Consider the following 144,179-nt stretch of genomic DNA (forward strand, 5'->3'; position numbering starts at 1 on the left):
GACAAATTTGTGACCGCCGTCATGCTTTCCACACATGCCTTCAAAGTATACTGATTGGCCTCCACATCCGACTGCACTGCCATTCTTTGTTCCACCGACCGCATCGGAAAGTTCAACGGAGCGAACACAGAGGTGTTTGGTTGAGGTTCACTGGTCTCCGCACTAGTTCTCTCTCTTGTTGACTCGTTCAGTTCGGGAAAGAGAGTAAGCAGACCACGGGAAGAAGAGGAAGAGGAGGCCATTGTCTGGGCAACAGAGTTTTTCAGACTCTCTCTCTCAGCACAACAAAGTTTTTTTCAGAGGTTTTTTCGCAGCTTTTCTCTGCCTCAGCCTCACCTCCGTCTTGGTTAAATAGACGAGGCAGCCACGCGCATCGCGCGCCTCTTGACGCCCGACAAACCAGGCACGCCAGCCAAGGCACTCACGTGCCTCGCCATCATATCTGGCACGCCTTTTGATGCATCGGGCACGCCTTTTGATGGCACGCCTTTTGACAGATTGGGCACACCTTTTGAGGGCACGACTTTTGAGGGCTCGATATCTACATCCATGTATATCTTTTGGGCAGCCTATATACACACTCATACAGTGTCTTCTACACCGGTCAGCTTTATCAATCCCTTTGTTTCAACCTCAAATAGGTTTCTATCTTCATACCTATTTGAGTTTGAGGGGGGGTTATACATAGTATCATGTTCAAGTCACCTCATGGCGCACTCCCTAAGTCGCCCCCTTGGTGCACCACCACAACTTTCTCCAACGGTCCGACATGACCCCGTAAACTGTCTGCTACAACGGTCCGACATGACCCCGTAAACTGTCTTCTACATCGGTCTGACACGACCACACAGTGTCTGCTACAACGGTCCGACATGACCCCGTAAACTGTCTTCTACACCGGTCCGGCATGACCTCGTAAACTGTCCTGCTACAACGGTCCAACATGACCCCGTAAACTGTCTTCTACAACGGTCCGACATGACCCCGTAAACTGTCTTCTACATCGGTCTGACACGACCACACAGTGTCTGCTACAACGGTCCGACATGACCCCGTAAACTGTCTGCTACAACGGTCCGACATGACCCCATAAACTATCTGCTACATCGGTCTGACACGACCATACCGTGTCTCCTATCCTGTTTTATTTTTCCGTTTATTTTTCTGTTTTGTAACTCTCTCCAAACTCAAGTTGGTTTGTGTCTAACCTCCTTGAGTTTGAGGGGGGCTGTTAAACCCACTAAACCTAACCCACTACTACCTACCACACACACTCACCTCCTCACCTAACCTACCACTACCACCTCCACTTCATCCCCTACCACTTCACCTACTACCTTCTTCTCTTCTATATATTTGATCATTGTAAACACAACATCTATAACATCAATCAATAATACATCTATTTTTACAATCACCATAATTCTCTCCGGGAGCTAAGCCTTCGATATCACTGGCCAAAACCGCACCCTGTAATACATGTCCAGAACGGACTGAGACATCTTCACCAACGTTGATATGATCACCATCATCTTTTGGACCCTGTACATCGCCGGTCTCTGCACTAAGGAAGCCTTCAACAGAGGTAGAATCATCCATACCTTCATCCACCTTAACAGCCGCTTTGGGGTAGTAAGATGAGCCTAACATGTATATCTTTTGAAATTCCATCTCTGAAACTTTGACATCATAGAGAAATTGACCGACTTTTAATATGCAGAATCCGTCTATTGAGTTTTTAAAATTTGTTTCCACAAGAACTTTCCCTCTTTCTAGTTCCATGTGTGAACTAGTTTTTCCATCAACAGAAAAAACTAGGCCCCAGTTGCTGGTGATTTTGGTGAAAGTTGCGGAGTTCCAAGCATTCAGAGGAACCCCTTCAATGGCCAGCCAAACTCTCATTGAAAGCGTAAACTCTCTACAATGCCACTCATATACTTCATCAAACCAAGTATCTAACCACCACTTACTCCCTTGAAGCATCTCTTTCATATCTTCCACAGTATTAAATTGAAACAGAACCTTAACACCACCTAGTGGTTTGATTGTTACAAAATTGACCCCTTCAGTTCTCATTGCCTCCTCGATCATAGGAATAATTTTGTAATCTCTAACTATACCAACCGCATAAGTCTTTACCCAAGAGTCATCAATCTCTTCTGCATTAACAGTGAAAGAAGAACCATCTGGGTTAACTTTGACTCCTTCTAAAGAATACAGTGACTGGTCTTCTGGGGAGAGAGGATGAGGCAAATGAGACTTCTTCTTTCTCCAAATCAGTCTTTTCCCAGAGAGAATGGTTGCCCTTTTCAGCACTAGTAAATGACCCCACCACCATACCCCATTGAATGAGCGAACGGCTTCGTCGGCCTCTTCTTCCTTAAGGTATCTTACAAACCCAAACTTACTATTACTAAATCTGCGTCTCTTGAAAGGGATAAAAGCATCCACAATCGTCCCACATCTATGAAACACTCTTCTAAGCCACCAACTGTACGTTTGCTCAGGAAGATTATCAATGAAGATTGAGAAACACTTGTGATTTGGCACACTTTCCATTTGAGATTTATCTTACAAACCCAAACACCTGTGATCTAGAGTGCCCATGAAGTTTGTCTAGTGAAATGATCTTACGGTGTACATTTCCAAATTAATAAGACTCTGATTGTCCACAAAAAAATTCATAGGACTTTCCAGAACATACTTTTTTGGGATGGAATTTCAGAGTAAATTTCCCTTAATAAAACTAACTTTTAAAACAAAAACTCTAAATCTAAAACAAAAAAACTCCTCTACCAACCCATGCTACTTGCTACCAGCTCACTTGTTAGTGTGTACTGCCACCACCCCTCCCAACCCATCAACCATTGACACCACCCTCTCCCCCACCTATTGCTGTCATTTGTAACTATACCATTCCTCTTCCATCACACCCACTACTAGCTCATTGACTCCCTCAAACCTTGTCTCCACCACCCTTTCCCCAGTCAACTCCCGTCCCGCCATCTTGACATCCTAGCCCTTTTCCAACATCCTATCTTCTATGAAACCCTACAACCACCAAACACTACCACTCTTAACCCATAAACCTTTAGATTTGAATACCCTAAACCTCCCCCTCTTAAAAGTCTCTCTGTCTGTCTCTCTCATATATGATTTGCAAAGGTAAGTCAATTGGGGTTTCGCGATTATGAGAGGAGGGGATGGAGGCCAGCAAGAAAGCTAGTAGGTATCATGGTGGTGGAGAAGTGGGTGGCATATATATAGGAGAGGGACTAGGGTGGTGGTTGGAAGTGGTGCTGGTTGTGGGATAAGTTGTGGGTTAGGGTTTGGAAGGTTAGAGACGTCAAGATAACATGCAAGGTTAGATATGAGAGTATTTTGGAAATACAGGGTGAAAAGAGGAAAAAAAATCCAAGTTTTAAATGTGTATGAAAAGAAGGTAGGTGTAAGAAGAAGAATTTGTGGTGTAAACATAGGCTCCCTTTTGGAACATGGCACTAAAAAATGTTGACATGGAACAATTTTTTTCCTTAACTTAGATGGTTTATAATTGACTGTAAACTTCAAACCTCATTTTTTTTCTTTTTTCTTTTTCAATTTTTTGAAAGGGAAATGCATTAGGTAATGTTCATATATTGAAATATGTGAAAATATTTAAAAACATATAGTAAAAAAATGTATGAAATTATGTCAAATGTGTATTGAAATTTTATATTTTTTGACATTATTTGGTTTGTAACGAATTGCCAATGAATAGTTATTGACAAGACTCCTTTTCAAATCACAAGATAGATTTTTTTTTTGTATGTTCATCAAACCTTGAGGGTTTGTCTTTGGTATTTTGCTCTTAAAAATATGATAGAGGAATATTGGACCACAAAACTGAAAACATAAACATAATGAAAGAAAATAAAGAAAAAAGAAAAGAAAAGAAAAATGTACAAATGAAAAAAAAAATGTTGGTTGTAGGAATCCCAAATATCATGTGTTTCCATTGTTTAATCAAAATATCTTAAAACATCTGATATCTCAATGGAATGTTATAATCCTTTCAATCGATTGATCCTTATTTGGTTTCTATTTATTTATTTTTTTCTTTTCAAAATTTGGAATTATTGGATGGAAGGTTGAGTGGAGGTGTGAAGGAAGAAGGAATCAAATACTACAACAACCTCATAGATAAGCTTCTTGCCAATGGTTATTGATTCAACCTCAACTCTTTCATAATCTATTTAACAAGTCAAAATGCATATATATATATATATATATTCTGATGTGAAGACATATGTTTGTCCTAAATTATATATGCAGGTATAAAGCCCTTTGTGACTCTTCTTCATTTTGATGTTCCCCAAGCTTTGGTAGATGAGTATGGAGGCTTCTTAAGCTCTCGAATTGTGTTAATTAGATTAGTTGTATTAGTTAATTTTAAATCTTTTCCTTTTCTGTATTGCCTTGCATAGCTATATATACCTCCATATTGAAGAAGAATAAAACAATCTGCTATATTCCAGCATGGTATCAGAGCATTGATCCTAAGACTTTTCCTCTCTTTTTTCTCTAGCAATTTTTACCCTAACATATTATCCAACCAATTCCGACCAGGTCTGAAAAGTTTGCCGCTGCCACTATTGCTGGAAACTGCTTTACAACCGCTACTGTGCAATCTTTTTGTCGATTACTGCTATTCTTCCCATTTACTCTCAACATGGATGATGAAAACTATGTTGCTACCCTTTCTCCGACTATTGTGACTGTGCAGTAGGACAACATGTCTCTACAAATCACCCCAGACAAATTGGATGGCTCAAATTACTCCATGTGGTCTCAAAACGTAGAGATGTATATCACAGAAAGAGGAAAAGTGCAGTATTTAACTGGAAAAAAAAAAAACCTAAACCTAATGAAACAAATGTTGCTTACTCTACTTGGTTGGAGAATAATGCCATGGTTAAATCTTGGCTTCTTAATTCAATGACCTCTAATGTTAGGGTTGTGTTTCTTCATCTCCCTACTGCTCATAATGTTTGGGATGCGGTTTCCCAAACCTATTTTGTGGGCAAGGATGCTTCACAGATGTATGAACTCCGATGTCGGCCTCATGAGACACGCCAGAATGGTAAGTCTGTGGCTGATTACTATGGTGCTCTTCAACTTATTTGGCAGGAATTGGACTACCTTCGTCCGAGTGCAATGAAGTGTGCCACAGATGCTACCACCCAAAAAGAGAAGATTGAGAAAGATCGTTTATATGATTTTTTGGCTGGTCTTGATCCTAGTTTGGACCAGGTTCGAAGTCAAGTCTTGGCTCAAGATCCTTTTTCCAGTGTCCGTAATGCTTTTGCTTTTGTTCGCCGTGAAGAGCTTCGTCAGGCTACTAAAAAATCTGACTCTCTCTAAAAAAATCTCGTGTTAAGAGCATTTGTTGTTCACCAGATCGACACAATTACGTGAAGGAAAAGAGAAAAAATAAGGATAAGTAATAAATAAATTTAGAGATTTAAATTATGAATTTTTAGTTTGTTTTTCAAAAAAAAAAAAAAGAAGTTTTGTGAGTTTCTAACAATAATTGTTTGAATTAGTCAAAAACATTGCATTTTTTTAACAAAAATGTAATTTATTTTTTAAATTTGACACAAATTTTACAAAACTTCACTAAAGTCCAATTTTTTTTTTTAAAATATAATTTTTTAATTTGTTATCAAACAAATAATATATATCATAACTCTTTTAGTAAAGTTAAGAGTTTAAATCTTATTTATTATAAATGTGACAATCTCTCTCTCTCTCTCTCTCTCTCTCTCTCTCTTTCTCTCTCTCTCTCTACTATGGCCTTTGATTATATAGAAAATGAAAATAAAATTCCACTAAAACAAGTGGGCCTAAAAGATACATTTTAATTCGATAGTTAATAATGTCATCCTCCTGGCTTGTTCACTTACAAAAAAAAATTAGAGACTAATTTTTCAAATTTTTCCTTGTCATTTTTTATTTATTTATAAATTATGGATGTTGGGAATTAATGATGGTAGAGGTTTTTATTTTTTATTTTTGCACGGTAAATTCTTAGTTTGGAAGCCCTTTTTTCACTTAAAAATGTTGAAAAAGCTCAAAGAATAAGCCTTTCTTTGGGTTAAAAAAAAAAAAGCCCCACAAAGGCTCAAATAAGCCAAATCATTTGGCAAATTAGTTTTTTTTTTTTTTTCCAACTACTTAACATCATCTATAATGATTAATGCCAAAATAATAATGTCACATGCTATGAATATGATGGGTCTGCCTGAGCATTGTGGGCTCATTGAATCAGCCACTTACGCTTATCCACTTATTAGATTTCGAACCAACATGATTTTTCTTTATTTTTTTGAAATTATTTTTTAAGATCCCTGATATTAAGATTTTATAACATAAAAGATACTCAATATTTTCATTATGTTTAAGGTCCCTCAACATCGATCCAAAAAAAAATCGATCCAAAGAATTTCTCTGGATACATCACAGAGAAAATTTCAAATTTCTCTGGATACATTACAGAGAAAATCTCACCAGAGAATTTCTTTGGATTTAATACAGAGAAATTTCTATCTCAACCCCAGAGAAATTTACTCAACCCCAGAGAAAATCTCCTCCAACTAAAGAAATTCACTTGTGTTGTCTACAGTTTGATGGTTTCAGTGATTTGAATGCATATTCACAGAGAAAATATTTCCAGAGAATTTCTCTGGATTCAACCAAAAGAAATTTCCCTCTTCACCCCAGAGAACTTTACTCAACCCTAGAGAAAATCCCCTCAAACTAGAGAAATTCACTTGTGTTGTCTGTAGTTTGATGGCTTCGGTGATTTAATCTAAAACGCCCCAAATTTCTAGCCCAAATGATAATACAACAATCATGGCTCTTTCAAGGAAAACCAAATATAAATCTCCAAACTTACATTACATGATACAATAGTTCTTCATGCAACAATACATTAATCCAATAACAAGTAAATAAACAAATAAATACCCCCAACGGTTTACAAGTTTCCAAGGCTTGAGCCTGGTTACACAAAACGGTTATTTAAATCCACACACATACAGCCCTTGGTTTACACACAGAGTCATAGCAAAATGAGAGTCTCGTACTCTCAACACACATTTCCTCGCCTTTAGTTAGGCGGAATCACCACATCTTGTCCTGTACAAAAATCCCGTAGGGTGAGTATAAAGTCCAGTAGAAAATCCTTAACAAAGTATATACATTTTATACAAGTCTCAAGAGATGAAATGCACTGCCATGCTATGCCCTTTTTGAAGATAAATCACATTTTCATCTTTTGAAAGCCATCATGCTCAATGATGTTATACAATTTCGATTGTTCAAAACTTAACAATTCATTTCAAGGACGGTAAATATGACTCTGGTAATCCTTAGGTCGGTGTCTGCAAGTAGACTATAAAAGTACTACAAAATTGTCATTTTTATCGGTATTAATCGGAAGGCTCGACATCTATCCGTGTGAGTTTTCAGTCTTTTACCACGGACTCTCAGGCCAACTATTCAATATCATCTACACTACATATCAAGACTTACCAACGTATTTACCCCAAAATCATTCCATGAAAACTTGTTTCTTAACATTCTTTTCTCAATGCAAGTTTTCAAATCAACTTTCAAAGTTTAATGTAATCAAATGAATTGTTATGCCAATAACACAAGATGAATATAAATACTTTTATTCCAATTCATAATCCAAGAAATAACACAATTCTCTCTTTTCAAGTATCCTTAACAATTAGTTTTTTAAGACTATTTCAACATTTTAAACAATAATTTCCAAAATGAACAACAATTCTTATATTCCCTGAAATTCATCATTTATATAAATATAAATAAGAAATTTTCCAAACATCTATTTATTTTGACACATAAAATAAATATAACAATATCATTCATGGATTTTCAGTCTCTTTTTAAAAAATCTCCAAATTCTAGGTTTTCTCACCAAAACTATACAACTCAAATCTTTTGAAAGAAAATTGTTCAAAATCATCTTTTTTTTTTCAATCAACGAATATCAAAACCCATAAGATCATTTTAAAAGAACAAGAGACAAACTCACTTTCAAAATCGCTCAACTTCTTAAATCAACAAACAATTTTCAAAGCTATCGAAAGATGATTTCGAAAATTATATAGATCTTGCAAAAATATATATATATGACTCTAAAAAAATCCCTACCTTAAGTTTTGAAGAAGAAATGAGATGAAACCCCCAAAATCAACGGTGTCGAAACTCGATCTTCACCGCACACAATGAAGCCCTCGAGATGATAACCCACTTTGATGAAGAAGCAATGGCAAAACTCAAATGGATCTTAAGAAATCAAGATTTTTGATCTAGTTTGTGTAGAGAAATATAGAGAGAAAGAGAGAGGAAATGTTTTTAGAGAGAGAGAGATATACAAAAGTGATCTGAAATATCAGATTCACGAACTAATATAACATGTTTTGCTCGAGCGTGGAAAGCCCCGCTCGAGCGTCGAATACACTTTCCCAGTACTTTTGCAGACAGGTCAAACTTCTGGAACCAAACATTCTCTGCTTGAGCGCATAAACGGTCGCTCGAGCGGACAAGGAACTTCGAATGCATTTTGCATTTTTGCTTCGGGGACGTTGTCCCTTGACCCCACCATGTCGCTGCCCTCGGACCCGCCCGTAAGCTGACCGGGCAGCTCGATCCCCGACATAGTCAGCGAAGTGGCAAACAAATGAAAGATACACTACAACTCAATACAAACATGAGACATTACCTGTTCCAAACACACAGCTACAACCTGATAACCAAAATAAGGGGAATATAGGGAACTGAGATACTTAACACCGTTCAAAACTATACCAACCCGAGCCCGGAATACCACAAAGAGACGGGTTAAAACCAAGATCACTACATGATCCAACATTATTCTTATACTACAAAAAGAGACTTGATCCAATAACCATATTTATGTCTATATTCATAATGAATTCAACATACAAAGCAATCCTTGGAAATTCTCTGGGTTTAAGACCTTGAACATTCAAATTTCTTTGGACTAACATCAAATTTCTCTAGATCTCTTGGTTAACATCAAAAATCCTTGAACTTTTTTCAAATTTCTCTGAACTAACATTCAAATTTCTCTGGATCTCTGGACTAACATCAAAAACCCTTGACCCTTTCACAAATTTTTTTGGATTAATATTCAAATTTCTCTGGACTAACATCAAATTTCTCTAGATCAATATTCAAATCCGTCTATCTATCCAGAGAAAATTGAACACCACAGAAAAAATTAAACAAGGCAGAGAAAATTAACTAAACCAGAGAAATTTTAGCACAAATTTCTCACATAGAGTATTGAGAAAGGTTTAATAGCAAGGTAGTTTTGTTTTCACTGCCTTAAGATTATCAGGAAGGGTTCCTAATAACAAAAAGTTAAATAAGGAAGAATTTCTGTAAACTTGCACTATTAGTAGCTTATGATCATAGTAAACAAATTGAAAAACTAGCAAGACTACCTTGTTATTTCTTGCATCTTCAATGATATCCTCAAGCAGATCAATTCTACAAACTTGCCCAGATCAAGAAACCACAGTGTTCAAGGTAGGCTCATCCTCAAAATCAACCATTTCACCAGAAGAGATGTTTTTTGTGGAAGCATCATTGAAACTACCACTTGATCCTGGTTTCTTGTGATCACTATTTATAGCTGCTAATTGAAAGCAGCCTTCTGGAGCATCTGGTGCGCATTCTTGGATAGGTGATGAAGCCACCTGAACCACAAAATTCTCTACCTCTGATTGATTGACATCTAACCGTAATTGTTCTTAATGGCTTTCTTCATGGACCGTAGCAAGGATGAGGAGAGGTGATGGGATCGGGGGATCAACGCTCTGAAGAAGCTTCGAGAGTGGTTGGAGATTGTCGCCGAGCCATGGTGAAAGACCTTCATACGGTGGTTCAATCGGAGCAAGAGTTGCAGAGGAGTTCTTAACATAGGGCTTCTTGGATTGATCGAGCTGGATCGACGGGAGAGAGAGAAGAATAGCAAGAAGAGAGAAGAGGTGAGGCATGAGTCTGAAAGAGAGAGAGAGAGAGAGAGAGAGAGAGAGAGGTGAAGGTTTGAAGCCGTGAGATATATCAAATTTCTCTGTAATACATGAGTGTGGGGTTGAGGGACCTTAGATATCATAAAATAATATTGTGGATCTCCCCCATTACTAAAAATGAAAAAGGGACCTTAGACTAATTTTTCTTATTTTTTTTATCTTTGATTTTTCTCTATTTTTTTAAATCAAAAAATTGACTTAAAAGAAGTTGTGAAACTAAATTTGTCACCTCTCACCACTTGGGGTTAAATTACTATTGATGATGTCATGACCTGAAATGGATAAAAGTAGTGAATCTCACACGGTATTGGTGTAGTGTAAACCAAAGACCCTCCAACAAATAAATCAGAGAAGAAAACTTGAAAAAAAAGCTAGGAATTAGGATTCGGGTATTGATTTCCCTAATGAATTGAACATGTCAACCTTATATAGTTTGGTCTTCACATGTTGATAAGTGGTCTTTAGTGGTTCAAGATTCCTTTCAACCGTTGTGCCTATACGTGTCCTCATTTACAATGTTAGTTATAACTCTCGTACAGATGTAATTGTGAGAATAACTTAACCATGTTCGAAACTACACGTGTCCTTATTTACATTTTTGCAATTATTAACAAATTATGATTGTGTGGAAGCATTGGGTGCGATAAAAGTGCTTCAATTGGGTTGTGATTTGGGCTCGGGTAATATTCAGCTTGAAGGTGATTCTCTTAATGTGGTGTCTGCAATTCTAGGCAAGACGAAAAACTTGTCTTGTTATGGTCATTTGGTGGGTGTTGCTCAGGTGCTACTCTTACGATTCCATTCCTCATAGGTCTCGCATGTTTATAGAAAAGGCAATTCTATGACACATTGTTCAAGTAGGCTAGCCTTTGATTTTGATTCACCACGAGTTTGGATGAAGGAGGTCCCTCTCTCTTTACTGGTGTTGGTGGCTTCTGAGGTTCCTATTTCTTTGTAATTGCTTTTCCTATCCAAAAAAAAAAAAAAAAAACTATGATTGACTAAGATTGCATTTTTTTTGTTTATATATATTTATAAAATTTTGAAAGTTGTAAACAAAAAATTATTTGATGTTTATTTTCATTTTTTTAAAATTGTTAGTAGTTTACAAAATTTATTAAACTCTTAACTTAAAACAAATTAGTTTCACAAGTTTAGAAAAATAATTTCTCTCTCTCTTCAATTCCTTCAAGCCACTTATTCTTCATCACCACCATCGGGCATCACATCTGGCCACTCTCCCCCCACCTCCGGCCACAATCGCCAACAATCTCCTCTAGCATCCCCTCTAGCCACCATCTCTTACGATCGACAACTACCTTTGGTCGCTAACAACTATCGGCCATTGATGGAAATTGCCTCCATCTCTCACGATCGACAACTACCTTTGGTCGCTAACAACTATCGGCCATTGACGGAAATTGCCTCCAAGCAGTGATAACCACATCTTGCTGGAAACTACTTTTGGTTGCCTCCTTCTGCCGAAAATCACCTCTAACACTAAATCCGGTTGTCAGCAATTACTTTTGATTACTCCCTTATTTTCAAAACAAAATTTAAAACATATATGCGTATTAAACATTTTTTTATTTATCAAAAACAAATATAAACATGATTAATTTTTAAGTATAATAAAAGATTCTGTGAAGTAAAATCAAATTGTTAGGCCTTAATTGCAAAGAGCAAGTTCAAACAGTTTAATTAACTTGTCTTTGTCCAGCCTCGTTGCATTGGACTTTTCTATTTAGTTTGCTTCCACAAAAAAAACGCTTGGGATTTTGGACACACTGATTAATATTTTTAGAGAAATATTATGTATGATTGATTTTATATATATATATATATATATGTCAGTTTTTACATGAATATTAATAATTAATTCTCTTATGTAAATTTAATTATTAAAATATATATATTTTTGGATTCATAATTATTAAAATATTTAATAAAAATAAATAATATCTTATTATATAATTTGATAAAAAAAAATTAAATAATATATAACAATCCTAATATTTTTAATCATGGCTAAGTTGCTAAGTATTTGAACCCATAACCCTAAGACTGTCGTTGTCAATCCTAGACATTTATTGAAGTATTTAATGAATTAATAGGATTAAGTGATATGATTTGCCACGGCACAACTGAACGATTGGAAGCCATATCATCTTCCCACCAACTTCAACTAGGAGCTTAGAATATGTGCTGGGCAAATCATGACGTGGCACGGCACATTCTTCCATATATTTTATAATAAAATTAATGTGTATTTATACAAAAACGATAATCATATGGAATGGAATGTTTATACAAAATTTTTGACAAAAATAATGTTGTGGTGACATTTTTTAAAATATCACAAAAATTCATATCATTTGTTATGTGTATATATTTATCTAGAAATTCTAATTATATAACACTACTCCTGTTGTTATTATTATGAGGATCATGTTAACAACCACCATCTGATTTGTGGTTGAGACCAAAATTTTCACAGCTAATTCATACACCATGGATTTGCTAGACAACCAATAAGATGGTGCCACATCAGCCAAATTAGCAAAATTCTGTCCTACATTTACATACACAGTCCCCCATCAGTTTACATCCATCCCCTTTCTCCCCACGTTTATAAATTTATATATAAAATTTTAGATTTTTTGATGAATAAAAAAGATTTTGCAATTGAAAATTTTTGAGCAGTTAAAAATTTTTTAGACAATTTTGGAGGAAAAAAATGTGATAGACCTAAAAAAATATTTATGAGTTGTGTGTTATATTTAATCTTTGATTTTGTGTGATTTATGGATCCTATTGGGCAGTGATACTAAGGAATCATGTGAAGGTTTGAGAAATGGGAAAGATCTTATAAAGGAAGGGGGGCATTTGGTCAGCGGTGGTCAATGGTGGCTCTGAGTAGAAAAGAACGAAATGGGAAAGAGTTTGACTGCAACATTTCAACGCCATATACAAGCAAAGTGATTTTTCTTAATTTTCTTCCCATATTTTTGGGATATTAATTTGTTACGTTAGTTTATAGGATATTCTGTCATATAAAAAAAGGATTCCTTCATTTGCTTACATGATGACGGACTCGATTACTCGATAAGCACAATTCCAATTTTCCAAATCATATGCTTGCAGATGCTCAATTTCGTCAGAGAGGAACGGTTTGCCACCAACACCAACGGTTTTGGAAACCCGAAAGACCGCTGCACGTATACAAAACCTCTCGCTTGGGAAGAGCTCCTCTTCGCTGCCATACAGGAAACACATAAGGCGATCACAGAGATGGGTGCCAAAGCCTACGTAACGCTTGAGCAAAGGATTGAACATAATAGAAAGCTCACTTAGTACCCAATGAGACTTGAGGAAACCATTGGCGTCCTCAAAATCATAAGTAGTGAGCTCATCCCCTTTTGCTGACATCACAGGCAATGCAAAAGCCCCCCTCAAATTCAGTTCCAACACCGGAGAGAGAAGGCACAAAACTACCATCCTCCTGCCCCCAAAACTTCCTTAAGAACTCCGTCAAACAAGCAAAAACCAGCCTGGTCCCCAAGCAAAGTAGTCGAGGATAGTTTCACTACCAGTTTTACCGAAGTTGAGAGGATTGGGGAGGATTTCCCAATTTCTATCTCCTTTGGGATCAAAAACCTCAAAATGGGGCGCCTCAAGATCAAGTTCAAACAGGAATGAGTAGTATGAATGTCTGGAAAGAACCGTAAATTTTTCCCTCGTGTGACCATAATAGGTCTGGGCTTGTAACCTGACAATCTGGGAATAGGTCTGGGCTTGTAACCTGACAATCTAGGAATATCACAGACAGGGACCAACAAACCCTCCTCTGGATCAATGGTGGGATCAAAGGCAAAAACAACTAAACAGAAATTGTCTTTACAAAAACCATCATTTTCATCAATTACAACATTTGCACCCCCAACCATATACAATATAATTGACAAAAGTAATGATCAAGACCAATTCTCCACAATTTATACAACATAATTGACAAAACTGCATATAAACTGAAAAGAGAAGGAAGTGAGAAATATTACATCTGTTAGGTCACCAACAGATACAAACGGCATATGATTAATAACAAAAATAATAACAATCAAGTCTGCTAGTTAAACCAAAAAATAGTAATAATCAAAGTCTTACAGCAACAAGAAGCCTGATAAAAGAACACAGACATTACATGGTAATTAGAAAGATATCTGACAAAAGTACCAAGCTTGGTGAGGAAGGCTTGAATTCTGGAAGAAAAGAACTCAAATCCACAACAAAAGCAACTAGAAGCCTGATAGAACACACATTATGTGGTAACTAGAAGAGGTCTGACAAAAACACCAAGCCCAGTGAAAACTTCATGTAATAGAGGCATGAATTTTGGTACAAAAGAGCCCAAAGTCTGATCGATAGTATCATTTGTTACGTTACGATCCTAGGTCACAAAAGACATCAAAGATTAGAAAAAATTGAAAAGAAAGAAAATAATAATAATAAATGAAGGTGTTGGTATATATCCATACATAATATTTGACATGTGTGACTACATGTCTGTTATATTTTAGGAAAGACACAGGTGTATTGCTGTAGTCAACTGATGGAGATGGCAGCTGTGACTGTGTTTGGGGTAGCTGTGTCTGTGGTGGTTGCTGCTGTGGTTGCACAGACACCTGTTGTTGTTGTTGTTGTGGTTGTGGAGGAGGAAGAGACCCGAACTGCATCGGGGGCAACTGCGATGAAGGCGATGGAGGTAGTGTTTGGTTATGTTGGTGATGCAATATTGTCTCAAACACCTTCCCATGAATGCTTTAAACACGGCTGGCTCAAAGCCCTTACTGCCGCTAATATGTCTTTGGCTGTGCCAATTCCATATGAGCAAGTGGATGTTGAGCCGCTGGAGTCTGATTTCGATAGCTGATTTCAAAGGCGCTTGTTTTTTGTTTTAGGATTTGCGTGTATTTTTTAGCTTTTTACAGTTTTTTGCTAAGTAATTTTCATATGTAAAATGGTTACAATTTGTGCCCAATTTACTTAATGAAAATTCATTTTGTACCTCGCTGTTACTGATGAATGGAATTGCTTTGGGTCAAATGTTGTATAATTGCCGACTAAATGATTAGGACGTTTTGAAAGCTAGAAATTGAACTAGCTGGGGCACATATCGATCGGCATGAGGCCAGGGTACGCGGCCAGCTAGATTAATAAATCTGCCCTTGTCCCAGCCAGTGCATGAACTTCAAAGGCATTGATCAAAAATTGCCGTTTAGATAGATAGGCCGTTTTAAAAGCCAAAAATTGGTGAATGAGCTGGCTGCGGCACATATCGATCAGCATGAGGCCAGGGTGCGCGGCCGGCTAGATTAATAGATCTGCCCTTGCCCCAGCCAGTGCATGAACTTCAAAGGCTTTGATAAAAAATTGTGGTTTAAAAGCCAAAAATTGGTGAATGAACTGGCTGCGGCACATATCGATCGGCATGAGGCCAGGGTACGCGGCCGGCTAGATTAATAAATCTGCCCTTGCCCAGCCAGTGCATAAACTTCAAAGGCATTGATCAAAAATTACCGTTTAGATAGTTAGGCCGTTTTAAAAGCCAAAAATTGGTGAATGAGCTGGTTGCGGCACATATCGATCGGCATGAGGCTAGGGTACGCGGCCAGCTAGATTAAAAAATCTGCCTTTACCCCAGCCAGTGCATGAACTTCAAAGGTTTTGATCAAAAATTGTCGTTTAAAAGCCAAAAATTGGTGAATGAACTGGCTGCGGCACATATCGATCAGCATGAGGCCAGGGTACGCGGCCGGCTAGATTAACAAATCTGTCCTTGCCCCAGCCAGTGCATGAACTTCAAAGGCTTTGATAAAAAATTGTTGTTTAAAAGCCAAAAATTGGTGAATGAACTGGCTACGACACATATCAATCGGCATGAGGCCAGGTTACACGGCCAGCTAGATTAATAAATCTGCCCTTGCCCCCGCTAGTGCATGAACTTCAAAGGCATTGATCAAAAATTGTCGTTTAGATAGTCAGGCCGTTTTAAAAGCCAAAAATTGGTGAATGAACTGGCTGTGGCACATATCGATCGACATGAGGCTAGGGTACGTGGCTGGCTAGATTAATAAATTTGCCCTTGCCCCAGCCAGTGCATGAACTTCAAAGGCTTTGATAAAAAATTACCGTTTAAAAGCCAAAAATTGGTGAATGAACTGGCTGCGGCACATATCGATCGGCATGAGGCCAGGGTATGCGGTCAGCTAGATTAACAAATCTTCCCTTACCCCAGCCAGTGCATGAACTTCAAAGGCTTTGATAAAAAATTACCGTTTAAAAGCCAAAAATTGGTGAATGAATTGACTGCGGCACATATCGATCGGCATGAGGCCAGGGTACGCGGTCAGCTAGATTAACAAATCTTCCTTTGCCCCAGCTAGTGCATGAACTTCAAAGGCTTTGATCAAAAATTGCCGTTTGGATAGTTAGTTTGGAGAGTAGCGTTAATGAAACTGCCATGGGGGCGCTGCAAGTATTAGAAATAAATGGGGGGTGGCTGTTTCCGCCAGTAACTTCGCTTACTGTGTTTTCAAGGCAACTTATCGCGAATGGCAAATAGAATTTTCTTCAACAGCAGAGGCGAAGGTTGAACTTTGGCTGAGCTTGATACTGCAATGAATCGCAATAGAGAAGCTACCCGTACGGGAAGTGGGGTTTCCAAAGAACGGGAAAAATGTCAGCCTCCAAGTCGTCGAAGCAGATCACCTTGAAAGGAGAAACAATAACGGGGAAGCTATCCGCGATCGCGACCATTGAGTTTCGCAATTTTCGTGGGGAACAGACCGATGACGGAGGCGGACTCCATTATCAGGGACCTAGTGGTGGCGGTCGAATTTGCTCGACAGATTTTTCCACCGGAGGTGCCGCAGTCGATGGTTGGCCGACAAGATTTTGACGTCTTTCGAGAGGGAATCCACGGGGCAGTGAAGGGGCTGTACACCGCTTACGAAGTCGGCATGTGCCTGCGCGGTACGCGGCTGGAGATAGAGAAGATGGACAAAAGGGTTCGTAATTCGGAGATTCGGGCGGAGAAAGCCGAGCGCGAACTTAATGAGCTTAGGATGGCTAAAGCCGCCGAGCTGCACGTGGCGGGTCGATGTAAGCCAATCATGGACGAAAGGGTAACCCAACGGCTATTGAGTCATGCCATTGCCGATCGAGACACGGCTAGCATGTTTGCCATAGAAAATGCGAGATCCAAAGGTTATGAGCAAGGCTTTCATGTGGGCCGAAAGGTTGGGATCGACAAAATGAAGGAGAAGCTTGTAGAGGAGGTTTGCCAATGCGAGAATTAGGGATTTAAGCACGGTTGGATCGCGGCACTTCAGGCCGTAGAGGCTCTTCAAGCAAAGGGTGTCGATTCGGCGTTGCCATGGTACCGACGCAATCATTTTCCCTTTTCCGCCTTTGAGGTTGAAAAGAGCGACGATGAGGGAGAGGCCACATAAAAATTCTCGTTGTAATGTTCAAGCGCGGATTGCGCCGAAAATTATGTAATTACTTGTCAGATGAATAAAGTGCTATGTTGTTAATATTCCTGTTGCCTTATAATCACTTGTCAAATTGCGTAATTATGTAATTCTTTGGCATATATATGTTTGCATGTTTTGTGCTTTATTGGACGGAGATCATTCGAACGGTTTTAGTCGGCTCGTCCTAATGGAGCACGTTACTAAATATTTATTCAGTATGCTCGTTACATTGCCCAAAAACGGTGTCGATAAGACTCCGAATCCGGCATTTTCTTTAGGTATTTATTCAGCTCTAGGCTCAGGCTCGGATGACGTCATGCGCTTTTTTGGCTGATAAGACTCCGAATCCAGAGGCGTGATATCCATGAAGGGCGCTCCAAATTCGGAGGTTTTTTTGTACCAACGGTGTCATGCGCCGAAGGGGTTTCGAATCCGAAGACTTTGAGTGGCCGATCGTGATATCCACGAAGGGCGCTCCGAATCCGAAGGCTTTTTTGTCCCAACAGCGTCATGCGCCGAAGGGGCTTTGAATCCGGAGACTTTGAGTGGCCGATCGTGATATTGGCCGATCGTGATATCCACGACGGGCGCTCCGAATCCGGAGGCTTTTATTGGCCAATCGTGATATCCACGACGGGCGATCCGAATCCGAAGGCTTTTATTGGCCGATCGTGATATCCATGAAGGGCGCTCTGAATCCGGAGGCTTTTGCGGAACACTTTTAGAACAATTTTCGGCTAGAATCCTCGTATTACAAAAGTGGAATTTGTACATGGCGAATCGTTTAACACTAAAATCATTCCCCATAGGTCGGGTTTAATGATAAAACTTTTGCAAGTGGGTCGAGTTCCAAGGCCTTGAGAGACTCCTTCCTATCATATCTTTCAGCCGATATGCCCCTGTTCCGGCGATGAAATCTATTTGATAGGAGCCGTCCCAGTTTGGACCAAGTTTTCCATCAGCCGGCTTCCTGTTGGCTGGAAGCACATTCTTCAAGACCAATTCTCCTGGTGTGTAGCGACGCAGCTGAACTCGTTGATTGTATGATTTCGCCAATTGCTGCTAGTACCGTGCCATGGATGCGAGGGCGTAGTTTCTTCGTTCCTCGATTAGAATCAAATCCAAAGCCAGCATCATGCCATTTCAGCCTGTATCAAAAACTTGCCACTTGAGGGTCGGAAGGCCTATCTCCAAGGGTAAGATCGCCTGGTTGCCAAAGCATAGGGCAAACGGAGTTTCTCCAGTTGATCTCCTCAGTGTTGTTTGATGAGCCCACAATACACTTGGCAATTCTTCGACCCATTTGCCTTTGGCTTTCTCTAGCCTTTTCTTGATGCCGTCCAGGATGGATTTGTTCGAAGCTTCGGCCTGACCATTGCTTTGGGGATAAGCCGGCGTAGAAAAATACGGCCGGATACCATATTTGTCGCACAGTTCTCGGCAAACACCACAATCAAATTGAGTGTCGTTGTCTAAAATAAGGGCTCTTGGAATGCCGAATTGTGTTATGATGTTCCTCCACACAAAGTGTTTAACATCAACGTCTCGAATGTGTGTTAATGCCTCCGCTTCGACCCATTTTGTGAAGTAATCTGTTGCGACGATCAAGTACCGCTTATTCCCTGGGGCCCTCAGCAATGGTCCTATGATATCGAGCCCCCACTGGGCGAACGGCCAGGGACTGGTAATAGAGTTCAGCTCTTCTGTGGGCAAATGGGTTAGTGGGGAGAACTTCTGGCACTGTTAACACTTTTTCGCATAACACTCGGCGTCCGCTCTCATTGTCGGCCAATAATACCCCTGCATTATAGCTCGATGGGCCAAAGAACGCCCGCCAGAATGGGCACCACACCTGCCCTCATGTATCTCAGTCAGAAGCTCCTCGACTTTGTCTGGGTGCACGCATTCCAAATATGGACCAGAGAGGGATTTTTTATAAAGCCCTCCTTGCGGATCTAAGTAGTATCTCATGGCTTTATTTCGCAACTTGTGCGCTTCTTTCTTCTAGGAGTTGGTCAGAAGACAGGAAAGCAGCAATGGGATCCATCCAGCTTGGGACAGATTCTATAACGTTAATTTGGACTTCCTCCGAAGGGCCAATGCTTGGCTCCGAGATGAAACCTACTTCGATAGTCCGTTTAATCTCTGAGTTGATGGCGGAGGCTAGGTAAGCCAAGGCGTCTGCATGGGTGTTCTGATCACGTGTTATCTAGTTCAACTCATGATGGTCGAATTTTGCCAACAAGGAATTGACCGTTTTCATGTAGGTCGCCATACGGTCGTTCCTTGCCGCGTACTCCCCCTGTAGCTGGTTGATCACCAGTTTTGAATCACAAAACACGAGCAGACGTCGAGTGCCAAGAACGTGCGCGTTCCATAAACCGGCTTGGAGGGCTTCGTATTCGGCTTCGTTATTTGATGCTTCGAAGCCAAGCTTGACGGCTTGCTCAATTATTGCACCGTCAGGAGACATGATGACAACTCCGGCTCCACTGCCCTGCTGATTGGACGACCCGTCGCAATACAACTACCAAATATCCCTAACATAAGTCCTCCAGTTTGGCTTCGGTAGAATTTCGTCAGGCTTGAAGTCGGTCAGGACACCAGTGAATTCGGCGACAAAGTCGGCAAGCACCTGCCCTTTGATTGAGGTTTTGGGTAGAAATTGAATATCGTATTGGCCGAGTTCCAGAGCCCACTTTGAAACACGTCCAGAAGCTTCTGCACTGCGTAGTACAGATCGGAGGGGATAGTCTGTTAGCACCCCAATGCTATGACCCTAGAAGTAATGCATCAGTTTCCTCGCCGCTATGACTAGGGCTAGGATGAGCTTTTCCAGCAGAAGGTAGCGTGTTTCGGTATCAACCATTGCCTTGCTCACATAATACACCGGCCGTTGTTCTCCCAGTTCTTCCTTTATCAGTATGGTGCTGACGGCTCGATCGGAAACTGCCAGATACATAATGAGCGGGTCACCAAGAGAGGGAGTTGCCAAGAGTGGTGCTTAGTGGAGGTATGTCTTAAGGCCGTTCAAAGCGGTTTCGCATTCGGAGGACCATTCAAAAGCCTTGCCCTGCCGTAGTGTATGAAAGAATTGTCGGTAGTGATCTATGAAACAACTGATGAACCTGTTGAGCGCGGCGGCCATCCCCATTAACTTTTGCACCTCTTTTACTGATCGGGGGGAGCTGAGCTCCAGGATTGCTGTGATCTGCCTTGGGTTAGCTTCGATTCCTCGGTGATTGACGATATATCCCAAGAATTTACCAGAGCCAATTAAAAAGGCAAATTTGGAAGCGTTCAGCTTTATTCCATATTTGTGTAGGATGCCGAATGTTTCTTCAAGATCGGCTATATGATTCTGCTTTACCTTTGACTTGACCACCATATCGTCAATGTACATTTCCATTGTGCGACCGAGTTACTTTTTGAACATGGTGGTGACTAGTCTTTGGTAGGTTGCCCCGGCGTTCTTCAGCCCAAAAGGCATAACCTTATAGCAGTAGGTTCCTCTTGGGGTGAGGAATGCAGTTTTCTCCTGGTCCTTCAGATGCATGGAAATTTGATGGTAGCCTCTGTAAGCATCGAGGAACTCATGCGCTGATGACGTGCTGTAGCATCTACCAGTTGGTCTATCCTTGGGAAAGGAAAACAGTCTTTGGGGCAGGCTTTGTTTAGGTCTGTGAAATCAACGCAGACTCACCATGTACCGTTCTTCTTCTTCACAACTACAGTATTAGAGAGCCATGTAGGGTAGGTAACTTCCTTGATTGCCCCTATATCAAGCAGCCGGTCAACCTTTTCAATCACGGTATTGCCAGCTTTTCTGAACGATTGGCTTGCACTTAGGGTCAACATTCAAACGATGCTCGGAAATAATTGGGCCGATACCCGGCATTTCATATGGAGTCCATGCAAATACATCAAGATTATCGAGCAGGAAGGATACTAGCTCCTGCCTGTCGGCTTGATTTAGGGAGGTGCCGACCATGAAGAATCTCCCAGGATTGCCGTCAATCTCAATTCGGTCTAAGTCTTCCGTGGCTTTCTCATTCGGGAGCCGCTCGACATCGCCAAGGCTTTCACGATCCGGTACCTCGATGAAATTAACCTGCAAATCCTTTGGCGTCTTTCCGGAGAGGAGATAGCATACTTGTGCCGATTGTTGGGAACCACGGATCTGCTCGATGCCGTATTCTGCGAGAAACGCAGAAGCTGATGATAAGTGCTCAGGACAGTCCGTATAGTATGCAACCAAGTTTGCCCCATGATGAGATTGTACGGCGAAGGCAACCTGATGACCAAGAATTCCACATCCAATGTTTCGGAGCTTGCTCGGACGGGTAGTATGATTTTCCCCAATGAATATTTTGGATTTGCGTTGAAGCCGAATAATAGATAAGGAGCCGAAGACAAGTCTGATTCGTTTAAGCCAAGTTTGATGAAGGTCTTGTAATACATAACCTCAGAAGTACTTCCCTGGTCTATGAGAACGCGCTCGATAGTAAATCGGTTGACACGTAGTTCAATGACCAGTGGATCAATGTGGGGGACTGTTATGCCGATAAGATCAGAATCGTCAAAGGTGATACTCGTAGCTTTATGCGGCCGTTTTGCCGGCGTGAGTTGCTTCTGGGATGCAGGGAGTGTTTGAATTGAGTGCACGGCGGAGGATGTTGGTAAGCTGTATATCATATGGATGACTGCAAGCAGAGGTGATTCCCACCGAAGTACAATTGGTCTGGTTGCGCACGTTTGGGCATGGTGCTGGGGTTGAACATCTCGGACCAACTCCTGAAGGTCTTTCATGACACAGCTACTGTCACGATCGTGATCTTCGCGATATTCACACCGCCTATCCCTTCTTGTCGAGTTGGGAGGTGCCACCGCTTCTGATGGCCTAGTGTAAAACGAGGGGGCCCACTTTATATGTGGACTTTCTCTGGAGGAACTGGAAACTTCAGATTGTTCATTCTTCTTGGGATCCGGGGATAATGAGTCAGAGCTGCTATCGATGTCTTGAAGCCAGGCTCGAGGTCGTCGATCACCTACTTTCAGAGGTCGCTCGGGATTTTGGGGCACGGCTTGTTTGGATTTTGCTACCTCCAAAGCCAAATCCTGACGGAGGCGCTCGTTCTCATCGAACAAGTTTTCCAACCTCTGCTCATTTTGCTTTGCCTGGTCCATGATCGCTTGCATTGCCTCATGTTCTGGAGTCGAAAGTGAGGCAAAGTTCAAAATGCGTCTTGCTAGGAGAAGCTCCGGTCCGTGCGTGTTTTCATAAATGACTATTAGAGGATCCTCTGTCACGTCCGCCATGGATATGCTTGAGTATTCCCACAGACGGCGCCAATTGTGGGGATGTGGTTTTTGGAAATACTCTTCTGATCCTAGGGGACGCTCGTGATCCATCGATAGGCACCTGAAAGGAAGTAAACACTTCGGTCGGGGGTGCCGGAATTAGCACTCCGACGGACAAGTCAGCCTCTCGTTCTAGATTACTTGTATTCTAAGTTAAACAACATAATTATCACATACCTTTCTCAGTCTGCTATTCCTATATTTATACTCGTTCTCTAGGCCTCGGGGCCAGGTCCACTTTTCGTTCATTATGTTCATATTTACCCGGCTCCACAGCTCAGTACCTACTCTACATATTCTGTAATAAACCGATCTTCACTCGGCCCCTTGCTTAGTCGACTAACTAGCCGAATAAGGTTGGGTCCGAATTTTCGTGGCAGTGGCCGAATGTTTAGAATCTTGATTCTTCAATGTTCGACTCTCCAGAATCTCTACGACTTCCAATATTCGGCCCCCACAATGACAATCCTGATGCATAGATTATTGTATGGCATTTAATTGCCCGTACGTCCCTCTCTCCCTCAATGTTAGTATTATTATGACTGGGCCAATTACTACTATTCTATTTTAAGTTAATGTTATGCAAGTGTTTTACTTTCTCAGAAGAACTTCCATTATTAACTGGTGTGCGTTTTGAAGCTTTATTACTACTATGTGTCTTTCCAAGTTGTACCCACTTTAGTCTATCTGTGAGATCGTTATATGAAGATACGAGTGAGGCAAACTGATATGAGTTTGGTTGAGATTAATGTTGAAACAAGATAGTAGGAAAGGATTTGATCCTGTGGTTTCGAGAATGTATGACCCTTGATAACCCTTGATATTGCACAATTATAGAACAAGTTTTAATTGCTAAGAGTATTATTGCAAAGTGTAAAGAAGGGGAGGGTTTTTCCATTGGGAATATTATTGTTAAGAACAAGGCATTATTAGGGTAATGGTTATGGAGATTCTTTATTAAATGAGATACTTCATGGCATTCTGTGATTAATAGTAAGGCCCCATTTGGTAGGTCCTAAATAAGCTAGCTTTTTCTTCAAAAACCAAAATGCCAAAAAAAAAATCCAAAACACCTCTAAAATGAGTTTGGCATCCTCTAAAAAAGCAACCACCAAAATTATTTTTTACTCGACCAAAAAGTTTTAATGTGACATTACCTTCTTTCTATTACATCAAGGGTAAAATAGTCTTTTAGCCCTCCAAAAAGTTTTGATGTGACATTTGATTCAACTTTTTCAAAGACAAAAAAAATTCATTATTTTAGCCACAACCAAACACTTCTTAAAAAAGCAAACAAAAAGTAGCATTTTTAGAAGTTCCCAAACACCCACCAAGTATGGGATCCAACACAATGGTTGGGATTCGCATGTGGTTTTTAGGGGCAACTCTAGATCTCGATGGAAATGCATTGTGCATTTATAAGGGATTTGATATTTTTAAAATTTCATTCCTCTCATGGTAGGGAATTGAGAGAATCTCTCTTTGAGAGAATGTTTGGATTGTGGAGGACTCTTTGATCATTTGTTTATGTGCCTTTTCCATTTAACTTGCTCTCACAAGTCACAATGCTCCCATCACTTTTCTTGCTAGTTCCCGCGAGGCTTCCATTTCTTGGAATATCAAAATTTTTAGAAATTTCAATGATACGGATGCTAGCGACTTCCGATTATTGTTAGTTATTGTTCAAAATGTTTTCTTGAGTCGTCATGCTATAGATAGAAGAGCGTGGTCCATTGATTCCTCGGTATGTTTTCTTACGAGTCTTTTTGTATGGAAATGTAATCTTATTACTAACACAAGTAGAAACGGTAAAATAGTGTAGATTGAAATCCATTAGATACTAGAAAGTGGAAAGATTGAAAATGATGAAACTTATAGTGTATCAAAGTAGGTTGGCTCAAGTGGAGATGTGCTAGACAGAAACAAATTTGAAAGAAAAATCTTATAGGGTAACTTTGAGGCCCGCAATGCTTTATGGCACTGAATGTGAGGCAACTACGAAACAATAAATTTGTAAAATTGAGTGTAGCATAAATGAGGATGTTAAAATAAATGGGTGGTAAGATGAGGAAAGTACTTTCGTGAAACGTTAGGGGTAGCGATGGTTGATCATTGTGTAATGGTTGTAGAGGAGTTATGAAGATGGTAGGCAGGCACTAATATGGACTAGAGGTGGTAGAGAAGAGAGCCGATGGTAGCCTTGGTAAAGAGGGGTGACAGTGGAGAGCTTCTATGTTAGAAGAGCAAGGAGATGCAGCTATGTTGTGTCTTGCATGCCTTTTGAACCCTCCTTTATGTTGGGTGATGATCTAGGTTGAGCCAACTCAACTGATGATAGGTGGATCAATCTTTTAGGCTTGGCGAATTGGAGGGAAATTGGATCAACTCTACAACATTTGATGTAGGCCTCGGGGATGTAACATACTTGGATACGTGGACATAGGTAGGCGTGGTACATCCCTTTTTGGGTGTGTCTAGAGTGGCCTAGAGATATGATACGACCATCAAGGTGTTGTGTCTTGGTTAAGGCCGCTCTTACAAACTGGTTTTAGTGCCCCAACTCAAGGGTGGTAATGAGTTGCTCGGGCAACCCTTTGTATTCTAGTCTCTAATTCACAAGTCCTCTAGTGTTTATGAGCGAGGTATTCGAGCTCTACTCCCAACCAAAGTGATGTAGCAAGAATGTGTGATAGTGACGATTTTAGGGTTTGTTGATTCAGAGATGATTACCCAGAAACAAGATCCTTCCCTAAACTCATTGATTCACAAGGAATACAAAGAACAAAGGCTCAATAATGGTTGATTTGAAACGAATACCTAAGGTTGGAAAAAGAATAAAAATTCAAAATTGTATTAAATCTCTAAACTATTCACTCGTAAGGCTTACAATGATTTTTTTTTAATGACAACCACCCTAATGTGCTAGGAATAACCAGAATTAACAGTTTTTTAATGTGCAAAACAAAAATAAGCAAATACAACAAAAATTGCCAAAAATAGAAATATTGAAATAAAACAAAGAAATTAGTAATTTAGGCTACTACGATAATCACAAATTCGACGGAATGCAATTTTGACTTGTGTGCTAAGAGTAATTGAAGTTGGAAATCTTTCCAAAAATGGCTAAATCTTGAAATTGATGGCCTAAATAATGGAATTTGCCCAAAATCTATTGAGGTCCATGGCACAACTATGGATCTTGATCAGAACAATTATACATATGCTTGCCATAAGTTCTTTTGGCCACTGTGTGTTCGTATGACATATATTTCATGCAAGAATTGGTTCTAGTGTCTTAGAAGATGTTTGTGTGGTTATAGTGAGGGGATTTTGGGTAGGCAGGTACACCGGTACTGGGGAAGGAGAGTTTATAAAGGTTAGTTGCCCGCAATTAGGGGTTTTACATAATTGGGAGTCTTCAAATTACATAATGTGCCTCTTGTTGCTCGAATAGCATTCCCTATCCCCTTCGCCTATGAAGCACATATATTTCTAAAAGAGTTTTCTATCCGTAACAAACCCATATCGGATACTGATAATTTTTGAATATTTGCGGATATGTATTTCAATTTCCTAAATGTATTCGATACTTGATGTCAAATTTTGAGAAGCTTCGAATATCATTCAGACACTCTAGGTCACGTATCCAAACTATTATGAAATTAAAATTTTAATAATTTTTGCATATTATTAAAGTATAATTGTTAGAATAATTTCAAGAGTAACTTTCAATATTTTCTTAAATCTAGTTTTCTTTCTCTCTCCGACGAGCTTCGCCAGCTATGATGAATGACAATGAGGGCCTGCTGTTGGTAGGGTACACCAAACTTGTGACCGTTGGTGGTGGAGAGAGAGAGAGAGAGAGAGAATAGGTCCAAATATTAAGCGTAAAAATGTCTAAAATTTAAAAACTAGGGACTTTAGCCAGAAACTAAATTTTTTATGGATTTAAACTCTTTCAAAAATATTTAAAGCGGTGTATTGCTAATTTTCCTATAAGCATTGTCATTTACTATATCTTATGTAAATTGAATAAGAATCTTAATGATTAATATTTAAAATTAGCGCTATTTATATAATATAACGCTATTTAAAATTTTCTTTAATAATGGCAGGGTGATAAAGACAAAAAGGTAGATGAGAGGGTGAAAAAGAAGATGAAAAGAGACAGAGTTGGAGTGAAAATTAAAGTCTCTGAGACTAGGTAAGGCCATAGCCTAGCTATTGATTGCAAAGTCATTGATGATAATGTTTTGTGTGTACAACTAAGGTTCTTGGGAAACATAATCCACCATTAAAAGGCAACATGTGTAAGCACCATTATTAATTTAATTATAATTATATTCGGTCGAATCAGTTTATGCAAATTTTCAATTAATACACTCGTAATTCGATCGAAATCCGCACAAAATTCATAATTTCAATCCATTCCCGATTGTTCAACCATTGAAACCATCCAAAATGGTGTCAGATCGGCTGGATTGGCTCGATTTGCTCGAGTGACTCGAGTGATTTAGTTTTATGAACACTCCTAATGGAATGAGATGTGTGATGTGGAACATGTCGGTTGTGCGAATGAGATCTTTTCACAATCTCTAATGGCCCAATTTCTCTGGCTGCCAATTTGTTGTACTCGCAAGCAGAAAACTTGTCTTTTGTGAGAACGACCTAAACAAAATTTGTGGACTTCCTGTAGGTTGCTAATAAGATCTTTTGCTTTTTCATTGATACGCTTTCAGTTTGGCACAGGTGCCAAGTCCAATGGAGCTCGTGGTTGATAACCATAGTTGGCATAAAGGGGACTAAAATCAAAACTTCGATTTTCTGAAGGGTTACAAGTGCAATTTCTAGTCCTATGGTTTCAAATGATCCCCTACCAAACACCGCAATGAATTTCCCAAGGAACAATTGACAACTCTTGTTTCACTGTCACTTTGAGAATGATAGGCACTACTAAAGTCAAGCTTTGTATTAGACAAACATCTCCAAAAATGATTGAGAAATCGGCTATCCTTGTCTGACACAATGGATTGTGGTAGCCCATGTAGGCAATAGACTTCTCAAAAATACAATTGTGCCACATTTATAGCATCCATTGTCTTCTCAATGCATTGAAATGGGCCTTTTAGAAAATTTGTCCATGACCACGTAGATAGAATCACGACCTCATTGTGTATATGGAAGCCCCAAAACAAAATCCATTCTGACATCAGTCCATGGTTGACTAGGTATTGGTAGCGGCATATATAATCCTGCGTTTGCCGTTGTTCCCTTTGACACTTCGCTGGTGCAACACCCGGCCATGAACTTGGCAACTTCTTTCCTCATGGAAGACCAGAAGTAGGAGCTGGCCAGTAATTGTAAAGTCTTGTCGTGCCTAGCATGGCCCTCTTTATGCAACTCGTTAACAATTTTCAAGCGTAGGCTCTGTAAATAAAAACAAACAATTACGCAGCGGATAAAATAATCATATCATACCTTTCGATGATAGAACCTTATGGATAAATCACGTGCTTCCATACTCAATCAATCAATCCCAGCAGTGGGGTGATATTACAATGGTGAATATCACCCACACAAACCACAGTGCAAAATGACTTTGATCGTTATTTTGGGAGAGAGTCAGTATCATGGGTAGAAAACAAAACATACGTTGTTTCTGTCTTGGTTACCCATAACCATATATCAGATATATATTATATTTATCTCATTTATCCATTGGTTAAATGAGATAATATCTGATATCTATATCATTTATCCATATCATGATATGATAGATATATATCCTGAGTGGCTCATCCAAATAGGTTTGAATTTAAATTCAAAACCCATTTGGATGAGGTTCAAAAGGTTCTAAGGGTCATGCCACATGGGCGCCCAATTTCTAACAGGCTCAATTTAAGAGCACACAACTGGTTGCCTTTGAAGAGAAAGCCGTCATAGATAATAAGTCAGACCGTTGACCTGATTTAATTTCGGCAATAATATTGGAAAAATAGGGATTAGCAACCAATAACTCTTGAAAGGAATCAAACCCAAGTACCTTGGTCCTCATAGTAGTGAGCAAAAGGGAACGTCGGCTAAGTTCAATAGCCACCTTGTTCAAGGCACCCGACTTGTGCTTGATAACAAAAGTGAATTGCTGCAAGTATGCGATCCAATTGGCATGCCTCAATGAGAGCTTATCTTGGCTGTTTATGTGCTTCAAAGCATCATAGTAAGAAAACATAATAAATTCACTTTGGGACAGATAAGAATATCAGTGCTTCAAGGCTTGAATAATGGAGTAGAACTCTATGTCATAGGTATTGTAATTGCTCTTGGATCCACTAAGCTTCTCACTGTAGTACGCAATCGGCTGGCCATCTTGACTCAAAACAACACCAATACCCACTTTTGATGTGTAACAATGTAACTCAAAGGGCTAAGAAAAACTTGGCAATATGAGCACAGATGTTGAAGTCAACTTTTGCTTGATCTATTGAAATGCTTTCGTTGCAGCCTCTATCCAAGTGAACCTCTAAGCCTTGTCATGATGCTACCGAAGTTAGGAATGAACCTCTGGTAGAATGAGGTCAGCCCGTGAAAGCTACACATATCATGAATATTCTTTGGTATCGGTCACTGACACACTGCTTCTACCTTGGGAGTCGATAATGTTGGTACTGCGCACGCACTGAGGCTCTCTCTAACATGTTCCTTCGCCATTTGCTTATCTACCTAACGGTGAAGCTTTTCATGCTGCTTTGGACTCATTCGATAATGGGGCCGATTTGGCAAATTTGCTCCTGGAATCAGATCAATCTGGTGTTGTATGTCCCTCAAGGATGGCAACCTTGGAGGCAACTCGTCTGGAAAGACATCATGCAATTCCTCAATCAATGCTTTCATAGGTTCTGGGATGTTATTTTTCGCAGTGTGTTCTTTTTCCACCAACATGGACACCATTCCCATTTCTGCCACTTAAAGAACTGGTGCATAGACAACAAATTGGAACTCTCTTTTGCTACTAGTTTTTGAACTTCATGTCTACTGGGGGAGGGGGGTTGTTCATAGGCTGGTGACAGCAAGCTGAGGTTAGGAGCGACAGAGGGTGGTGACTGGCGGTGAAGGTGGCTGGAGGGAAGGTGTATCCATTTAATCCTTGATGGTAATTTTCTCAAGGGATATAATTGTAATAAAAAAAATGTAGAAAATGTGTGTATTGAGACAACTTGCGGTGTGCATGTAAAAGCCCTTCATCTGCATATTTTGGCTTTGTGGGCAGCCTGTAGATGCTACGGCTATTGTCATTGAGAGATATTTTTTATATTAAGAATTGACATTGAATTTAGAATAAATAAGAGCTCTATTATTTTTCTTTCTTTATATATTTTTTTTCTCTTCTCTGCCTTTTCCCCTACAGGACTACATCAATAGTGTTAGCTAAATCTGATCCATAGTTGTTAACCAGTAATCATAGTCTTTGTGATTGCTTGCCACTGCCAAAGTTCCATTATCAACTCTTACATTGTTGCTTCAGTTCGTGTTGCCGTTCATCACTAGGACAATGACTAGTCCTTCGTTCTTTTTTTTGTTTTGGTTTGGTTATTTTTTGTGTAATCAAGATTGTTGTCATTGCGTTCCACTGCCGCTAGAAGATTCGAGACAAAACCAGAGCCATCTTTCGTAACTGTTTGTCGTGATCATTGCTTTCTTTGTTGCCACTGACATGTTCATGAGTGAGAGGTAGCAGTTTGGGTCTATTTTTTAATCAAATCGTGTCTTTTATCATAAAGGAGAAGACCCATTTTCCACAATTGGTTTATAAGTCTTGACCCGCCCCTGATTCATTAGTTGAAAGGTCAGATCAGGATCTGACCCAAATCCAATATCCAAACCAAGATCCGAACCAACAAAATTAACCCATTGTCCGACACATCTTCAACAATGACTTTCTTTCTTTCCCTTATTTACAGTTTCCACTTTTTATATCCCTTAAGTACACTTTGAACATCTGAGAAACAAAAAAGAATCTTAAATTTTGTTCCATTTCTATCCCTCTTCATTTATCACCTCTAGTTGGAGTTTGTTGCATTATCAATGGGCTACTAATTCCTTGCTAAGCTATGAGTCTTCCACACTAAATCTTGGCTAGTATCAATATTTATTGCTTTCAAGTCAATTGCAAATTAAGTTCGAATTTATTTTTGTCGTGCTCGGATTTTGACTATCAATTGTTTATAAGAGAACTAGACTAAAAATTGAAATTTTTATTGCAACGATGGAAATAATATCCAATTACTTTAATCAGGCCTTTTTAATTTATTGACAATTTGGAGTCACCACCTAACATAGAGTTTGGGTGTGCCATGCCACCTTGAAATAGTTTTGTTTTTGAGCCAATACTTTGTATTTTTGTTTACAAACATGCTAGATTGGGTATGTTTCATATTAGTGACTCTCATTTTGGTCTATGTAAATCAAAGATGAGCCCGCGGGTTTTATGTTACGAGTAGGGAAGGTGTTAGGCACCCTACATCGCCCTTTTGGTATTGAATTCCCTAAACCTTGTTAATTCCTATGAATGCTGACTTGGGTTTTTGGATGACCTGTTACCTGTTATATTTAAAAGAACATGTTTTTAGAAAGATGACAATGTATTGATTGTGGAATTTATTCAATTTGTTCTTTCTATGATAATATCCATGTGAGCTTCCTGTACTAGTATTGATTGTAGACTTGCTGTGAAGATGACATTGTATTGATTGTGAAGTGTATCCAATTTATGTTTTCCGTGGTGATATTAACATGTATCTTTCTATAGTGGCAAAACTAACGGAATGGCGGCTTTAATATGCCTAGCTTGTGTATGAGCGATAAAATATATTATTTTTGATGTGGGAAAAGAAAAGACTAGGTGGCAGCATATTTATTATATATTGCGCTAGGGCAAATAGTATAATACTACACATATTTACTATATATATTTTTTTGTATATTTATTAAGTTAGAAAGTTTGGACGATAGTATATTTATTTACTATATACTATGCTAGGGACAATAATATAATACTACTATGTATATTTACATATGTATAGATTGTTGGAATGTAAATAATAAGAACGAAAAAGTCCAGGCAATGGCATATTTACCCTTTTTCCTTGTTAAAAAAAAAAAAAAAAAAAGTAGGACAAAATGGTATATCAACAATTTTCTACCCTTTTTCTTTTTCCATTTTTATTCCCCTGCCAAAAAGCCCTTGTTGCATCCATAACCACACAACTTTTGTTGAAAACTCTAGAATTGGCACTCTCATCGCATTCACATTCCTTTGTATGTGTTGTGAGTAGGACATAATTTATTTATTTGTTGCCATTTAAAGTCTAATATTAGCATAAACCATTTTCTTCCCTAAAGCCACTGTGACCATTAGTGATTTCTATGACCAGCAAGCCTCATTAGACCAAAGGGTTGGCACCTTAGAATAGAACATGAACACGGCCATCTGTCAGAAGGACATGACCACCCTTCAAAACAACTGCATGACTATCATTAAACCCACATGTCCCAACCAGTCAAGACATGGCGGTGCTTCAAACCAACATCATAAATCAAATCCATTCTGATTTAGGCGCTCAATTCCGTAGACGATAGGATGATTTCTGTATGCAACAAGCTGAAATTTTTAAGGAAGTCTGTCCTGATGTAGCAAGTCAAGTAACTCAACAAGTTAGTTCAGTGAAAATTTGCCAATAGAGAAAAACATTTTGGAAAGCTACCATTTGAGGAAGCTTAGGTAGAGTCCAATGTTTTGTATCACAGTGCACATGTTTGTTCTTGTGGGTGCTTCGGTCACACTGTTCAATTTTTCACCAATGTTCAACTGCCTTAGGTCCACGTTGGACAAGAGGTTTCGCTTTCACAGGATGGGTACAAAAACAATTAGCTCTGGCATGCCAATAATGACTAAGATGACATGACTAGGAAACTCAAGGTCGATATTGCTAGTTTGTCAATAATGACTCAGATGACAAACAAATTTGGGAGAAATTTAAATAAAGGAGTACTTTTCTCCAATTTCCAAATATCTAAATGAGTTTGATTGCATATGCCAAGTACTTGGAATAAATTGCTAAGGCATCGATAATAGTTTGAGTTAAATTACGAACGTAACATCTCTAGAGTTAGGCTTCAAAAAGCCATGAGAGTGTTCACAGCCCAAATATATTAATTACATATCATTAAAATAACACAAGCCTGTGAGCTAACTCAACTTATAAGTCTGTAAGCAAACTAGTCAGGTTTACATGCCACAGTCTCCAAAATAATGACAACTTAAAAAGGGTGAATACAATTAAGCATGGGTATACATTTATAACTCTATAAAAGATTTGAATATGTGGCATGGCCACCCAACTTTATGTTGTCGGTGGTGGAGTACCTATAATTGTAAAGGACGAGCAAAGATAAAAGCTCTCACTAAATAATCATCCAAGACATTGGAAATGAGTAGCCAATATATTAAATGATAATAAGGATGATGCCATATAACACAATTATCTTAAAATTCACGTACAAGGATCAATTGCTCAAATATTATGAAATTCAAGGTAAAATCGATACCACCCAAAAATCAATGAAACATCTGGACAACCTAGACAGACCCTGTTGAGTCTAACTAGAACACAATTGTGTCTTTAACCTAGGCGACTAGTCCCTAATCCCGTATTTATGGTCTACTGGACCAATACACTATAGGAAAGCCAACCCCGTGTGGGTTTTAGGGGTTGTCACTGATGGTATGAAGCAGCACCAATCCTTACTCCAATGCACACAACTAACCAAACAGTGGAACATCGGTGCATCTGTATTATTTATCACAAAAGAGGCCTAAGGAATTCCATTGTTAGGTTATCTTTGGGACGTTCAGGTTTCATGTCCTTATTTTGAACATTGGTGCATTTGATTTATTTATCGCTATTGAGGATTGAACGATAGGGGGAAGAGGGTGTTGGTTAAATCAGTGTTAAACAGCGCTAAGGCAGATGTGGTGTGTTTGCAGGAAACAAAGATGGATTGTATTGAGGGGAAACTGTGTGGGATCTGTGGGGAGGCCGTTTTGTGGATTGGGATTTTCTTCCTGCTCTGGGAGTGGCTGGGGGTGTTCTTATTTGCTGGGATCGAAGGGTGGCAGTGAGGGAGGATGTCGAAATGGGGGGCTTTTCATTATCTTGCTTATTTCGGTGTGTTGAGGATGACTTTCGTTGGGCCTTTACCAGGGTTTATGGTCCAGTTCGTGGAGGGGAGAGGTCTTCTTTTTTGGAGGAGTTGCAGCACATTGTTCATCGATGGGGGGTTCCCTGGTGTGTGGGAGGGGATTTTAATATGGTTCGTTGTATGGGTGAGAAGATGGGGGCTATTTCGGGGTTAGGTTCAATCAGACGTTTTTCTTTGTTCATTGATGAGATGGAGTTGGTCGATTTTTCGCTTCAGGGGGGTAGTTTCACTTGGTCCGGGTGTGGAGTGATGTCTCGAATTGATCGATTTTTGGTCACAGAAGATTGGGAGGAGCATTTCTTACAGGCGTCTCAATGGCATTTACATAGGCCCACTTTGGATCATTGGCCTATCTTGCTGGATAGTGGGGGTGTCAGACGTGGACCAACACCTTTTCGTTTTGAGAACATGTGGTTGCGGTCTGAAGGCTTTGTAGAGTTGATTCAAGGGTGGTGGGAAAGTTATCGTGTGGTAGGTTTACCTAGTTCTCGGTTGGCGCAGAAATTGAAGTTTCTCAAATTAGACCTAAAAAAATGGAATCAGGAGGTTTTTGGTCGTTTGCAGGACCAAAAGGCGAAACTTGTTTTTGCATTGAAGGTGTTGGATGAGAGGGAAGGAGTTGGGGTGTTGTCTGCAGCAGATATGTTTGTCCGGGAGGAGGTTCGCAAGGAGTTTGGCCATCTTGCTCGCATGGAGGAGGTCATTTTTCGTCAGAAGTCTAGATGCTTGTGGTTAAAGGATGGGGATCGAAATACGAAGTTTTTCCACCGTATGGCAAATGCTCATCGTCGGGTCAATCATATAGGGCGAATTCGAGTGAATGGGATGGAATATTCGACTTTCGAGGGTGTCAATGACAGCATCGTAGGTTATTATAAGCATTTGTTTCGGAATGTAGGAGAAGGGTGGAGGCCGGCTCTGGATGGGGTAATTTTTGATGTCATTTCGGAGGCAGACTGTATGTCATTGGAGAAGCCATTTTCTGAAGAGGAGGCGTTTGCGGCATTGCATAGTATGTCTGGAGATAAGGCTCCTGGTCCAGATGGGTTTACTATTTCCTTTTTTCAACACTGTTAGGGGGTGGTTAAGTCAGAGGTGATGGCTATGTTCGCTCAGTTTCATCAAACAGGGGAATTTGAGAAGAGCCTTAATGCTACATTTGTTGTTTTGATTCCAAAAAAGGGTGGGGCCAAGGATATTCGAGATTTTCATCCTATTAGTCTTTTGGACAGTGTATATAAGCTGTTAGCTAAGGTTTTGGCGAATCGGTTGCGAGAAGTGCTAGATGGGGTGGTCTCGGATTCTCAAAATGCTTTTGTGGTGGGGGGTAGGCAAATTTTGGATGCGGTGCTTGTGGCGAATGAGTGTGTGGATTCACGTTTGCGTCAGGGGAAACCGGGGATGATCTGTGAATTAGATATCGAAAAGGCGTATGATAATGTCAATTGGCAATTTTTGATGTACATGTTGGAGAGGCTGGGTTTTGGGGAAAGATGGCGGCGGTGGGTTTTGTTTTGTATCTCAATGGTGCGGATGTCGGTGTTGGTTAATGGGTCTCCGGCAGGTTTCTTTCCGACTCAATGAGGATTGCGGCAGGGTGATCCTTTATCTCCTTTGTTATTCATTTTGGTTATGGAGGCTTTGGGGCGTTTGTTGGCTAGAGCGGTGCAAGAAGGTTTGTTGAAAGGGTTCGAGGTGGGGGTGGGTCCCGGGGTGGTGTCTCATTTGTTTTATGCAGATGATGCGCTCATTTTCTGTGACGCGAAAGAGGCTCATATTGGGTACTTGAGATGTGTGCTTTTGTGTTTCGAGGCGGTGTCCGGGCTACGGGTGAATTTAGCAAAGTCAGAATTGATCCCGGTGGGGGAGGTGGCGAGACCTGCAGTTTTGGCTGCTATCTTAGGGTGTAAAGTCATCTCGTTGCCTATTACTTATTTGGGCTTGCCTTTAGGGGCTTCTTTTAAGTCCAAACGGGTATGGGATGAGGTCATCGATAGGGTGCAACGGCGGTTGGCGGGATGGAAGCGCCAATATTTGTCCAAGGGTGGTCACCTTGTATTGATTAAAAGTGTCTTAGCAAGTATTCCGACTTATTTTTTGTCTGTTCACATGATCCCGGTGTCAGTTGCAAGGCGGATTGAGCAGTTGCAACGGCAATTTTTGTTGGGGGGTGGGGGTGAGGGTGCTCATTATCATTTACTATCATGGGATCAGGTATGCCTGCCTAAGGAGAGTAGGGGTTTGGGGGTTTGGAGGTTGGTCTTGTTCAATTTGGCTTTGTTGGGGAAATGGTTGTGGCGTTTTGTGGCGGAAAATGAGCGGCTTTGGAGAAGGGTGGTGGTTGCTAAGTTTGGTTTGGGTAGGGGGGAATGGTGTTCTAGTACGGTGGGACTTTCTCATGGCTGTGGAGTGTGGAAGGGGATTTGGTTAGGTCGGGAGGCTTTTTGGAAACGGGTGCGTTTGAAAGTTGGCGTGGGGGATCGGGTTCGTTTTTGGAGAGATAGGTGGTGTGGTGATTTGTCTTTGGAATTTAAATTCCCTTTGATTTTTGCTATTGCTGCTGATATTGAGGTGTTGGTGGCTGCTGTTAAGTTTGGGGAAGGGCAATCAACGGTGTGGAATGTGCAGTTGCGTCGTAATGTTCAAGATTGGAAACTAGATCAGTTGGTGGATCCTTTGGGTTTTTTATATGGATCGAACTTTGTGAGGGAAGGTCAGGACACTTTGGTTTGGGATTGTCCTAGATCCAAAGGTACTTTCACGGTCTCTTCTTTTTATGGCAGGCTTGTTAGGGATGGGTTTGTTCAGGATATCACAAAGGATTATTCGTAGAGAGGTGTTTGGTTGTCCGGCTCACCTTCAAAGGGTGCCTTTTTTGTTTGGACAGCAAGTTTGAATGGTATCTTGACCATTGATAATTTGATTCGTCGTGGTCATATTTTGGTAAATTGGTGTTGTTTGTGTGGTCGTGCAGCAGAATTAGTTGACCATTTGCTTATTATTTTCCCAGTCTCGTCTCGTCTTTGGATGCTTATGATTGCAATTTTTGGTTTAGTTTGGGTTCAACTTGGTTCGGTGATTGCAGTTGTGCAAAGTTGGGCTGGTGGTCAGGTAGGTCGGCGGCGTCGAAAGGCTTGGCTTATTATGTCGCACTGTTTAATGTGGTTGATTTAGTTGGAGCGTAATAGGCGGGTATTTCAGGGGATGGCTCACTCCATTTCTTGGTTAGAGAGACGTCTTATAGTTTTGTATAGCTGGGTGACAGGTTTAGTAGATCCGGATGTGTTGGCTTTTGTAGATTTTGTAGAGGATTTGACTGTTTAATTTGGTTGAGGTGTAAGGGCCTCTTTTGTATTTCTTACATCTTCTTGATGCTTTCTTAATAAAGTTTGGTTATTTATCAAAAAAAAAAAAAAGGACTTTCTATTGTTAGGTTGGCTTCCCATCATTTGTTTTGCTGTAGAATTTACTTGTAGATTGGAGAATCTGAAAAAAGGATTCCAGCACATGCAATTTTTTTAAAGATTTGGTTACACGTAGGGATTAATATCTTAAATCATAAATGTGGTGCATTTTAGTGGACTAATCATTTGGTCAAACTAAGTGTCCAGTCTCGAGTCTTGACTGCCGGAAGTTGGAGGGGCATCAAGTTACGGGAAATTTTGTTGCCATCGAACAATTTGATAAAATAAAAAAAATAAAACCTCAATTTTTTTTTAAACTCTTTTTTCTTTTTTCTCCTATCTCTTTTTCTTTTTCTGAACGTTCTCATTATGTGCCCCATGGTACACGATTCATAAATTGCTCTTTTGTGTTGGTCTGACCCATGTTTGGGATTTGGAACCTGTGGGATTTTAATTAGTATTGTTCATGCAGGAACTCGTACAGTTTTTCCGTTTTGTGGTTTGAACTTTTTTATAAGCCTGCTAATCTGGTTGTTTGGAGATGATTTGGTTTATAAATGTGTTTCGTAGCATAAATTAGATGTCTCTGCTTTTGCTTTTCTGTAAAAGTTTTTGTAAGATTCTAACTTCTAAGTGCAGATGAAGATGAAGTTTAGAAGTTGGGTGGCATGAATCAAAGCATCTGAAGTCTTGTGACTATCAGCTCTATGTTTCAAAAGAACAACTTTGGGGAGACTTCAATCCTATTTACAGTATATAATTATTTTGCTCGAATCAATGTTTCTGTAAAACATAATTTGCTGCACTGGATTTTTAATTTAGTTAACCAGAAGTATTTAACATATTTCACTGTTGCATTACTTCTGGTGAAATTAGTTTGGTTGATAATTGTCTTAGTAGTGCTTAGCAATGTTTGACTTGGATATATCGGGTGTTTTAAATCTTAGGGGGAATTACATTTTTCGCCTTTGTAGTTTGACTCAAATTTCAATTTGATTCTTACACTTAAAGTCCAATTTTAATTTGGTCCTCTTGTCTAAATAACTGTTAATTTTTTCATGCACTCCTTGGGAGACTGACACGTATTACAATATTATTAGTTTTATAATGTTTAATTTGAATGGAAGGATCAAATTGAAGTCGGACTAAAAAGGTAGGAATTGAATTATTTAAATTAAAATGGTAAGAACTAAAGTGAAATTTGAGTCAAATTAGAAGTGTAACTTATCCTATCTCAATCAACAAATCTGTGGTTTTCATAGAGGAATCCTACACATGCAACAAGTACTAACTTGTAGAATTTTCCATAGATGTGAAGAAATTCCAGTTTTTTGAGCCTGCCAATGTTAAATCCCTTTTTTTTTTTTTTTCAATTGCTGCTTACCTGCCAAGTTGATATCTAATCCTTTTTGTAACAATTGATTTCCCATATAACCTAAGTGACGACGTCATTTCCTTGATTTTATGCATGCAACACTTTGACCTCCTTAACCATAGAATAAAAATTGCATGGGCTACTCTGGATTGTTTGTATATCTGTGTAATGTGTAATTGGCCAAGAAAGGAAAATATTTTATTATTCTTTTTGAAAATTATTCTTCAGCTTAGTTAATTGGTACGAGTATTTGTTTTGGTAGGCAGTGTCTTGTTTGGGTAATGCTTTATTTGTTTCACTATTGGAATGAAGTGGAATAACATGATTATATTAAAATATCGATCGTCACCTTTGATTTACTAAAAAAATGATAAAAAATGCATCCTAAATTGAATCATCGTTCACATTATAAAAGAAAGATAATTTCATACGAAAGTCTAAGAAATAATTATTTTAACTCGTTTTAGCGAATCAAACAATTCCTAGTTGTTAGATGAAGTCCAATAAATTGTGCTTTTAAGTTTGACTTAACAAACTTATTTCGAACGAGTTTTTAACAAACTAAATAGAAATTGAGCTTGAGTAGCTTGATTTGTTTAATAACTCTAACTATATTGGGACTTATATTTTAAAATGAATTGCTCATTTTAATGATGTTTTATTGCAAAAATGCCATCGTCACATTATTTTAGTGATAAATTTTGTATGAATAACAATTTGCTTTCTCATATGGTATGATATGTGTGTGGGTGAAAATCTGACCACACTGCCCGTTTAGTGATCAGCTGGAGAGCACAAGCTGAATAGATGGCTTAAGCAACCTGAAACAGAAAGAAAAAAGCTCCGGCGGTGGTTCTTCCACCCGGGGGCACTCCGACGATCAAGTCAGTATATCTCTCAAAGATAATCAAGTACTAAATTGAATACTCAAAGTATAAATTACATACCTTAGACCCATGGGGGTGCCTCTCTTTTATAATATACTCAATCCAAGTCCCACTAGAAGTATGACTTCTATGAATTCTAATTCACTGTTTACTCTGGACTCTTTTAAGTGATAAAGATAACTCCTTGAGAGTTTTTATCCTTATCTTGATTCAGTCCCCTTTGTGCCTTAGGACTCTTGCCCCTTATCTCGGATTCCGATATCTTCGGAGATGACCTCGGCTTCTCCGAGATTACCTCGGCTTAACTACCAGGGCACGTGGCACCTCGGCTGACACGTCGGCGTCACCATGCCATGTGTTGGTATTCAGAAAATATATCCCCACAATATATTTTATTATTTTCTAAATATAATAAATCCTATACATACACACTATTGTTATTGCATAAGTACATATAAAAAGGTGAAATAAAATGAGAGAATTGTTATTTATCATCGGCTCCATTTCACCTCTTGTATTTATACTACAAAAGTCATGTACATGTGTGAAAAAGAGCATATTAAAAAAATAGTAGAACTTACCATGTCACATGAAAGATTAGGGGTGTAAAAAAAATCGATGAAACCGAACCGACCATTAAAGATCAATTGAAATTTAAGTTTTCAATGTGTTTTTTAATACTGGTATTCTATTTTGATTTTGAAAATTTTTACATTAATATAACTGAAAGATTAGGGGTGTAAGAAAAATCAATGAAACTGAGCCGATTGCTCAAAATTTTAGTTTTATGTCTATTTTTCATATTGTGTGGTCTATTTTGATTTTGAAAATTTTTACATTAATATAAACTAAATCAACTGAAATATTATATTTAAAAACTTTTATAATTTAAGTGATTAATAATTCAATTTTTGTAATAAAAATTAAGGAGGGAGACATTTTATTATTTTTCTTCATTTATTCCCAATGTGGAATTTTACAAGTTTTTATAAAATATTTTAAAATTTCATGTGAATCCTTCTTCTACACCAAATTGACAAAACCGACAAAACTAAATTGTAATATGCGGTTTAATTCGGTTCTTCAACTACCAAAACTGAAAGACTTAGTTTGGTGCTAAACTTTCTCATAATCCTGACCGAACCAAACCACTTACACCCCTATAAAAGATGAAGAGTTGAGATAAAATATTGGGCAAATTACACCAGTAGTCTTTGACACTTATGTTATTTTGATCCTTGTAATTTTAATTGGCTCGATTTTTACCATGAATTTATGATATTGTCTTAATTTGATCCAATTGATTATAATTGTTAGTGTTTTTTTATGGAAAATATGCACATAGGAATATGTGTCATGCTTTTAAGAGTAAAATTATAAATTTATCTAACTCAGTAATTTAACCTCAACCAACTTAGTGATAATTTTTTGACAAAAATCATAATAGGTATTATCAATTGGACCAAATTGACACAATATAAAAAATCAAGGGTCAAATCAAGCAAATTAAAAGTGTAAGGATTAAAATGACACGATGGACAAAATTCAAGAACTAACAATGTAGTTTGGATTAAAATATTTCAATCATATATGACAATTACGATAAAATAAATTTGGTGATAAACAACATCACGTGTTCAAAATTTTTTATCCAAGTTAGATAGGGACGTATGTCAATATGTTTTCAGTGCAAATGCTCTTGCCAACAAACACAGTTGTGATCCGACCCCATTTAGATTTTCTTTCTTCTGTTCAGAATTTTTGAAATTGTAAATAAAAACTTGTTTGGTTTATGTTTTTGTTTATAAAAATTTTGTAAACACAAAAAAATTAGTTTCACTTTTTAATTTCCCCCCCCCCTTCAATTTCTTCCTCTTTCTCCCACCCTTTCCAATCATCAACTACCACTCATTATTACCACTGCTTAGCATTGTTAATGGACTCTTCTGCCAACCACTTTCGGCCACCAATCACCTCTCACTTGTGATAAGCACATTCAGTCACCACTTCTTGTTAGAAACAAGCTTTAACTAGCACTTTAGATGACAAAGCGGCCATTATTTCGGACCGTCAACCACTTTCAACCATGACCTCTCACTGTTGGCAATCACTTTTGGCCACCACTAACCACCTCCCACCAGTGGCAATTACTTTTGGCCACCACATTCGGAGGTGAAAAACCACATCAGGCTATCATCTTTCAACTGTCTACAACTACCTCCTCCAGACCAATTCTTTCACTTGTTTTCAAAATAAGTTTTTAAAACACGTATATCAAATTTGTTTTTTGTTTTAATTTTTACCTAAAATAAACATAAACATATTCAATATTTTATGTAAACTAAAAATAATAAAATCTAAACGTTACCAATCCACAATCTAAATCATTCCACCTTAATCTAAAAACACAATTTGAAATATCGGTTTCAAAAAAAAAAAAATTGAGAAAGTGCACGGAATAATGTACGGAATAATTTTACAGGTTCACGGATTTTTTCCTCATTTCTAGCACAGTTGAGTATAAACTTGGCTTCTTAGAGAAACTCCAATGGTTTTTCTATTTGCCTTGCCAAAACCAAAAAATAACTTGGCTTGTCAAAAGTACTACTCTAATGGTGTGCCATTTGTCATGCCAAAAAATGGCAAAAGCCAAATCAGTTTTGCTACCAAAATTAGCTGTTTTTTTGAACCTCCAAATGTTAGTTTCACAACTTCTACAAATCAAAACTCTACTATAAATTTTAAAACTATAGTGAAATCTATAAAATTACAAAAACTCAATAAAGATCCATACAGAGATTCAGCTTTCCAAATTTAATTTGGAACACTCAAATTTTTTGAAGACTGGAAAGTTTATAGATTGTACAAAATTTTAGAATAATTTAGAACCCAAATTTGAACACAATTTTAGAACAATTTACAACCCAAATTTGAATTTGGCATTTGGTTGTTCCAAAATGGCATGTCCCTATTAGAGTGGAATAACCAAAAAAATAAGTTTTGTGCACTGTAGTAAGCCAAAAACTAATTTTGACAAAGCCATTTTAACTTGAGCCATTGAGGATCTAACTTGAAATTTCAGAAATGGTTATGGGTTTCCTAAATAATTTCAAGGAAGTTTTGGGGGCGGGAGGATGGTAGTTTTGTGCTTTCTCCCTTCAGTGTTGGAGCTGAATTTGAGGGCTTTTGCATTGCCATGTCAGCAAAAGGGGATGAGCTCTTTGCTATTATGTTCAATCCTCTGCTCGAGCGTTACCTGGGCTTTTGTCACCCATCTCGGTGACTGCTATATGTGTTTCCTGTATGGCGGTGAGGAGGAGAAGCTCTTCCCAAGCGGGAGGTTTATTATTCGTGTAGCGGTCTTTTGGGTTTCCAAAACCATTGGTGTTGGTGGCAAACCGTTCTTCTCCGCAGAAATTGAGCATCTGCAAGCATATGATTCAGAAAATTGGAATTGTGCTTATCGAGTAATCAAGTCTGTCATCATGTAAGCAAATATTTTTCCTATTCCTTCTTTTTAACACCCACTCACCCCTATATTATATGCATGACTGCCTTCCCTTCCCCCTTTTTATGTTGGTTTTCCCTTTGTTATGTTGCCTTCGTATTTTCATTATGATGATGATCCTGATGTATAGATTATTGTATGGCATTTATACATACGCTTGCCATAAGTTCTTTTGGCCACTGTGTGTTCGTATGACATATATTTCATGCAAGAATAGGTTCTAATGTCTTAGAAGATGTCTGTGTGGTTATGGTGAGGGGATTTTGGGTAGGCAGGTACATCGGTACTAGGGAATGAGAGTTTATAAAGGTTGGTTGCCTGCAATTAGGGGTTTTACATAATTGGAAGTCTTCAAATCACATCATGTGCCTCTTGTTGCTCGAATATCATTCCCCATCCCCTTTGCCTATGAAGCACATATATTTCTAAAAGAGTGTTCTATTCACCATATCGGATACTGATATTTTTTGAATATTTGTGGATATGTATTTGAATTTCCTAAATGTATTCGATACTTAATGTCAAATTTTGAGAAGCTTCGAATATCATTCAGGCACTCTAGGTCACGTATCCAAACTATTATGAAATTAAAATTTTAATAATTTTTGCATATTATTAAAGTATAATTTTTAGAATAATTTTAAGAGTAACTTTTCAATATTTTCTTAAATCTGGTTTTCTTTCTCTCTCCGACGAGCTTCGTCGACTGTAATGAATGACAATGACGGCCTGCCGTTGGTAGGGTACACCAAACACCAAACTTTTGACCGTTGGTGATGGGGGTTCTAGAGAGAGAGAGAGAAAATAGGTCTAAATATTAAGCGTAAAAATGTCTAAAATTTTAAAACTAGGGATTTTAACCAGAAACTAAATTTTTATGGATTTAAAGTCTTACAAAAATATTTAAAGGGGTGTATTGATAATTTTCCTATAAGCATGGTCATTTACTATATCTTATGTAAATTGAATAAAAATCTTAATGATTAATATTTAAAATTAGCGCTATTTATATAATATAGCACTATTTAAAATTTTCTTTAATAATGGCCCTTTCAATAAATATTTAAATAAAAAATTAACTCTATATATAATCTATACCATTTAAAATAATTGATATGACTTCATGCTCAAAAATTATAATTTAATTTTGTTACACATGTCAAATTATAAGTAAATTTAAGGGGTATTTACATGGACACTCCTTAAACTATTGTCAAGTATCATTTTGACAACATAAACTAAAAAAATGTACAAATTGACCCCTTAAACTATTATCAAGTATCATTTTGACCCTCTAAACTATCAAAATATATCATTTTAACTATAAAATCATATAATTATACCATTCAACTATCAAAATGTCATACATCCCTTAATGCTGCTAACGAAAATGGTGAAATGACCAAATTGTCTTATCTTTTCAATATTGCAAACTCTCTTACTTTGAACTCTATTAAAAATCATTACAAAATTAATATATATATATATATATATATAAGGATTTTTTGAATTTTTTTTTAAAAATGGAGTGAGAGGTGGGGTGATAAAAAAAATATAAAATGATGTTTTCATGAATTTTTCTGAAATGAAAAGGAGAGGTAAGGTGGTAGGATTAGGGTTTTCAATGGATTTAAAATAAAATTTAAAAAAAAAAATTGTAATGGTTTTTGATAGATTTCAAAAAGAAAACAAGTGCGTGAGGCATTGCAAAAAGAGAGAATTTGGTTAGATCACTCTTTCCATTAATATCAAGGAGTGTGGCATTTTGATAGTTAAAAGGTCAAATTGTATGTTTTTATAGTTCAGGAGGTTTTCATATAATTGACTCATTGCTAAATAGTACATTGGTTATAAAATAACCAAAATATTGGCACGTGTCTTTCAATCTCTCGATTTACTCACGACTAAAGGATGGAGGGGTGCGTATGTGATACATTTTGATAGTGTCAATTTCTATGTTTTTTAGTTTAAGGACTTAATGATATTTGACAATGGTTTAGGGGTCAATTTGTTCGTTTTTTTAATATAAGGGTCAAAGTGATACCTAACAATAGTTTAGGAGGTGCTTGTGTAAATACTCTTTAATTTGACTAAATGCCTTATTTCTAAAAAATTCAAAATCTAATATCTAACTTAACATATTTTTTGTTGTAAATATTTGATACATTTTTGTATTGTTTAACATTTAGTTAGGAAAATTTTAATTTTATATTTTACATATATGACTTTTTAATTGCAAAAATTTTACTTAGCTATTAAATTTTTCAAGACAAATTATTTTTAAATCTCAAAAGTTAGTTGTTTAGAAATTACAATGATAATTACACTCTTTTTTAATAATTTAACATACTTGGATACGTGGACATAGGTAGGCTTGGTACATCCCTTTTTGGGTGTGTCAAGAGTGACCTAGAGATATGATACGACCATCAAGGTGTCGCGTCTTGGTTAAGGCCCCTCTTACAAACTGGTTTTAGTGCCCCAACTCAAGGGTGGTAATGAGTTGTTTGGGCAACCCTTTGTATTCTAGCCTCTAATTCACAAGTCCTCTGGTGTTTATGAGCGAGGTATTTGAGCTCTACTCCCAACCTAAGTAATGTAGCAGGAATGTGTGATAGTGACGATTCTAGGGTCTGTTGATTCAGAGACGATTACCCAAAAAGAAGATCCTTCTCTAAACTCGTTGACTCACAATGGTTGATTTGAAACGAATACCGAAGGTTGGAAAAATAATAAAAACTCAAAATTGTATTAATTCTCTAAACTATTCACCCGTAAGGCTTACAATGATTTTTTATAATGACAACTACCCTAATGTACTAGGAACAACCAGAATCAACAGTTTTTTAATGAGCAAAACAAAAATAAGCAAATACAACGACAATTGTCAAAAATAGAAATATTGAAATAAAACAAAGAAATTAGTAATTTAGGCTACTACGATAATCACAAATTCGACAGAATCGAATTCTGACTTATGCGCTAAGAGTAATTGAAGTTGCAAATCTTTCCAAAAATGGCTAAATCTCGAAATTGATGGCCTAAATGATGGAATTTGCCCAAAATCTATTGAGGTCCATGGCACAGCGATGGATCTTGATCAGAACAATATTTTCCATCAACTCACCAAATTTTGCACGATTTTGAGCACATACTGTTTGATTCCCGCTGGTGCCTTTTGCCTTGTTTGGCCACATGCCTATCCATTTGATCTACAAATTTTATGGCTACACACTGCGTCATCATCTCCAAGGTAGGAAGAATTGACCCTCGAATTTGTAGCCTTGTCATCAGAATTGTCTCCCCAATATGGAATTAGGGGTGTTCACAGGTCGGAGTTTATCCTCATCCGTTGTCGACCGACCTACTATTTGAAATCAACCTAGTCACGACAATCAATTAGGTGGTCAGTTTGGTTGATTTCGCAAATTTGTAATAGAAAGAGGTTGGAGGAAAAAAAATGGGAAAAATATGATTCAAAGTTTAAAAAAAACAAAACCATAAACTCATATAAATACAAATTGAAATAAAGATAATGGAGGAAAGAAAATGGGGAAAAAGAGGGAAAGAGAGAAGGGAGACTCACCATGCCACGACCATCGCTCATCGACACCACCACCACCGCCATCACTCATAGGCCCGACCCTGGCCATAGGCCCACAAGGCCATGGCTTAGGGCCCCTCAAAATAGGTCCAAAAAAGGGCCCCTCCTATTATAATTTAGTATAATATATTAGGTATGTTTCAAATCCAAAAAAATAAAAAAATAAAAAAGCCCAAACTAACCTAAAATAATTTGATCCATTAAAAAATTAAAAGGCCCAACATTTTGACAGTAGTAGCCCAACAAAGTAGAAGTTTTTTTTTAAAAAAAAAAAACTAACAAAGCATCAGTTTGAAAGGCTCAACAATTAATCCAGTTCCTAATTCCTAACAATTAAGGGCCAATAGTTAAGGCCCAATTTTCCTAACTCTAGATTCTCTTAATACAATTTTACCTACAGTTTGTTTGACAGCACACCACACCAGCAGCCCAACCCAACCCAAGCAACGACGCAGCAGCACACAGACGGAGCAGCAGCAACAGCACTATAAGCACAAGTATTTTTTTTTCTTTTTTCTATTCAATTAATTAAATATTTGTCTTGTCTTTTGTTCAATTAATTACTATTATAATATTGGTATTTACATTATCAAGAAGAATTTGTTTAAGTTTAATAGTTCACATCACATAATTTAAAAGTTTTGTGTTTTGTTAAGTGGTGGTGGTGCTCTTGTTTTGAATTTTTGATCTAAAAAAATATTTTGATCTCAGCTCATCATGACTCTTAATAGAAATTATCCGTCTGGATTTGCAAAAAAGAAAAAGAAGCAAAGAGTCAAAAAATTAGTCGAGAATGATTGATTGAATGGATTAGCATTGTTATCCATTGAAAATGATTTTGCAAAAAAATTAGATTATGCAAGTATGATTGATTTATTTGCTTCTAAAAATGCAAGAAAAACAAGGATCAAGTGATACTTATTAATTGTTGTAATGTAATGCTAAGTATTTTTTGTGATTTTAATGTGAAGGCAATACAACAATTTGCACCTTCAGCGACCAAATTTGGCGACTAAAGTCTAGTCGCCAAAAGCCAGACCTTTATCGACTAATCTTCCTTTTGGTCTTCAATAGTTGGAATTTTAGCTACTAAAAAAATTTAGTCGCTAAAATTCACATAAATAGGCGACTAAAAAGGTTTTAGTAGGCGTTTGTCTATTTCTTTGGCTACTAATTCTGATTTTAGTCGGCGTATATAGCCTTTTGGAGACCAAAAAAATTTTAGTCGCCAAAAAATAGGCATATTTACTAAACTACCAGTGACAAAAATAATTTAGTCGTTGTGTGGTTAATGTTTTCAAACAAAAAGAGTAATTAGTAGCCAAATTAGACAAATAGACATTTATTTGCCGACTAAATAGAATTTGGTCGCTAAAAGTAGCCAAAAAAATTAGGGGGAAGCTTATGAATTAGCGCGCCTGTTTCACACATATTTTTTGTATCTATTCTGTCTCACAAACACACCACTCACCACAAACCAGAGGCCAGCTCACCACCGATTGTCACTACCACCGTCGCTGGCCACCATCCGTCCCCACCGTCGCACGTTGCCACCACCACCGCCGACGCCGAAATCACCACCAACACTAACGCAAATCACAGGTTTGTCTCTGTCTCTCTCTGTTCGATCCTCTGTTGGGCATTACGATCTGGTTCTCTCTCTCTCTCTCTCTCTCTCTCTCTCTCTCACACTCACTCTCTCTCTCTCTCTCTCTCTCTTCCCCTATTTCCCCATTTCTCACACTTCCTCTAGGGCATATATGCTTTTTTAGTTTATTTTTGTATTGATTTCGGTTAAGGGCTCATTGGTTGAAGTGTTTGATTTCTATGAAATTATGAAATTCTTCATGTCCAAAATGGGTTTGATTTTTGTTTTACGGGTTTGAGTTTTGTGTTATGGATCTGACAGAGAAGAATAATACCACAGTTGTAGTTTGTTTGATTAGCTTAAATCTGCAGCAATGCCACTGGAATGTTGCTTTGTGTTGGTATTTTTTCTTGGAGTTTATTTTTACTCAATCCATAGGACTCTGTGAACCACTATAGTTTGATCAACTTATCTGTTATTTAGTTTGAGCAATGATTCTGCTGATTTGATCAAGTTATCTGATATTTCAACTTTAAAAATGTCTCTTTGATCAACTTGACCCAATTTTGTTTCCATCATTATGTATATGTCTTGAATATTTCTAACCGTAAATTTTCATCTATGTTTATGTTGGTTAGTGGTTTGGTATGGTTGGAAGAATTGGGCATTTGATTGAATTGATTACCCAAATTTGGAGTAGAATTGCTTACCTCAATTTATTTTATTTGGTGTAAGTAGTTTTTTTTCTTCAACTATACCGCTTTTCTATATTTAATGCGAGATAATCAAGCTTTGGCTTTGTTCTATCAACATATCACTAATGAGCTCACGTCACAATCAACCTCTCACACATAGAAATCAATCAATAAACAAAATTTTTAAAGGTAAATTGCATCCACCAATTTTTTAATTAGATTAAAATAATTAAAACTAATGTGCATATATATACATATAGTTTGTAGACACAAAATAAACATATATAAAATATATGATAATATTATTTTTTTTACCCATACAACTAATGAATTATTACTAAAAAGATTAATTGCTATGTTGATTAATTTTTTTTTTTAAAAAAAATCTGTCAATATAATTAAATTAAATTCATAAGATCTAATGTATTTCATTTAAGGGCTATGATTCCTACACCCAGTGGGGCGACCCCCACTGACAACCCCCAGTGAGGTGTCGCCTCCACATTGGCTGAAAACAAAAAATAAATAAATAAATAAAATAACAGTTTTTTTTTCCCACCAATCACACGCGACCCCCAGTACCCCCACTGGGGGTCGGAGGCATTTTCCTTCATTTAAAATTTAGCGATGATTATTTATTTTACCCCTTTTTCAACATTGTTCAAGGCTCATCTAGAAATTAAATCACTTTAATATCTAGGCAAAGAATGTGGACATGTTTGGTTGAACCTAAATTTTGTTTTCTTTGGTTGAGGCTTCACCTTGCTTGGTCCCCAACACAACAAAAACAACTGGCGTCTGGACCACATGTTTTACAAAGGAAATGAAGCATGTTAGAGACTGTGGGGATATATTTTCTGAATACCAACACGTGGCAAGGTGACGCCGACGTGTCAGCCGAGGTGCCACGTGTCCTGGTCATGACGCCGAGGTGATCTCGGCAGGGCCGAGGTTATTTCCGAAGATATCGGGATCCGAGATAAGCGGATAAAGGACAAGAGTCCTAGGATGAAGAGGGAACTCAACTTGGATATGGACAAGAGTCCTAGATTGGAAGAAGACTTCAGTTTGGGTAAAGATAAGACTCTTAGTGAGTTTATCCTAATCCCACTGGGAGTCCCAGATTAGCAGTAATCCTAAGTCCATTAGGGTCAGGCTCCTTTTGGGACAAGGATTGTATTGGCTATAAAAGAGAGGCACCCCCATGGGTCTAAGGTATGCTTTTGATACTCAAGCTTGTGAGTTTAGTACTTGATTTATCTTTGAGAGATATACTGACTTGATCGTCGGAGTGCCCCCGGGTGGTCGAAACCACCACGGGATTCTTATATTTCTGTTGCAGGTCAGTCAGGTGCCATCTATTCTGCCAGTGCTCTCCAGCTGGTTACTAAGCGGGCAGTGTGGTCGGAAAATCACCCACACAATTTGGCGCCGTCTGTGGGAAAGAAAGAAGAATAGATGGCCAATGACGAACAGAAGGATCAGACTCGAGACAACGCTCCTACTAGGAATGAGAGATCTATCAACCTCGACGTTGAAGGGGACAAACGCAACACAGAAACTCGTGACCAGAGTCACGGAGTGAAAGACGCCGGCCAGGAAGGTGACGCACCAAAAACAACAGATCGAAGCAACGAAGATGACCTTCAGGTATGGAAGGATAGATACCTGCGGAAGAACGAAGACCCTTCCAGAAGGGATGCAAAGACAGGGGGCATGAGCGCTCCGAAGGAGACAACATTCAAGTATAGAAGAACTCATCCTGAGTGAGCAGATCCCCGATTCCAGATCTTGGATCCCGGATCCGAGAAGACATGATCTCAGCCTAGACAAGTAGGCCCGAGAAGATGAGAGCTCAACCTGAGTGAGCAAATCCCGGATCCCAGATCCCAGAAGACACGATCTCAGCCTAGATGAGTAGGTCCGAGAAAAGAAGAGCTCAAGCTGAGTGAGCAGATCCAAGATTCCAGAAGATAAGATCTCGGCACCTGAGTCCGAGAAGAGAAGAGCACAATGAGCAGATCTCAGATCCCAGAAAAGAAAAAGGAAACACACAAGATCAGACTAAAGTTGGCTAGAATTGAGAAGTATGCTAGGGCCGAGGAGGATATGCCGGAAACAAAGGCGTCGGAACAAGAAAAGAAAAACGGCTCGCCGATGCGAGGCCGAAAATCAAACTCAGGTTGGAACCAAGTAAGATCAATAGAGAAACCAAGGCCAACAACCTCGGCTTGAATTAAGCCTCGGCGACAAGGTCGAAGCTACATGTATGATGAGAACCCAAGTGGATTTTAAGTTCACACTGGGAGGGCAAAGAGAAGAAGAATGCGTTTACCACTTGTTGAAATTTGTAGCAATTTACAAGTTGGTTAAACTCATATGATGCTTAACCGAAGTTAAGTCGAGATGATACTTAACTGAAGTTAAGCCGAAATGATGCTTAATCGAAGTTAAGCCCAGATGATGTTTAACCGAAGTTAAACCGAGACAATGCTTAACCAAAGTTAAGCCGAGATAATGCTTAACCGAAGTTAAGCCCAGATGATGTTTAACCGAAGTTAAACCGAGACAATGCTTAACCAAAGTTAAGCCGAGATGATGCTTGAAGTTAAGCTGAGATGGTTCCTTATCTTCACTTGTTGAAATTTGGAGCAATTTACAAGTCGAAGTTAAGCCGAGATTATTCCTTAATTCACTTGTTGAAATTTGTAGCAATTTACAAGTTGGAATTAAGCTGATTCCTTATCTTCACTTGTTGAAATTTGTAACAATTTACAAGTCGAAGTTAAGCCGAGATTATTCCTTAATTCACTTGTTGAAATTTGTAGCAATTTACAAGTTGGAATTAAGCTGATTCCTTATCTTCACTTGTTGAAATTTGTAGCAATTTACAAGTCGAAGTTAAGCCAAGATTATTCCTTAATTCACTTGTTGAAATTTGTAGCAATTTACAAGTTAGAATTGAGCTGATTCCTTATCTTCACTTGTTGAAATTTGTAGCAATTTACAAGTTGAAGTTAAGCTGAGATTACTGTTTCTCTTCACTTGTTGAAATTTGTAGCAATTTACAAGTCGAAGTGAAGCCGAGGTTATAGTTTACACACCTATAGCAATCTACAGGTTGATCCAACCAAAGAAGATGCTTAACACTTGTTGAAATTTGTAGCAATTTACAAGATAATGTTAAGCCGACATATGATCATCTGTTAAAATTTGCAGCAATTTACAGGTTAAGGTAAAAGCTAAGTATATTGTTTAAACACTTGTTGAAATTTGTAGCAATTTACAAGTAGATCATTGTTATAACTTGAGAAAAATTTACGGTATATGATTAACACTTGCTGAAATTTGCAGCAATTTACAGGTTGAGGAAAAAGCTAAGTATGTTGTTTAAACACTTGTTGAAATTCGTAGCAATTTGCAAATAGATTATTGTTTAACACTTGTTTAACATCCTTGTTGAAATTTGTAGCAATTTATAAGTAGGCTAGACCGAGATCACCGTTTAAACACTTGTTGAAACTTGAGAAAAAGTTTGCAAAGTTAACATTGAGTAGTATATGTTTCACACTTGTTAGAAATTATGAAAAGTTTGCAGATCAGTATCTTGCCAAAGTAAAAGTTTTTATACCCGAGGTGTGTAACTCCGAGAAGATTGCACAAAGATGGAATCATGCAAGAGCAGTTAGAAGAAGATCAAAACAGAATTCATCGTGATTGACACGCCTTCACCTTACAACATCATCTTGGGAAGGCCATGGTTGCATGCAATGGGGGTAGTTCCCTCAACGTTGCATCAATTATTGCGGTTCCCCACAGAACATGGGATTGAAGAAGTCAGAGAAGACCAACTGCAGGTAAAGAATTGCTCCATGGCAGCAATGAAAACTACCTGCAACATTCAGGAACTAGGGAAGGCAAAGATTGAAGACGAGGACATGGAGGTCCTAGATGATGTCGGCAAGGAGCCAGCCAAAAAGAGTGAAGAGACATTGAAGAAAATCCTCGTCCAGGAGGGCGACGAAGAGCGCTTCATTCAGAGAAGGAAAGTTGAATTAGACATTCAAGAACAAAGAGGCACATCGGCCATATGCAGAGCTTACATTATCTAAAGAACAAAAAGGTACAAGAGTACAAGCGACAAAAAAAGGAAAAACTTCAAAAACTGAGATGATGCTTAACCGAAGTTAAGCCGAGATGATGTCTAACCGAAGTTAAACTGAGGTGATGTTTAACTGAAGTTAAACTGAGATGATACTTAACCGAAGTTAAACCAAAATGATGTTTAACACTTGTGGAAATTCTGAGAGAATTTACAAGTTAAAGAGTGCACAAAGCTAAATGTCAGCAAAAGATTCGCCGGAGTCAAACGTCGTTTTGATTAGAACCACTAAGTGCACGCCAGAAGTGGTGACTAGAATTGTGAAAAGAATAAATGCTTCAAGAAACAGCGATGATAGTTTGCAAAGGCCAAGAGAAAGAGGGTCTAAAGGGGGTGAATTAAATACCAGAAGTTTTAATACATCGGCGAAAGAAGAACACATCAGGTCTGTGACTACAGCAGGAAGCCCACTTCCCTAATGTGATCCTAAGTACAACTTACGTTCACATTAGGGGGCAGGGAGAAGGTGTAAGGGGAATGAATGATAATTAAGGAGCAAGGAATGTTAACAATTGTTGAAACTTTTGAGCAAATTACAAAATGAGTTAACCGAAGATTATGAAGTCTACCACTTGTTGAAATTTGTAGCAATTTACAAATTTGGTATAGCCGAGATAAACACTGAAAGACGTTTCCGAGATATGATCAACCAAGATGACCAACTAGCTTGTTAAGAGCTGAGAAGGTTGGCAAGTACAAAAATGAAGACCTTAAAGAACTAGGGACTGAAAGCAAGAACATCGGACTAATCTGCTTCGACGGATGACAATGGTTCAGCCTCGGCAGACAGTTGGAGGAGCTTCTCTACCGCTACCTCGGCATCAATTTCAAGAAGGAAGCAAACTACTCGGCATCAGCGGTAGGTTGTGTCTCACCCCCAAAAGACAGTTGGAAAGAACTTCTCAGCAGCCTTCTCAGCCACGAGCTCAGCATCAACCTCCTGAAGAGTCTGATCAAAGCTCTTCTTGGCGATTGGCACCTCAGAGTTTGAAGGCAAAGATTGAAAGCAAGAATCTGGAAAAAGACACAGAAAACAGAAATAAGAATGTAATTCATAAACAAAAATGGTGATGAAGCTACCAAGAAATCAAGACAAAAAGATTGCACAAGTGTGTCAAGCCAAGAACAGTGGTGGAAATCAACAGATGTGTGAACAGTGTGTATTCAAGAAGATGATTTGGAAATAACGGGTAAAACAACAATGGTGATTAAACAATGAAGCAAAGCTTCTTGGAAAGCAACAAGAAATAAAACCAGGAGGAACAGTGGCTTACCAGAAAGAGGGAAGCCGGAATGAGATTTGCCGAAGTCTGACAACAATGATAGAATGACGTAAAGCTTCACCGGAGGAGAGAAACGAAGACAGTTGCAGAAGCTTGAAAGCTTGGAACAAATGACGGATTTAAGCAAAAGAGCTAGAAAGAGAAGAAGCCGGAGGATTAAATGAGAAAAGAGAAATAGTCAAGAAGACAACAAAGTTCATGAATAAAGCCAAGTACACAGGCACTAAGTAAGTATGTGGAGAACAAGAAAGTAATGAACCAGACATTATGCTAGCAACAGAAAGCGGATATGACAAAGAACAGTTCCAGGCATTTTAGCAATAAGAAATCAAAAAACAGACGAGAACAGAAGGCCACAGATGGCTGTAACAAGCCCGCGGGGGACCTCGCTACAGCTCAGACTCGACTTTGTAGTCACGGTTCTAAATCTGAACCAAAGAGTCCAAATCCGGCAAATCGTTTTGAGAAAACAGATTTTTGAAAGAAGTGCCAAACATGGACTGCTTTGCCAGATATAGAGTCGCCACCTAAATATTTTATTAATGGGAAATTTAGGAAACCCTGACTCGGTGCCAAAAGGCCACGTGTCCGTCATCACCAAAGTTGCCTCGGCTCGGGAACTTGGGTACGATTGGGGAAGGTCACTTCGTGAGCACCCCCGCTCGCCCGGTCATAGACCGGCCTCTACTAACCATGATATCTATTTTTGAAAACATTGTATGTTCTTATTCCGGTTATTAGCCTAGGTTACTATGTGATGCGCACAGCATACAAGTTATAGACTGGATCGCCTGAATTGGAACAAAGCATTTCATGTTTGCTTTTGAAAATGGTTTGCTACCCGCAGGTAGGCTTGAAACATTTGATGATTTATTCCAATTCAGATAACCCAACCTTCACCCACAGGCATTCAGGCAGTTATATCATATAAGCACATAGCCTCATGGTAAGCATGCTATTCATGGCAGTCACTCACACGCATGCAAGGATGCTAAAGCATAAAACTTACCGGGTACTCCAAGCCAAAATAGAAACTACATTAGAAATCATGCATGAATCCAAAGTATACAGAAATGCCTAATGCAACACATGCAAAAATGCAACTATAGCAGGCTCGGCTATTCTAAACATGGCATATGGAATGCTACAAGTATCATGTATTCAACTTTGAAATTGAAAGTACAATGCAGTTAGTATGATGCGCCGAGCCCGGTGCGTGCAAAACAGATGAATGAATGCAAACATGCTGTCATACTGTATGCTAATTTAAATATGCCCTAATCTAACCATCATAAGCAGGTAAATAAAAGGGAGAAAGACGTGGGGTTGGAAGACATACATCACACTCACGCACACTTATTACAGTTACGCCCTTGCTCGGATGGTCCGAATAAATAATACAGTCCCAAATGAAAGAATATTACAGTCCGAATATTATACAAATTCCTAATTAATTAACAAATTAACTAAGAAAATAAATAAAACTGGCGTGCAAGCCAGGGACTGCCTCGCTTTTGATGGATGATGCATGTCCGGGTTGTCTTGCGCGGAAATCCACCGGGATGTCCCAATTAGCCTCTGTTTAGCAGTTATTCTTGAAATGCGTGCCAAGTCCCGAAAAATTGTTGATTCTTCATTTTGCTGCAACAGAGAGCAGGAAAGGGGCACGGCAATGTATTTCACAAATATATGCATGCCTCGATCCTCGTGCCACCAATCACGCATACCGAGACATGATGGCCGAGGAGTCGAATTGCACAATTTAATGTAGGATGAATGCACATGAAAACACAACAAAACCTAACTCCATCATGGATGATCCGGAGTGTCGGTGACTGGGAAATTGAGACATATTCCGTCACTCGGAGTACGAAATGCACCTCGTTTCCCGTGCCCGGGCTAACTCCTATCCCGAACACGATGCAATATTCATGACATGCAACTAAGATGCAATCCTAACATACACCATGCTATGAAAGTGAGATGCCTCGAAATGCGTGCACACGGGCACGCAAACCGAGAAAATGACATAATGCAATCTAAGATACAACCTAGTATGCACTATGCTATGAAATGCTATGAAAATGAGATGCCTCGAAATGCGTGCACACGGGCACGTAAATCGAGAAAATGACAGAATGCAATCTAAGATACAACCTAGTATGCACTATGCTGTGAAAATGAGATGCCTCGAAATGCGTGCACATGGGCACGCAAACCGAGGCAATGGCATACGCAATGCAAGTGACTAAAATGGCATGGAAAATGTAACATGGACTTATACTAACATGAGAGAGCCTCAGCCACACTCACATAAGAAGCCGGTAGATGAAAATGAAGTGCCTCGAAGTGCGTGCACATGGGCACGCAAACCGAGGCAATGGCATATGCAATGCAATATGGCAAAAATGGCATATAGAATGCAACATGGACTTATACTAACATGAGAGAGCCTCAGCCACACTCACATAAGAGGCCAGTGGATGAAAATGAGGCGCCTCGAAATGCGTGCACACAGGCACGCAAACCGAGGCAATGGCATACGCAATGCAAATGACATGGAAACATGATATGGGCTTATACCAACATGAGAGAGCCTCAGCCACACTCACATAGGATGCCGATGGATGAAAATGAGGCGCCTCGAAATGCGTGCACACGGGCACGCAAACCGAGGCGATGATAGAATGCGATGCAATGACATGAAAATGTGATATGGGCTTATACCAACATGAGAGAGCCTCAGCCACACTCACATAGGATGCCGATGGATGAAAATGAGGTGCCTCGAAATGCGTGCACACGGGCACGCAAACCGAGGCGATGACAAAATGCGATGCAATGACATAGAAATGGAAAGCAATCATTCTAATAGAATTTCAGCACTAAAATATGGGGGAAAACAGTCCCGAAATGAGGCGAAATGACACTAAATGCATGGAATTGTCCCGAAATGCGAATTTAGGCACCCGAAATGGCCTATAGCTATGCCAAACATGCACAATATGGACATGTAATGCAAAGACAGAAGCTAGGCAGTCCCAAAAAAGGCACTTTCACAGTTATAAACATGGCCAAACAGCAAGCATAGGTAGGGCAAAAATGGCATGCAAGAATAGGGGCCAAGAGAGGGGTAATGAAGCAAGTGATATAAGCAAAATCCAAACTGAAAAATTTCCTTCTAAAACATTGAAGAGGGACCAAAAATATAAATGTTTACAGTATATTTCAAACCTCAAATCAATATACAAACATGCTAAAAAAAGGCACAAGATTGAGGCTCAAAAGGTGCTATAACATGAAGTATACAAAATAATCACCAAACAGAAAAAAAATGTTAATGAAACATGAAGTATAGGCCAAAAAAAGACTATTTCCAGAACTGTAAAATGGCCAAAAACAAAAGTAAAGGGGGCTGCCAATTTATGCAAAAATGGGGCCAAATAAGGGATATAACTACAAGTGGCACATGGAGGCATCAAATGGTGAGGGGCCCTTCAACAATGTTGAAGAAGGGCCCAAAATAAGCACATTCACAGATTACATCATGCTCAAAAACAGATTACTCATGGGCCAAAAATAGCATGCAAGATTATGACATATAAGAGGATCAATGAAGCAAGTGCATCATGGAGGGCTCAAACAGGGTTGAGCCCTTAATGAAAAGTGAAGATAAGCTCAAAAGAGGGCCACTTTCAGTTAGGGCCGGAGCTTGAAACAAAAAGCATATAGGGCTTACAAATGGATCAAGAAAAAGGGTCAAAAGAGGAGAAATGTCACTCACCCTTGAAGACCAAAGCTTTTGTTGCTTCTTGGACCAATTTGCAGCTCCTTTAGCCTTTGAGAAGTTCTCCTTGTTGCTGGAAATGAAGTGGTGATGGTAGAGCTTGGTGGTGATGAAGAACACAAGGTGTAGGACTTAAGGATTTTTAGGAAAATGAGAAGGATGGAGGGAGATATGGATCTTGAGGCTTGAAGAACAAAATTTCTAACCCCTATATGTGATGCCACCAGCTGGTTATAAGGGCCAAAAAGGGGGTGTAAAGGTGGGGGAAAAGGAGGCCAACTTTCCCCCACAAAATATCCCCCGGATATTGATATTTTCTGGGGGATAAAGCTATACAGCTGTAAAGTGAACAGTGTGAAGATTACGGCCGGCCAGTTATTTTTGCTGCAGGTGGCCGGCCGGCCACACCCCCTAGCCGGCCGGCTAGGGGTCAAAAGGGTCAAGAAGATTTAGTGGCCGGCCACCACATGATGGTGTCCTCCCAAGTGTCCTCAACACAACCCTGTGGTTAAAAGTCCAAGAAAGTGGCTCAAGGGTGTTCAACATTAGCTCGGAAAGAGGGGTTCAAAAGGGTCAAGTGGAATTACTGGCCGGCCACCAACTTTTAGGGTCCTCTCAAGTGTGTACATCACAAATATGTGGTTCAAAGTTCAAGAATGTGACCCCAAGGTGTTCAACATTAGCCCGGAAGGAGGGGTTCAAAAGGGTCAGGTGGAATTACTGGCCGGCCACCAACTTTTAGGGTCCTCCCAAGTGTGTACATCACAAATATGTGGTTGAAAGTTCAAGAATGTGGCCCCAAGGTGTTCAACATTAGCCCGGAAGTGTGAAAAACGGGCGCCGGAGGGCGTCAGAGGATGTATAACTGGTTGCTGCAACAATTACTGGCCTCCCACCCTTCAGTGACCTCCCCGGTGATAAAACAGAGGTACCTGCCAAAAATGAACGAAAACCGCTGCAAAACGAATGTTCGGGGGCCAAAACACGCAGTTCGGGGCCCCGAAAACTGCCCGTTAAACACCGAAATGGTATTCGACCTCGAAGTGGGTTTCTCGGACCCCAGTGTCCCTCAAAAGGGGGTATAAAGGAAGTGTGCCAAAAATCAGAACAAACGGAGATGGTTAGGCGGTCCCGAACCGAGGCACACGGCCTGACGGCTCCGAAAACCGGGAACCGGGTTCCGAAGTGGGCAAAATGGCCTACGACCACGAAATGTAGCCTACGGTCATTGAGAGATGGTCTACGGGACCTCTCCCTTCCCTCAGGAAAAGAAACCGAGAAAACCGAGCCTGGTTCGCAAACCGAGGCAAAGCACAAAAGAGGGTTCGGAAGTCCGGAGGCAGGGCTCACGGCCGCGACTCTGAAACTTCTGAACGAGCACAATATACAACATCACCAAGCGCTCAATCAGTGACGTCTGAGTCTTAAGGTCGGTCAAAAATGGGGTGTCTACAATGGCAAATAAACAGATTCAAAGTAAATCAGAAGAGTTATGAAAGATTGAGCTTAATAGCAAGTAAAGAGTTTATGAACCTACCAAGTGAAATGAACGCCGATATGAAAATCGCCAGAGTCAAATAGATGATTGGAAATCAGGAACTCACCAGAGAGTGTGAGTGATGCAGTTGCAAAGCTCTTGGAGTTTACGAATTAATGGAACCAAAATCTCGGCTAGAAGGTGCGATTTCAAGCAGCTTGGAAAGCATGAAGCTTGATACTTGACACAAATGGACAGTAAGGTCCAGGGAACTTTGAGGTCGGCAAGTTTGATCTCGGACAAAGGGGCACAGATGAACGAATAGTGTAGGTTCCATCACCTCAGAATGCCGAGGTAATAGAACCTAGGGGGCAGTTGTGGGGATATATTTTCTGAATACCAACACGTGGCAAGGTGACGCCGACATGTCAGCCGAGGTGCCACGTGTCCTTGTCATGACGCCGAGGTGATCTCGGCGGGGCCGAGGTTATTTCTGAAGATATCGGGATCCGAGATAAGCGGATAAAGGACAAGAGTCCTAGGATGAAGAGGGAACTCAACTTGGATATGGACAAGAGTCCTAGATTGGGAGAAGACTTCAGTTTGGGTAAAGATAAGACTCTTAGAGAGTTTATCCTAATCCCACTGGGAGTCCCAGATTAGCAGTAATCCTAAGTCCATTAGGGTCAGGCTCCTTTTGGGACAAGGATTGTATTGGCTATAAAAGAGAGGCACCCCCATGGGTCTAAGGTATGCTTTTGATACTCAAGCTTGTGAGTTTAGTACTTGATTTATCTTTGAGAGATATACTGACTTGATCGTCGGAGTGCCCCCGGGTGGTCAAAACCACCGCGGGATTCTTATATTTCTGTTGCAGGTCAGTCAGGTGCCATCTATTCTGCCAGTGCTCTCCAGCTGGTTACTAAGCGGGCAGTGTGGTCGGAAAATCACACACACAGAGACTCATAACATAAGTCTCATAATTTATCTATCTACAATTACGTGAATAAGGAGTTAGGATTTACATATAATTGAGTTTGTAATAAATTAAAAATTAATATATAATTTATTATTATGGGTATAATTATAAAGCTTAAATTATATGTATCAATCTTTTTATATAAAATATCATGTGGTAACGGTACGTGATACTTGTCATCAATTATAAAATAATTACATCTCTATGTTGTTTTTCAATTAATATGCAATAAGTATGAAGGAGTTATTTGGTAGCCTCTTGATATAGTCCATTAGTATTGTAATTGGTAAAAAGATAAGTTTCTATAATTTTATATATATATGATATTTCTGAACTGCCAAATAATTCTTCAATGCCTATAGTTGTACACCTAGCAGCACAATGTACAGACTTGACATTGATTCAGATGCAATTGTTTGTCTATACATAGATTTTTCTAGAGAAGTGTGGGGCTGTGGATTCACAATCATTTTATTTTGACAAATTTAATTTTTCATTATATAAGTTTTTGTATTGCTTGTGAAATTTTTTTTTTTTTTTGATCGATTCACATATTTAATTCATTTGATTAGATTTATCTTTAAAATGAACAGTCTCAAAATTATATTTTTCATTAAATTTTATGAAAAAAAATTATTTTTTTATTTTTTAAGAAGAATGTTGAAATTTATTTCAAAATTGATAGGTTGTGTTCCTACCAGGACCATCTCTAACAATTTTTGGACTCGAAGCGAGTTCCTGATAAGGGACCTTCTATACGTTTAAGAAAAAAATAATTGTAAATAAAAGATTATCCATCATTTTTTTTTTTTGGACATAAAATTTAGTTACATATATGACAAAGTTTACAATAAAAAAAAATAGTTAAAAATCAAAACAAAAGTATTAAATAAAAAGTAAATAATTTGTAACAAAATATCACTTAAACACCACCTTTCTCGCATTTTTAGTTGTAAAATTGTTAATCAAATTTACATAATTCAACTTATCAACTAAATATTTTTCAATGGATAAAATTAGTGATCCATTCAATCTTTGTTGTGACATAAGTAAGATTTATTTAATTTCAAATTTGATTTTTTTTTTCTCTAGAAACAATTATAACGGACATAATTAATCGTATTCTAAACACAATTCATAAATTTGAGAAACAATCATCCATTAATTTCAAATAACTCATCAAATCAATAGACTTTTTGAATTTTTTTTTTTTTGGAAATAAAATCAATCATCTATTAATTTTAAACAATCATCTTTTCCTCTTATTAGTTTTAAATCTTCATTAAATTTTGTTGGGATCTTTTAAATTTAGATGATTTTTTTTATAAATTAATATAATAATTAAAATTATTTTAAAATATTTTTTAATTAATTTCCGGGGCCCAAATTGGGCGAAAGCCGGCCCTGCCTAGACAAAATCATCTCTTACCAAAAGAGAGTGAACAATGTTGCACAATCCCCAGAGCCGCCTATGACCTTTTTTTAATAAATTATTATATGTTACTTTTTTTTATTTATCAAAGTATATGACAAGTTATTATATATTTTTATTAATTCAAAATAATTATTTTTAAACAAAAAAAGGGTCTTCTTCCAGTGTTGCAAGACAAAATAGAAATCCATGGTATATATTTTGAGATAAAAAGTACGAAAATTTGTTTGGTTTGATTTTTTTTCAAAAGATGTTTTGAAAAATTATTTTGAGAAAGAGTTTTGGAAAAAGTGATTGATTTGATGTGTATGAGAGAGAGATTTGTTTAGAAAACTTGTAAACCAAACAAGTTTTGAAAAAAAAAATTTGAAAAAATTTGTTTGGTTTAATTACTTTTGAAAACTTATTTATAGAGAATTTTTTTCAAAATTTTTTAAGAAACACAAACCAAACAAGGCCGTCCCCAATGTTGGCTCAAAGAAAATTCTCACACTTCTTTGAAATCACCTAATAAAAACCACCCATAAATTTCTAGTTCTCCACTTTTATGAACATTTTGAGAAAAGCAAAAGAGAAGAGTAATGGAAAGAGAGATCAACAACTTCATAGTGGTATGGATCATAGTTTTTGCTTCTCTATGCTACTGTCACACCATAGGTAAGTTCATCCCCAAAGGTATAACTAGACTCTTTGTTATTCTTCCCATCATTTGCCTTTTTCTCTACCTCCCTCTCAATCTCACCACCATCCACCTTGGAGCCACCACTGCTTTCTTCATAGCATGGCTTGGAAACTTCAAGCTCCTCCTTTTTGCCTTTAGAAAACCACCTCTCTCCTCCAACCCACCAATCTCTTTGCCACTTTTCATCCTTTTTTCTACCTTACCCATCAAGATTCAAGAATCAGGTCTTCTATCCCACTCTCCTAAATCACTGGCAAAGAACACGATTTGTCTCCCTGACTCTGATCAGGTAACAAATAACGGGTTTGGGACAAGAGAGAATCGGACAGAAGATCAGAAATCTCAAAACACACAAATAAAGGCATTCCCATCTCACCAAACCATCAAAAAGAGCAATAAATCACCTTTAAACTACGCTACAAAGTTCATGATTGTAGCTATGCTTGTGCAAGTGTACAAGTACAAAGACCATATTCATTCCAAGATCATCTTGGTGCTTTATTGCTTCCACATTTACTTCATGCTAGAGCTAGTGCTAGCCATGATGGCAGCCCTGTGTCACGTACCGACTCATTAGGGATGCGAGTTCTACACCAAGCACCTTGCAAGCGCATTAGGTTCATTAGTTTGTGAGCGGCAAGGCAGGCAGGGTAGATCCCTATCGCATCTCCTGGGTTGGTCGTCGGGCGTAATGCACGGGGGTACGCAGTACCACTCGTGGAGCCGGCTTCTCGGGAGGATGACAAGCGCCCAATCCGTGACAAATGGTATCAGAGCCAGCCTAGGGGCATTGTGATGGGGACGGTACGTGGGACTTACACCAAGCACCCTCATTGTGGGGTCTACACCAAGGGTGGTGTCCGCGCGGGGCGGGTTTCCCGTGGGTAGGGGAACGGACAAGCATGGGGACAGGCAGGGTAATGTCCCCCTGACGAGGGCGTCAGGGACTGGCGGTGGTAGCATGTCACGTACCGACTCATTAGGGATGCGAGTTCTACACCAAGCACCTTGCAAGCGCATTAGGTTCATTAGTTTGTGAGCGGCAAGGCAGGCAGGGTAGATCCCTATCGCATCTCCTGGGTTGGTCCTCGGGCATAATGCACGGGGGTACGCAGTACCACTCGTGGAGCCGGCTTCTCAAGAGGATGACAAGTGCCCAATCCGTGACACCTGGCTAGAGCCTTGGCTCGGTTAGAGCTCGAGCCGCAGTTCGATGAACCGTACCTCTCTACCTCACTCCAAGACTTTTGGGGCAAGAGGTGGAACCTCATGGTAACCAGTATCCTGTGACCCACCGTATATGATCCTACCCGCTCGATTTCAGCCCGTCTGATCGGACGAAAGTGGGCCCCAATTCCAGCAATACTAGCAACATTTATTGTGTCTGGGGTGATGCATGAATTGATCTTTTATTATACTGGAAGATTGAAACCCACATGGGAGGTGAGTTGTTTCTTTCTCGTCCATGGGGTGTGTTTGGCTGTCGAAATTGGGATTAAAAAAGCGTTAAAGGAATAATTCAAGGTCCCAGCGGTGGTGTCTGGGCCAGCGGCGCTGGCATTCATGGTGGTTACCGGTTTGTGGCTCTTCTTCCCGCCGGTTTTACGGTTTAATGCCGATGTTATGGCTAAGAGAGACTGCTGCATTTGTAGAGTTTTTGAAGGATGTTTTTGGTAGAGTCTCTAGATTTGGATCTTTCAATCTAATTAGTTCATAGATTACAATATAATCCATCAAATAACTAATAATAAAATTGTTTTGATTTTGTTTTCTTGTTTGTAATGATATTTGGCATTGGCATTGGTATTAGAAAAATTAACATATACAATTTTAAGTGCGTCCCAAGTCGAAGGATATATCACATATGCATTTGTTGTGTCGTATTATTTGGTACACTTTAATTATTGTTTTTAGCATTATTATTTATAATTCAGACATATGTTGATTTTAAAACGTTAAAAACAATTAGAATGTTAAAAAACTATTAGATTGTTTATTGAAAGAAAGAACTGAAATTAAACAATCATGCTTGTCTTCTAGTGTAACAAGTGCTTAGAGTCAATGCAAACATATTAAATGGAAGAGATTATGATAACTGAGAATAAATAATATCCCTAGTCTTTTATAGTAATAAGTGCTTAAGGTCAATTTAAATAAATGGTAGAGATTATGGTCCTGAATGTTTTAAACAAAGTGTTATGATCAATCTAAACTATTTTTGAATGTATCATATTAGCAATTTCTTAGTAGGGAAACTTTTAACTTTTTTAATTCAATTTAAAAATTAAATACAACCTTCTCACATATGAAGTCTTATAAATTGGTAGACACATTACATGCAGGAGAATTGTATTCAAATTTATCATCAGATTATATACACATAAAGAAGTTATTTTAACAATGGACACAACTTGTCTCTAGTCTATCTTGTGGACTCGACTGTGCTATTTCAGCATGCAGGGCTCCCCATAAGTTCTGTCTAAATGAACCAAACCGTTCATTTTCTTGGCCACAACATGTAGATCATCTGTAAAAAAATCAAGTTGATCCAATAACCATAATCACCTTAGTTTATTACATTTGTTTCTCAAAAAATAGATAGTCTACTATTGTGGATCATAGCTCAAGCAGAGGTAGCATCTCAAGCAGCTTAGGCTGCAGACGCAACAGCTCAAACATCTACTGTAGAAGCAGCTCAGACTGTAGCTCACAACTCAACTTAGCTGAGTTATCAGCTAAGATATTTTCTTGTACCTATTAGAGTTAGTTACAAGAGTTTGTTAGATCAGTTATAGTGTTGGTTAGGCTCATTATATATAAGTATGACAAATGTATTCAGAATAATTCAATTGAGTATGAGATATGATTTGAGCACAAATTCTTTATGGTATCAAAGCTTTGAGCTCTAACGAGCAACTTCATCATGGCATCACCATCACCATTATCTTTTTTGCTTCCTTCAAATTTGAGTCTGCTGATCTCCAACTTGTCATCCTTTGTGACAGTAAAACTTGATGGATCGAATTTCATCATCTGGCAGACACAGATCTCAAAAATTCTCCGAGCAACCAATCTTCTTGGTTATGTGGATGGATTAATCACATGTCTTTCATCTATAATCACTGATTCAATAGGTGGTGTAGTTCCTAATCCAAAATTTCTTCAATTTCATCATAATTGGCCTATTAAGCAACTAGATATTTCTAATGCTTTTCTTTATGGAGTCCTTAAAGAAGAGGTCTACATGTTGCAACCACTGGGGTTTGAACATTATGCTCATCCTTGGTTTGTTTGTCATCTTCACAAAGCTTTGTATGGCCTTAAACAAGCACCAAGGGCATGGTATTCCACCTTTTCCTCATTTCTGCTATCTTAGGGGTTCAAGAACAGCAAGTGTGATTCCTCTCTCTTTATTAAACAGACTGGGTCCATCTTTCTTGCCTTATTGGTGTATGTTGATAACATCTTGGTCACTGGCAGTGATGGTTTTCACATTCAGGATCTTGTTACTAAAATGCATCAAGCATTTTCCATGAAAGAACTAGGCCTCATTTCCTACTTTCTTGGCATATCAGTTAATACATCAGGTTCCACTATTGTTCTTTCTCAGCAGAAATATGCTCAGGACATACTTACTAAAGCTAGTACATGGGATTGCAAACTTTGCTCTTCTCCTATCTTTGTCAAACCTGGTTTATCTCCTAATTCAAAATAGCCCTTTGATAATCCCTCTGTCTGTAGAAGTATCGTTGGAGCATTACAATATTTAACCATTACCAAACCTGATTTGTCCTATGCAGTAAATCAACTTTGTCAACATATGCATAACCCCACTGTTGGTCATTATGCTGGTGTCGAAAGATTACTTCAATTTGTTAAGGGTACCCAGCTCTTTTGATCTTCAGGTTTACTCAGATTCAAATTGGGCTGGGGATTCAGTTGACAGAAAATCCACCTTTGGATATTGTGTGTTTTTAGGATCTAATCTCATTTCTTGGTCAGCTAAAACGCAAGCTACTATGTCTAGATCTTCCACAGAAGCAGAATATCGATCTTTAGCTCATACAGCTGTAGAGCTAGCTTGGCTTATCATGTTACTTCAGGAATTGTGTATTGATTCTCCTACCGTCCCTCTTCTTTAGTGTGACAATGTTTCTGCTATAGCCCTAGCTTCTAATCCTGTTTTTCATTCCAATCTAAACACATTGAGGTTGATTGTCATTTTGTTTGCGATCGAGTGTTTGCTAAACAACTTGTCTTACACTATGTTCACCATTGATCAGTTGGCTGACATTTTCACCAAGCCTTTATCTGTCTCTCATTTTTCCTATCTAAAAGACAAACTGATATTAGTTCCTCCTTCCATCAGCTTGCGGGGGAATGTTAAGGATCATAGCTCAGGTAGAGGCAGTAGCTCAAGCAACTTAGGCTGCAGATTCAGCAGCTCAAACATCTACTGCAGAAGCAGCTCAGACTATAGCTCACAGCTCAACTTAGCTAAGTCATCAACTAAGATATTTTCTTGTATCTGTTAGAGTTAGTTACAAGAGTTTGTTAGATCAGTTATAATATTGGTTAGGCTCATTGTATATAAGTATGACAAATGTATTCAGAATAATTCAATTGAGTATAAGATACTTTTCAAATACTATTTGTTGTTCAATTTTTTATAAATAAATGTCATGAATTAACGAAATTAGGATTTTCGGATCGTCCTTTTTTTTTATATAAATAATTTACATATTATAATTTAAAAAATTTAAATTTAAATTATCAAAATAAAACTTATGAGGTTGGCCAACTAAACTTGGTAAAACTTGTCTTGTTATAATACCAAGAAAAGAACAAATAAAAAATATATAGATGAGTCACCTAACTACTTCCCATTAAGTTATAATAAAACTAATATGAAAATTTCAAAGAACATCCGAGCTTATTGGCTAAAGCTATAGACTCATTAAATACATCAATATGGAGCATGTGCGACCCAGAACATCTAAATGCATCACTATACGGACCCAATGAGCAAGATTCCTCAATTAAGCTGAAGAATAAAGCTGTTGCCTTTAAGAAAAGATAAAAAGCTAGAATGAGAATTGTGTCATAATTTCATCAAATGGTTCTGCTGGTGATGAATGAGTATGAGCATCCTCTCCTTGTAAGTTCCTACTTGTGCCCATCTTTGCAAGGTCTTCGGGCCTACTTTAAGGTTCAATTTTGATAATCCAAACCGTTCATATTTTATGATTTATTCAGTATATTATACCTGTAAAAAATCAAGTTGATCAGATATCAGAAAGTATATGTTCGAAAAACTGTTTGTTAAATTCTTTAAAAAAATAGTTTTTAGTTTAATTTTTCGAACACGTACTTTCTGATATCCGATCAACTTGATTTTTTATAGGTATGATATACTGAATAAATTATAAAATATAAACGGTTCGAATTATCAAAATTAGGCCCAAAATAGGTCCGAAGACCCTGTAAGAATAGGCACAAGTAAGAACCTGCAAGGAGAGGTTGACTCGATGAATGATGGCTGGTGTAACCGTGTAATTATGAGTGCCACATGTGACCTACCAAAATTGAATTTGCTTTCATTGACTTAACACTTTTAATTATTGTTTTTTTTTTTTTTTTGGCGTAAGTTCCTCAATTATGTGGAGGAAAAAACAAAGAAAATACTAACTTTTAGTTTTTTTCTACAATCGAAATTTTAAATACAATTTTAAAATTTTTTTACTCAATTCATGTGAGATTAATATAATAACTAACCAACTTATTTACTATTTGTATTGTATAGAGGGAAATCATAAATTAAAATCATATTATCTCTCCATTATAGTTTTTCGGTAATGATCTTATTCTATTTTTTATGTCAACAAGATATGTTAGTAAAATTACATAATCTAACGATTTGAATTAAAACTAAAATAAAATTGTATAGAACCAACATATCCTAAAATGATATAGTTGTGCTTTAATTTTAAATATAGATTATTGAAATATCACAACAAAATCATTATAAAGAGATCGATGGCAGAAATCTTAATCCCATATTTTCATGTCTTACCAAATTTTCTTAATCCTAAATATAAAGTGAATGGTTACTAATATCTTGTATCTAAAGAAAGGATATGGAGTGATTATAAATGAAACTATGTATAATTTTAATATATTTTTTTTATTGAATTCACATTAAAAATTTGGAAGATGATGCCATTGAAAGTTTAATAGCCTTGGCAAGGTTCAAGGTTGTACCAACTTTAAAGTAGTCATTTTAGCATTTAATTATAGGTAGTTGACAAAAAAACTATTATCAAATTGCTTAATAAACAACATAGTGCCTTATAAATTTATTCGTCCAATATATAGAAATTAAAATTCAACACTAAAACAAATGATAACACATTATTTACTATAAAATTTTGATAATTCATAATTGTAACCCCTCAAAGTAAGGTAAGAGCATTTCCAATGATGGTTGCTAAAATAACATTGTCATTTCTATAATTTAGTAATGAATATTGCTATTTTGCCAAATTATAGAAATTGTGCTCCAATGGTCACATGTTATTTTGGCAAATCTCAACCAACTTTCCTTCTAAATTTGTAGGTGTTGTTTAGATATAGGTTTTTTAGTGAATTGTTTTTTTTTTTTTTTTTTTTGACTTTTGTGACTTTTTAAAAATTATTTCTAAAAAAAATTATATATTTACATTATTCCTAACTAGACAAATATAAATAATGAAAAAAAATTGAAAAATTGAAACATTTAGGTGTCATTTGGTAACACTTACGTTTTCAGTTTTCTGTTTATATTTACAAAAATTTTAAAAATTCAAATAAAAACTTGTTTGGTAAATTTTTGATTTATAAATCAGTAGTCTCAGTTTATAAATTTAACCAAAAAATGTAAACTTAAAAAATGTGTTTCCTTTTTGAGTTTTCAGTTTTTTTTTTTTTACCATCCAACATTAGCCACCACCCGCCACCATTTTCCACAACCGTCTTCCGCCACCGCCACCCACCACCCACCCCCCACCACCACTCACCACCCACCTGCCACCACCACCCGCCACTACCACCCACTTACCACCCCCCAGCCACCACCACCCACTCCTTGCCACCACCTGCCATTCACCCGCCACCACCCACCACCTGCCACCACCATCCACGACCCGCCATCACCGCTCGCCACCTACCCGTTACCACCAGCCACCTGCCACCCATCCGCCACCACCACCACCCACCCGCGACCCATCTGCTACCACCACCCCCACCACCACCACCACCACCACCACCACCTACTCGCTACCACCCACCACCCGCTACCGTCACCCACCCACCCACCACCACCACCACCACCACCTGCCACCTACCCGCCACCACCCACCACCACCACCACCTCCACCTGCCACCTACCCGCCACCACCCACCACCACCTGTCATCCGCCACCCACCTGCCACCACCACCACCACCCACTCGCTACCACCCGTCACCCGCCATTGTCACCCACCCATCCACCATCACCACCAACCACCTACCTGTCACCACCACTCACCAGCCACCACCCGCCATCTGCCACCCACCTACTACCACAACCCACCACCCGCCACCATCACCACCACTACCCACTCGCTACCACCCACCACCTGCCACCGTCACCCACCCACCCACAACCACCACCCCCCGTTACCTACCTGCCACCACCACCCACCATCTGCCACCCACTACCCGCCACCACCACCACCACCACCACCACCAGTCACTCGCTACCACCCATCACCCGCTACCGTCACCCACCCACCCACCCGCTACCCCCCACCACCGTCACCACTTTTTACCATCGTCTTCCGCCGCCACTTGCCACCACTTGCCATTTCTCACTCTTTTTTATACTTTTAAATTTTTTTAAACATTTTGTCAATTATCAAACGCGTTTGTAGTTTATATTTTTCTAAAAATAAACAAAAATCAGTTTATAAAATTTTTGTAAATATAAACTGAAAACATAAACGTTACCAAACAGACTTTAGTTGTTGTTTGTACATTTGTTATTTGTGTTGATTTTAATCATTTTTTTTTCCAAGCAAAAAGAGCACAACAGCTCTTTTGCCTTTCCAAGACAGATTACCATCACCCATCTTAACCATTTCTAATGGTTGAGATGAATGATCCAGAATCATCTTGACTCTCCACTATGTCTCTTCTCTCTCTCTCTCTCTCTCTCTCTCTCTCTCTCTCTCTCTCTCCATTTCCTCATCTCTCTCTCTTTCAGTCTCCATATATCTCTCTTTTCCCTCTCTTCGATAGGCGACGGTGTCCACCTGAAATCGCCGAAGACCAACCTTTCCTCTCTCTCTCTCTCTCTCTCTCTCCCTCTCTCTCACACTCACTCATTCTATCCCTCTCATTCACACTCTCACTCTCTTCCCCCTCTCTTCGATCAGCGACGGTGTCTACCTCTAATCGCAAAAGACCAACCTTTCCTCCATTTCTATGTCACTCTCACTCTATCTCTCTCCCTCTCCCTCTCCCTCTCCCTCTATCTCCCTCTCACTTTTCTCTCTACTCTTCGGTACTGCCAATCGCCGTCATCTACTCTCACTCTTCTCTCTCTTACTCCTAGAATAGATCGATGACGTTGGACAAGATCGAAGAGACGATCGCTGATTCTGAGCCAAGGACCATCAGATCTGCTCCCATCGCCAGCGATATCTTCACCGCTTCCTTCGATGATGTGACTCACCACCAGATCTACTTTGAACTACCAAAATCAGGTATTTATTATTTTTCAGTTTTGTTCATATTCTGAGATTCTAAGATTTGGAGCTATGAAATTGCTTGTTGAACTCCAATGAAATTGTTAAAAAAGATTTGTTGAATCTGAGATTTGTTGAATTTGCTTGAGATTTTGCTGAGATTTATTGATTGTTGTTGACTGATTTTGTAATAAAAAATAAAATAAAATAAAATAAACTTTGCTGATTTCAGGTAAATTAAAAAAAAAAAGACTTATTGAAAATTTTTTTTTTTTTTGGTGAATTCTAATTAAAAAAATTGGTGAAATAGTTGCTGGGTGGGAGGAAGTGAGGGAAATAGTTGGTTTTGGCTGAGTTGGCACAAATGATAGCTGTCAAAGCTTGTGTCAAATTTGATACAAGTTTTGGCATTTCTCAAATTTGGCATTTTCTATATTCAACCATTGGAGCATCATTTTTCAACATAGGTGCTATATTATAACAATGGCAGCTCCAATGGCAAACCATTGGAGATGCTCTAAGTATTTAGTATTTCTTGAAGTACTTATTCACCTAATTTTTTTATCAAATCATGTCGTGAAAAACCTTTACGGATACAACAATACTAACTTGATAAATTTTATTTGTAAGAAAATACCACATATATAGTGCTTACACCGAAAATATTTAACAATTTTTTGTCAAATGATAGTCGGATTACTTAATTATTTTACTCAGAATAGTTTCATCCATTTGTTAATCGAACATACAAGCCATTAAATTCCTAGCCTTCAAAATTAATGGCAATAAAGTCTCTGTTTCTCTATTGTCCTAATCTCTAAGGAAAGCAAGCAAAAAAGGGGACTAATGGAAGGTGAGATCAAGAACTTCATAGTGGTATGGATCACAATCTTGGCATCTTTATTTTATTGCCACACCATTGGTAACTTTACATCCAATGGTACAACTAGATTGTTTGTTATCCTACCCATCATTTTCCTTTTTCTCTACCTTCCTCTCAACCTCACCACCCTCCATCTTGGTGCCACAACTTCTTTTTACATAGCATAGCTTGCCAACTTTAAGCTCCTCTTATTTGCCTCTGGTCAAGGCCCTTCATCATCACCACACATCTCATTCCCAAGATTTGTCCTCATAGTTTGTCTACCCATCAAGATCCACCACCACCTATCACCTCCAAACATAAAAAAAAATCCTTCAAAAAAAGAAATCAAAGAATACCCATGTCAAAATCTGATCACGGAACCAGATACAACCCTTTCACATAAGGGAGGATCCAAAAGGTACGACAAATCACCTCTAAATTATGCTACAAGAATTGTGTGTGGAGCTATCTTTCTTCAAGTGTACAAGTATAAAGAGCATGTAGTGTTGGAAATAATGGTGGGTTTTTGGTGACTTTGGTTCTAGATTTTTTGTAACAAGATCCTTATACCACGAAAAGATTGACCAAAAACTATTAAGGATTGAATGAGAAAATGTCTCACAAAGTTGGCCTCACGAATGAAAGACACATGGCCTAACCATGAGTAACACGTGGCCTAACCATGAGGGACATATGGTATTGGAAGCCATGAAGTACACATGGCCTTGCCATATATGTCTTGACAAAGATACCTATATAAGATCATGCTCAACACTGTGAAGAAAATCACAAAATAAGCTAAGTTATTTCATCATTACTCCCCCATTGTGTATAAAAGGTGAGCTCCTCTTTGGTTTTAAACACAGAATTTTTGGCTCTTAGACTATAGTCAGTTTGCTCCTATAATATATTCTTCCTGTGTAAAAGAGTGCAACCATTGTTAGTTCGCTGGAGCTAAACAGAATGTGCTTCTGTGTTAGCAGGTTCTAAACCATCGTATCTTGGGAAACAGACGCCAACGTATCTCCAGAAACAATGATGAGGCAGCGAATCTATTTTAAGGAGACTGTGGTATCAAACAGGATTTGATTTGCTTTCTTTTTCTCATTTCAGTATTTTAATTTGTTATATGTATTTATGTTCATCAAGATATAATCTCCGATGATTTCTTATTTTGTATTTGTCCAGTTTAATTGATCATGAAAGAATATGGAATTAGACAAATAGATTCATATATAATTTGCAATAGATTAATATATTACGTTAGATTTGCTTATGTTAGTAATTTAGCAGTAAACCAGATTCATGCTAGTTAGTAGTTTAACTTTTCCTAGGGCATATGCACGCTGCATGTTTTGTGTTTCGGTCAATAATAATAAATATAAAAAAATAAAAATAAAAATGAAAACAAAATTTATGTTTTGCTTTTCGTGAATGATAGCATCTTTTAAGAATATGTATAAACAAACACATTCATATTTAATTAAATTGATTTACATAATAAGAAATCATGGGACTAAATCAAATAACTTAATGAAAAAAAAAATCAACAAAATAAATGTGTAAAAAAAGTAAATTAAAGCCTATGTGATACCACTGTCTCCTTAAAATAGATTCGCCGTCTCATCGTGGGTGCTAGAGGTATGTCGACGTCTATCTCCTAGGATACGACGGTTAGAACCCGCTAACACAGAAGCACCTTCTGTTTAGCTCCAGTAAACTGACAATTGTTGCACTCTCTCACACAGGAAGAATATATTATAGAAGCAAACTGATTATAATCTAAGAACCAAAATTTTGTGTATAAAACCAAAGAAGATAGCCTCCTTTTATACACAATGGGGGAGAGAAGATGAGAGAACTTACCTTGTTTTGCGATTATCTTCACAATGTTGAGTATGCCGTTATATAGGCATTTTTGGCAAGACATATATGGCAAGGCCATGTGTACCTCATGTTGATCAATCTTCACTGTATTTAAATAGATTAAATTCTGCTGTGTACTAAACAACAACAAGAATATAAAGAAATAAATTTGTTTGATTACAAAAATCAAACTAGAAATAAATAAATAAAAACATATTTTATTTTGTTACAAAAACAAAATTAAAATCTGATTTAATAAACAAATAAAACAGAATAATAAATTAAACAACTTACTTGATTAATTTCTTCTAATAAATATCTGATCAAGTCCAGTGTTTGACAATGTGTCCTTAAGATAGATTTGTCCTCTCCACGGTGCTTTCAAAATGTGGACGTCTATCTCCCAGGATGAAATGATCAACTACAAACAATAGCAGCACTACAAATTATTTGCCTAACAAACACACTAAGTGTTTATACTCTTTCTCACAAAAATTAAATGCAGCAAAATGAAGAATAAATTTGTAGAGGTGAAGTACGAATTTTTTGAATCTCTCAACATCAAATGAGGGTTGTCCTATTTATAGATGTAGTGGTGGCTGCAGATTTTGAATTAAACAGGTGCAAACCTGTTTGAACAGGTATGAAACCTGTTTGGTTTTGAATTTAAACAGATTTGAATCTGTTGGGTTCAAAAATTCAAACAGATAAAAAATGGGAAGGGCCCTATTTGGGTGTACAGCAAAACCGGACCAGTTTATTTCCGAAATTAATTTGAATTCTGGATTTTTTTTTTCAAAAAATAAAATTCAATTCAAATGTTTTTGACCCAAAAAGAAAGGTATTGGGCCAGACAAGCCCAACCTCACACAACGCACCCGCGCCCAAGCCCAAGCCCAGGCCAGCCCGCCAGACTGACTGAACGGATGGACGGCGGCGGCAGCGCACCCGCGCACGTGTGTGGTGATTTTTGGGTCCAATGGGTTATAGCGATCCCGGGTTTACCCTTGTTGTATAGTGATCCGGACATGTATCCGTGGATGTTGGTAGTTGTTTATTATTTCGTTTACATCCTTTTACTTCGTATTTGGATTATAGGATGTGTTGAGCGGGTTTGTTACAGGTTGGTTGAGTTTAGAAACCAAAACTAGTTGCCCAGATTTTTGGCCTGTATGCTCGAGCGGAGGTGTTGGCGCTCGAGCGTAGATTACACCCATTCAGTATTTTCCTGTGCAGCGTTGTACGCTCGAGCGTGGTATTGGCCGCTCGAGCGGGGTTGTCTGAGTGCCGCTCGAGCGTAGGGTTGGGAGCTCGAGCGGAGGCCTGGTTCTGCAAAAGTGCTGGGCGAGTGCATTCTGCGCTTGAGCGGGAGGTTGGCCGCTCGAGCGGGAGTCTGTGAGTGGCCGCTCGAGCGGGGTGTTTTACGCTCGAGCGGAGACCTGGGTTAAAGTCCCGAATTTGTGACTCTTTAAATCACTTTTTCACTTTCTCTTCTCTCTCTTACTTTTCCAAAATCACCATTGTTGAGCCTCTCACTCTAGACTCTACCTTCTCTCTAGGTTTTGATCTAGTAGGAGTGATTTACTCACCTTTGGCATTTACAAAAAAGTTGTTGATCGTCGAGGGCTTCATTTTAATCTGAAAATCTCGGGTTTTGGAGCACGTTGGGTTTTGTCGTCTTCTCCTTTGGGACTCCGAATTTGAGGTAGGGATAACATACTCCTCTCTATGGGTTTTGTCTTTAAATTTTGGTATTTTGAGATGTTGGGCGTGGTTTGGTAATTTTGTGAAAGTTTGGGGCTTTTGTGTAATTTTACAAAAGTTGGGGTTTTATTCATAATAAACCTAGATGCATGTTTGGCATAGAAAAATGGAATGATTGTTGAATCATTGATAAAAATGGGACCTAAGGGTTGAAATGGTAATTATGGAAAATGGCCTAATTACATTGTATAATTAATTGGGATAATTAATTGGTGAGAAATGAGGAAATGAAATGTTGATTGAATATCCATTTGTGCATTTATTTTCTGTTTTAGAAATAATTGCTTTGGGCTATCGGTGGAGGATAGTCGAGATTGTTGTAGACAATGCATGATGATTAGGTAAACGGAAACTACTCAATGGAATGTGTCATGGAACTTGACGGTTGATAGAATACATTAATTGTGTGTATTGTGTGATTGTATATAGAACCAATGTGTTTATATACGTTATGTGTAGAGGAGGAGATAGGGGATGTACTCCGCGGTTTAGGGGAAGATAGGGGATGTACCTCTAAACCGGATAGGTATTGGGAGGAGATAGGGGATGAACTCCGTAGACAGAGCTCATATGCTTGTCTAGAGAAGTGAAGATAGAGCTCATATGCTTATCTTTGTGAAGTGTGGATATAGCTTGTATGCTTATCTGTGGATATTGTTGATATACATATCTGATGTGAAGTGTGGATATAGCTTGTATGCTTATCTGTGGATATTGTTGATATACATATCTGTTGTAGAGTGTGGATACAGCTTATATGCTTATCTGAGGATATTGTTGATATACATATCTGTTGAGAATGTGGATATAGCTTTTATGCTTATCTGAATGTGAGATATAGTTTTTATACATATCTGTGGAAATGATGATAGAGTTAACATGCTTATCTGTTGAAAAAGGGAAAATGAAAAGTAATTGGGACTTGTAAGTCGTTGACATAAATATGTAATTTATGTGATTGTATCAGTGTTGACCAACTATCAATTGCTAATGTTTTAGTCATTGTCCATGGTTGGTTTAGTGTATTTCTACTGGGCTGTGGCTCACCCTATATGGGAATATCATTTTCAGGTACAGGAAGCATGCCACCTCCAAGGACATAGTTTGGGAGGCTAGAGGCGGACATAGTGTAGTTGTTTTACTTTTGATGTATTACATGTAACTTCAAGCCAAGGGCTTAATGTGTAACGAGTTAGTACTCTTTGTTGTAACCAAGTGTTAACTTGGAAAGCTGTAAGCCCCTATGGCATTTTGTTTTGATGTTAACATGTAATACTTATGTAATGGAACTCAATGAAATAAAGGAATGTGGTTAGTTTAATGTTATTTTTTTGAGGGCGTTACAAATGGGTCTAACCCATTTTGCCCATAACCTCCCTCTCTAAAACACTTGGGTACCCCTTGGGGCACACCCCAAGTTCCAATCCCATGCCTTATAAACCCATTCAGAACTTCCCACCAAATCAATGTGGGACAAGCCTTATTCAAACCTTTAAGGATTTTTCACCAAAACTCCATTTCCATGGAGCATACTTTGGCTTCAATTTCCCATTCACTCGGTAATGGTTTTGAGCAACCAAATATACCACGTGAATCACAATGCGGCATAGAACGCGTTACCACTTTGACACGTAAAAATCGACGCACGGGTCCCACCTAAATAATAGACCAAAGTTAGGAAAAAATTCTGGTTTTACCCAGAATTTTCCCAACCATTTCCAACAATCCCCCACGTAAATGGAATTTGATGACAACCGAAATGCAACAATATGCAGACTTTATCGAAAGAGTATAAGTCGAAAATATCTTGCATCAGGATAGGTAGCTTTCGGCCTTGAACTTCCCTAGTGACAACCTATCGGACTTACTGGCTAACCAATGGACGCAATGCCTTGAATTGTTCAGCCGTTTGTGTAAGCCAAGACAATAGATTTCACACAAAATATCTTCTAACACATCGTGGTTCTCACTGTTATGTTCATTTTGGCCTTGAATGCTCTTGGTTTTCATGAGTGTTTCTAGAGAATTTAGCCTCTTTCATTCTCATAGAACCAGCCCCAATTCGACACTCATATAGGTGATTCTTATTGTGAGTATCTCCTTATACTCGTCTTGATTTTCATGCCTAAATCAAGATATAAGTAATCATTAAAAGCTAAGCTTATCCTTATACCCCTGCATACAACATATGTTGCAGATATCACTCTCACCATAAGAATGAGTAAGGAATTTTAATCCCATGGTGATTTCTGGCGAGCCATACATAACTTAGTTGTCCCTTTGAACTTAGTTCCTGGGATCTCCAGTCATATAAGTAGTATTACCATTATGACGACTCTTATGTGATAGGCTTTAATTCTATCCCCTTCGATGAACTATACACTAGCTCTTTTGTCAAACCTTTTGTTAACGGATCCGCAATATTCTCTTTAGATTTTATATAATCTATTGAGATTATTCCGTTTGAAAAAAATTGCCTTACGGTATTATGTCGACGACGAATATGTCGTGACTTACCGTTATACATATGATTATGTGCCCTGCCTATTGCATATTGACTATCACAATGAATGCAAATAGCTGGCACAGGTTTTGGCCACATTGGAATGTCTTCTAAGAAGTGATGAAGCCATTCTGCTTCTTCTCCTGCTTTGTCTAAAGAAATAAACTCGAATTCCATTGTGGATCGTGCGATGCATGTTTGTTTCGTGGATTTCCAAGAAACAGCAGCGCCTCCTAGAGTAAAGACATATCCACTTATGGATTTTGAATCTTTAGTATCTGATATCCAATTTGCATCACAATAACCTTCGAGTACTGCTGGATATCGAGTAAAGTTCAAACCATGATCACGGGTGAATCTTAGATATCTAAGAACCCGAATAATCGCTTTCCAATGGTCTTCTCTGGGATTGCTAGTGTACCTACTCAATTTACTGATAGCATAAACTATATCAGGACAGGTACAATTCATTAGATACATTAGGCTTCCAATGATTTGGGAGTATTTTAACTGAGACACTACATCACTTTTATTTTTCGATAAATAAAGACTAATGTCTACAGGTGTTCTTGCTACATTTATATCATCCTTGATAAATTTACCAAGAATTTTCTCAATATAATGTGATGATAATGCATATTCGTCAGATATTTTAGTAATTTTCATTCCTAATATAACATCTGCGACCCCCAAATCTTTCATATCAAATTTTTTGTTAAGCATTTGCTTAATTGATTTGATCATGTTTTGACTGCTTCCAATAATAAGCATGTCATCCACATAAAGACAAACTATGACATATCCTTGGTCAGTGTTTTTAACATAGATGCATTTGTCACATTCGTTTATCTTAAACCCATTAGTAAGCATTGCATGATCAAATTTTTCATGCCATTGCTTAGGTGCTTGTTTTAATCCATAAAGAGATTTTACAAGTCGACAAACTTTCTTTTCTTGCCCCGACACTACAATCCCTTCGGGTTGCTCCATATAGATCTCTTCATTTAGATCACCGTTTAAGAAAGCTATCTTAACATCCATTTGATGTATTTCTAAATTAAACAACGCTGCTATAGAAATAAGCATGCGAATAGATGTTATTCTTGTCACTGAGGAATATGTGTCAAAATAGTCCAGACTTTCCTTTTGTCTGTAACCTTTAACTACAAGTCTTGCTTTATACTTGTCAATTGAACCATCTGCTTTCATTTTTCTCTTGAATATCCATTTATATCCAAGAGGTTTAGAACCTGGTGGAAGATCCACCAATTCCCAAGTATGATTTTACATAATGGATTCAATTTCATTATTAACAGCCACTTTCCACAAAGGTGCTTCAGGACCTGTCATTGCTGCCTTAAAGCTTTGAGGTTTATTTTCTAACAGGTATGTTAGGAAATCTGGACCAAAAGATTTTGATGTTCTCGCTCTCTTACTTCGTCTTGGTTCATCATCAGTTAAATCCTGTTGGTTGAGACCATTACTAGTCTTTTGTGTTTGATTGTCATTAGTCTCTTGACTTGTGTGCAATCATAAGTTCTTTTCTGTGAACTTAATTCCTGTCTTTTCTTGTAAGGAAAGACATGTTCAAAAAACACAACATTCCTTGACTCTATAATAGTGTTTGCATTTATATTAGGTATTTTTGATTTGTAAGTCAGAAACCGATATGCACTACTATTCTGAGCATAACCAATAAACACATAATCTACTGTTTTTGGTCCAATCTTAGTCTTTTTAAGAACAGGAACTTCAACTTTTGCCAAACACCGCCACACTTTTAAGTATTTGTAGGAAGGCGGTCGACCTTTCCACAATTCATAAGGAATGCGTGTGGCTTTCTTGTGGGGTATTCTGTTAGGAACATAATTAGCAAACAATATTGCTTCCCCCCACAAGTTCTGTGGTAAGCCTGAAATTAGTAACATGACATTCATCATTTCTTTTTGGGTTCTATTCTTTCTTTCAGCAATTCCATTTTGCTGAGGAAAATAAGGTGCTGTAATTTGATGAATAATACCATGTTGTACACAAAATTCATTTAATGGTGCATCATATTCACCACCTCTATCACTTCTAACCATTTTAATGGTTTTACCAAGTTGATTTTCAACTTCTGTTTTGTAGAGTTTAAACATTTCTAAGGCTTCATCTTTACTTCTAAGTAAATAAACATAACAATATCTTGTGCAATCATCGATAAATGTTATGAAATACTTTTTGCCTCATCTAGTTTGAATAAATTTGAGATCACATACATCAGTATGAATTAATTCTAGAGGTTCGGTTTTCCTTTCAACCGATTTAAATGGCGCCTTAATTAATTTCGCTTCTACACAAACTTCACATTTATGATCAGGATTAATTTGAACTTTAGTATATAATCTAAACCAATTAATCTACGCAAAGCATCAAAATTCACATGTCCTAATCTACCATGCCATAAATTCGACTCAAGAATATAAGCAAAATATGTGTTATTCTTATTCATAACAACTTTTGGTACAACTGTCATTACATTCAACTTAAAGAGACCATCACTCATGTATAACTTACCAACATACATACCACTCTTTGTTAACACAAATTTATCAGACTCAAAAACAAGCTTAAAACCATTTTTACTTAACAAAGAACCAGAAATTAAATTCTTCCGGATGTCAGATACATGCAGTACGTTGTTGAGGGTCAGTTCTTTCCCTGATGTCATCTTCAAGATCACTTTCCCTTGTCCAGCTACAGTAGAAGTAGAAGAATTTTTCCATGAAAAGTTGTTCACCATTTGCAGCCTTATTGTAGGTAGTGAACATCTTCTTGTCCGCTCAAATGTGACGAGTTGCTCTAGTGTCAACCCACCACTCCTTGAGATTTCCAACCAAGTTAGCCTCAGACACCACAACAAAGAGATTGATGTCATTCACCCGTCAGAGATGTAATCTAGTTCAGTTACATTGGCCTGATTGGTAGTCTTCTTGCTTGTACTTCCATGATCCTTCTTAGGGCGGCAACAATCTGTAATAACCTCGATCTGTAATTAGCTACTAATCCGTAATTAATGATGCTAACGAGAGGATTAAGATAAGTTATGTGTTTATTCTGTGTTTTACATGATTTTGTCTTTCTATCTATTACTTGTAGAGATATCTGTCCAGGATTCCGCTTTAATATGAAAATTGAAAGCCTTATCGGCATTCGAAAACGAAATTGATTACACCAATATGTTATTTGGAATTTTTAGAACACTACGGCAAATTTTATTAAAAATTGATTCAGAACGATTAATTAGGTTGTGTTTGGTTAGCCTAATGTCCCAATTAATGCATTATATCATTATAACTACATATCCAACACATTTAGCTCATTGAGCTCATTTCTTTCATCTCCCTTAGTGCAAAAATCTGGTGAGACATTTTAGAGAGAGAGGGAGCACAATTCTAGAGAGAGGGAAGTGTAGATTCAAAGAAGAAGTTGAAAATTTCACTTGAGTCCATTATCATTGTGCAACAGCTAGATTAATTAGGTATGAATTCAACCCCTAAATTATGAATCTAAGTTATCAACATGTAGATTATGTGTTTAAGGGTGTGTATTGAGCTTAGAAGGAAGATTTGAGTGGCAATTCATGCATGCATGTACATTTTCTTACAAATTGAGCATGATTTCCATGAATCCTCTCTTGCATGTTTGAAATTCATCTTCATTTAGGGAAATCATCAAGTTTCAAGTTGTTTTGTGGTGTTTGATCGTGTTTTGAGAAGTTTGATACAAGAAAAATTCATGCATGTTGTGTTCATGAACATTCATCATGTTTTAAGTTGAAATTGTGAGTTTTTAACAAACTCTTGGGCCATGATTTTATGAAATAATTCTTAATTTATCATGTTTTACAAGTTTACTATGTTATCTCAAGTTTTGGGGCCCAAGAGATGTGTTTTGAAGGTTTGAATTCGAGTTTTGAGCTTGAAGGTGCAATCTGGAAATTCAAGAATTTGCATCTACGCTCGAGCTTGGGAGTTTACGCTCGAGCGACCACTCTGAGTGCGTGCACTCCGCTCGAGCGACCAAAAGTCCGCTCGAGCGTGAATTGCAAGCTCCCAGAAGTTTCATGTCTTTCACAGATCGCTCGAGCGAAGAAATGTGCGTTTGAGAGAACATTCACATTTTGCATGTCCGCTCGAGCGAGGAAAGCTACGCTCGAGCGTAGACCTTATTTTCAGAAATTTTGCCTAAGTGTTCCAAGGCATGTTTTGGCCTCCTTATTGCATCTTAGGCATTCCTAAGCCTTAATTAAGCCATAGTAATGAGGTTATGGATTAGAAACTCACTAAGAAACGAATGTACTAAGTTCCAAGGCTGCAAGTGTGTGTGTTTTAGGCAATGTGATAAGAAAGAATAAGAATCAATGTAATGAAAGCTAAGCCGTGTTGGCCACATGAATGTGTAATGATAAGACATGCTTGTGTTATGTATTTTGTGATTGTAGGTCAAGACTCAAGGATTGATTGACCGCTTACTGGAACCACTGTGAGTAACGTTATTGTAAAGATACGTTCATATGAATTATGTTCCAAATGAATTATAATAAGTTATGATTTCTGAAATGATATCTGTTTTCGTGAACGAATATTCCATGTTTGAAATCTATTATGGCATCCATAGATAGTCCCAAGTCATAGGGGACGGCATGAAAATGCGGGTCCATGACATACAAGTTTACAAGATCTCGTTAGCCACTTCATTGTGGTGATATGTGTTTAATCGGTATCCGGAACCGATTACTCTAGTCGAAAGACGTTTTGTGATGTGTTCTATGGGATGTACCATTATTATGTTCTGATATGAGGATGATTATGCTATGATCTGTTTTCCGCTTATGATATATTTGGATTTCGTTCACTAACCCCTTTACCTTAATGTTATTCACTAGGCTTTAATTCACTGTTTGTATATATATATATGTATAGGTGAGCATTCTGGAGTTCGAGCCTGAAGGCTTTTGTCTGAATCTGTGTTCCGTTGTCAGCCAACCATTATGCCTCACGTGGAGGTTCCCGAAGTGTCCTATGTTTAAGTTCTGTGGTTTCTGTTTATATAAGACTTGTTTGATGTCGTTGGCTGTACTTAAAATATTATATTGTGTGTGGGTATAATGTATGGTTGACTACCGGTTATGTATATAAAATTTTAAATATTCTGTTTCATATAAGTCAGCACAGCTCATTGGACAACTATATTTATGTATTTGCTTCCGCTAGCCCCTTAAACTTGTTAATCTATTCAGAGGCCTTTGGTAATCCAAGGATTACTGGTCGGTTATGATGCTAAACCTATAGGGGCGGGTTTGGGTCGTGACAAAGTGGTATCAGAGCACGAGTTATACCGTACACACGAGTCCATATGAGCTATAGGATGTCCTAGAAATGAAAATAGGGGCATTGCATCGTCATGTTTAAGTGTGTGAACTACTATGAACACATCCTTATTGAAAATGAATTGAAATGAAACCTTTGTGCATGGTCAAAGAGGTTAAGTGGAATACCATGTAATGTTAATTCAATACCGAATGTGGAATCTATGTGAACATGAACGTATGAAAGTAAAGGATTATGTGATTGTATCTGAATTGAAATAAAAGTATAAACGCGTCTGATATGAAATGAAATGTGAGAACAGTGAGAACTTTCCTTATATTAATAAGTAACCTATTTGCGTGTAGCCAATGGAATGGACAAGGAATGTAGATGAATCTGAATCTTCTGACGCTAGAATTAGCCGGTTAGAAAGAATGGTTGAAGCCTTAACCGAATATCTGAAACAACAGCAACAAGGGCAAATACATGTACCTAAACTAGCTAATTATGATATGATAGCACTGACACAGAAATATAATAAGATGAAGCCACCGGAATTTCTGGGGGGTATTGAACCGTTAAAAGCTTAGGCTTAGGTTTTAGAGATTGAGAAAATATTTGAAGTATTTCCGTGTACTGAGGCACAGAAAGTTTTGTTGCCAACATTCACACTTAAAGAAGAAGCTAGGAGATTGTGGATGTTAGTACGAAATGATAATGAAGGTGTGACGTGGGAGATGGGCCTTTGCTTGGGCCCGAGATTGTATACGAAACAACTGAGAAAGTGAAACTGATACAACAAAGACTGAAAACTGCACAGAGTAGACAGAAAAGTTATGCGGATGTCAGAAGACGGGACAGAGAGTATGAAGTGGGTGATCACGTTTTTGTGAAAGTGACACCAATGAAGGGCCAGACTCGTTTTGGAGTCAAAGGCAAGTTAGCGCCAAGATACGTCAGACCGTATGAGATTATTGAGAAAATTAATCCGGTGGTGTATCAAGTTGCGCTCCCTCCTGAAATGGAGCACATGCATAATGTTTTCCACATTTCGATGTTAAGAGATTATCTCCGGGATCCCTTCCATGTAATTGAGCCTACTCGGGTAGTGTTGAGTGATGACTACACTTACGAGAATGGCCTATACAGATTGTAAACAGACGGATCAAGAAACTGAGAAACAAAGAGATCCCGCTAGTGAAAGTTGACTGGCAGAACCATGGCGGTGTGTATGCCACTTGGGAAAGGGAAGATGACATGGCTAAAAGATATCCTGAACTATTTCCACTGAATCCTGTTTTCTTCCGGAACGAAGGTAACTCGAGTTTAGAGGACTAAACTCTTTATAAGGAGGGGAGACTGTAATAACCCTCACCACTGCTTACCGATAAACACTGATTACCGTTAAACTGAACTGATTATGACTGATAACTGAACTGATTAAAGTACCGAACTGATTGACTGAAAAACTGGAACTGAATTGACTGAGTATGTGTGTTAATTTGTATTCTATCTGCTAATTGAAGGCCTTATCGGCGGCCGAATCCGAAATTGATTAATGTTCTTTGATCCTCATAATTAATGTGATTTTCTAGTGTATTTATCTGAAAACTGATTAGGTATGATTAAATGAGATTAAAATGAGTTAATTACATGAATTGGACTTATTTACCAAACTTGCCACTAAGTGGACCACTACCTCACACACTTAGAGACTTGTATATGCTTGATCAAAAACCATTTCCTCAGCCCTTTTCCTTGTTCTTGCCGACCAAGAGAGGAGATAGGAGAGAATTGAGTTCATTTTGTTGAATTGGCTTGAATTGCTTGGAATTGAAGTGTAAATTGTCAAATTGGACTCCTAAACCTTGAATACAAGACTAAGGTAGGACTTCCATCTTCTTCTTGTTGCCATAGAATTGATTCTTGCATGATTCATGCTTCAATTGTAGAGTTAAGACTTATTTTAGTTCATACATGTAGGATTAGAACATAATTCATGCATGCATGTTTGAATTGATGAGTTTTGAGTTGAATTCATGGCAAATTGTCACATGCATGTTCATGTCTTGAGTGTAGGCCATGTTTTCATCTTGTTTGTGAATCAATGGGCTCACTAGAGCATGTTTTGAAGCTTTGAATTGATTTGAATTCATGCATGTTTGCATGTTCTTCATGTTCATGAAAATGGTCTGAAATTGGATTTGAATTAAACACCCTTGGGCTTTGATTTCTTAAAATTAAGCTTTGAACCATGTCATTCTATATGTTTACAAGTGTTTTCTGGAAATTCAGCCCAAGAGGATCGGTTTTGAATGCTTTTGAATTTGGTTTTTGGCTTGGAGGTGCAATCTGGAATTTCCAGATTTTGCACTTCCGCTCGAGCGGGGGAAGTGCCGCTCGAGCGTGGAATCCGAGCATCCAGTATCTTGCAACTGTTTTACAGTCCGCTCGAGCGGAGGATTGGGCGCTCGAGCGGAATCACGTGTCTCAAGCTCGAGCGGGCGTCGAGCGTCCGTCGAGCGGAGATTCCACCCATCCAACACTTTTGACTGTTTTTGCAGAACGCTCGAGCGGGTAATTCTACGCTCGATCAGGTACCTTTGTCTGCATGTCCGCTCGCGCGGAGTGACCTACGCTCGAGCGGGACTCTGTTTTCTGAAAAATTTGAAACTGTTTTTAAAAGTACATCTTTGCATCCTCATCTCATTCTGGACATTCTTAGACCTAGTTTAAGACATCTTATTGGGGACATAGATGTAGAACACACCGAGGCAAATTAGGGATTAAGTTATTATCTTTCCCAACTGTGTAGCTTAGTGTGTGTTAAACCTGTGAACTGTGTAGGGTTGGCGACTGAGGAGGCATGCTCTAGCATACTGTAGCCCAAACTCTGTGAGTAACAATTGTGTAAAGATATGTTCAACAGAGAACGTTTTCTGACTGTTTAACGAAACTGTTTTCTGAAGTAGTTATTGTTAATTGTTTAAATGTATGTCCTATATTCTGAAATGTATTGTGGCATCCTTAGCAACTGTTGTATACTGTTACTGCTACTGTTACAGAGATCTCTGTCGGTTCCCTCGTGGAACCACTACTGTTTACTGATTGATGGCCATCATTACTGTTCGGTCTTTAAGACCTACTGTTTACTGCTATGCTAATGGATGTACCACATATGACTGATAACTGTTCTGACTGAAAGACTGAAGTATTGTTTAATGAACTGCTTTCATTACTGTAAGGACATTTCATTCTTAACCTCTTTACGCATTATGTTATTCACTGGGCTTTAGCTCACTGTTTGTATATATATATGTAGGTGCTCAGCCACCAGATCGGAGCTAGGAGCGTGGGTTAGACTCCAGTTTTGTCAAGCCATCCTTTGTGCCTCACTGCGAGGTTCCGAGTTGCCATGCTATGGCTTGGGGTGCTTTGTTTTCCCCCTCGTCTGTCTCCATACTGTTTGGATTACCGTCTAGACTGTCAGCTACTAACTGTACTGTTATCCAGGGATTAGGTCCCTGTACTGTGTGACTATAAATTTTGTATAGACTGTACTGTTTGTATGTATGAATGCATGAAAAATCTTTTTGGCACTCAGACTGTCACAGCTCAATGGACATTATTTATTTACTGTATTGGCTTCTGCCAGGCCCTGTACTCTGTTTTACTGTACTACTGTTAAGCAGGCCTTCGGTAATCTCGGATTACTGGCCGGTTACGGTGCTAAACCCATAGGGCCGGGTATGGGTCGTAACAATTATGAACCCTTAGTTATTGACTGCCTCGAAAACTTGCTAATTTTATGTGAGATGCCCGAAGCCCTATTACGAATTACCTGAGCTTTGGAAATTGTTGAGACTTATGGACAACGAGAACTTGTTGGGTTAAATCCTTGTACCGTATTGCAAAATGTAATATGAACAGTTAGGTATGACCTTTGAACTACACTAGAACTATTGAACATATGAATACATTATGATTGACTATAATTTGAGAAAACCTGTATGACCGTGACTTGAACTGAACCGTTATATATTGACTGACATCATCGAATGAGTAGACCCGTGATCTCGAATTATATACATGAATTAGCCACGTACGGAATTTCTGAAATTGAGAACCTATGTCAGTTTGGAAGGACGAACTTTTGCTTAGGAATTGTGAACGAATGCCTAAATGATAATTGATTTTGGACTCGTACCTATCTATATGTTTCCATGCTTGTAATACTATTAGAATTGATGGGATTGAACCGTGGTCAATGAACACTTAGAGACTTACTGGTTGATATGAACTATCGTGACTGGCCTGTTGAACTATGTTCGAACTGTTAAATATGGAGACACACTATTATTGACTGGATATGGAACATGTTTGGACTTACATATGCCTATACCTTTACATGGGTTGTTAATTAATTGAACTCGATACACTCTTTGTATCCGCTGCATTTGTATTTAGACTGAGTAGACTTATGACTTGTCGCCTTAACTATTGTATCTGGGGAAACTGTTTTGTGTTCATTTGTACATAGACCTCGCGAATCTATATTGAGAAGGTTATTAGACTCTGGACATGTATATATATGACTATACCGTTGCCTAGAATGATTGATATGGTTATTTGTTGATAACTTGACCGTTGGGACCATGACTCTGGAAAATTATTATATTGATTGTGATGCTTACTTCTTGACATACTTGTGCACCCACATGTGAACTTACTTGGAGAATGTAACATTGTATATGACCTGAACTCTTCGATATGAACTATTATGATAGGTGACTTCGATGTGAATTTGAGACTTGATAAACTTAGAACAACTGTAGAATTACTGGCTATGCACCTAAGCGAATGGAGTATGAACTATAGAACCAAATGTGCTTCGCTTGGAAATAATAAGGATAGAACTTTCACCTGATCTAACCTGATAGAACCGTGGTTTAGTGAGACCTTTGTTTAACTGATGGAACTTCTGTTTGATGACTCACGCTTTGAACTTTTATTTGTTATGACTGGGTAGAACTTTCAGTTGATATGACCTGATTAAACTTTCATTGATTTTATCTGAGGAGACCCTTATTGAGAGCTATTATCTGATTGATTACATTATGGGGGATTGTGATTGAATGACAGGGTTGTGTTGCTAAGGGAATTAACCGAATGAAAACTTGAATCAATCTCGAACACTTAGGAAGAATGTGAACCGTCGACAGCAGACTACGTAGTTATAGATGACTTGTTACCATACGCCTATAACCGATTGGAAACATGCGAATGGGATTATGGAATTTGGTAACTTATGCTTGGAGAATATGGGAATACTGTATATATGACATGTGATTAATTACCCGGTATTACCATTTTGACCATGAACTTGTTTGACTAGAGAATGATTGCTTTGGTGTTACTGTACTTCAAAACTGATGGGATTTGTGACAACAGACTGGTTTGATTATGAACTCTGACTACCTGAGGGTATATGTAATCAGTAGGACTGCTTCTGTATTGACACATAGTATGATTGAATTTGTGGGAATTGAGGCGGATAAATAGTATACGAATGATTACCTCAGAATTTCGTTTACTGCTATGGGGTCAATGTACGAAATTACCTTGTAATCCTGATAACTTCAGAATGACTTGGATTAACTGTAATAAGATTACTGGATTGAAAACCAAATCGAACAAAGATCGGATGGATGACTCGGGAGTGAGTAAATCAAGTTTCTGTGACTTAATAACGGGAAACAGTGTGAATCCATGACCCGATAAGTATTTGATATAAGTAATGTGAATAATAATGTTGTAAAGTTGTGTTCAACTGTATTTGTTTTCTGTGTGTCTAAAGGGGATCTGTTTTCTACAATATTATGTGTTATACAATGAATAATTGTCCAATCTCTGACATGTGTTCGTGTGACTCTTGGCATTATGTGATATCTGTTGGCTATTACCCGGTATCGGAGGTTCTTTTATGGAACTTATATCTGTCTGCACTCTGTTACCCGTACCGGAGGCCCCGTCATGGGGGCTCAGCTTATCTGTTTTCTGTTCCCGAATTCGGAGGTTCCTTTATGGAACTGGTTATTCATAACCATCACGTGTCTGTATCTGTTATGTATCTACTTTGTTAATACTAAGGGATGTATCACGTATATTTAAGCAAGACTTGTGACATCTGTGTATGATATGGACAAGAATGTGAATATGAACATGTATACGAATCTGTTTCTGATTAAAATCTGGATGTGTATAAGACTCTATTTTGATACGAACCCTAATCTCTGTATGTGATTTATGATTCTGTTTCTGTACGAAGCTAAGGTTGAGATTGGGTTATGAACATATTTATGAATATGGTTATGCTTCTGTATTGTAAAGAGTTGAGGTTATATTTATAATGGACATCATTTCTTTTGATATAAGATAACTTGAGTTTGGAGGACCAAACTTCCTAAGGTGGGGAGACTATAATAACCCCGATCCGTAATTAGCTACTAATCCGTAATTAATGATGCTAATGAGAGGATTAAGATAAGTTATGTGTTTATTCTGTATTTTACATGATTTTGGCTTTCTATCTGTTACTTGTAGAGATATCTGTCCAGGATTCCGCTTTAATATGAAATTTGAAAACCTTATCGGCATCCGAAAACGAAATTAATTACACCAATATGTTATTTGGAATTTTTAGAACACTATGGCAAATTTTATTAAAAATTGATTCAGAACGATTAATTAGGTTGTGTTTGGTTAGCCTAATGTCCCAATTAATGCATTATATCATTATAACTACATATCCAACACATTTAGCTCATTGAGCTCATTTCTTTCATCTCCCTTAGTGCAAAAATCTGGTGAGACATTTTAGAGAGAGAGGGAGCACAATTCTAGAGAGAGGGAAGTGTAGATTCAAAGAAGAAGTTGAAAATTTCACTTGAGTCCATTATCATTGTGCAACAGCTAGATTAATTAGGTATGAATTCAACCCCTAAATTATGAATCTAAGTTATCAACATGTAGATTATGTGTTTAAGGGTGTGTATTGAGCTTAGAAGGAAGATTTGAGTGGCAATTCAAGCATGCATGTACATTTTCTTACAAATTGAGCATGATTTCCATGAATCCTCTCTTGCATGTTTGAAATTCATTTTCATTTAGGGAAATCATCAAGTTTCAAGTTGTTTTGTGGTGTTTGATCGTGTTTTGAGAAGTTTGATACAAGAAAAATTCATGCATGTTGTGTTCATGAACATTCATCATGTTTTAAGTTGAAATTGTGAGTTTTTAACAAACTCTTGGGCCATGATTTTATGAAATAATTCTTAATTCATCATGTTTTACAAGTTTACTATGTTATCTCAAGTTCTGGGGCCCAAGAGATGTGTTTTGAAGGTTGGAATTCGAGTTTTGGAATGCGGGTCCATGACATACAAGCTTACGAGATCTCGTTAGCCACTTCATTGTGGTGATATGTGTTTAATCAATATCCAGAACCGATTACTCTAGTCAGAAGACGTTCTGTGATGTGTTCTATGAGATGTACCATTATTATGTTCTGATATGAGGATGATTATGCTATGATCTGTTTTCCGCTTATGATATGTTCGAATTTCGTTCACTAACCCCTTTACCTTAATGTTATTCACTGGGCTTTAGCTCACTGTTTGTATATATATATATATATAGGTGAGCATTCTGGAGTTCGAGCCTAAAGGCTTTTGTCTGGATCTGTGTTCCGTTGTCAGCCAACCATTGTGCCTCACGTGGAGGTTCCTGAAGTGTCCTGTGTTTAAGTTCTGTGGTTTCTGTTTATATAAGACTTGTTTGATGTCATTGGCTGTACTTAAAATACTGTATTATGTGTGGGTATAATGTATGGTTGACTACCGGTTATATATATAAAGTTTTAAATATTCTATTTCATATAAGTCAGCACAGCTCATTGGACAACTATATTTATGTATTTGTTTCTGCTAGCCCCTTAAACTTGTTAATCTGTTCAGAGGCCTTTGGTAATCCAAGGATTACTGGCCGGTTACGATGCTAAACCTATAAGGGAGGGTTTGGATCGTGACACAATCAGAAGCTCGATGTCCAGTCTTGCCACAGTTATAGCATTTTCCTTTGAACTTCTTGCTGCTATCGCCTTGTTTAGGACCATCTCCAGTAAACTTCCTCTTTTTGTTATGTGGTTTATGAACTTGTTCAACCACATTAGCCTTGGACTCAATAGGATTTTTCTCATTCCTCTTTTCAGCCTTTCGGTTAGCTTCCTCAATTCTTAATCTTACAATCAATTCATACATGGTCATCTCTTTGCATTTATGTTTTAAATAATTTTTGAAATCTTTCCAAGCCGGTGGTAACTTTTCCACTAAAACAGCGACTTGGAATGACTCCCTAAGAGACATACCTTCTGAATAAATATCATGCAAAATTATTTAAAAATTTTGAACTTGAGAAATTACCATTTGGGAGTCTACCATAACGAAGTCCAGAAATTTACCGACAAAAAATTTCTTCGTGCCGGCATCCTCTGTCATGTATTTTTTCTCCAAAGAATCCCACAATTCTTTTGCTGACTTCAAAGGACTGTAAACATTATACAGCATGTTGTCAAGGCCATTGAGGATGTAGTTTCTGCACAGGAAATCTGAATGTTTCCAAGCATCTACAGCGGCAACAACTTGCCGATCACTTTTACCCTCTTTAAGTGCTGGAACCTCTTCATGGAGAAACCGGGCCCAATTAAGAGTTGTAAGATAGACCAGCATCTTCTGCTGCCATCTCTTAAACTCAGTACCGTTAAATTTTTCCCCTTTTTTCCCATGATTTATTGGTACATGAACATGGTTCTGGATAGGAACAGGTGTTGGTGTAACAATCGGAGTACCATTTTCAGTTGCAGTTTCAATAGCAGTAGACATAATCTTTGATAACAAAAATCAGAAAAAATTAACACACAAATTAATTTTCTAGTTACTAAAACCAGAAAATAAATTATAACATAAAATAATTTTATTTTCCTTGTTACTAAAACTAGAAAAATAAAATACCACAATAATTTTCTGTAACACAAATTAATATTCTGCAATTGTTAATGACACCAGTATATTACTACTAGTTGTCAAAGAAAGAGACAGTATATTACTACTATCTGTCAAATAACATAAACCACTATTTGTTTTTCCAACCAGAATATGTCTTATGAAATCACAGAAAATTAAATACAATGAAAATACCAAAAATAATCTGTCTTAAGATTGTTGGATCAATCTTCACTGTATTTAAACAGATTAAATTCTGCTGTGTACTAAACAACAACAAGAATATAAAGAAATAAATTTGTTTGATTACAAAAATCAAACTAGAAATAAATAAATAAAACAGATTTTATTTTGTTACAAAAATAAAATTAAAATCTGATTTAATAAACAAATAAAAAAGAATAATAAATTAAACAACTTACTTGATTAATTTCTTCTAATAAATATCTGATCAAGTCCAGTGTTTGACACTGTGTCCCTAAGACAGATTCATCCTCTCCACGGTGCTTTCAGAATGTGGACGTCTATCTCCCAAGATGAAATGATCAACTACAAACAATAGCAGCACTACAAATTATTTGCCCAACGAACACACTAAGTGTTTATACTCTTTCTCACAAAAATTAAATGCAGCAAAATGAAGAATAAATTTGCAGAGGTGAAGTACGAATTTTCTGAATCTCTTAACATCAAATGAGGGTTGTCCTATTAATAGATGTAGTGGTGGTTGCAGATTTTGAATTAAACAGGTGCAAACTTAGTTGAACAGGTATGAAACCTGTTTGGTTTTGAATTTAAACAGATTTGAATCTGTTAGGTTCAAAAATTCAAACAGATAAAAAAGGAGAAGGGCCCTGTTTGGATGTACAGTAAAACCAGACCAGTTTATTTCCAGAATTAATTTGAACTCTGGATTTTATTTTTCAAAAAATAAAATTCAATTCAAATGTTTTTGACCCAAAAAGAAAGGTATTGGGCCGAACAAGCCCAACCCAACCTGACGGACGGCGGCGCGCGTGTGTGGTGATTTTTGGATCCAATGGGTCTAGCCTATAACCTCCCTCTCTAAAACACTTGGGTACCCCTTGGGGCACACCCCAAGTTCCAATCCCAGGCCTTATAAACCCATTCAAAACTTCCCACCAAATCAATGTGGGACAAGCCTTATTCAAACCTTTAAGGATTTTTTACCAAAACTCTATTTCCATGGAGCATACTTTGGCTTCAATTTTCCATTCACTCGGTAATGGTTTTGAGCAACCAAATATATCACGTGAATTACAACGCGTCATAGAACACGTTACCACTTTGACTTGCAAAAATCGACGCACGGGTCCCACCTAAATAATAGACCAAAGTTAGGAAAAATTTCTGGTTTTACCCAGAATTTTCCCAACCATTTCCAACACCTCATGGCTTCCAATACCATGTGTCCCTCATGGTTAGGCCATGTGTATCTCATGGTCTAAGTCACTATTAAGGCTATGTGTTCCTCATGGTTAGACCATGCATAATGTACTCAATCATCATTCTCAATCTCTCATTCATGAGACCAACTTTATGAGACAATTTCTGATTCAATTCTCAATGATTTTTTGTCATTCTTTTTTGTGGTGTAAAGATCAAAGAATATAGATCCCAAGATCGTAACATTAGCTTATTGTCTCTACATATATGTCATAACCCGAACCCGCCCTTATAGGTTAGGATCATAACCGGCCAGTAATCATGAGATTACAAACGGCCTCAGATAGAAATCCATTAAAAATTAATAATATGAGACCAAATACAGAAGCAGAACTTTAAATTTTGTCCAATGAGTTGTGCATACATGGTGTAACAAAAACTTTTCGCATGTATATAATAACTCACCCCAGACAGCCATGTCGAATATATAAATATATATATACATACATACGTCCAGGATCATTCAAAATCAGACTTAAAAAAAAAAAAAAAAGAGTGTAAACACCCCATTTTTTACCGCCCACAAGACTTGGACGCTTTGTCCTGGGCACTTGATGATGAAGTTGTGTTGATTGTGATTCGAATTCTCAACGAAGGAATATAAGCTCGTGCTCCAAAACCAATCCCAAACCTGTCATACTCATACTATTCTTACCCCCAACAATTCATTTTTTACCATTATGCCATCCTACACTGAGTGTAAAACAGTGGAACAGGGGAGAGCATTGGAAGCTGGCAGTACCACATTGGAAGTCGACTGTAGCTATTGGGAGCCGACCGACTCTCGATAGTGAGAAACATTGTTCTGTGTGGGAATGGGCCAACTATCTATTTTTGAAAATATTTATGATCTATTTTGCTTAAATTCTATAAATACGAGCATATATCTCAATGTTAGAGGTTGGAAAATTTTCAAAAAAGTAAAACATCCGTTGAAAGCTCCTTCTTCTTGTGCAAGCTAACTTTAAGATATTTGATCATCCTTGTACCATATCTATACACCATAGACAACCTTGGAACCAAAACTTAGAACCTTGGTTGAGCTTTGTGAGTCATAATTCAAACTTGAGAGTGTGCTTGGACCAAGTTTGGTTCACAAACAAGAGCTTACCTTCTTCAAAAGGTATAAGCTTACCACCTTTCCTTTGCTTTCATTTCTTTCTTTCTCTATCTCGTTCTAGTGTTTTTGTATTGTTTTTATCCTATTTTAAGTATAAGAACTTGGGTTTGAATAGCTACCACAGGGTAAAAAGGATTAACACCCTTTCTTACTCTCTACTTCATAGCTCATGCCCTTGTTTTACATTCTTTTCTTTGCCTTTTAAACTAATTTTCAAAGTTTAACAAAGGCTAAAAAACATGGTTTGAGGTCTCAAAAATGGAGAGGTTAGCCACCTTTCCTTGCTTTTGTTCACTAGCCTTGCTTTGCCTTGTTCTTTCCTACCTTTTTATGCTCTTTAACATGATTTTTAACTACTGTTTTTAGCATATTAGGGGTTGTTTTAGGGTTGTTCTAGTTTATTTAATTAGTGTATGCTTTGAACATCTAGCTTATTGTGTTGCAAGTCTTCAAATCTAGCTAATTGTATTGTGTCACCCATGCTTTGATAATTTTTCTTTGGTTCATTTTCATATCAAGAGTCTCATTCTAAATAATCAATCTTGCATAAGTCATTTCTGCCACCTCCCTCTTCTATTTTTTTGTTTTGTTTTGAGAGTTACTTCAACTGATTGACGATTATTCAAAACATGAGAAAGAAACCTATGTTCAATGGCTTCATCTCTACGAAGGTTCATCGTCAAGGCATAAGCTCTCTTTTATGCCAATAATCACTTCTCGTTTGACATTTCTTCTCATTTAGTAGACTTAAACATCATTTTGGACAAATTGATTAAAAAACGGTAAAGACTAATAAAATCAGCTTAAAATGAATTAAGCCAACATAAAAAAAATGTTCAAAGTTGGTTGGATTGGGCCGAACGTTATACTAAGTCCATCGTTCCGGGAATTGTCACATATCAATACATGATATGTTGATAAGACTTAGAACGTGTCTACTTCCCTCTTGAGTCTTCATGATAAGAGGGAAGGGTAGTTTTTCATCACATTTATCAATTTTGTCCAAATTGTGTTCGAAATCATCAAGCCACCAACTTGTGTCAATTGATGGTTTTAGACTCGAATTCACTATTCTCTTGAGTTTCATGATAGAGGAGAGCAGAAGGGACAAACAAGGCCTAGAAAGGCTCTGTCTGCAATGACCTCACCTCAAAGCACAAAAACATTTTTGGAATAAAATTAGGGCATGGCCGGCACTTTTTGGACCCGGACGGGCCTCATTAGGGGTCGGCCGGCTCCCAATGTTTGGTGAATAGAGACCTTTTTGCAGAAACAGAGGGCAATGGCTAAGGGTGAGACAAAGCAATCTAGGCAAACAGAGCAGCTTCTGGACACTGTGCATGCGATTATTGTGCCTTATTGTTGCTTTTATTTTGTAATTATTATTGTTATAAATAATTATTGTTGTAATTAATTATTATTGTTATAATTAGTTATTGTTATAGTTATTATTGTTGTTTATTTGTAATTGCATACCTAGTTAACTTAGATTGCTAGTTTATTGCTCATTCTAATATCCTTGTTGTAATAAATTAGATAGGTAGCTTTTTGTTCCTTGAATTTGTAATAAATAGTTAATTAATTTAGCTAATTAGTATTCGTTTCGAATTTGTAATAGGTAGTTGAATCTGGACAGTTGGAGGGCAAAATATGTAATAATGGTGTATGTCTTCCAACCCCCATTTCTTTCTCCCTTTTATTTACCCGCTTATAATGGTTACTTAGTATTTTCCATGGCGTGCATCCATTCGTCTCGCATGCATGAGGTTTGGCTTATCATATTAATCAATGTAAATTTCAACTCCATTGTTTGAATACATGATTTATCCCATGTCTCAAATTGATTCAAATACCATGTTAGTAGCTGAGCCCATTAATTGAATAATTGTATCTGTTGTATTAGTCATATTGCATCGTTTAAGAGCATGCACTTCTTCTAATTATTTTGCTTTGTTTGGCTTGCCTTGGAGTACTAGGTGAGCGTTTATTACTTTAGCATCTTGCATTGTGTGTGATTGTTACCATGTCGAGCATGCTTTCTATGAGGCTAAATGCTTAAGTGATATATCTGTTTGAATGCCGGTGGATGAAGGCTAATTGCTTGCATTTGAATAAATTTATTAATGTACATACAAACTCACTTTTTCAAGTGACGCGTATTCAAAACACTTTTTTCAAACAAACATGAATTCGAAATGTTCTAACTTTTGCAAATTAGTCTATACTTGTGTGCATCACCTAGTAAAAATAGCATAATAACCGAAACAAAAGCATATAATGTAAATAAAAATCACATCATGATTAGTAGAGGCCGATCTTTGATCGGGTGAGCGGGGTGCTTAATTCATGACATTCCCCTCTCATACCTAAGTTCCTGAGCTGAGACACTTTGGTGATGACGGATAAGTGGCCTTTGGCACGAGTCACGAGTTTCTTAAATTTCTCAAAAATATTTAGGTGGCGACTCTGTAATCTAACAAAGTAGTCCATTTTTGGAATTTTTGATTCAAAATCAATTTTCCAAAAGAATTGTCGGATTTGGACTCATTTATGTTTATCTATCTCTCATTGCACTTGTAAAATCAGATTTAGAACCATGGGAGTCTAAACTGTAAGGCTAATCGTATCCGAAATGAGCACGAAAAGCAAGCTACACCAAGGTTATATACAAACTTGGTCACACATGACCACAAAAGAAAACAAAAAGAAAATCAAAAGTAAAGCCTCTTGCATGAGGAGACCTTGGTTGATTCCATATAAGCTTGTTTCTCTCACAAGATCACTAAGGCTGGGGCTGGACATCCCACTGCTCACCTACATACATATAGATAGAGAGTGAGCTAACGCCCAATGAATAATACCAGAGTAAAGAGATTAATGAATAAGATTCATATATAAATAAATCACATTCATGAGTAACACATATTGATCATTATCACGACAGAACGACCTTAGGTCCATTTCTTATGCTCAAGGTGTATCAAAGGGGTAAAACGACCTTTGGTCTAAACATTTTTCATAACTGATTATAACATATGTACTATACGACCTCAAGTCCAACATTTCCGTATTCTTGTTAATGCGCATATTCAAATTCAAGATCATATTCACATTTAATGGATCCATACACAAATGACTATCATGTCTTTCACATCATATGTACCAAATGACCCTAGGTCCGTCATTTCCAAATTCATATTCATGCGTGCGTTTATAATCATGATTATATTCACATTCGTATTCACATTCAAAACGACCTTTGGTCTATTCAATTCCTTGTTCAAAATGACCTTTGGTCCATATTCATGATTATGTTCATATTCATATTTATATTCAAAACGACCTTTGGTCCAATCAATTCATTATTCAAAATAACCTTTAGTCCATTTAACAAACATACAAAATGACCTTCAGTCCAATTCATATATAAGATAACCTTAGGTCTATCTTGCTAAACATTCTAAACGACCTTAGGCCCATTCTGTGTGTCCTTGTCAAATATACCAAACGGCCTTGGGCCCATTTCATCTTCATGAGCCTTTTTCGAATCAGACAGGTAGAATACTCATTCATAATACAAATTCATGAGTTCAGAAAACTTACCACATATGTACTATTTAGAAAATAACATACATGGAAATATCTTTACTAAGATATTAGTCACAGTGTTCAATTAGTTGATTTGTTCTCAAAGTTGACCCTACACAATTCGTAACACATACAGAAATTGGGTCACAATACAATTCAATTTGTTCTTTAATCCGTTTATCTTTTTTCGAACTCTTATTTCATTTAGGATGCTCAATGTGTGCCTAAGAATGCTCATAAATGAAAAACAACAGAAATCGGAACATAATACAACTTTTCAAAGTTTTTTGAATCAGGGTACTTCGCTTGAGTGCAACATTGGTCACTCGAACGAATCCCTTAGTCAGCAAAAGTACTGGATGCTCTCATTTTACGCTCGAGCCAACTTCTTGGTCACTCAAGCCAAGACTAAAAATAAAGGGTGGTCGCTCGAGCGGTCTTTTGGTCGCTCAAGTCAACCTCTAATGTCTGTAAAAGTACTGGGAGCTCAAAATGTAGTCTCAAGTGACAATTCCATCGCTCAAGCGAACTGCTCGAATTCTGGAATTTTCAGAATTCTGTTTGAGCTTCAAAACACAATTCCAAGGCTCTAAATTCAAACATGGCATACTCTTGACTTCATATACTCATTTATAAGCATAATTATTAGCTCAGTTTACAAAATCAAAGCCCAAACTTGGGGAATTCACCATGCATTTCCCAATTTAATTCAAATTCCTTTCCATGACTTCAAACACATACAATTGAGTTCCTTAACTCTGTGAATTATGCATGCATGTGAAAGATAGTTTCTAATTTCATTTCAAGTGACATGAATGTTGCTCAAAATCATGAACCATTACAAAAAACATGCATGCATGTATGATGTAGCACCATATTCTTCATCCTAAGCTCAATTTATGCAACTCATTTCATTATTTTCTTGAATTCATATAGTTATGAACTTAAACTCACAAATTATGTTTCAAAAACTCACCTAGAGGCTTCAATTCTTCTATTTCTAGTTAGAACTTGAGTTAGTCTTCACAATCTCTCAATTTCTTGAGCAAATCTTCCAGGATGAGCTCTCGCTCTCTCTCTCTCTCTCTCTCTCTCTCTCTCTCTCTCTCTAGAATTCACCCTTCTCTCTTTATATAGCTTAACCTTAGCCAAATTGTTGAAGAAGAGCTCAAATATATAATTTTAAGCACTATCTCATCCTATTTATATAAGGTAATTAGCTTAGACTAATCAAACTTGATTAAGACTAATTAATCCTTCATAAATTAATCAACTTAATCTAATTATTTTGATCCAAATCAATTTTTAATCAAATTTCACTGTAGGCTCTAAAAATTATGCTAATCACAATGGTACAGTAAATTTTGATTTTTGTCGTCTCTACGGCCCTCAATTTCAAATTTTAACAAAATATATGACATATATCTCTACAATGGACAAATATGAATTCAAATGTGCATATAATCACATGCTTAGCATCCAAAATCATATAAAGCACATAATCACAAATATAATTAAAGATTAACAACATAACACAAAACGGGGTTATCACAATATATGTCTCCCTCAAGTTCTTGCTAGCCCTTATAATAACTTTGGCTCAAGCCTTGGCTCGTGTAGAGCTCAAGCCACCTTTTGATGAGCCTTACCGGTCTAGCTCACTACAAGACTTCTGGGGAAGAAGGTGGAACCTTATCATAACAACTATTCTACACCCCATCGTATATGATCCCATCCAGTTGATTTTTAACCGTTTGATTGGGAGAAATCAGGCCTCAGTCTTGGCAATCATAGCCACATTTTTTGTATTGGTTGTGGAAATTTGGGTGAAAAAGCATTAAATAGGAAGGTAAGTATATCGGGGATCGTGGCGGCACCGGTGGTGGTTGCCTTTGTGACGACCACCGATTCGTGGCTGTTCATTATGGCATTCTTGCAATGTCACATAGATGAGAGGGCTAAGAGAGAGATTGCTATTTTGGTAGAATTTGTGAAAGAAATTGTTAGCACTTTTGGATTTAAATACTGAGATGAATTATTAGACGGTTAAAATTTTTTGATTTACTTGTGGGATTTGGATTTGTCTCTTGTCATTTGTTTTTTTTGGCAGTGTTTTGGTTTTCATATAAAAATATTTAAAAAATAATAAACAAATATATCACGATTTGATTTAATTTAAAATTATAATTAAAATCTTAAAATTGGAAATAAAATCAATTTAAATAATTTTATAACTGGCATTGTTATTCTAACTTAAAAGTTGGACACATTTTTCAAACACAATGATGTGACAATCAATTAGAATATCTAAGGTAACTTTTTCTCTCTCATAATAGGTTATTTTAATAAATTTTGGATTTTTTAATTAAAATGTGACATGAAAATAATTAGTATGTTTAGAATATGTTTTTGAATTTTTACCACAAAAAAAAAGGTACAAAAAATAGAGAGAAAATAAAATTTTTGAATTTTTGTATGGTTTTTTTGACCTTTTTAATGTTTTTAGCGACTTTTTGATTTAGTGACTTTTTTAGGATATTTCCAAAGAGAAATTATATTTTGCCCTAGGGGCAAATCCATGTGATGCTCCAAATTAAGGCCTATTTTGGCAATTGGGTTAAAAGCCAAAAAGTTAGTTTTTTAACTTTTTTATATCTCATCACCTATTTATTTTTTTTATACATTTTTTCAAAAAATGTCAAAAAAATATTAAAAAATTAACTTTTAACTTACTTCTCAAAGAACAACGCTGCAAACCCCCAGTTGGGGCAAAACCCCCATCACCTCCACATACACATGAGGGGCAGGGAGAGGATGGAAAAAAAAAAAAAAAAAGTTTTTTGGACCAATCAGCACCCAGTAGGGGTGGTGGGTCTCCCCCATTTTCTCTTCTCAAAATAGACCTAAATTTGATTAGTAAAAACAGTGGACCCCACCACATTTGTGTCTCCTTTTAGGAGATAAGTGGACAAGTGTCCAACCCAAAATGGTGTGTACATCCACATTTCCAAACCAAACATAATTATTAGTTAATCATTTCTTTTACATATTACTCAATCTAAAAAGTGAATTTGAAAATTGAATTGATGTATCATTTTTTTTTTAATTTTCAAAACTTGAATCAAAACTAAAACTAATAATATTTAGATTAAATTTGTGTTTTAGACATGATTAAATCGATATCAATGGCTTTGGATGTGAATGCCATTGAAGGACTAGCCAGCCTAAAAAATGTACAAACTTTAAAGCAGACATTTAAGCATTTTTATGATGGTAAATTACAAATATAACTCTTTAAGATTTGTTACAAATACAAATTGTTTTTAGTGATTTAGAAAATCATAAATATTTTCTTGTCAAAATTATTTTATTTAACAGAATTAACTATAAAAAATATTATAGGGAGTCCGAACGTTCAACTACAACCTAAAATTGTGGGGCCACATCATCGATTATATTATATAACACGTCATCGTTATGGTCCCGCATGTCGATGTGTCTGGAATAATAATTATGTGGCCCCAAAGACCGGGCCCAGCCCAACATGCTTTCCCAATCCTAGATGGGCCTTCAATTATAATGCTCTTGGGCCTGTGTGATCTTTGGGCTTCATCTCGAATATTTTCTACAACCCATTGCTGTATACGTGTTGGAACGATCCATACTGTCTCTGTAAAACGATGAACGTACGACAATGGGGGTTTAAACGATATTTTGTCGTAATTAGATGACAACTTGTCGTAATTTAGCCAATAACATTTTGGATCGCTATTTCTTACCATTGCCAATGCTTCGTCCTTGCTGCCGGCAGCAAGTGCGTCGCGATATATATTTTCTTTGTTGTTCTAGTTAGCGCAGCGGCCCCTCTCACGGAATTCACCCCATTCCGTGTAGTTCTCATATTTGGAGATGTATTCCAGCACAGTCTGATGATTGTTGGCTCCTTGTATATTTGGATGGAAATAGTGATTAATGTGATCATGAGTAACGTCAAAGAACCGTTCATCCTGCGTTTGAAAGCGGTATGGAAATTGGACGAGGGCATGTAGATGCGGTTCACTATTCTAGTGTAATTCATGTGCAACCCTCACATAATTCGGTGGCCGGGTTGTGAATAGGTCCTTGATCTTCTCTAACAACCTCTCTTTATGTAAAGAATATCTGGGATGTGTGAGGAAGATGTTCCTGTTTTGTAATCTAAAACGACGTCGCATTGAGGCCATAACTTACTCTTAATGACGTCACTAACTCTCTCGGATGATGCAAGTCACTCTCTAAAAACTTTACTGGTATAAGAGAGTGAGGAAGTGACTTATATATGATCCCAGGAGCGTCCCTATAATATTACTGGGACGCTCCCCCCCCGGCGCCACGTGTCGTCTCCGAATTGCTCCTTTCCTCTGCATTTGGTGCCGTGTTGTCGGCTACAGCGCCAAACAGCGCGCGAGATCTACGGCCAAGATTAAATGATTGAACATGGATTGCGCAGCATAAAAAGCAGACCCGAGATGAAAATTATTGGGGGACTTATTTAATTTTCAAATGGATCTCGAAGTTCTAGGCCAATTTAGGTGGTTGATTTTAAAATACGAGCCGGATCTTTTACTGCTGCACTGGTCCTTGTTGGTCGTCGGCGAAGACAACGCCGAAAATTTAATCCGGCTCATCAACGCCTTACAGCGGCAAGAAAATGCTCTATTCGCCGGTCTGGAAGCTTGTTCCGCGTTAGAGACCCAAGCGACGTCTCCGTCCAATTTGTGGTGACACATCTGTGAGTGTTGAGTTTGATAAACAAGTATGTGTGCACTCACAAGATGTGTCAAAATCCGGATGTGGACTTAGGAATAGCGACACAATTTCCTAATTATCATAATTGTATAATTGTTACTATTCCTCAATAAAATAATTTGTTCAAATTTGTTGTAACTCTGTCCTGTTGTGTATTATATTGAAATACTTTGTCGCCCCGAATATGATCCATTCTAGTGTCCACTTCTTTCATAGTTTTGATGGGCCTATGTCTAAAGGGCCTATGAAAAAGCATTGGCTAACTATGGGCCTTGTCACGTTATATGGGCCTCGTCATTTGGGAGACCATAATTGAGCCTCTTAATTTGGGAGACTGTAATTGGGCCCATTTATTTTATTGTTGATGATCCAAAACAATAATCACATTCAGGGGCGGCGCCAAGGCTTGGCCAGAGGTGTCACCCGAACCCCCTGGCTGAATTTTTTTTTTATTATTATTATATAAATATTAGATTTTAGGAAAAAAAAATTAGTAATTGAACCCACTAAAATACAACTTTGAACCCATAGTTTTAAATCCTACTCTTTTGAACCCACTATTTGATAGTATTGATAATGAGCTTATTATGCAACGATTTCAAAATATGAAATCTCGTCGTGGTCAATTGTAGAAGCTCGTGTATTAGCATGTCTTTTTGCTTAAATAATAGTATCAATATATTGAAATATTTTTGTTTATAATTTTAGAATTTAAATTAATTTGTTGATTTTTTTCTCCATATGTGATATAATGATTAATGTGAATTTTCTGTAAGATATATGGTATTTAAGTTTTTGATTGACACCACTGACAAAAATTCCTGGAGTTGCCACTGATCACATTAATTAAATATATCTCAACATCGTTATTATTTAATCATGAAAATGTACATAAATATTTTCCCACCGTCAATCTTTTACATAATATGAAAGCTCATAGGGTACAATGGTCAGTGCGAGACAATAATTAACTGTACTAATAATCCCAAAATTGGATAATTTGTTCGTCATCTTGCGTGCAATAAGCTGGGTAAATACAGTTTCCGTCAGGCTTTTTAGACCATTGGATGTCAGCCATGTATACATTGTCACGGTGAACGTTCGGACTCCCAACGCTCGCAGGAGATTGTAGTTGAACAGGCATTTGATCTTGTATACTCCTTGATTCCCAGGTATACACGGAGCCAACAATCATATTTTAAATAAACTTCAGGGATGTATTTGTAATTTATAATATTTATTATGGGCAGTTGACCAAAAATTTTATTGAATTTGTTAAAATATCCGACTCAAAATCAGGTTATGAGTAGACAAATTCTTATTATGAACTAAGCGGGGATAGTTTAGATTGGCAATGTGGGATTCAATCTAACAATCCCCTGAAAGGTCCAATTAACTTGGGCATAGACAACCACAGCACAGGTACTCAAAGACCACCCAAGACCTAATTTAATACCATATTAAAACATTCAACTCAAAATTAATTGGTTATAAGTGGAGAGACTTTTACATATATAAACCAAACTTGAATAGTCTAGATTGATAATGTGTGATTAACTATAATAAAAATTTATTTAAGAAATAAAATGGTATACATGTCATTCATGTAATTGTCACAATGCACGAAAGGTAATATTCTTTTCGTAAATTATTTTTTGTGATCCATAGGATTTTTGAATTTTTTAGTATGAATCATGTTATATAGGAACATTTTAATAATAAATAAAGAGCTTAGAATGAGGACTGTGTCAATATTGGAACCTGATGTAATTATATGCTTCGTTCCACACGTGGCCTGCCAAAGTTGAATGCGTTTTCATTGACTTCAGTTCTTAATTGTTGTTTTTATTGCAATAATTAGGTTGTAGTTGGGATCTGGATGAAAGATTAGAAAAAATAAAATAACTTTTAGTTAATTTCCTTCCTTCCTTCCTGTTCTATAAATAAACGTATATATTTTTATCTTTTATTATTGGATACCAACACAATGGGAGTCTAAATTAATGCAAGAGTCTATTCCAACCCTAGATCTAGGCTTGGGTGTGTTGTCCAAATCGTGAGATCTACCATCATAATTTAAACATTTCGTTTCATAAGATTTTTAATGTATATTATATATAAAAAAAAAAATTAGGATAAATTATAGGGATGCTTACGTGTAGATCTTAATAAGTTGACTTATTATTTAATAGGTCCTATGAAAAAAATTTGTCTTAAAAAATGTCACTAATTGTAAATTTTAGCAACAATTTATAAAAATTATGACAAAAAAAGTCACTGATTGTTAATTTTTAACGGCATATATAAAAAATTGTCACAAAAAAATTATTTTTAACGACAATTTTACCAAAACTTATTTTCAATAAGACTTGATAGGAATTAAGTCCAACTATTAGGACTTATTAGTAGTTTATCCTAAATTATTTTTTTTATAAATACACCATCTGAAATTTGCTTAAAGTATAGATTGTTCATGTGGTTTTGAAAATTATAAATACCCCATTGTCAGAATTTTTTATTTAACAGAATTAACTAAAAAAATGAAATTCATAATTGCTCTCTAATACAATAATAAAATTACTTAAATTATTAATTGAAATATATTTCTAATATCATTAAAAACTGTTAATTGACTTCATGATTTATTAATAAAATGGACAATTTGTTACGAAAGTAGAACCTCAAGGGGTGGTGGAATATAATTTTCAAAACCACAGAAGATGATTCGTATTATAATCAAATCTCAGGAGGTGTATTTGTAATTTACTCAAAAAATTAATAAATATGTCTTTAAAAATAAATTATTAATTTATTTGTGATAAACGTAATAAAATAAAGAGATTATAATATTTAAATCAATTTAAATTGTTTCATGGAGGATCTATACGAATTGTCCTTACAAAGCAAACAGTACAAATGATTCAAACAAAACTCATGGTGAGTCTCACTAACCCAAATAACACCCTTTGATACAGATTTAGAACTAAAAGGAAGTCCCGCCATAATAAATATTTGTGCAACTAATAATAACTTTGTATCTAGTGTTAGAAAAAATAAAATTTATTGAGTAGATTCCTCCCTAATTATAAGAGTGCTGTCTAGGGTTATGGGTTTATCATGGTTTTTATTTTCATAATTAGAACGGTTTATTTTATAAGATTTTTTGTGCATATATTATTCACACACAAAAATTAGATTAATTTGATAATCACAACATATTTAATTTATCATGTTTGTTAAGAAAAAAAAAGGAATGATTTATTTTTAGGAAAATTTACCCATATTTTTAAAAACATATTTGTCATTTATTTTTTAAATATAAATGCAATAAATTAAATAGATTATAACAATTAAATTGACTTAATTTTTATATGAATTATATACATAAAAAAAATTACAAAATAAACTATTCAAATTATTATAATAAAAACATAATAAGCCTCTGCCAATGCCCTGTTAGTCCGAACCCTCCCATCTACTCTTTATTTATTACATTTTCTTTATTTATTTGTCTTTGTAATCTGCACACTCATGATCTGCGTGCAAGTACTAATAGAAACCTAATTCATCATGTTTGGTTCTATTTTTTTTTTTTTGAATTATTATTTTAAATGTGATTTAAAAATCTTATTTTGAAAAAATATTTTGTTTTGTTTTTAAAAAAATACATTATTACAAATTCAAATTTCCCTTCAATTTAAGAAGAGATAATTTTTAAAAAAAATTATCACATCAAAAAAATATTCTCATATTAGTTATATATATATATATATATATGTATGTACATATTATATATGTATGAAAACAAAATTTAGTATGTATCCATTTATGGGTACATATCCTACTATTAAATGTGTGATTTTATCATGAAATTTTCACTCATAAATTTATATTTTCAATTTGTTTTCATAAATTATTGAAGTTAATATAAATTTTGCTTCATATTTGAAATTGTAAATGTATGTTTAAAAATTGTGCAAATAATTTTGGAAGCCCATTATTAATACACTAAAAAATACCAAAAAGATTAAAAAATATAAAAAGTGTACATTTTCATATTTTCAAAACTTTATGAAAACTTTGTACAAAAAAGTGTGCCAAAAAGATATAAAAGTGTACCAAAAAAGTGCACCAAAAAGATTAAAAGATACCAAAAAAAAAAAAAAAAAAAAAATGCAATCAGAAGTCTAATTTTGAGAACTTTGTCCGGTTTTTAAAATAATCAAATAAAAACTTTAAATTTTTTAAAAAAATAAGTTTAGAAAACAGGAACAAACACAATGATTAATATCTTATCACGAATTAATTATTTTAGACTATCTCCAACGCTTCATTAAACTTGGCATCAGATTTGAATTTTGGTGAAAAAGTCACTTTTGGTGCTCCAATGGTTTCAGCAAATTGGTACCAAAATAAGAAAACATCAAACATTTCACCAAACTGAGGACGGGTTACTCATTTTACCAATTCACTGTGCATAGCTGTTAAAGTAGAAATTTGTGAAAATTTTACACATGGTCGACCACCCGGTTGACCAGCTCATGCAAATGGTTCAAAAATTGGCCTGCGAACTGGTTCAAATTACTAGTTCAAACGGTTCAAAAAAATTTTGACCCAACGATTAGGTAGGTTCAAACAGTTCAAAAAGGTTATAAAAAAAAAATTTTGCCTTACCGGTCGACTAACCAGTTGACCCACGGGATGATTCTTCTTTTGATGCACCGTTGGAGCAACTGATATTAGATTGAGAAAATGAGCCATTTTTTACTCAAATTTGATAAAAAAATACTGAACCGTTGGAGATGCTCTTAGTAGAAACATCACTAATTATTTTATTCAGATTAAAAAATTGTGTTTGAAAAAATAGTTAATTTTTTTTTTTTTTGTAATTGATTTGATGATTGTGAAAAAAAAAATAAAATGATTATAAATTCAATGTATCATTTTATTTTATTAACTACTAGCATATCACTCGTACTATACACGAGATAAAATAATATATTATTTAATTAAAAATATGATAATTATATTTAATTTTTTTATATTTTATAAAATAAAAGTTAAATGGAAGTTAGCCAATCGGGATTTTCTTACTTGTTTAAAATTAACAAAATAAAAAAATTAATATGAGATATTAATTATAAGGTTTCTCACTAAAAATCTCATTTGCTTATATAAATAGGAGTATTAGATTCACTTTATGTAAGTAAAATAATTTCATTTTTCTTTCTTTTCTCGATGTGGGATTATAAAATAAAAATTAAATAAAAACTAACCAATGGAAATTTTCTTAATTATTTAAAAGTTAATAATTGTTTGGGCGGGAAGTTTATTTCGAATCAAGCAATCTTAGCCGTTTAATCTTTAATTAGGTCAATCTTTAATTTATTTCGAATCAAAAAAAATTTAACCAATATATTTTGATAAAAACGTTAAAATCGCAGTTAAACCACTGAATCAGTCAAATCGAAAAAGGTTCACCCAATCGGCTAGGTCAAATGACCAACCACCTTATACAAAAATTAATTAATTAAAACTTTTAAATTTTATTTTAATTTTAAAATTTAAACTGTCTTGAACTGAAACATACACAACACTATAATATTAAATGGGAGTATAAGAGTGAAACAACTCATTTTTTCCTCATTTTCCTTATGTGGGATTGCAAAATAAAAGTTAACAGTTATTTGGACAAAAAGTCCATTTCTAATCAAACAATCTCAGTCGTTCAATTTTTAATAAGGTCAATCTTAGTTTATTTCAAATTAAACAAATCTAAGCAATATATTTTGATAAAACAGTTAAAATCGTGATTAAACTAGTGAACCAATCAAACCAAAGACAATTCAGCCTAATCGACTAAGTCAAAAGACCAACCAATTCAAATAACTCTTCCCAAACAGGCCCATATATGTCATCCTTCACGACAATTACTTCTCACAGTAGTTACCCATTTATTAATCAGGATTAATAAAAGCCATTAAAATGATGCCACAAATTTCTGATTCTGTTTTTGTTTTTGTTTTTGTTTCTCTCTACCATCACAACCTCTAGGGAAAGCAATAGCAAAAGAGAGGATTGATGGAAGGTGAGATCAAGAACTTCATCGTGGTATGGATTACAGTCTTTGCATCTCTATTCTAATGTCACACAATTGGTAAGTTCATCCCCAAAGGTACAACTAGACTCTTCACACTCCTTCCAATCATATCCCTCTTTCTCTTCCTCCACCTCAACCTTACCACCATCCACCTTGGCTCCATCACCTGTTTCTTCATAGCATGGCTTGCCAATTTCAAGCTCCTGCTCTTTGCCTTTGGTCAAGGCCCCTTATCATCACCATCATCATCATCACCATCATCATCATCATCACCACCATCACCACACATCTCATTCCCAAGATTTGTCCTCATAGCTTGTCTACCCATCAAGATTCACCACCACCCACCACCACCTCCAAACCTAGAAAAACCTTCAAAAATAGAAATCAAAGAATACCCATCTCATAAATCACCCAAAACAGTTCTTCTACGTGCACATAATCCGATCACAAAACCAGACACAACCCGCTCAGCTGAGCTGGGATCCAAAGGGTTCCACAAATCACCTCTAGATTATGCTACAAAGGTTGTGTTTATAGCTATACTTCTTCGAGTGTACAAGTATAAAGAACATGTACATCCCAAGCTCATCTTGTTGGTTTATTGCTTCCACGTTTATGTCTCTCTTGAGCTCTTGCTAGCCCTAATGACAGTGTTGGCTCGAGCCATAGGCCAAGTAGAGCTCGAGCCACCCTTTAACGAGCCTTACCGGTCTAGCTCGCTTCAAGACTTCTGGGGAAGAAGGTGGAACCTCATTGTAGCGAGTATTCTACGCCCCACCGTATACGATCCTGTCAGGCGGATTTCTGGCCGTCTGATGGGGAAAAAGTGGGCCTCAGTCATGGCAATCATAGCCACTTTCTCGGTGTCCGGTTTGATGCATGAGCTGGTTTTTTACAACATGGGAAGAGAAAAGCCCACGTGGGAAGTCAGGTGGTTCTTTGTCATTCATGGGGTGTGTTTGGTTTTGGAAATTTGGGTGAAAAAGGCATTAAATGGGAAGTTCAGGTTGCGGGCGATTGTATCGGGGCCGGTGGTGGTGGTGTTTGTGGTGGCCACCGGTTCTTGGCTGTTCATTCCGGCATTCTTGCGGTGTCACGCCGATTTTAGGCCCTGTTTGATTGGGGATATAAGGATTGGGATTGGATATTATATCCGGTGAGGTCCATATATCCCATGTTTGCAATTTTTTTTTGAAGGGGATATAATATCCGGTGGGATTGTATATCCCCCAAAAGTGGAGGATATACAATACCACCCCCCCATTATATCATATCCCCTTGGTGGGGATATGATGTAAAAAGTCCAATTTACCCTTTTTTCTATCTAACATAATATAATTTAATATATTTTTTTGAATTTAATATAATATAATTATTGAATTTAATTTAATATTATTGAATTTAATATAATATAAATATTATTGAATTTAATATAATATAATATTATATTATTTAATTTAATTTAATTTAATATAATATAATTTAATACAAATTTTGAATTTAATATAATATAATATTATTGAATTTAATTTAATATAATATAATTTAATATAAAATTTTGAATTTAATTTAATATAAATATTATCCAATACTTATATCCTATTCATTATATATCCTGACTAAATCTCACATCATATTATATCCTCAATTTATATCTAACGAAACAAACGGGGCCTTAGGGTTAGGAGAGAGATTGCAACATTTGTAGAGTTTGTGAAGGAAATTGTGGGGAGTTTTGGATTTAGATCTTTCAATGTTGCGAGTGTACCTCATGGTGATTAGATGGCTCAAATTTCTTGTATTTTTTTTATTTTTTATTTTGTAACTGGAATAATTGGTAATTTAATATTCTATTTTGATTTCAGTTTTGCATTTTCAACTTTTTTTTCATAGTCAATGGTTTATTTTCATGTACATCAAGAGAGAGATAATGAGGACTTCTTGTTTTCAACGAGAGAGATGTACAACGATAAGGGCAGCTTGTTCTTAAGTCTTGTTTGGCAAGTTAATATTTTAGTTAAAAAGTCAAAAAATTATTTAAAAAGTCAAAAATCTTATAACTTATATCAAAAAGTTAAAAAAAAAAAATTCTCTTTACTTTTTGCACATCTTTTCGTAAAAAGTCAAAAAGTCATCCTAAATATACTAATTTTTTTTACCTCATATTTTAATAAAAAAATCAAAAAATTATTAAAATAATCTATTCCCAAACGAGGCTTTATACTCACAAATGATTTCTTTGTTTATAACGATTGATTTTATGAAAGTATTTAGAGGTGGTTTGGCATCCCCTATATAATCTATCCTTTTATCTTTTTTTCATCACATTATCTCTCTACTTTTCTGCACATCTTTTTATAAAAAGACAAAAAATATACTTATTTAGATCGTCCCAAACAAACCCTTACTTTTCTTTTGCCTCTTATGTTTCTATAGAAAGAGACAGAAGTTGGAGTAATTGTGAAGAGAATGTCAGCCTATCTTTATTTCAACGTCAAAAATAATTAAGGAATATTTTAAAATTTAAAATGACATAAACATTATAAATGATAATTTTTAGCTTTAATGACATGTTCATATTAAGAGGATCAATCTAATGAGAAGAATAATAATGATTAGATAGTTTCTTTTTTCTACTTTTTTTTTTTTTTTTTTCCAATTTCATTTCACAATTGCTTTTATTTATTAATTTTTGTGCTGTATAAGATTTCAAAAAATGGGGGCCCTTTTTGGTACAGAGCATTGAAAGGCCTTGTTTGGGGATTACATTTTTAGATAAAAAATTATTAAAATAACATATTCGCAAACGAGGCCTAAATGTGATGTCTGATTTATGAGTCTCATTGCAATGTTATGTAATTTTATTCTTTTATATTTTTTTTCAACTAATCGTAAGACAAATAATAAAAATAAAAAACTGATAAGATAAAGAAGAACAGATGGTGATGTATGCAGGAATTTTTTTTTTTCTTGTTTTTATATTCTACAATGTTAGAATAGTAATAGTCCAATCATCTAGAAACTTATATCATAGGAGAGACAAATAATTGTTTAAGTTTTTCCAACAAAATGAACTGAATAATTTAATTCATACCCTAAACAACATTTCATTTTTAGACATACACAACGCAAAAAAATTTATTAGATATTTTATCAATAGACACTAATGTATTAAATTTTACATATGTTTATTAATGTTTGCCCACTATTTTTATACCTACAAAAAATATATACATATATATATATATATTCTTGCGGTTATGACTAGCAAGGAAAAATATTTTTAACCATCTTATCATCCTCCCATGATTAAACAACCCAACTGTTTTGCAACTGATTATTTGGTGTATTTAGAATAATATATTTTAGATTATTTATACCATAACACTTGTTTGTTGTCTTTAAAAAATTAACATAAAAATAAGAGATAATTATTCATAAATCTCTCTTCACTTACTTATAATTCATTTAATCTAAATATTTTGTTATATTCCAATAAATTCTATAAGTGATATAATTATTAAAATATCTTTATTAATAATATTTACATTGACAGTGTAAATGTTTACATCATCAAGATGCTAACCATTTAAAAAATATTTATAAAGATAAAATTGTCCATAAAATATCTAAAAATAATAAGATTTATTCAGTAACACTATACAAAAATTAATATATATAATAAAATTAAATTAAAAAAAAAAAACTTCCCTATGTACAGCCCCATTTTATGACATTCTTCGATAGTTCCATAAGATTGACATTTCACTATGGGATATAGAACCAAAAATAACATCTAGAACGCTCAAAATTATGCATAAAATGCATCTTATTTAAAATTTCACAAGCTATTATAAAATTATGGAATAATTATGTAAATAGTCCTATAATTTACATAATATGTCAATTTGATCCCTACAGGTTCAATTTGTTCGATTTTGCTCCTTAATTTAACAGATTGTGTCATTTTAGTCCAATAAATAACGGTTGTTAAGTTAATTTTACAAAAAGTCCAACAATGTGTCAATTTGGTTCTTGTATTTTTCACAATGTGTCAATTTAGTCTTTGTCAAAATCGAAAAAATTAAAACTACATGGACCAAATTGACACATTGTGTAAAGTATAGGAACCAAATTGACAGATTATTTGACCTTCCATTAAATTAACTTAACAACGATATTTATTGGACTAAAATGACACAATCCGTTAAATTAAAGAGTAAAATTAAGCAAATTAAAACTATTAAAACTAAATTGACACATCGTATAAATTACAGAAACTATTTACATAATTTACCCTAAAATCATCATCATCATGCCACGTTAACAAAATTAAAAGTACACGTAGAAGACTCCACGCCAACGAAAAATACACGCTTGTGGTTGACTTATATGATTATATCAAAAATTAATAGTAATAAAAAAAATATGGAATGCCCTTAGAATGACACGTGGCAAGAATAAGCTAATTAATTTAGAGTAAAGATAAAATTCATACATAGAAGTGTGGGTCAGATTTACATTAATCATATTCATAACCTACCTAGAATGTAGAGGAAATACCTACAAAGTGGTGAAATAAAAAACATATAAATTAATAAAAAAAAATTATACATTTTAATGATTAAAATATCATATTTGTTTATGATTTTATAATTCTTTTTGTTGCACCGCTGTGTAATTATTTCCTCTAGAATGTAACTTTTACACGTGCGCCCACCATAGATTTGTTATTGATAATTTTTACCGCAATAACTTCGTAACTTTCACTATATAAAAAATATATATGTATATTATAATTTTGTTATGGTGTACCTCTTTTTAAAATTGCATATTATAACTTTTTCCTAAATGGTTTGAACCACATATGATGTTTTGAGAATTTAAAATAAATTATAAATACATCTTTTAAGATTTATTTAAAATATAAATTATTTTATATTAAAAATATATTTCAATTAACAATTCAAATAATTTTATTGTGTACAGGAGAGAAGTTAGATATTTCTTTTTTTTTTTTGCTAATTTTATTAAATAAAAAATTTTAATAATGGGATATTTGTAATTTTCAGAACTATAAAGGACAATCTGTATTTTAAGTAAATCTCAAATAATAAACTTGTAATTTATCCTTAATTTTAAAATAAAAATTTCGACTATGTAATATTATTAAAAAACGGAAAACCAAACAAAACTCATGTAATGAAATCCGGATTGTCTATAATGATTTTTTATATGATTATTGTATTCTCAATTTTTTATTATTGGACTGTACCTTTAATTTTTGTAAAATTAAATCTGAATTATTCAAAAAAAAAAGTCCCAAAGCCTATTATTCCTCTTGTTTTCTTATCCTATATAAATAATAATAATAATTCGAAAAAATATTTTAAAATCATCCTAAAACACTCTTACCTGGTGTAATCAACCTGAAAATGTCAATATAATTAATATATCTTTATTTGGAAGTAGTACAAACGTGCGAGGCCCAAGAGAAAATATCAAAGGTGGGTGAAAGATTAAAAAAAATTGAGATTCGGTTTGCATGTTTTAGTTCACACTTGTACGAATTTGTCTATTATTCCAATTTGATTCCATCTCCAAACCCCTTTCACACTGCAAAATACTCACTTATAGGCTTTCACTTAACTTGGTTCGGCTAGGCGGCTTTGTTTCACCGGCTTCATAAAATGACACTAAAGGTTTCTCTCCGGTGCACTTATGGCATGTAAGCCACATTTGTTTGTTAAATTAGATTAGATAAGATTGTTAGTAAATGAATGGTTAGTAAAAAAATTATTAATGTGAGAATTGTTACTATAGTGATTAAATAAAAATGTATTTATTTTGATAATAGTGTAAAAGATGGTTACAAATAGGATTGTTAAAATTTTTATATAAAATAAATAAATAAATTATTTCAATATTATAAAAAATCTAAAAAAAAATATTAAAATAAACATGTACACTTGGTAAAAAAAATAAATAAATAAATAAATAACTTGCCTGATGAACTCACTATTTTCCTAATCTCACCAGCCAAGCTAGTCCTCCTACTGAAGGAGATTACTAACTCCCTTAGACTATTAATCTGACCTCCTATTTTAACACCAACACGCTGTTGGTAAGGCCCACAGTCATGGTAATCCAATTCAGCCACTAAAAGCGATAAACAAACATGATCGTATGGTGCCTATGGTAGGTCTAGATCAAGGTTCATCTTCATAATTCAAATCGTTCAATATGTGGGACTTGTTAATTATATTATTTTTATCAAAAATCATGTTGATGGAATATCAATATCCACTTCATATTTATGTTAACAGTTTATTTTGAAAATCATACTTGTTATAGACACAAATGTAATCTGATCGAGTGGCTATTAATATCTGATCAACGTGATTCTTTACAAGAATACCTACCCAATGAATACTTTAAATTATTAAGATAGATCCAGAATAGGGCCCACCATGGGCCAATAGCAACCTCAACCCCGATTGCAGATGGACTGGATAGGAGCCAAACTCCTAAAATATTCTGTTGGAAAATATTGTGAAGTGAACAAATTAATTATAAATTAATAATGGGTCTTACTCACAAGGACTCCTATCATAAGACACAAGTGAAAGACAAAAAAAAATTAAAAAGACACCAGACATTTTTTCACTATATTAATACACTTTTAGTGAAATTAATATATTTTTTAATATTTTTACGTATTTTTAAAGTAATTTTTACATACTATCTAACATTATACAATACTCATGAAACATTTGTTAGCATTTGCTGTTAATAATATGAGTCAAAATAGTGTCTCTGTCACATATCTCACTTACATTTTATTGATTTAAAATTTTCATTTATTTAATATTCCTCATTTATACTTTATAATTGTTACATATATGCATATAGGTAACTTTTTAACTTCAATAAATAGGAGGGAAAAAAGTTACTCTTTAACTTGAAAAAAAATAGGAAAAATTATTGAGAAATTCATTTTTAGGAAGGTGTATGACATTACATCTAAAGATTATTTTATTTTTGTTATAAGAACATTATTAATAAAATTATTTAATGAGAAAGATAAATTATTATTTTAACAAATACTTTTTTTTATTTTTACATAGTACTATTGAAAAAGTCATCCTCACTAAAAAAAGTCTTAGAGGTGGTCAGCGACTGGTAATGGTAGCTAGTGATGTCTTGTGGTAGTGATAATATGAACAGATAGGTAGATTAGATAAATAAATAAGTAGATAGATATATAGACAGATAGGTGGAATAGTGGAGATAGATATAATATGATCTATTAAATTATTATTATTATTATTCCAATTACTCCAAAAATTTTAAAATTAAATTTATAATCCGAGTGCCAAAAAAAATGTTATGTAATTTCACGTATTATTAGACATCATTTACGTAATACTTAATCACAAAACACGTTAAGTGAGTCATCCCTTATTTGTGAACTACTTAAACAAAAATGAGCCTCACCTTTCTTTTTTCAAAGTCTCTATTCAAACACAACCTAAACAATTTAGGATGGGATTAAGGTCTCATTTGTCAACTATACATTTTAGTTAAAAAGTTAAAAAATCATTATAAATTTTTACATCACTTTCTACTTTTCTATATATCTTTTTGTAAAAAATTAAAAAATTACTAAAATAATATTTTCGTAAACGATATCTAAGTAAATAAAAACCATGAACAAGCCGGGCCTGTTTGAACCAGCTCAAGCTGCAGGAGCTGCCCTTTGGGGCCCTACATTGAATAGGCTTCTATTAATTGGTCAGCTAACCTACTGCCCCAACCTCTTCATTTAATTCAACAACAATGATAGGGATTACTAATTTTGGACCTCTAAAATGATCACTAATAACATGACACTCAATAAAAAAAATATATATATAATACCAAAGTCAAAACATCAAATTATTCATGATAAGACCTACTGTCACATCATTAATAATACAACTAATTAGTACTCTCACTCATTTTCTTTAATTCAATTTCCCCCTAGAAGCTTCCCCTCTCCCTCCCCCCTCCCCCCTCTCTCTCTCTCTCTCTCCTATATATATATATATATATATGTATAGTATAGACCACTTTTCTCTCTCTCTCTCTCTGTCTCCTCTATACACATAAAGCACAAAATTCTCCATATAAGACTCGGAGAAAGATAATGGGCAATTGCATTTGTATTGGGAGTAAATCATCAATAGTGTGGGCAGGTGATGAGTGGGAAGATGAGTCTATGCATATGGAAGCGAAGAAACCCAACAGAGAAAAACAAAGATTGGTGGCTCAGAATAGAGCATTCTCATCATCTTCTTCATCTTCATCTTCATCTTTATCATCAGCATCATCAACTAGTAGTACAGAGGTGAAGATCAAGATTACCAAGAAACAGCTAGAGGAATTGCTAGGAAGGGGGGAGGTGCATCATATGCCCGTGGTCCAAGTCGTGTCTTCGTTGATCGACGCTAGTGATCGTTTTGAGATTCAGCATCAACGGTCGTGGAGGCCGACCCTAAACAGTATACCCGAAGTGAACTAACAGATGATATATATATATCACCTCGTATTTTTTTTTTTTGAAACACTATTTGAAACACAGAAACAATTACAGATGTCATCCGTAATTGTTATTATTATTATTTTTTTCAATTCTATGTTTGTAAAGTTCTTTTATTTTTTGAGTGGCATGCTCTTCTATATTGTTTCTTCTTATCATTCATTGATTGTTGTGGATAGAAATGAGGATCATTTGTGGAATTTTCTTTTTTGGTGTAGAGATGTTTATTACATTTCTAACAGTGGATTTTTTTGTGATATTTATTTTATTAATTTCTCCTTTCAAAATTGAGTATAGAACTTGTTTTTGTAATCAAATCAGTCCATATAAGCTAATTCTCTAAGAAATTGTTAAAATTAATGCTATGTTAATAATAAAAATATAAATATAATTTTTATATAAAATGATGGGATTGAGTTGGGATCTTTTATTTTAAAATAAAACCACCGCTAACATTACTTTTAATTACAAAAATTGTCTTCGTATAAATTTTTATAAAATTAATTTTTTGAATTGTTAAATAAAAATAAAAATATAACTTTTATATAAAATGATGGGATTGAGTTGGGATCTTTTATTTTAAAATAGAACCACGGCCAACATTACTTTTACTTACAAAAATTGTCTTCGTATAAATTTTTTATAAAATTAATTTTTTGAATCATTAAATAGGCTTTCTTGTTTGGTAGCCTTTTAATTTTCTGTTTTTCATTTTAAAATTTAAAAAATTGAAAATAAAATTTTGTTTGGTAATTATTTTTATTGGCAGAAATTGACAAATTGTCAAAATTTGAAAAAAAAAATTATTCACTTGTCTTAAAAACAAGTTTTCATTATTTCTTGGCCACGTTTGTTTGGTGGATTAAGTTGGATGAGATTGTTAGTAAATAGATGATTAGTGAAAAGATTATTTATGTGAGAATTGTTAGTGAGAGGATTAAATAAAAGTGTGTTTATTTTGATGATAGTGGAAAAGATGGTTAGTAATGAGATTGTTAAATTATTTTTATATAAAATAAAAAAAATATTTCTATATTAAAAAAATTCTAAAACAAATATTAAAAAATTTACAAATAACATGCTGCACTTGAAAAATCCGATGAACCGAGCCGATGATCAAATACACTCTAATCTCTTCACTATTTTTTCAATCCCACCCTTTATCCAATATTTTAAAAACCGAACCGATAAGTGAACCGAAAAATAGATCGGGTGGACAGGTCACTGGTTCAATCGTTGGATTGAACCGGAATCAAACCGTGATGTCATAATTATTTTATAAATATTTTTATGATTTAAAAATAAATAAAATACATTCATTAAAAATAGGGAAATTTATCCGGAAGTCCTTAATTTGTGAATTATGTTCCGTTTGGTCCTGCTAATTTTTTGTTTGATTGGCAACTCCAATTTAGGTGGGATTGCTTACTCATAAGTCCTTTTTTGAATGTTTTTGGTGTGGGCTTGCCTGATTTACCCTCGCTTAATTATAAGGGATCCTCTGTTTTTCCATTTTCGTATGTGCAATCCCAACCATTCACCTTTATCCCATACAAACACCCATTCACGTTTGGTCCTGTTGATTAACGACGTGAATATAGTTGGCCCTGTAAGGCATGTCACACTGTCACACTCCCTTACGTGAACATAGGAAGTCGCAGAGTCGATACATCAAGTTTCGCATCACGATCTTGATCATCGCACTTCAGAGGAAGTCGCAGAGTCGATACATCAGGCTTCGCATCACGATCCTGATCATCGTGAATCAGAAGATCGCGATTGAATATCAGGGAAACCTGACGAACTTGATCGAATATCTGATCTGTAGTTACATCAGAATCACCACGTACCAAAGAGAATTCGAAATCATCATCAGCATCGTCGTCGAGTTCGTTCGAGACAGGTCTCGCATCGTCCGAGTCTGTGTGTCTCTTCCTCCTCTGTGGTACTCGCATCGTCCGAGTCTCCGTAGTGTAGATCAATTGTGAAGGTTATTCATGGATCTAGAGGGGTTTTAGATTCGGTGTGTATGTTGTAGAATGTGGGATAAGGAATCAAGTGAAAGGAGTGTTCAAGGGAGGAGAAGTAGTGGCTGATAGATTTAGGGGAAGAGATGTTCAAATAATTGGAAGGGGCATCCTTTTGCAGATCAGATGGGAACAGTAGTGGAACAAGTGTCTGAATCGAGGTACGAATTTGCGTGAACCCAACCAATGGTAAGGTTCATGTCGAAATGTCACAAATGGCAATTGAAAAACAAAGGGTCAAACTGTGGGAAAGCCGAAACGTGACACAACCCACATCACCAAAAAAAAAAAAAAAATTTAAATTAATTGTGTTCACATCACAACCCACGTCACAAAAAAAAAAAAAAAAAAAAAACACAGAAAACATGTGTCAAATTACTTGTGTTCACGTCACAACCCACGTCTCATATTTTGAGTGTTACACACTTACTAAATTAAAAAAAGTATTAGTGTGCTTTTTCGATCAGCGTGACATACAAACACTCATTCACCTTATCCCATACAAACCCACACCAAATGTCAATAAATAATACTAGCAGTGGCAAAACTGTCAACAAACAAATTAAGGGACCACCCAGTCACTAAGAAAACATTCAGGACCTTATGGATTACAAGTCCACAAAATGGGATTTACTGGTTAATTCTCCTTAAAAATATTTTTATAATTTAATATATATTTTTATATTAATATTAATTGGAAAAATATTAATTATACATGTGTTTGAGACAAATTAGTTTGAATACAATTAATATTATATATTTCCTATATATTAACAAAGAACCATGATGGTGAAAATTCATGTTCTTTGAAGCTTGTGATGTTGGGTTTAAATCCCTTTAACATTAACTTTTTCAACATTTGACCAAATTTAGCAAACCGGTCTGGTTTGTTTCAACCCGGACTAGATCGACCTATTTAGCGGTTTAATCACAGTTTTTACCGATTTTGCTTAAAATGGCGGGCATATCCGGATCAGACCATGAACCAATCGACGGTTTAACCAATCGAACCGGCCAATCTAGTCCAATTTTCAAAACATTGCCTCTACCCAACAAAACTAATCCAGTCACTGAGGAAGATTGTTAATGCCATTGGAGTGTTAGTCCAAGATCTACAAGAGTGAACCAAACATGGCTTCATAGACCCTGGAGGCATTACAATCCAATCCCATCCTCTAAGCGACTAAACAACATGACCTTAGTTCTTTTATCTCTAACAACTCACCAAAACATTTTTTTACAAAAATGACAAATATATATATATATATATATGTTCTATATTTTTCTGCATACAAAATATAAAAAATTGACAGCATTACTAAATGCTACCTAACAGTTTCCTTTTTATTAAGAAAAAAGTGTTTTATAGCAAAGGAATTATTCATGTGTTTGGTTCCAATTTTTTGAAAATTGAATTTTTTGTTGTTTTTAGTGAATTTTTTTAATATTTTAAACAATTTTTTTTTATACCTGACTTAAATGTACCTAAAACGTAAAATATTTGTAAATTTTTTTTAAAAAAAATCCATAAATATACAACAATACAAAAATGTATGGAATTTTGATTTTTTTTTTTATATTTTTGATAGTTAATGAATTTCTTTTTTAAAAAATTCACAAATATTATATTTTTTAATTGTATTTATATTAAGTATATCTAAAAAGTTTAAAAAAATTACTTAAAATATTAAAAATAAATCACTAAAAATATATTTTAAAAAAATAAATACAAAAAACTCAATTTTTAGAAAATTAAATTCAAAAAATTAAAACGAAAGGGGATAGTTACCAATCAATAGTAATCTTCAAAAATTATTATACATTAATAAAAAAATTATAAATTTAATTATTAAATTTATCATATTTTTTTTTTATAAAAAAAAAATCCCTGATTCCACTGACAAATTCCCTTAATTTTACCTAGAAATGGGCCATTGAAGGTACAATTATGTTTTACAAGCCTGGCCTAGATCCAACAGATAGCCACTCCCAAGTTAAAAGGGCCCATCTATTGGTTGGTCCACTGACCATTGAGTGTCTGTCATGGATGGTATAGAAAAGAAGAAATTATCAATAATTTAATAAAATCATTTCATAGTTATGAAAAAATTATAATTATAATTATTAATATTTATAAATTTTACTACTTATTTGTAATTGTTTTTGAAATTATAAACTGACATGAAATTTCCCCTATAAAAAAATAGAAAGTAAAGAGTTTTGATAAACTATTTTAATAATATACAGTAACAGTCTAATAAGATTATTATATAATGATTCTAAAATATGAAATTTCATAGAGAAATTGTGTATATATATATAGATTGTTATAAAAATAGTATCAATATAATAAATTTTTTTGTTTTGTTTTTGTTTTTTTTGTTTTTCACACCATTACTCACTAATGTGTGAATACAAGAAGAACATTGTTGAAGAATGGGCAAAACAAGACAAGGCCAGCTGTAAGAGGAACAGACAGTAAATGAGGCAACCACCAACTTCATTCATTACAAATACACACACAACACAAGTCAATACTATTACTCACTAAAAAGGCGTACCCAGGGTACGAAATTTTAGTTTAAATGGAGTTCACAGGATGGTTGATGTATGCAGTCTTATTCCCGCAAGTAGAGAGACTATTTTCGCGATTCAAATTTATGACTTCCAAATCATCAAGAAATAACTATACCACTACATGAGGCCCGCCCTTCAATATAACTCACTAATGTTTATTATTATTATTATTACCTTTTAGCTTGTGACTGTGAAGAAGAGAGATCATGGAGAAGAAAAGGAGACCCTCCACCATATCAACTGTGTCTCTACTGTTACTGATCGTGCTGTCTGCGGTGCTGAATTCGCCGGCTCAGGCCTGCCCATCGGACGGCAGCCAATGCAAGGACTGCATTCTAGACCGGTTTAAGTCCGGCTGCCCGGCTTGCATGCCGATTCTGCGGTGCATGGCACAGTGCTTGTGGGGCGGCGCGTCGCGGGCTAAGTGTGTGAAGAAGTGCGACTGTGGTGGTGCTTATCAGTATCCAAGGCTGTTTGATTGTAAGAAGTGCATGTCCAACTACAAATGCAGCTTTACAGCATAGAGAGAGTTAGTAGTACTGGGTGGGACTGCTTATCTGGTTATATGCTTGAATAGTCTTATCTTATATGTATAAAACCAGCACTTCCTTTGTTCAAAAAATATATGAATGAACTTACATTTGGTAAGTAGAATCTTCATCTGTTACCATTTATTTCTTAGCTCTCTGTTTATATTTCCGTTTAATTACATTTTTTGTTCTGAAAATATGAGCTTTGTAACATTTTTGTTTAAATTGTGTCAATTTGATATCCAAAAATGTTTCAATTTAGTCCCCAAATAGATGCAATTTAAACATTGGAGAACTAAATTGAAACACTTTTTTATATATTAGAGATCAGATTGACCTAATTTAAATATTGAGAATCAAATTGAAACACTTTCATACATTAAGGACTAAAATGACACAAAACCATATTTTGGGAGAATGTAATTAAACCTTTATATTTTGGTTGTCACTGATCTTTCCCAAATATTTTGCAATTTTCAATCATTGAACACATTGAATGATGCATCTCACAGTCATTCGGTAAGCAATGAGAGAAAATGAAAGAAATAATTACTTCAGTTAGAAGAGATAAGAAAATGAGAGAAAAGATTGTAGTTTCTCTCCTTGTTGGATAAAAGAGGAGAAAAAAATTCACAGCATACCTTGCAAGTTCATCATACATGACTCAGGAAACAGGTTCCTCAAACATGGGATAATACATTCCAACATTGTTCGAATTCTTTATTTTCCCAAATGGAGAGTTCCAAATGATTTAACATTACAAACACCACAAAACCTACAGTTGAAGCTGCACACTTCCTAAGCCATCTTCTGAAAAACACACTAACAAATCATTGAGGTCGCAACAAACTGACACCCGCTTGAATCAGAAAGAACATCATTTTTTTTTTCTCAAAGTGGTGATGGAAGAATCTTCCCGGAGCATGTCCCAAACCCGACATTGTAATCATTCCCCTGTAGATGCATTCAAATATCGAGTAATCAATCCATGCAGCTTGAAAGGTATACAAGTGATAAAATATAAATTTTTAACATGTCCCGCACAATATTGTGTCCTACATCTTTCAAAAATTACCATGTCGACGACGTGTATGTGTCTGCGCTACTTAGGTGGTTACACTACATACATTTGTATATATAAAGATAAAAAATGAAAAGAGAAAAGCCATCCTCTTCGTCTCAACAAGCCAAATGAAGAAGGTAATGCATATGGTGTTTAGTTTTATATGAGCACAAATCATAATTCACTGCATCAATCACAAACCACCGTTTTCCGGTCTAAAAAGAATTAAGACGTTAACAACCCGGTTTCACATATCCAAGGAACTGCAAAAACTAGGCTTGTTTGGAATGTTTTTGTTTTTTGTTTCCATTTACTGGAAAACATAGATGCTTAAATGGATGCATAAGTCCGTAAACTAATAACTAGAAAGAATTACCGCAACATGCTAAATTGAACAGAAGAGTGGAAAAGTTGTATAATACACACCTTGCTACAACCAGTAAAAATGACTTCATCTCCATCTTCTAGAAATTTACGATTTGTTCCACCTAAAGAAAGCTGATTTTGTCCATTCCATGCTCCAGCAAGCATCCATAAGATTCTGGTTCCTGTTGGGAAATGAAGCAGATGTCCAACTTTAGGTAAAACAATAATAGGAATATTTTGCTCTAACTTTAATTTACATATTTTTACTTATGACATCATATATAAATACAATTGATAAATCTTACAGGGCCGCTGATTGTTCCAGTCCCAAGGAGATCACCGGGCCTCAAATTGCAACCGTTGATAGTATGATGTGCAAGTTGTTGAGTCAACGTCCAATATCTATAGCACAAAGACAAGAAGTCAATAAGCAGTAAATTAAAATATGATAGACATTGTGAGAAACAAGATTTACTTTTTTTCAAATGATCCCAATTCAAGAGTCAAATATGTAAGTTTGAATGTGCAAATCAAGACCAAAAAAAATGTAATACAAGTGGTTCTCGTTAATTAAATGAAAATCTCTTCCAAGGTATTTAATAATATTGGACATTGTAAAACTGAAACCCTTACAAGTGCTTGAAGTTACTCTTTGTGACAACATGTCCATGTTCTTCTCCAGCAGGTTTAATCCGAACCTTGCAACAAGAAGGCAGTTTGATCATCATAATGGATGGTTTTAAAAACAAATTCTAAACAGAGCATTAAAATTTGACTACCTTACAGTCTAGAAGGAAAAATTCTACAAGGCCTAAGAAGAAATTATTGCAGACTATCATCCGCTACCGGGGGAGAAGGATGACCAATGAAATATTAGACAAACTTTACAGTACAGAGAGAGCAGCGTGAGATAATACCTCCAAAGAAATGTCATAGTTCTTGGATATCTTTTCAGCAAGATATGGCAACAGAGGAGGGTTCTGCAATTTATACACATGATTTAGTAAGTTAACTTATGAGGGGGAAAATTTAACATGACATAATGGAAACAAAACTGTGAAGTCCAATGGTTTTATGCTTTTAAATAATTGAGAAACATAAAGCTACCTGTTTGGGAGCATCACAAACAAAGGGTTCAAGAGCATCTAAGGTCACAATCCAAGGGGATACTGTTGTACCTGAAAGAATTCACAACAAGAATTACTGTTCAACTACTGTAACCTAGCGACATTGTTCATTGTTCTCTGATCTCTGGCTTTTCAAAATGGAAACTGCAGTGACAAAACAATAACACAAATTTCTTACCAAAACTGAAAAGGCCCAAGAGGCACATATTCCCAAGCCTGAATATCTCTAGCTGTTGAACCAAATTTTAATCAATATAGCCTCCACAACTACACCGAAGAATGAATTTGGAAATGAAGCAAAGAGTAGTATACATACCACTCCAATCATTCATCAACACAACACCAAAGATATGATCTGCAGCCTCATTTACATCTATAGGCTTTCCTAGTTCATTTCCAGGACCAACTACAGCAGCCTAGAAGCAATACAATAACCAACATCAGTTGAAAAACAATAGTCATAAAGATGGAAGTACAAGAAGGAGGCAATTTCCAAAAGCATAATGAACTGATACAAAATCCACAAGCAGATATTAAAATCAATTTTCAGATTGAGTGAGAATGCACGTCACAAAAGCTTACCATTTCTAGCTCAAAGTCCAGCTTCCTTGAAGGTCCAAAATATGGAGGTGAATTGCCAGCTGGATGACCTTGACCTCTGCAGAGAAGAAAGAATCAGTAAAAAGCATGAATAGAAATCCAGGAAATTATGAAAAATACCAGTACTGACGTATGAAGGAAATCTTAATCTTAACCTCTGTTCTTTGTTCATTGAAGCGCTTAATCATGAGACAATGAAATTGTTACACACTAAAGACACTTCCACATACATGTATCTCTATTAGAACCATCATCATGACTCCCATATAAAATTTATCCTCACCAATGTCGTAGATTTGAAAAAAGTATTCTTGTAACAGTCACGTATTTTAAGTGAAGAGGGTCAAATTAAGCAATCAAGGCTAGACTGGGCAAAGCAGGTGAATGGCCTTGGGCAAGCAAATGAAGGACCTGGGTTGAGCTGTTGGACCCTTGAAGTGATATCCAGGTAATGGGCCGGCCCTAAATTAGGGGTTGAGCTTGTGCATAATGGCAGGGCCGACCAGGATTTGAGCCGAACACCCTACTTAGCAAGGATCAAATGTGGGCCAGATAAGGCCCAAGTAGATTATGGCTGAGATTCTAGCGGCGAGCTAGATACAACTTGCCCGCCTGGAGTTACATGTCATATGAAGCCTTAGAGATCTCATGAGATAAGCATGAAAATGCTCCATCACACACATCAGGCAATGGATTGCCTTGTGGATATTCCACACAATAGAATAGTGGTCCCCCTAAAGGGATAATCAAGACCCTACCAATAGGGAGTGAGGTACTTGTGCTCATGTGATTCTTTAAGAGTAAGGAAGGAAACTCTATAAAAGGTAGACCTCATCCTCTATCAAGGGGATACACACTCTGAACCCTAATTCCCTACATTTCCTTCCTCTTATCTTCTCCTTTCCGATCACTAACTTTTGCATCAGAGGGGGTTTCATCGGCCAAGCACCCAGCCAGTAAACATTGACAGTGTGTTCTAGTATGCAAGCAGCAAATTTCACCTCCACACAATAAGGTAGTTGTTATATACGATGTAAATTGGTTACTTAAGTCAAACACTACATTCAGCATTTTTATGCAAATAGGAACAATTGAACAAAGTTTCCACTGGCACTTGGCCATACATCAATCGTAGTTTTAGGCATTCAACAATTTGAATAAGCATTCATGTATTTATTCCTAAACATTTAGATCAAAGGGCCCATGAGGATGTATTTAGCATTGAACTCCACTTGGCATGCTTGTTTGCATTACACATTTACTAAAGAGAATGAGAAAAAATAAATCTAAGTTGTAAAAAGCACACAGGGAAGTTATCTTCTTTCACCTTGGTCTAACAATGCCAGTGCCAGAAATAACAATAGATGATGCTCTTCCATGATATGCAATAGGAAGATGGAACCTGAAAATTTATTGAGAATTTTGAACGATTCACTGAAAAAAATGATAAAGTATATAACAAATGGAAAACAGGGTACTGGTGCTCTAAATTTTTTACAGACAAGTGCGAAAAAAAATTAAAAATTAAAATAAAAACTTTGAAACTAGCATACCAATTTGCTGGAATTGGATTCTCTGGTCCACGGAATATGGTCCCACAATTCTTTGCATGATGCATGGATGAAAAGAAGTCTGTGTAGTCTCCTATTGCAATAGGAACCAGCATTTCTACCTTGTCCTGAAGCATCATGCATAAGATAACAATTAAATTAGAATGACAAACATATATAGCCCAACTGCATATTCAGGACCACATATACACATATATATGTATATCTTACTACAGGCACAAGTGCTTTCTGCCTCAAACTTGCATTGTCACGTAATGCTGGTTCAGTAGCTGCATTGAACAATAGAACAGTTATTAATTTAATGTTAGATTTGACTGAAAATTGAGTTTTCATCTTTTTGATGAAGATGCATATACATATATATTCAGTTCCCCCTGTCCCATTGAAGGATCATAGTTGCATTTCAAATCCAGAGTTGTCTACTCCAGTTGAGTGGAGAGAATAACTGCAGAATGAAACTGACTGAGAGAAACTTTTAGCATTACAGACTACTTTGGTAACAAGAAACAGTAGGACAAAAAAACATGGGAGAACAACTATAACAAATAGCAATTGTCAAGGCTAGCTCAAACATTAAGTCTATTGGTAAACAACCAGGAGGTCTTAGATTCGAATCCCTACTTCGCCCAATATGTGAGGCTAGTGGGTGGCCACAATCCAGGGTTTTACCCCCGTTCTCACCAAAGGTGGGATCAGGGATTCCTCGTTAAAAATACAAAAAACAAAGACAAAAACAAAAACAAAAACAAAACAAATAGCATACATGACAGCAGCTTTTGAATTGTTGCACGAGCTTCCTTCCATGCAGGGCGTCCCAGACCCAGGAACTTGTTGAGATTAGACTGGCACAGAGCATAACAAATATTAGCTTTCTAAACTATATACCCAGTTAGAGTCTCTATAAATATGAATATAAACAAACCTCACATGCACTATGAATTTACAAACAGAATGTACAAACCACTTTCAAATCCTACACACCTCACATGCACTGTGAATTTACAAACAAAATGTACAAACTACTTTCAAATCCTACATTATCTGCTCTTAATTTTGAAGGGATGCAAGCATTTTGAATTTCCATTGCTCCTGAAATCAAAAATCTCATCGATTTGAGATCAAAATTTCTGGAAACTTAGTTCAGAATAGTAACCAAAACATTAGTCAGTTACTGAAAAATTCAAATTAGGTCAAATTGTTTTTCGAATATCACTCAGTTTTACTCTTCTCAATCTATTTAAAACCGATAAATATATACACTCACAAACATAGACACGGGATTTTTTCCTCCGACTTCATTTCGTTTTCTAATAGTTTCTTAGCAAACAAACAGGCCCTTATCAAATTTAAATCCAGCAATTTAGCCAAGGGATTGCAAGCATTTTGAAGTTCCATAGCTCCTGAAATCAAAAAAATTCTTCAATTTGAGATCAAATTTTCTCAAAACCAACTTCCAAGATAGCAACCAAAGCATTACCTAGTTGCTGAAAAACTCACATCAAGTCAAATTGCTGTTAGTGTAACTCAGTTTTAAACTCTTTAAAACCAATCAATATATACAGGGTTTTTTTTTCCCTCCCAATTCATTTCCTTTTCCCAACAGTTTCTTAGCAAACAGACAGGCCCTTATCGAATTTAAATCCAGCAATTTAAGGGATGCAAGCATTTTGAATTCCATTGCTCCTGAAATCAAAATTTTCTTCTATTCGAGCTCAAATTTTCTGGAACCCAATATCCAAAATAGTAACCAAAACATCACCCAGTTGCTGAAAAACTCAAATTAAGTTAAATTGTTGTTAGTGTAACGCCATTTTACACTCTTCAAAAACAATCAATATATACACGGGTTTTTTTGCTCCCAATTCAATTCCTTTTCCCAACAGTTTCTTAGCAAACAAACAATCCCTCGAATTAAAACCCAGCAATACATTAAGTTAGTTTATTACCTGAATGAAGCAATCGGAGCTCTTGAGGACCGGACCGTCAAACAGACCGGCCGAAGAGATCGCCGAGAGGTCCAAGACGTGTCGCCGATGGCCACGCCCGGTCTAGGGTCGGAAGCCGGTTCGGGTTTGAAGACACCGAAGGGAAGGTTCTGGATTGGGAAGTGAGAGTCCGGGTGGATTTCGATGAACGATTTCAGACCCATAGTCGCCGGAAAACTGCTCTGTACTGCGATTTGATTCAGCTCCGGTGAAGACGTGACTGTGAAATTCTAGAGAGAGAGAGAGAGTGATGAAGGAAATTGAGAGAAAGATAGGGGTATTTGTAGGTGGAAATTGGAATTTTTGAGTTTTTATAAATATTTTTTTGAGTTTTGTAAACTTTTTATTTTTTATTATTTTAGTTAAATTTTTATTTTTTTGATATTCTTAATTTAAATGTATTTTACAAATAAAATATTTGTGAATTTTTATTTTTTTATATTCAGTGAATATTTTTTAAAACAAAAATTACAAATATAAAAAAATTCAAAATGTATTGAATTTTTGTTTTTATTATTTTTATTTAGTATTTTTTTTTTGAAATACAAATTTATACTTTTTAAAATATATTCAAATCAAATTAAATGGATCTAAACTAAAAATTCACTAAAACATCAAAAAAATTTAAAATTCAAAAACAGTTTTTGAAATCCCCACTAAGTCATTGAATCTAAAAATATTTAAATGAGTTGTTGATTATGACCACGTTGCATAGTAGTCAATACTAAGGTATAATTAGTTCAAAAAAAAAATAAATTAAGGTATAATTAAATATTATTATAATCAAAATTAAAATAATTATAATAAATTGAAACTTATATTATTTTGGAACTTAATTGAAAAATAAAAATTTATTTTTAACAACTTTAATTTGATAATTTATTGATCTCATTATTATAATGACACGTGACTTAAACACTAAGGGGTTGTTTGGGGTGTCCTAAATAAGTGTATTTTTTGTCTTTTTAGACTAAAAAGTTGAGGTTAAAAATATGAATGTTTGGGTTAACTTTTTAACTTTTTATGAAAAAAATGTGTATTAAAAAATTGTATAAATTAATGTGTAGGAGAAAATTAGTACTGAGAGTTGTGCAGTCGTAATTATTGACTTTTGGTAAATAGTGATAACTTTTTAACTTTTTTAATAACTTTTTGATTTTTTGACTTTTTTGAGACTTTCCAAACTTGGCCTAAAATGATTAGAAGCAAACACCAATTCATATTACTATAATTTATATAAATAAGCATTTTTATATGACCTTTTATAAATTTTTGGGAAATGTAATTTATTTTATCTCACCTTTCTTAATTTATATAGCAAAAATTATATTTAAAAAAAAATAATTGTATTACCGTGTGTGTGTCCTTAGAATAAGTTTTAAAAATATTATACATCTTTATGGAAAATTTTTATTAAGATATTTGATATTAAAATTTTATAAGATAAAGGATATAAAATATTTTCATAATATCTCTTAACATTTTCACGGAGAAAATTCGAATAAGAGAAATTTTTCCCAACTCAAAGGAATTTTAAATTTAAAAGGAATTTTAAATTTCTCTGAGTCGAGGCCGAAATTTTTTAAGTTGGGTAAAATTTTTCTGAGTCCAATTTTCTCTATGAAAATGTTAAGGGACCTTAGCTAATAATAAATATAAAAAAAAAAAAAAAACCGATTTTAGACATCTCCTACTATACAAAGTTAGAGATAGATGTTTCTCCATCTTTATTACACTCTTTTATATTGAATGTATAATATTTCAATTTTTCAAAAAAAAAAAAAATATACATATTAATAAAATCTTTTTAAAAATAGTAGAATTTATGGACACTTTTTCATAAATCTCTTTCCACCTACTTATATTTCATTTAGTCAACATTATTTTATTATATTCCAATTAGTCCTATGAATGACATAATTACTAAAATACCTCTAATAATAATTCACATTTACAGTGTGAATGTTCACATTGTAAAACAAGAATGTCTATATCACCAAATTACTAACCGTTCAAAAAATATTTGTAAGGGTAGGAATGCCTATAATATACCTTAAATATGAAAATTAAGATTTGATGAATCAAATGTTCAAATAATAAGATTTATTGAAATACAAGAATATCTTATAAACTAATTGAAATACAAATACTTGAAAAAAAAATTTCTAATAAATCTCCATAGAATTTATTATGCCATATACAAAAAATTCTGATAAAATATTTCAATGGTATATAACAACCATCTTATTGTTCTAATTATCATTTTTAAGTAGGTTAAAAGTTAATTTTTTTTTTGAATTTTAAAATATATATATATATATATATGGAAAAAAAATAAAAAGATGACATGACTCAAAAAATCAAAGTTAAAAAACTGATTTTTAATTTAATTGCCAAAATAAACCTTAATAGAGGATGGTTTTGCGGTTAATTTAATTGATAATAGTTGGATTTGGTGTGCAGTGTGAGGTTGGTAGAATCAACGGCTAATCATGCGGTAGATGACCACCAATCTTTCAAACCAATGCTCTTTCCTCTTGGATTTTAATAACATCACTCTGCTCTGAATTTTTAAAAAATAGCTTTTGATTTTTTTAATCCGTATGTTTTGTTTTTAGTTAACTTTTTAATATCTTAATCATTTTTTTAATTTATTTAATCTAAATACATTTAAAATATATAAAATTTCTGAAAAAATATTTTAAAAAGTTACTAAATACTAAAAAATACAAAATATATATTCAGTATATTTTTGGTTTTTTTTTGTATTTATTGAAATTTTTAAAAAATTTCTTTACAAATGCTTTACATTTTAAATACATGTAGATTAGGTGTATCTGAACATAAAAAATAAAAATTGACTAAAATATTAAAAAAACTACTAAAAATAAAAAAAAATTACAAATTGGAAATTCAAAAAATTGTATTTGAAAACTCAAGCCCAAACAATTTTGATATTTTCTTCCTGCCTACGGGACTAAGATATCAATTTTTTTTTTTTTTTTTCTTTCTTGTTTTTGAAAAGGATATACATCATAGATAGTGTACGGGGAGGAAATAATTCTCCTCGTATAATCCTGTTGACCAAGTCCACGCTCCTCCGTACGACGTCGCTTTGTCACCTGAAAACACAAACGTGAGCTAGCCGGCGGGTGTGTGCCGGAAACCTCTCCGATGCCTAAGTCAGAAAACTTGACGAATAGACAAAGCTCTAAGTTTTCAGAAAGTAAAATTGAATTACCTCCTTAAAGGTGTTGCTTGTGAGTTTTTATAGATTTCGAGTGGCACAATCCTAGTGGGACTCTTATCTCTCCATGCAGAGTCCTCCTAGGATTCATACTCCTAAGGATAATGCTTATCCTTTTACACCCTCCCCCACTGCTTAAACCAAGTGGGATGGTTTTCACTTTGGCCGAACTACTACTTGACCGAAGTAAAACTGGCTATGTTGAGCCACAGAGTAGGCCGAGCTATACTTAGTTCGGTTCTCCCTCTACTCCTCCTTACCTCGGTTTTCTCCCGTTCAACCCGTGTTATGTCTGGACCGAACTACCGATTCACGACCGGTATAATTATAAGACCGGTATAACTCCAAGACCGGTCTAACTTCAAGCTGCTTTCGGACCGAAGTGTCTTTCACAGTCACTGTGCCGAAGTAACTTGGTCTCTCTTAGGCCGGAGTAGCCCTGCCTCTCCTGGGCTGGAGTAACACTGCGGCCTTTCCTGAGCCGGAGTAACTATTCCTCTACTGGGGCCGAAATAGCACTACGGCTTCTTACTGATTCTTTCATACTTTGGGCCGCATGGCCCAACTTACAGCTCGGCCCAATTCTTTCCCAAAAATTACCCTCTCAATTGCCCCTTAATTTCATCTGCAAAGCATGATTGAGATTACAAATCCTTCAACCGGGCTGAAGTTCTACAAGCCTTTTCAGCCGAGATAAAAACCCTTCAGTGTATCCGGCCGAGCTAGTTTTACTCCGAATTCTGCTTTATCCGGTCAAACGTCTCTTCAATCACGACTGTAACGCTTCCCTTTCCCTATCCACGTGGCGGGCTCTGATAGGCCGTGAGCTGTTATCACGCCGCCTTCGTACTTCGAACTTTTTGAACAGTCCCGCCCCTTTTTGCCGCTTTTTTCTCTCTCTTCTTTCACAAAACAGCCTTCCTTTCTCTTGCATCATTCACCTTCCTTTCTTCATCTTCTCTCTCTACTTTTGTGCTCTTGCTGCTCTTTCGTCGCTTCTGAAGACTGATCTTGCTGCCATTATCACACCTTCAGTCCCCTCTTCTTCAATCTTGGTAAGTAAACTCACTTTCCTTCCTTTATTTTGCTTTCAAATCCGTTCTACGTATTTGGTTCAATGTAATTTTGCAAAACATGTTCTTCGCTTTCTGTTTTGCTTCTGGACTCCTAGTAGACCTCATGTATGTATGAACTTCTATATATAAAAAAAACTTGCTTTAGATCCAAAATTAGGTAGCAACCGAACTAGGATCCTGTTTGCCCAATAATAGGTAGATCACTGTAGTCAATAACCGAACTAGAGCTTGTAGAAATCTTAACAAATCACTCACTCCTGATTCACTGTAGCCGAAATAAAACCTCCGAGTTTTGAACATATCAAACTAGGGACCTCGGTTTTCAACCGAACTAAGCTTTTGGGGCCAAGCCAGCTTTCTTAGTTTCTAAACCGAACTCAGAAAGCTGCCCCTAGAGGCTTAATCCGAAGTAACTTTATTCACACTACAACCGATTTAGGCCTTGGGGGCTAAGCCAGCTTTCTTAGTTTCTTAGACCGAACTCAGAAAGCTGCCCCTAGACGATAAACCGGTCTAACGAGTAACCTGCTCAAACCGAGCTACCAACCCTTTTGATGAACCGAGGTAGAACCTGTTTATGAGGCCGAAGTAGGGCTCTCATACCTTGCTTTTAAATTGTAGCACGGTCTATGATCTGTGCTTAACCCCTTTGTTTTCTACTTTGCAGACTTAGGTTGCCCTAGCATTCCTTCTTGTGCTCGACCGAGCTACTTGAGTCCAATCTTCCGACCGAACTAATTTATTCTTAATTTATACCACAAATGGGTAAATATAGGTATTTAGTTGAGACCCCTGGTGGTATGGCCGAATTCCGAAGGGATTATGGCATTCCAGACGATGTACAACTTACCCTAGCAAAAAAGGACATCATTCCATGGGGCGAAACAGGCTTCGTGCCTTTTACCCTGCTCTCTATAATAGAGACCGGGCTAAGGTTCCCAGTCCAACCTTTTATTTGCGAATTCCTTAGGCAAACCAGACTATGCCCAACCCAGCTATCCACCAATACATACCGGATAATAATGGGTATTGCCGAGTTAAACCGCCAAGCCGGCCTGAACCTCGGTTTGGCCGAAATCTTCCACCAGTACTCCATAGGTTCCAAAGAAGACGGCTGGGTTTATTACCTTAGGATACGCCGCCGTAGAGAAAAGATAATACAGGACACGCCGGATAAGGACGTTAATGATGATGACTTTTTCTGGGTATCGGGCAATTTTGAAGATCAGCAAGCCCGAATCCCAGGCCGAAGTATTAACTGGAATAAAGGAAAACCTGGTAAAGATTACTTCAGTTTTATGTATGTTATTCTTTTACTTCGGTTTTCGCTGTCATATCCGACCTAACAGTTGTATCTTTTTTGCAGACTTAGCTCATCTTGCTTCTTATTACAGTCGCCCACATCTGAACACACTCCGAGCCGCACTACGGATTAAAGAAAGAAGTTGGGCCAAGCTTCTAAGCTTTGAACCGACCTACCGATATAGCGGTCGTCGAAAGGCCCGAGTGACCGATTTCCTTCTTGAGGAAGCACCAGAACCGGACCCAAGCTTACCCGAAATACGACTTGTCCCATTAACTGCTGAAGAAGAGATGGCAAAGAAAAGCAGAGTTAGGGCCCTTCTGACTGCCACAACCCGGGCCGAAGTACCACCAATTACGGAGGCGCAGCCTGCCGTTGTGGCCCTCCCTTCTCAACGGCCTTCTTCATCTCGCCCTTCCAAACGCGCCCGATCTACATCGACCGAACAGCAACTTGTCGATGAGGTTGAAGCCATTCCCCAGAGTCCTCAACCTGTCCTCCAACCGGAGCAAACCGACCGAGCTGAGTCCTCCAATTGGGCTCCGAAGCTAACCTTTAACGACTGAGACATCAAGGCTTCTGATTCGGTCGTGGCTGAAAAAGATCATCAACTTGCCTTTAACCTAGCCAAAAGTGTGTGCCTCCCCAAGGACATGGAGCACCACTTGAAGCAATTAAACACCGAAATGAAGTCAATCCGGTCGACATCGAAATCCATGATTTTGGTAAGTAGCTCTGTCCGTTCCTTCTGTCTAAATTTTCAAACTTTTACTTCGGCTCAAGAGATGTCTTTGTTTTGTCAGGCCTTGCAGAAAAACAATGTTACTTACCGCAAAGTCCTGGAGCTTAGAAAAACCACGAGGCAAGCAATGGCGGAAGCCGAGGCAAAGGTGGCCGAGCTAGAAGAAGCTGAAAAGAAAATGGCCGAGATGCAGGCTGAGATCGACCGTCTTGCCGATATGGTTAATTCGGCTGAGGCGGAGAAGCAGAAAGCCGCCATTGTTATGAAGGACAAGTATCTGCGAGAGTTGGTGAAGCTTGAGAAGAGAAAGGATACCGAAATAACCGAACTAAAAAAGAGCGCGGAGGGAGCCGAAAAGCTGGGTTACAAGCAGGGTTACAAGAAGGCAGATGATGCCTATGTCAAACAGTGTGATGCTGCCAAGGAGCTCTTTTTCAAGTGCGGCTGGAGGGCGGCTGTTGAGAAGCTCGGTCATGATCAACAGACCGAGGTCTTCAACCCTCCAGAGTACTTTATACCGAAGTCCCTTGCGGAGTATGCGGATGCCATGCAGCAGCAATTCCTTGAAGGTTCAGATACTGACGAAGATTCTGCCTCTGAGGATACTCCGGTTGAAAACGTAGATCAGATAGTTCGGCCGGAGTCCAGAGTGGAAGATCTGACTATTGAACAGCCAAATGAAACTGTGGCTCCGGTCGAGACCACTATTGTGACTGAAAATGTCGTGCCGCCAGAAACCGGTCTTCCAGCTGACACTGATGCTGCCTTTGATGCCGAGATTGAAGATCTTTTCACTTGACTTTGTATTTTTCTCTCTGTTGCCTTTTTGCTTTGTAACCGGGCTATGCCTTTGTAACGACTTGTCAATGAATGAAAATTTTCTTCAACTCTTATTCCGGTTCTGATATGTATTCCTGTACTTTGTAATGCCTTCTATTAACTCTAGAATGAAAATTTGCTTTAACTCTTACTTCGGTTGATGTGTATGCTTACACTTGAAACTGTTATTTCGGTTTTACTTGTTTAAACTGCTTACCAGCCAACCACTCCTTAGCCGACATAATTACTTCGGCTGAGGAATACATAGAGTTTGGTTAATCCAACCAACCATTCTTCAGCCATACTCTTACTTCGGCTTGAAGAGTAACAAGAGTTGGTTTAATCCAGCCAACCACTCCTTAGCCGACATAATTACTTCGGCTGAAGAGTAACAAGTGTTGGTTTAATCCAGCCAACCGCTCTTCAGCCATACCCTTACGTCGGCTGAAGAGTAATAAGTGTTGGTTTATTCCAGCCAACCTCTAAGTTAGTTTTTCCAGCTAACTTAGAATAATTTTTGGTTATTCCGACTAAACGTCCTGCAGCCTGGATCCTAATCCTGGGCTTAGGAAGGGTGTTGGTTTATTCCAGCCAACCTCTAAGTTAGTTTTTCCAGCTAACTTAGAATAATTTTTGGTTATTCCGACCGAACGTCCTGTAGCCTGGATCCTAATCCTGGGCTTAGGAAGGGTGTTGGTTTATTCCAGCCAACCTCTAAGTTAGTTTTTCCAGCTAACTTAGAATAATTTTTGGTTATTCCGACCAAACGTCCTGCAGCCTGGATCCTAATCCTGGGCTTAGGAAGGGTGTTGGTTTATTCCAGCCAACCTCTAAGTTAGTTTTTCCAGCTAACTTAGAATAATTTGCTTGCTGTACACCTAATCTATACTAAGGCTAACACTTACAAAGAACAACTTGTGCTGAAAAGAATTGCTTGTTTTATTGAAGGAAGAAAAAATTACATATGCTTAGAAAAAGAAAAGCTAAAAGTAAAATAACTTGAGATTGGCCGTGTTCCAAGGCCTAGGGATTGCTTTGCCATCTTTGTCTTCTAGGTGGTATGCCCCTTTGCCTGCTAACCCAACCACCTTATAAGGACCTTCCCAGTTTGGGCCTAACTTGCCATCTCCTGGGTTTGAGGTGTTTCCCATTACTTTGCGCAGTACCCAATCGCCTATCTTGAATTGTCTTGGATGAACCTTTTTGCTGTATTTCCTGATTAACTCTCGTTGGTATGAGGCGATGTGGACTAGTGCTCTTTCTCTTCTTTCTTCTGCAAGGTCGAGTTCTAAGGTTATGGCTTCTCCATTTAAGTCTGGATCAAAATTTTCGCTTCGAATTGTGGGGAGGCCAACTTCTAGTGGGATTACTGCTTCCATTCCATAGGCCAAGGAGAATGGTGTTTCTCCAGTTGATCGCCGAGGTGTGGTGCGGTATGCCCATAAAACATAAGGAAGTTCATCTGCCCACTTGCCTTTTGCCCTTTCTAACCTTTTCTTTAGTCCATCCAAGACAACTTTATTTGATGCTTCTGCTTGGCCATTTGCTTGAGGATATGCTGGTGTAGAATTGTAGAACTCGATCTTGTACTCTTCACAAAAGCTTCTGAAAATTCTGCCGTCGAATTGAGTGCCATTGTCTGAGATTAGGGCCTTTGGTATGCCAAATCGAGTGATGATGTTTTGCTAGACGAATTTCTTCACATCTTTTTCCTTGATTGATGCCAATGCTTCTGCTTCAACCCACTTTGTGAAGTAGTCTGTTGCTGCGAGAAAGAATTTTCTGCCACCGGGCGCTGTTGGAAGTGGTCCTACTATGTCTAACCCCCACATTGCGAAAGGCTATGGGCTAGTTAATGGTAGGAGTTCTCTTGCTGGTTGATGTATTTGGTGCGCGAATTTTTGGCATTTCTCACACTTCTTTACATATTTTTCTGCGTCTGCTTGCATATAGGGCCACCAATATCCTTGCGAAATAGCTCTGTAAGCGAGCGACCTTCCCCCTTGATGACTTCCACACACCCCTTTGTGTATTTCGAACAAGAATGCTTCTACTTTGCTGGGATGAACGCACTTGAGGTAAGGCCCAGAGAATGACTTCTTGTATAATGCCAAAGATGGAGATAGCCAAAATCGTTGCGACTTTGCTCTTATTCTGTTGGCCTCTTTTTTCTCTTCTGGTAAGATGCCGTCTTTTAAGAACAGGATGATTGGATCCATCCAAGAGGGGCCCAGTTCTGTGCAACATACCTCTTCTACTTCAGGGTCTTCTATGCTTGGTCTTGGTAAGTAGTCGATGAGTAATGGATGAGGGACGGATGTATCTGCCATTGAGGCGAGTCCGGCGAGTTCGTCCGCTTGGCTGTTTTCCTCCCTGCCAATTTGTTCTATCATTACTACATCAAACTTCTTGATCTCTGTTCTGACTAACTCTTGGTACTTGGACATTCTGTCATCCTTTGCTTCGTATTCGCCAGAAATTTGGTTTACCACCAGCAGAGAGTCACTGTATACCATTAGTTCAGTGGCCTTCATGTAGCATGCTGATTTGAGCCCTACGAGAAGCGCCTCATATTCTGCTTCATTGTTAGATGCTGGGAAGCCAAGGTTGATTGCTTGCTCTACAACCAGGCCGTCTGGAGAGATGAGGACTATGCCAAGTCCTGCCCCATGCCGGTTGGACGCTCCATCCACAAAGAGCTTCCACATCTCTCCAACGAATAACTTCCAACAAGTGGAAGGATCAGATGACGTCGTGGGGTCAAGAATGGTGTTTTCTTCAAGGTCCATGTTGGCTGTCTGCCCTTCATCCTCCGTTTGAACTGCTGGTGAGCCTTTGTTTGTTTCTTCCTTGTTGTCCTTAGTATGGTCTGCCTTGGTGCTTGCTTGACTACCCTCTACTAGGGGTTGCGCTATTCCGGCGTCAACTTCTGTCCCTAGTTCGGTTGTGCCAGTTAGGTCGACTGGGCAGATATGATGACTTCCAGGAGTAAACTCTGCGACGAAGTCTGCCAATGATTGGGCTTTTATTGCGGTCTTGGGTTGGAACTTAATGTCAAATTGTCCCAACTCTACTGCCCACTTCAAAATTCGCCCACTAAAGTTCGCCCTTTCAAACAGAGCTTTTAGTGGAAAGGCTGTGAGGACGACTATGGTGTGGGCGTGAAAGTAGTGCGCCAATTTTCTGGATGCCATCATTAATGCTAATGCTAGTTTCTCTAAGGACAAGTACCTTGTTTCGGCTCCCAGCAATGTCTTGCTGACATAGAAGATGGGCAAGTGTTGTATTCCTTCTGCACGAACCAACACTGCGCTGACTGCGTGCTGAGAGACTGCCAGGTACAAAAAGAGTTCTTCACCAGGTACTGGAGTAACAAGTAGTGGTGGGGAAGACATGTACTCCTTCAAGCTTTCCAGAGCTTGGTCGCATTCTTCATCCCACTCAAACTTGGCCTTCAAAGCTTGGAAAAATGGCCGTAGTCTGTCTGATGACCTGCTTATGAACCGATTGAGCGCAGCTGCCATACCAGTGAGATACTGCACTTCTTTGACTGAGTTGGGTCTCTCCAACTCCTGGATTGCTTTGATTTGAGAGGGGTCTGCTTCAATACCTCGGTTGGTCACCAGGAAGCCCAAGAATTTGCCAGATCCAACCCCGAATGCGCATTTGGACGCATTGAGACGCAACTTGTGTTTCTTCAGGATCTGGAACATCTCGCCTAGATCTTTAAGATGGTCATTCTCATCCTTGCTTTTGACCACCATGTCGTCGATGTAAGCCTCCATTGTCCTACCTAACAATGGTTCAAACATCTTGGTGATCATCCTTTGGAATGTCGCCCCTGCGTTCTTTAGGCCAAAGGGCATGACCTTGTAGCAATATAACCCCCTTGGTGTGGTGAAGGATGTGACCTCCTGGTCTGGTTCATGCATGGCGATCTGGTGGTAGCCCCTGTATGCATCCAGAAAGCTAAGTCGGTTATGCCCTGCCGTTAGGTCCACCAGTTGATCTATCCTTGGTAGAGGAAAGCTATCTTTTGGGCACGCCTTGTTGACTGTTTTGTAGTCGACGCAGACATGCCATTTACCATTCTTTTTTGGCACTACAACTGTGTTGGAGATCCATCTTGGGTAGTGCACTTCTCTTATTGCTCCTGCCTCCAGCAGGTTGCCTACCTCTTCTGCCACTATTTCGGCGTGGTGGAGTGCCGATCTGCGTGTGCGTTGGATGACTGGTCTGGCGGATGGGTGGACATTGAGTTGGTGACTGATGAAGTTTGGATCAATACCTGGCATGTCGTAAGGCGTCCAGGCAAACACTTCGATATTAGAGGTCAAGAATTCCAAGACCTCTAATCTCTCAGTGCTGGACAATGATGAGCCAAGCAAGAAGAACTTATCCGGGTTCTTCTCATCTATTTTTACCTCCACCAAGTCCTCCACTGCTTTCTGATCAGCCTCTTTACCGACGTCCGCGAACAGTTCATTACTTTCTGGTTCTTCCACCGAATGAACATATCCTTTGGCAGCGCGGCTGCCATTCACCGTGGCGAAACATTGTTTTGACATGATCTGATCTCCATAGACTTCTTCAATTATGCCGGTGTCGTTGGGGAACCGCATTACTTGGTGGTAGGAAGACGCCACCGATCGCATGGCATGCAGCCATGTTCTTCCTAAGATGATGTTGTAGGTGGAGGGGACTTTTAACACCCAGAACTCCACTTGCTTTGTCACACTCCCTACTCTGACTGGAAGGATTATTTTGCCGACAGGCCACTCTGGCATGGAGTTGAATCCAATCAGGGGAGAAACTGCAGGCACCAAGTCTTTGTCTTGCAGCTTCAGTTGCTTGAATGTGTCGTAGTACATGATCTCACATGAACTACCCTGGTCAATCAGAATCCGCTTGACGTCAAATTCCTTGACTCGGAGAGTGACGACCAAGGCATCATTATGGGGGCAGTAAATTCGATCCAAGTCCCTGTCCGAAAAAGACATGATATTTGTTGCCTCTGTCTTCCCCTTCTTGATAACAGGTTGGGCACTTCTTATTTCCCTAAAGTGCTCAGCCTTTTTAATTGATCCCTTGAGCTCGCATACACGCTCAGGTTCAAAAACTCCATGTATGACATTGATAATACCTTGAGGCGGAGCATCGATTGGCATTCTGTGGGGATGGTCATTATGGTCTTGGGGGGCCGGTTGCGTTCCTCCTTCAATGTATTTGTCCAAGTGGCCTGCTGCCACCAATTCTTCCAAGTGCTGTCTCAGTGGCGTGCAATTCTCAGTTCGGTGCCCCTTTTTTTTTGTGGAAGGTGCACCGTGATCTATCGTCGTAATTTTTCTGAGCTTCCCCTAGCTTGGCTGGCCACTTGACAAAAGGCTCATCTTTTATTTCGCTCAGAATCCGATATATTGGTTTTTTGAACACCGTTGTTATGGCAGTGCGGATTCTCAACCATCTTTTGTCTAGGTCTTCTCCGTTATCTCATCTGCCACGCCCGTTTTTATTCTGCCGATCTACTGTATTGACCTTTGCTGAGGTCTTCTTTTCTGGTACTGTGGTTGCACTAGATTTTGCTTTTGCACGTGCGCCATCCTCTTCTACCCTGATGTGCTGATGCACTCTTTCCATCAGGGCTTCCATAGTGAGGGGTGGCGTCATGGTGATCGAGTCCCTCAGTCTGTTTCCGACTGGAAGGCCTCTTTTATATTGTGCAATGGCTAGATTGGTGGGGCAGTCTCCAATCTGGTTGAATGTCTCCCAGTAGCGACTGTTGTAAGATCTGAGGGTCTCTTTTTCACCCATGTCGATGGAGAGTAACTGGTCTATCTCCACCGGTGTTTTAGTGTTCGTTCGAAACCTTGTCACGAAGGCTTCTACCAATTGAGCCCAAGAGGCTATGCTGCCTTCTGGGAGTTTCTCGAACCAAGTCAAGCCTAGGTCGCCAAGGCTTGATGGGAAGAGTATGCACATTAAGGCCTCGTTTCGCCTGTAAACAGCCATGACTTGGCGAAAGTGGCGAAAGTGTGAATACGGGTCCGTCTTCCCTTCATATGTAGTGAATTTTGGCTGAAGGAAGCCTGATGGTAGGGGAGCGTTCTCGATTGCTGGAACAAACGGCGAAGTCTGTAGTCTTGCTAAGGCTTTGTCCGTTGGTTCATAGGCAGG

General features: G+C 36.8%; 4 protein-coding genes, 1 long non-coding RNA gene and 3 pseudogenes across 7 annotated transcripts; 7 read left to right on the forward strand and 1 right to left on the reverse strand.

Moving 5' to 3' along the window:
- Nucleotides 1-4,950: 4,950 nt before the first annotated feature.
- LOC145796407 (uncharacterized) lies at nucleotides 4,951-5,403 on the forward strand. The gene has a single exon (XM_082881504.1). The coding sequence runs from the start codon at nucleotides 4,951-4,953 to the stop codon at nucleotides 5,401-5,403; it is 453 nt and encodes a 150-aa protein (XP_082737630.1).
- A 30,517-nt stretch (nucleotides 5,404-35,920) lies between these two features.
- On the forward strand, nucleotides 35,921-37,120 carry LOC145796408 (uncharacterized). The gene has a single exon (XM_082881505.1). The coding sequence runs from the start codon at nucleotides 35,921-35,923 to the stop codon at nucleotides 37,118-37,120; it is 1,200 nt and encodes a 399-aa protein (XP_082737631.1).
- An 11,370-nt stretch (nucleotides 37,121-48,490) lies between these two features.
- LOC145795539 (uncharacterized) lies at nucleotides 48,491-67,799 on the forward strand. The gene is made up of 2 exons (XR_014336621.1): nucleotides 48,491-48,668; nucleotides 67,521-67,799. It is a non-coding gene; the product is annotated as an uncharacterized LOC145795539 (long non-coding RNA).
- Nucleotides 62,695-63,728, forward strand: LOC145794915 (acyl-CoA--sterol O-acyltransferase 1-like). The gene has a single exon (XM_082877247.1). It carries the CDS (start codon nucleotides 63,051-63,053, stop codon nucleotides 63,726-63,728), a length of 678 nt encoding a protein of 225 aa, XP_082733373.1. The 5' UTR covers nucleotides 62,695-63,050.
- LOC145794916 (acyl-CoA--sterol O-acyltransferase 1 pseudogene) lies at nucleotides 64,322-65,007 on the forward strand (annotated as a pseudogene).
- A 3,994-nt stretch (nucleotides 67,800-71,793) lies between the features above and the next one.
- On the forward strand, nucleotides 71,794-112,255 carry LOC114278033 (acyl-CoA--sterol O-acyltransferase 1 pseudogene; annotated as a pseudogene). Its single transcript, XR_014336854.1, has 3 exons — nucleotides 71,794-71,935; nucleotides 110,437-111,499; nucleotides 112,071-112,255. The product of XR_014336854.1 is annotated as an acyl-CoA--sterol O-acyltransferase 1 pseudogene (transcript).
- A 6,324-nt stretch (nucleotides 112,256-118,579) lies between these two features.
- LOC114278034 (uncharacterized) lies at nucleotides 118,580-118,954 on the forward strand. Its single transcript, XM_028220010.2, has one exon. The coding sequence runs from the start codon at nucleotides 118,580-118,582 to the stop codon at nucleotides 118,952-118,954; it is 375 nt and encodes a 124-aa protein (XP_028075811.2).
- A 5,720-nt stretch (nucleotides 118,955-124,674) lies between these two features.
- LOC114278049 (fumarylacetoacetase-like) lies at nucleotides 124,675-131,096 on the reverse strand (annotated as a pseudogene). The gene is made up of 14 exons (XR_014336622.1): nucleotides 130,780-131,096; nucleotides 129,597-129,675; nucleotides 129,044-129,102; nucleotides 128,816-128,940; nucleotides 128,590-128,664; nucleotides 127,245-127,320; nucleotides 126,979-127,078; nucleotides 126,841-126,892; nucleotides 126,643-126,713; nucleotides 126,453-126,515; nucleotides 126,169-126,233; nucleotides 125,841-125,937; nucleotides 125,596-125,717; nucleotides 124,675-125,060 (listed from the first exon to the last, which is right to left on the reverse strand). The product of XR_014336622.1 is annotated as a fumarylacetoacetase-like (transcript).
- Between the last annotated feature and the right edge of the window lie 13,083 nt (nucleotides 131,097-144,179).

The sequence above is a fragment of the Camellia sinensis genome, chromosome 7 (assembly GCF_055761805.1).
Source record: "Camellia sinensis isolate YWXY chromosome 7, ASM5576180v1, whole genome shotgun sequence".
NCBI lineage: Eukaryota > Viridiplantae > Streptophyta > Magnoliopsida > Ericales > Theaceae > Camellia > Camellia sinensis.

What these genes read in the sequence shown, in the direction of transcription:
- LOC145796407 (XM_082881504.1), top strand. Translation starts at nt 4,951, where the DNA reads ATGGTTAAATCTTGGCTTCTTAATTCAATGACCTCTAATGTTAGGGTT.
- LOC145796408 (XM_082881505.1), top strand. Translation starts at nt 35,921, where the DNA reads ATGGAGGCTTTGGGGCGTTTGTTGGCTAGAGCGGTGCAAGAAGGTTTG.
- LOC145794915 (XM_082877247.1), top strand. Translation starts at nt 63,051, where the DNA reads ATGGAAAGAGAGATCAACAACTTCATAGTGGTATGGATCATAGTTTTT.
- LOC114278034 (XM_028220010.2), top strand. Translation starts at nt 118,580, where the DNA reads ATGGGCAATTGCATTTGTATTGGGAGTAAATCATCAATAGTGTGGGCA.